Here is a 124727-nt window from a genome sequence, read left to right on the forward strand (position 1 = left end):
TTAGGTATTGTTTGGAAACTTCATACTCCCTGGCAACCACAAAGTTTGGGAAGAGTAGAGAGGGTAAGACACTGAAGATCGCTCTCACGAAATTGTCTGAGGAAACCAAGATGAGTTGGATTAAATGCCTTCCATTAGCTCTATTGAGGCTACGGACACAACTGAGAGCAGACTTGGGGGTGTCACTGTATGAAATGATGTTTGGGTTGCCTTTTTTGACTACTTTAGATGGCATTGGAACTTATAAAGAGGGGGAGCAAAGTCTGAAGAAGTATATACAAGCAATAGCTAATACCTTACAGGAGTTAAGAAAAAGGGGATACCTTTCCCAGACCACCCCAATAGAGTTTAAAATTCATAGAGTCAACCCAGGAGATTGGGTCCTCATCAAAGTTTGGAAAGAACAACCATTGACACCGAAGTGGGAAGGTCCCTTCCAGGTTCTGTTGGTTACAGACACTGCTGTACATACACGTGAGAAAGGATGGACACATGCCACCAGAATAAAAGGACCAGTTCCAGCTCCAGGAGGATCGGCTCCAACTCCCAATGAATGGACTACAGAGAAAATAACAGAACCAAGCTAATTTTCAGAAGGAAACCTTAAACTGGGTTTAACTGTATAACTTATTGACTAATTTATTTAGAAAGAAGATTCCAAAATGAATGAACAAATGGGTATTTATTTATCTATTTATTTATTACTTTAAGGAAGTAGAGGTTGAGAGATGTAATTAAGCGAATGGGCGTTTCTTTATCTATTTATTATAACTTATTGACTAATTTATTTAGAAAGAAGGTTCCAAAATGAATGAACAAATGGGTATTTATTTATTCATTACTTTAAGGAAGTAGAGGTTGAGAGATGTAATTAAGCAAATGGGTGTTTATTTATCTATTTATTATTTTAAAGAAATAAAGGTTGAGAGATGTAATTGTATTATAAGCCAATTATATGTAAGAAAGACTTAAGTGGAATAAGTCATTATATGAGATGAGATGTTGAGTTGCAAATAATTTGAGGTGTTAAGAGTTGTAAATAATTTGCAATATCTGTATTTCTTCTTACGGATCGACAGATCCTGGGAGACAAATAGTACATTCCCTCACACACCTACAGATTTGGCCCTAAAAGAAAAATTAACAAGTTGATAGGGAAAGGGAATTTAAACTCCTGAAACAAAGAAGTAAGGAAGTAACTGGAAAGAAGAGTGGAAAAAGGGAGGCAAGACCAAGCAGAAACACTTCTGCCACGAGTTGCAAGTATGGGTGGGAAAATTATCTGCATCAGACTCCCATGGGTATTCCTCCTGTTAATTCTCCAGAAAGGAGAAGTGATTCCTTGTGACAAATGCTATTACCCAATATACGCAGGAGAATCTCAGATGGCCATCCTCAGGATCCATATGAACCCAAGTCCCCAATGTATCAACTTTTTAGAATTAACCACTTGTGATGAGGATGGTAAGATTTATTGACTGTCTGAAAATGCTTATTTTAAGCAAAAATTGCTGGGGGAGTGTTCTATGAAAGAAAAATGGATCTGTTCGGAAAGGAAGCCAAAAGAAAGGGATAATGAAAAGGGTAGAAACTACAGACCAGACTGGGTTAAGGAAAAAGAAATAAAAGGGATAATTAATCAGGGGCCTGGAATACAGATACTGGGAGGAAGGAATCTTTTCCTGGACTTAGCTGAGAGGATAAGTCAAGAATTTAATATCACTAATTGCTGGATTTGTGGGGATACCCAAATGGCGGAAATTTGGCCATGGGAAGGGATACCTCTGACCCCACAAAACTTATTAAGGGCATTAGAAAAAGGAAAGACAACCCCAGATATGAGGTCTGTGGAGGAAATCTGGAGCCTACAGTGAGCTGTCATCAGAGAGGAATGTATTTGGAGGAAAGGACCCCGGTTCAAGTTTTATGTAGGTGAGTTACCATGCAAAAGATATTTGGTAACTAATGACACACATAAATGGTGGATTCCTCAGGCTCCTCATTTGTATTGGTCCAAGGAGAAGAGACAAAGATGTTGCTATGTGGAAAGGGAAAAATTATATGAGTGTGCAACTGCAGAGCCAAATCCATTACAAGGGGACAAAAGGTTAGCCAAATTTTGGCACCATATTGGAGTGGACACTATAGAACCCCCGGGCTTCTGGAGGGCTCCAACTAGTTTTTATTTGATTTGTGGAAGATCAGCTTATGTCATGCTGCCTAAGGACTGGACGGGAAGTTGTACACTTGGAATCATTAAACCCTCCTTTTTCCTTCTTCCCAGAAGAGAGGGACAGCATTTGGGGGTTCCATTATATGTTGAACTTAAAAGGAAAAGGAGAGAGGTGTTGATTGGAGGAGCCCAAAAATGGGGAGATGATGAGTGGCCACCAGAAAGGATTATAGCCACCTATGGCCCAGCCACCTGGGCGCAAGAGGGATCATGGGGATATAGAACACCAATATATATGCTAAACAGACTAATACGATTACAAGCTGTGGTAGAAATTATCTCAAGTCAGTCCAGCCTGGCCATCGATTTATTATCTGCACAAGCTCGACAAATGAGGACCATGATATATCAAAATCGATTAGTGCTATATTATTTACTGGCAGAAGAAGGAGGGGTGTGTGGGAAGTTCAACTCCTCTGAGTGCTGCATTGACATAGATGACCACAGTGAGGTAATTAAAAACATAACTAGCAACATCCGGAAACTAGCACACGTCCCAGTTCAGAAGTGGTCCTCATTAGTAAAGACCAGTTGGTGGGATAATCTATTGAACAGAGAATGATGGAAGAAGTTGTTAATTGTCATAGGCTGCGCATTAATCACTATCTCCTTCCTTTCTTGTCTCATTCCATACGCAATTCGGACAATCACAAAAACGGTACAAAAATCTCTGGAACTGAGTTTAAAACAAGAATTAAGTGAAAACATCTACCTGGTAAAGACTGAGAACTCAGACAGAGATCAGGAACCCAAATCAGCAGCGACCCTCTACAAGAATTTCCAGAAGCTCTGGAGAATCTATCAGGTGTATAAAGAAGATCTTTGAAGTTGGGACAAGTTTGAAGTGTTTGAAGAGTTTTGATGCGGGCTTAAGCATCATGGGGAGTTCCAGGGTCCTGTGTACCTGGGACCTTTCCCAGCCCTGCTACATCAGCCCCCGAGCCTGCTGTCATGCCATGGCCCTCAGGGTCCTGTCCCCACAGGGCTGGGTTGCCTGGGTGCTGCTGCCGGCAAGGGGCAGCGGGCAAAGGCAGAGCTGGCAGCCAGCTCAGCTCCCCCCACCACTGCTGCCCAGGCCACGGGGATGTGTCTGAGACCCCCGTGAGACAGAGCTGTTGCCCTGCAGAGCTGCAATGACCATGTGGAAGACCATCATGTGCTCACCCAGGACAGCGGAGCGGGCATACCTGATACTCCTCGATGTGCTGGGGAACTGACCAGAGCACAGCACGTGCACCTCCGATGGGGACAACACGGGTGTCTTTGCCCTGGCTGTGAGTTTCTGGAAATGGCCTTTGCTCACCCCATGGCCGGCTGCCTCTTCAGCAGCTCTGTTTCCTCCTTCCCCCACTGCATCTCCCTGCCTCAGGCGCTGGGCTGAAACCTGGCCTAGGGGCAGCTTCAGGGGCACCAGGCGTGGAGCTCCCCAAGGCTCTCCCCTGACCACTGCCTGCCACGCTCAGGCCCTGCCACCCGGACAGCTCGGCACTGAGCGCTGTCTCTGGGTTCTCTGTCCTCTGCAGGCAACTGTGCTGACGTGGAAGATCTTTCAGATGCCCTGCGTCCCACACATAGTGACAGTGCATTTCCCCTGCCTCTTAGTGCATCTGCTATTCCAAGTGTTCTTCACTTTGGAGATGCCAGAGGATCTCAATGCCTTCTGGAAGGGATGCCAGGAGCAACACGGCCTTGCCATCAGCCCCAACAGGTGCTCCATCCCACTCCTTCTGTCCCTGCCATGTCCCCAGTGCTCCCAGTGTGACCTGGGCTTTGCTGTGCACACAGCTTTGCAGTGCAGGCCCTGAAGTCCCTGCTCTGCCAAATGCATCGTGAGGAAGTGGTGTTGTCAATGGAACGCAAGCATGGCTGGGACACGCTGCTCTGCGCTGACACCCACCATCATACTGTGGGTCTGCTGGCCAGGTGAGACCCCCTTCTCCCCACTGCCTCTGGCATTTGTGCCCTGTGCTGAGGTTGCCCAACACAGTCCCCACTGTTGTGGGCCAGAGGGCCTCATCACAAAGGGATGGCTAAGGAAACCGGAAAAGGCTGGGAGAGGAGGGTGCCCACAAGAAGTCATCTCCGAAAGGGCCCAGGTTCCCTTGCAAGATGGTGGTCAAAGATCAGAACTCTGTGAATCAGTCCTGGGAGATGTTTGTCCCCTTGGCTCACAGTCTTGGCTACTTTTTCACCCTGTCAGGGAGATGTTGTCTGCCTCTATCCCCTTGTGTTCCCGCATCATTCCCTACCTGCTCCAGCTGCTCAGCACACAGGAGGCACGCTGGGATCTGCCTGCCTTGGCATTCCTTATGGAGGTGAGCCTGATGGCCAAAACTGCCTCCCTGCAGAGCTGCCTGCCACCTCTCTGCCCTCTCATAGCTGCAGCTGCCTGGGACGGTGCCCATGCCCTGTGCTGCCACCTGGGCCCTGTTTCCTGTGCGGTTCCTGCCGGCTCGCTCCCCTGTCACTGCCCTGTGCCTTTCAGATCCTGGACTACCTGGACTTGAGTGAACACAGTGCTAACAGAGTCCTGGAAATCTTCTCAAGGCACCTGAGTAGCGAGTGCAGGGACAAGCGTCACCTGGCACTCACGGCCCTTTTCAAGTTGATTGATCCCTCAATGGTGAGAAGTGGGCAGTGGCTGGAGCTGCGCCGGGGAACGAAGTCACTTGGGCTCGGCTGGGCTTCGGGCACCGAGGCAGCTGCTGCCAGCTCTCCTGCCTCCCGCTTCAGCTGCCTGAGTGCTTTGGGACAGGCCTTTGGCCTCTTGGCCCTGTGGCAGCAGCAGGGTGGCATTTCACAGACTTGTCTTCCACACAGGCTGAAAAAATGAGGAGCCTGACTGAAAGTCTTGTGGCACTCCTGTGGGATGCAGATGGACAGATAGTTCGGATGACTATCATGGTGCTCAGCTTTATAGTTTTGGACAAGGGCATGGTGATACCCAGCCCCATTGCCCTGCAGCTGGCTGAGGCGCTCTTGCCACTCTTTGATCACGTAAGGCTCTGTGCCCCCAGCCGAGGCCACTGGCTGCTGCCTGGACACTTGGTGCCCTGGGGATTCACAGGCCTGTGCCCTGCTGAGCCCCACGACTGGGGGCTGAGGTCTTTTTTGCTTTCTTTCATATAGGATAATAGCCAGGTGCAGCTGGTGTCCATATTATTTTTCCGATCCCTGATGACTGTTCTAACGGAAAAGGAAAAAAAGGCCCTGAAGTCACACGTGCACCACAGCCTGCTGCCACTCTTCTTCCACTGCCACGACGAGAAGCAGCAGGTGGCAGAGGTGAGGACTCCCGGGCTGCTGCTGTCACCCGGGGAGGGGGCTCGGCTGCCTCCTGCAGGCCTGGCACTTTGCCGGCTGCAGCCTCCTGCAGGCCTTGGCACACGAATGCGGCTCCTGTGCCCTGGCTTGTGGAGCCATCTGCGGGTCTCTGCTGCTCTCCAGGCTTCTTGGGCAGCGCTGCTTTGTGCGGCTGAGTTGCTGAAGAGGACAGATCTTGAAAGACCTGTGAAGAAGAAGAAGCTGTGGATGATCACTGAGTGCCTGGTAAGGACGGCCTGGAAGGCCCAGCCTTAGCCTGGAGAAGCCCCCTGTCCCCGGCGCTCGGTGTATGGGGCTGGCAGCTGGGCCCCTGCCCAATGCCGTAGCCGGGGGCCACACGGCTTCTTCTCCAGGCTCCTGTGGCCCCGAGCCGGCTGCCGACGGAGCCCCGAGCCACTGGGGCTGCGGGGCGGGGCGGCACCGCGGCTCCCTGGGCAGCAGCCGGCCCTCTGCCCCCTCCAGAGCCCGGCGCCAGCGGCTGCTGCCCGGTGCCTCAGGGCTGGGCCGGCACGGGAGGCCGGGGCTGGCCGCAGGCAGCGCCCGGCCGAGGGGCAGAGCCCGCACCGACCCTTCCCTCCTGCCGCTCTCTGCAGCTGGCACAGGACGAGAGCCGAGCGGCCGAGCACCTGCGCCGGGCTCTGCCATATCTGGATAGCCCGCAGGAGCCCCTGCGAGCGGCGGCCGTCAGGTTCATCGGTGAGCCACGAGCCCGGGCTCCCTCCCCGCCCCGCCGCAGCTCGGCCCCAGCCCCGGCTGCTGCTGTCCCGGCAGCGGCACCCGGGCCCGGCGCCCTGGAGCCCCGGCTGCCCTCGGGGCTGCTGCTGCCGGCCTCTGGCAGCCGTGCCCTTGGGCTGAGTCAGGATGCGGCAAGGGCTGGGGCTGAGCCCTGCCGGGGCGGGAGGGCGTGTGGCCACAGGGCTGGCAGCGCCGCTGGCAGGGAGCTGTGCTGCCGGGGCCCTGACAGGCTCTGTGTTCCCAGGGATTGCCGGGCGGCTCCTGAGGGGGCAGAAGAAAGAGCTGCAGCTCATTTACCAATGTGAGTGAGGGCATGGAGCTGTCAGCGGGGCTGGTGGGGGGAGCTGCAAGTCCTGGCCTGTCTGCGGAGGGCTCTGCTCAATGTGCGGATGAGGGGCAGTGTGGGCAGAGCACACCGAGATTTCAGGGGCTTGTGGGGCATTCGTGGCCAGCAGCTTCGGGCTGATCCCCCTCGGTCCCTGGTCCCTGCTGCCCATGACAAGAGCCGGCTGGGATGGCCCTGGCAGGGGGCTCTCTGTGGGCCCGGGCAGGTCTGGGATCTCTGTTCTTCTCTCTTCCAGCCCTTGAGAACATGGTGGATGACAGCAGCCCCGCCATCGGAAACCTCGCAGTTCAAACACTGTACATCGTCCAGGCTATAGAGAGAGCTCGATATTCCATCTTTGAAAACCTGCAAGGTCAGCTGCGCAGGGCATGGAGGACACGGCCTCGTCTGTTGGGTCTCCGCTGGCTGCGCTGCTGGAGCTCTGCTGGCAACTGATCTGGCAGGCTGTGTCTGCTGGGGCCACCTGAGAGAGCGGGGACTTTCCTTTTCTGCAGCATTGTTCCTTTCTTCTTTTCGTTTTTCTTATGTATATAAATATAGTATATGTTATAATAGGCAGTCTCACCTTTCTTTTGCTGCCCATGGTGCACAGGGCATAGGAGAAGAGGGGGAGAAGGGTGCTTGTGCTCGGCAAGCTGCCCAGGCGTGCAGCGGTGCAGGGAAAATGGCCAGAAGCCCTTGGCCTTGGGCAGTTCTGCTGAAGGCACAAGCCCTGTCCCAGCCGGGAAGCGCCATCTGTGTCCTCGTGCCCGTGTGGTGCTGGCTGTGTTGCTGAGGGCTCCCAGGTGCCTCTTGATGCAGCTCCTCTGGAGCTCCTGTGGGGCTGCGGCGCTGCTGCCGGGCCACGCCGGGGGAGACGCTGAGGGAACAGGGCACTGGGAGGCTGTAAATGGATGAGGGAGCGTGGAGGCCCTGACGGGACAAGGCCGTGGGAAGGCGTGAGGGGGATGTGTGGAGGCTGGAGGCTCCAAGGGGACAGGAGGCCCATGAGGGACTGGGGTGGTGGGAAGACCTGAGGAAGTGGGTGTCAGAGGCCATAAGCAGCCCCGAGGCAGCCGCCGTGTTCCTGACACCCGGCTCATCTGGTGCTTCCCCAAAATGTCTCCCAGGCCTGCAGCAGAAGTCCTCGGGGCTGTGATATGCGGAATAGAAAGGACTCCTATAACTCGCAGAGTAGTTATAAGAATAGGTATAAATTTATTCAGCATTGGGGATATCTCCTCCAAAGGCATGCACACCTTGGAGATTTGTTTCTCCCTTTTTATTCTCTACAAAGTAGGATTACACCGTATGCCTAATACATATTCATTTGCTAACCCTGCCTGTCCTTGCTTAGTATTAAAATTAGTTCCATGCCTATTTGCAGCGGTGCACTGCTCCTTGCTGGTCACTCTGGTGGTCTTCTGGGGGTCTTTGGGGCTGAAGTCAGCATTTTTCCTTCAGCTGAACTTTTTACCTTGACTCCTTGTGCATGCTCCCTTCAGTTCTTTTGAGCCCCCTCTTTCCATTTCCTCTGGCTTAGGGGTCCAAAAGAATTCAAGTAAGCCCCTCATCCTATAGCGCATTTAGGCTTGTATCCTGTTTACGTATTCCAGCTCCTTACCTTATCCTATAGTCTTTGTTCTCTTCCTGCTATTATGGGAACAGTCAGCATTTCACACGGGTTTTGTAGCCGTTCATTTTATGCAAAGCAATTTTACAAATGATTCCTAATTCTTAATTTCTCTGTTTCACCTAACTCTCCTTCACCCTTCCCCTCTATTTACAGATACCGCCCCACTCGCTGCTGCTGCTCCTTCTTTTCAGGGATGAACCTCGCTGCCGCCCCTCGCCCTTCCCACGCTCGGCAGCTGCAGAGCCCCCCGCTGCCGCTCCCTCCCCGCCACTCACCGGCGAGGAGGTGGGGCGCTGGCTCAGGGGACAGCGGCAGTGCCGCTCTGTGGCCACAAGGCAGCGGCGCTGCCGCCGAGCTCACCCGGGGCTGCGGTGCGCTTCAGGGAACAGGCAGAGAAAGGAGGCAAAAAACAACGTGTGCAATCCCCTTCCAAAAAATCCTCTAAAAGAAATGCCCAAAAAAACCCCGACCAAAACTAAAAAGCTCCTTATTTTAAACGATATTTACTTATTTTTTATAGATATAATTTATATATATATTAATATAATATATATTAATATATAATATATATTATATATTTGTGTTTATTATGTAATATTTATTATATCTATTTTAATCATCTTTATATTCATAATTTATATTTATATTCTGTATTTATATATAGAACATATATAATAACTAGTATACAGTATAATAATGTATATACATATATTATTCATAATATATATATCTATTTTAATATATTTCTATGACTTGTATTTTGTGTACAGATGCATATATCTTTATATATTTATTATATATAAAAATATTTATATTTTTATAAAAAAAATCCTGCATCTAACCAAATAAAAGCAATAACTTTATTTTAACCTATATTTCAATAACTTTTTCTATTTATATTTTTCATGTTCATATTTATAATCATATTTATATGTTATATATTTTACATATATTATACTAATATGTAATATATCTTAATAATAGTGTATAATTTATAGATTATTTATATATTTATAGTTATATTTAATATTTACATGATTATAATTATTCTATACACTTATAATTTTCTATTTATTTTTTATTTATATTTACTTATTTATATTTTAAACCATATCAATTCATTAACCCTACACATCAGAGCCACAAAAATCTAAAGCCTAAGGGGACTCTAGTATGTAGTACACACTAATCCCCCCATACCATATAAAATCAAAAGCTATTTCTATTGCTAATGGAACAAAAAAATCACAACATTTAACCCTACTAAAAACAAAAAATAAACCTAACTATAAATAAAAAAAATCCAAGTATACCTAGCCCCAAAATCCCATATGTTTTAAACATAAACTTCTCCAAAAAAAGTATTTCAAAAACCAAAAAAAACTCAAATATACATTTAAAATGAAATAGCTACTAACAAAATACCGTAAAAAAATAAATGAAACCAGCTCACTAAACTCAAAACTGTACAAATGACCCTAAAGATTACTAAAAAAAAAAACCCCAAAGCTCTACCTTTATAGTAATTCACAAATCATAACCAATACTCTATTAAAATAATTTTTAAAATAACAAAAGATATTAAAAACATTAAAAAAATCAATGTAAAGTTTTAAAAAATTAGTATCACTAACTGAATGAAGTAAAAAATTGCCTATAAACACCCACCATATAAATGCTCATGTCCCCAAAAGTAAAACTAATAAAAACTACCAAAATGGAAAAAAGTCTAAACTTATGAACACCTAAACTAAAAAGTGCAACACTGAAGAAGTAGACCATATCCTTTATCATACAGCAACTGAAAACTAAATAAAATTATACAATCCATTCTTAAAAACCACCTTCAAACCTAAATAATAAAATAAACTAAATAATAATTAAAAACCTTCAAAAATTAAAAACTGAATCTAACAAAAGCCATCTAAATAAATTAACACGCCAGACTCCAGCAGCCGAGCTTGCTGGCCCTAGCCAATCTGAAGCTCTACATACAATAAACAAAAATAAAATCCCAATAATACAGATTAAAAGACTATAAAAAAAACAGATTTCATTTAATTCTACCTCAAATACAAACAAGCCTCTCCATGATGTTATCTTGACTAAAAAAACCAATTACACATAGGAAATCATGCCAAAAAATGAAACAGCATGTTCTATACTGTTAGAGAAGATGAAACAGGGAAACCTTATAAATATAATTGTTTAGCAAAAGATTCTGAAAATATGAAACCTATAATCAAAATAGAAATGAAAACTAGCTTTGACCTATAGGATACTGAGTGCTAGTCACTATATAACCAAAGAACAACAGCCTAGCCAGCTGAAGGAGAATCCCTGCTGATTGAACAATACCCTTCTGCTGACAGTGAATCCAAAGGTTGGAGCAGCAAGGGAAGAATTTAAAGAATAGCTTTTAGAGTTTAAAATGTAACACTTTATGGCAATGTAGTAGTTCTTATAGGCTATATGTAAATTCTATAGAATGTGTGTCATGTACTGGTTAGTTACTGGGAATTAGAATATTCACCATAGAAAAAGATGTAATGTAATGTATTGTAACAAGAACTTCACTCTCTTAATCTTTCTTGATTTCCCCCCTTGCCCTTCTCTCTACCCCCATAATTACCTACCACTCTGATGCTCTCGACCCCCTCTTTCCACTCTCTCTCCCTTTAACCACATTTACACTGTGGCTGGCAGCGTAAACGGATCTCTTCCACCACATAATAAACTGCTTATCCCAAGAGCAGCCTGGTTTAGAGAAGTCTCCCCCATGCGCCCATTATACTCCTACACTATACATGCATCTACAGACAGCCAGGAGCGAGGTTCATCCCTGAGAACTGGTACACCAATATCCTCAGACATTCCAACTTCCACGAGGACTTTGCAGGAACCTCCCACATTCCCTTCCCCAGTACAGCAGCAAGACAAAGTCCTCTCCCAGCCTGTCTTCATGAAATCGTGCACCAAGGTTAAATGAGCCTTGAGCTTACAGGGGCACCGTCTGCCCAAAAAGCCCAAGCTTCCACCCAAAAGATGCAGGAAAAAGGCTCAGGCAGCTCAGCCGACTGTTCTGCCCTGATGCTTCTGTGTTTCCCTCCATTTCCCTCGGGTGGGAGCTGGAGGAGGTGGCAGAGGAGTGAGGAGCCCAGCCCACTTGGCTTCTTGTGTGTGTCAGTGAGCCAGGGCTGGGACAGATTTGTGCTGGAGCTGTTGCCCTTTGGAGCCATTTCAGAGGTATGATCCTAAAACATTTTGGAGGCTATTTCCCAAATTCTGTTTGGAGCTGGATCTCACTGGAAAGCCCAGTCCAGCAGCCTGATACCTCAGCTGGAGGCACTCTCAAAAGTGATGAAGGGGCACTGCAGGACACCACCCAGCAGCAAGGGGACACATGAAACCCTTGGCTGAAACTTTGCTGCAATTGGGACCACCAGGAGTTGCACGTTACTCCCTGATGTGCTGAGGTCTGAGCAGCAGGGCTGACTTAGAGATGAATCCTGGACACAGTATGACTGACACCATCAGTACTATTCAGCTAAAAATAGATGACAAAAGCCAAATGTAATGAAATTACAGGGGGCTTACACAAGAAGGGAAGGAGGAAAGAATATACCTGCTGAGCTCGAAAACAGAAATACTGTATCAGCGTGCACCAACATCTTGATTTTTACATTTAGATTTTTTCTTCTAGATGTCTGTTTCTATTGGTACACTGTGAGAATCTGGTGTTGCTCTGTATGTCTGGTTCTGGACCCACTTGTGGAGATGTGAAATGAGCCCCTGAACTCCTCCAGACACATAATGGGCAATGAGTGTCAGACGCCCCCTGTGGATAAAATGCTGTTCTGTAGATATGCAGTGGTGCTGAGTTTACTACCCACTTTTAAGAGTTGAACCACCTTCACTGTGGGGAAGGCTGATGTACTCCTGGGTACAGGGCTGTGGTGGTGGTGCTGCCTTCTTGCATCTCTTTCCTTTGTGGACACAAAGCAGTGGAGAAGCAAGGCCCTGAAGCAACCAGGACCCTCTCCTGAGAGGGCCACCAGCTCTGCCCCCATTCCAGCAGCAGTGCTGAACACACCCACCCTCCTCTCCCAGCCCTGGGAGAGGAGCCTGCTGCAGCAGGCAGAGGAGGGAGCTGCCTTGGGGAAATGGAATCTTGGCCCTTCTCCACCAGGTACCAACCTCTTTCTCCGCTAGGCAACGTGCCTTCACATGAAAGGTGAGTCCCCAAAGGGAGTGGGAGCAGCACCACACCCCCCTCTTTTATTTTGGTGGCAGCTTAGTTCCTCCCTAGGTAGAGACTGGTGCTCCCAGCACGAGCACTCCTGGTGACATGGCCAGGTCCCCCAGCCCTGGAGTTAAAAAATGACCACAGACCCACAGAGAGAACCATGGACAGGTAAGAAAGATACGCTCCAGCAGATGAGGCTGGTTTCAACGGCCACATCCTGGCCATTGCTTTGCTGCCTCCCATCATCAAGCTCTGCAGCCAAGAGGCCCCTGTGGGCTGGAGCAACCCACTTGGTGCACATGGGACTGTGGATGTTAAATGTAAAAGATCAGGCAGGTAGCATAGTATCTGTGTGAAACTAAGTCACATAACTTTCCCACATTGGCCCGAGAAAGTGTGGCCTGAGAAATTGTGAGGAGGAGCTCAAACAGCCCTTGGAGAAGGGAAACAACCTTTGCAGGTGCTGTTTGCCTCCTTGTTGCTTACTTGCAAGAAACAGTCGAGGGGCACTGTTCCTAACTGTCTAATGACGGTGATGTGTTGGTTTGATGGCCAATGCAAGTTTACCCCTTTGGACCCTTTTGGAACTGACTATAAAAAAGGATCTTGAAGAATAAAACACGCTCTCTTTTGCAAATAAGCTTTAGAGTCTGTGTTGTCACCATCGCCATTCCTAATACAGTGCGACCATGGGACCACTCAAGGAAGGCAACCAGAGCAGGACATACTGGGGACCCAGGTGCAGCAGCCACATAGAAATGCTGTGAGGTCCAGAGACACTGGAGTGTACAGCTACCCCATGTCACACCCATGCTGGAAGGGGAGCAGGAGCTGAGAGTACAGGACTGGGTCATACTTTGTTCCAAGGCAAATAATTCCCCATCATTCTTCCTTATTATTTTGAACTCTAACAGTATTAAAAACCTTTGTGTTTCTCTGTGCTTAATATACAATTTTCCAGTGAGTAGGCTGCTCACAGTTTTTCTCTGTTTCACCACAGAATCGGTTGTAAGTTGTTTTTGGATCAAATCCCAAGATCTCCCGTTCCTCGTGGATTCGAAAGGAAAATGTTGAAACAGAGGTGCCTATAAAATACCTGTGAAAAAAAATCAAAAAGGGTTTGGGGGGGGGCAAGTTTTTAAAATGCAAGCAATTAGATTTCAGTCCAATAAACTTCACTGTTCAGTGAAATGATATGATAATGAAATCATCATATACACACACAATATAACCATTATACATCTACTAGACACATCTCAATCATATAACTGATAATATAAGAGATAATATATATAATATATAACCAATTATATAATGTCTCACACAATTTGTAAACAACCATGGGCCAAAAATCATACTCAGTTTTGTGACAATGACATTAAGCTTTGGCTGAAATTAAAGTCAGATTTGCTACCTTGCATGCGCACAAATCCACTGGTCAATCACAGCCAAGCCCCCATCCTTATAGAGTTCCAGCTCCTCCAGAGAGGCTTCAAACCTCACCATCTCGGGCAGCAGTTTCTTGAGCAGTTCAATCTCTTAAAAAAGGAAGCATACAAATTTATCTCTACATTATGAAGAGCAACTCGCTGCTGCCACTCAATGTGTTTGTTTAAGGGAACCCTGGGTGAACAGTTACAGAGCATGTGACACCAAAATCACCAAATCAACAAATTTTAGAATACAGCTACTAAAATTTACAGTATTGCAGCCAGGGAGGGGAGCCAGTGGCAATTGCTGCACTCATTGTCAAAAGTTACCAACCCTGAAATGACTGCGATCTGCCTACCTTCCTCAACAGCATCAGTGGCTATAAAAACTTTTTCGAGTTTAAGCCTCTCCAATAGGCTGTGGATTTTCTTTACTGCTCCTTGCAGGGAAGGCACATCTTCTCTGTGACCCCAAATGAAGTCTCTCCTTCTGAGATGAACCCCAAGGTATGGGCCACCTAGAGCTGTGCCAGTCTTAACCTATGAGGGAAAGATCAAAAGTCTTAAAGGACTTGGGAGGATCACTGTTCACACTGAAAAGCCAGAACGCATCATCTCTGGATAAGGCACAGAATGACTCCAGTTGCAGACAGAAATTTTTAAGTACAGACTGGAAGTAACTTGGGACACTTGCTGCAACATTTAGATCTTGGATGGCCTCTGACATACAAGAGAAACTGGAGTGCTAAATCTTCCTAAGCACAAATTTCTCTCCTTGACCAAATCAATCCTCAACTAGCAGTTGGCAGCTGAACTTTACACCCACACGTAGTGCTGAATACAAGAAGAAATTCAAGTTTCCCTCACTGAAATGAGGACAACAAAGATCTGGCCATCAGAACTAGTCAGGCACACCTTGGCAGACTCTATTAGCTCGTGTCAGGCAGGGAGAAGGTCCATGAGGAACACACGTGTCCACCTCGACATGAGCAGAAGAGTCACTCACATGTACCTTCCAACATGCCTAGCAGCACACAGCCAGGAGTACACAAATGAAGTATTTGTTATGGGGAATAAATCCACTGTTAAGGACTTTACCTTCATCTGTGTCCAGTCCTCCTTGTACTGAGTCCTGTCTACCTCGTCGGTGGATTGAAGGTATTTCTTCCTAAACTCATCTCCTACCATGCGGAGGTGTTTAGCAAACACCATGCTCCGACGGGTCTGTTGGAATAGGAGCAGACACTGAGTCAGAAAAAGGAGCTAAAAATGAGTCGGTGCAGACAGTTTCACACACACAGCACTTCCAGGATGCAGTTACTTCTGGTACATCTATGCAGTACCCTAAGCAATGATTTCTAGACGTTTATCCAAGCTTAAACAGCTTATTTCTAATTATCATCACCTTTATAACCAGCATACTCACCTGTCCCTGCAATACACAGGTATAAGGAGGACACTGCAGTTATTCACACAACAGAACATATAATATACCAAATTAAACACCCTAGCAATATACCTTACTTTTGGAAACAAAAGCTGGGCAAACACTTTAGCATGCAAAACACCTGTAGGAATAAAACCTGCTTTAAATATATTAGGCATCTAGCCACAGACATGCCTATGAAATTCAGTGGAAAAGTGACAAAAAAGGAATTATTTCCTTAACCTGTCAATAATAATCTCTAAGATTCCGTGATAAAGTTGCCAGTGCACATAGCCACAAGCGGCCTTTTTACTAACAGGCAAAAAAACAAAGGAAATCCCAATTTCTCCCTCTTTGCAAAGAAATAGAGAAAGGAGAGATGCTTCTCAGAGGAGCATGGAAAAAAGAGAAGAGGCCCTGGGCCCAGGCTGCAGTGAGTAAATTTCTGATTTGGCATCAGACAAAACCACTGGGGCCATGTTTAAAGTGCCACTGCTACGAAATGTGTGTTATGGGGCCATGTGGATTTCATGTCTGCTTTTACAGGACAAGTCGTACTCCAGCATGGTACCTGGGCTGCATTTCTTTCTTTGAGAGGTCACTCTCAATGAACAATTCATAGCTAGCAAACTACTGTTTGGTCCACTTCTGAAAACATCCCATATTCCAAGTGAAGAGCCAGATGCTTCTAAGACTGAGGTATGTGTAATTTGTTTTTTAATACCATGGGAATCAGTTTCTCTTAGGAATTTTAACTATATCAACCACTCCATACCATGTTCCATTCTCCTGTGTCTGGACCTTAACATTTCCTTAAAACCTTTATGACAGAAATTATTTTACCATAGACCTTTGCCTGAAACCCATGGGAATTTCACCTTTAAAGCAAATGGGGAGGGATTTGGGACAATAATGAGCACTTCATAGAATTCTTTTGAAAAGACTAATCTTGAGGCTGACTACATAAGAAACTGCTGCCTTCTGTTTGTAGAGGTGTTGTATAGGGGAGGTCTTTTAATCACCACGCCCTGCAGCACTGGGCCTTTAGGCACAAGACAGCAGGACAAATTCCTGTGTCACACTAATCCACAGCAGCCTGAAAACCATGCTAGTACACATTGCTGAAACAGAAGACAAAAGTTACTTACAAGACAAAAATCCTAAGGCAAAGCTGAAGCACACATTGGTTACTAATTTTTTTAGCAGAGTCAAGTAAAAAGTCTTGAGAAGCTATCTGTAAAATACTCACATTCCAATAATCTTTCCCTCCGTAGTGGTCATGAAGAAGGTTTTCAGCTCTGTCTAACATCACTGACCTATTGAAAATTGTAAAACTGAGTGCAGTTCCCTTAGGAATAGAATTGACATTATGATGTTTCTTTATACATTTGCTAGGATAAAATGCAGATTATGATCTGTTTGCAAAGGGAGAGTGGGGAATGAGGGACAGGCTCCTGTGAGGCACATTCTAGTTCTCTACAAGGCAAATTGTGACCCACAGTCTGCTGGGAAGAGAAGGGAACCATGCCACTCCCTGTGCCTGCTCTGTTCCTGAATAAATGGTATCCTGACTCTGAAAGTTAAACAGGAACAAGCATGAATCACCCCTCACAGTCCTTGCAAGAGTTGCTTCAGGAGAAATAAGATTTCTGACAGGGAGAGCGACCCAAAGGGAAGAAGTGACCTGTGTGATAATGCTCAGCCTCAGAGCACATGACAGCCTCTGGGAGGAAGCAGAAGATCATGGAAACAAACCCAGAGAAAGTGTTTTCTACATGCAGAATAAAATGTCGTACAGTAAAACAACAGAGAAGAACACAGAGACATTACCAAAATGTGTGGTATTAGACAGTAGCTTGCGTTTCTCATAGATAAACATGGTTCAGGATTGTGTACTGGAAACCTTACTGCACTATCCAAGTTCTAAGAAGCAGACGAGATTTTGAGATTTTCAAGTATCCCGGAACATAAGAGATGTAGATTTAGTTTGTGAGCACACTGATGATAAGCCAACACACAAAGAAATGCTTCTGCTCAAAACAATCAAGGTCATTATCTGCATCTCCTGCAAAAAAGAGAGGAAGCAAATAACCAATCAACTTTGGATTATCTCTGCTGATAATCAGCTGGACACCTGCATGGAAGGCTTTAAATTACCTGGAAAAAAGACTAGACTGTGCTGGTGAAGAAGCAGCACTGCATCTAACAGGAAGATTGAAGGGGAATGAGGTTACTAATCCAAATGCAGTGAGAAGTTTCCTTGAAGTGACCACACTTGAAGGGTAAAAGCTCAGTCCTAAGACCACACAACTGGCTGTCCAGCCAGAAGGGCAATATGAGAGATCAGAACTCTCAGACCAATCAGAGTAGTTTGAAGACACTGACTCAGATGAAGGTAAGGGACACCTCACTGGCATTGCCTAACAACATTTCCTGACAGCCTTCATTAAAGGCTTTTAAGAAAACTTGGCACAGAAAGGTTCTTGCATGAATAAAAAAAAAACCAAAAAACAACAACAAAAAAGTTTAGAGACAAGGATAAATGTATGGTTCTCATTGCAGAAGGAGTTCACACGTGGAAGGTCTCTTCACCATATTTCTAAACCTACAGAAGGGCATGAAATCAGATGACACAGCTTAATTATTTTCAATTCCTCAGAGCAGCTAAGGCCAACTATGAAGAATTAAGGAAGTCTCATCACCAGCCAATGAAGTGGCAGATGAAATCTAACATAGGAGTGAGTGTAGTAAAAAAAACAAACCCAAGCCTGGCTTCATCTAATAACTAAAGGTCTTGATGGTCAGGAATGAGGACAGTTTGATGCAAACATTGAGAAAACACTCAGAGGTCAAAATAAGGAACATGTGTCTCAAGAATTAGAAGAGAAAGAAGAGAGCACTTGAGAGAGCATGTCACTTGTACTGCAATGTAACAGGTTTACTCACGCTTAGCCTGCAGGATCCTGCTGAACTGCAAAGGTTCAGAGATTGGCAGTAGTGACAGCCAAATGTATGGAATGGCTTTTACATGGAGAACAACTAAAGGAGCCAGAACTCTTCCCACTGCAGAGGAGACTACTGAGGGGGAATATGCCAGAGATGTAAAATTACATGTGGTGTGGAGTAGAATATGGAATAGCTGATGGTTCAGCATCTTTTCCACTGCATGATCTAAGGGATATTTGATGCTGCCTTGGAGGTAGGAGTCACAAAAGCTGCCGGAGAGGGAATATAAAGGAGGTCAAGGCTATCTACTCTTCGGTTTTAGCACTGCGTTCTTTACCTTAACTTACAGTTAAGTGTTTCTTACAGTGTAAATCCCTTTTCAAATGATTTTAACAGAGGACAATAATTCAGTGATGAAGTATCTCAATAAACCTTTAAATTCCCCCTACTCCTCCCACCCAGCAATGGGGTTTTACAATAATACAACAAAAGTAACAATAACAATAAATAAAAATAACAATAAGTAGTTAAACAAGGCAACTCACTGTGCTGAAGTGTTCTTCAGAAGGATAGGAGCCACAATAGAGGCAGATCCTTGGACAGACAAGCAAGAGGCGTTTAGGCCTCGTGTTTCCTCGTAACCCCAGAACCAGCCCCTAAAAGGGAACACAAAGGATCAGCTCACAGGCTTGTATTTTAAGTTAATGCCATATATAGAACAAAACATCCTAAACAAACTACATATGATACAAACAAACCAGCCACCTCCTTAATGCTGCTTTTCTGTGGAGCAACAACTTTACAGAAGTAGATCTTCTCATACCAATAAAACATTTTATTACTGATGGGCTTTTTAAAAAGAGTGAACCCCAGATATTCACAGCAGGCAAATATCTCTCTGAATACAACTGAAAAGGACAGAAGGGCTGCTCCATGTTACCTGTAGTAGCCATGTTTGTCTCTGGAGTACATCAGCTGATCAATGCATGGCCTTTCATCTATTTTTTCTTCCCATGTTCCTTCTTTCCATCCTTCTGCGTAGCCTTGGAGCACATAAATCTGTTCAATAAATGGCCCACCTGACTCTGAGCAGAAGGCAAAGCAAAGGACTTGTAAGCATAAAAACCTACATTGCAAAGGTATGTACAGGCATCAGTGGCAGTTAAAAATCTGCTAGAAATGCTAGTATTACACTACTCTCTGTTCCCTGTTTTCCCTATAAAAAAGGGAAGAAAGTTCTGTGTGAGACAGAAAAGCTAAAAGGGTCACAGGCAATGTGACCACCTGCTATTCCACCCAGCTCTGTGTGATTTAATGTGCCAAACACAAGGGAATCACTGTCAGCTAGGTAAAACACACCACAAAGCACACAGGTTTTCAGTGTTGTAAGCAGATGCCACAGGAGAAGTGCCTCCAAGAAAAATGCCTAGTACAAGGCCTTCTTCCCCTAAATTTTAGGGTCTCTACATGCATTTTCCTGGAAGGCAGGGAACAGCTTTCCCTTCAGACCTCTTTATAGAGGTGTGACATTTGGTGGCCTTTATTTCCTTTGCTGAACAAGCCTGTGACACTGCTGCAGATTTGAACATTTGGCGATTAGTTCAACATGGCATTAAATCCAAAAGGAACCTATTTCACTTTCTTATGGAAAGCCTTTCTCTCAGACAGAAAAAGCAAGGGGTATTTCAAGTATGTGAAGCATCGATGACAACAAAGTAAGTTCAAAGAAGAATCCACTTTACAACTTTTACTGTCCAGCCCCCACATCCAGAAAAAGGTGGCTTGTCTGTAATTCAACAACCTGCCTCTCTCCCTATGTTCTTGTCATTATGGTCAAAATCACACAGAAATACCACGGGGGATTTTAATCACAGGCATTAATTGTCTTCAGAAGTCCTCAAAGTCGAGGGGACAGCAGTGCTACATCAATCAAGCTGCCAAGTATTTCATCCATATAGGATGAAATAGGGTTATTCCATCCTAGTGGTTGGGTAGCTCAGCAAAACTCCTTCCCATCCCTCCTCCTCTTGCCACTAAGATTTTTTTTTCCACATAAAAGGATAAAAGCCCCTATAAGGACAAACCTATTAAGAAACCATATCAAATATTTAGTTAATCATAGATTGCATGATCCTATACCACACCTGCAAGGAATTGCTCATATTCAATGACAGGAATGTTCCTGTTGAGGCTTGGGATATCAAAGAATTCAGACCAAGGGATCCGGACCTGGAGGATGTCAGGGCTCTGCCAGTGATAAAGACGGCCCCAGGGAGGCATAACCAACACCCAGTTTTCGCTTTTCCGCAGGGTCTTCAGAAGGGAAGCAATGCGAACATAGACATCTCTGCGAAGGTTGAACCCTTCAGGGGGGTTTACATCATACAAAAGATATCTGGGGAGAACAAAGGAATACTGTTATTTTTGAGAACACATCGAGGCTATTACACATTTTTCTTTTTTACCCTACAATCTTGCAATAAAACTGTTGGGAAGGAAGCTGGTTCTCTTTTTGAGTTTGTGGTACTTGGAAGGGGAAGAAGTAGGGGAAGTAGGAGCAGCATGTGCTGCAGGGCTGGAAGGGCCACTAGGGTCTCCTGGCGAGGTGCACATGCCAGGAGCCTTTTTTACAGTGGGTCAAGGAGCAAAGAGTCTTGCTCATCCTGAGGGTAACATGGGGTGTGTGGTGAAAATAGTGAAACCACTGGCATGTCAACCAGGCTAACTCTTGTAAGCTGGACACAAAGGCAGAAGGACAAGCTCTGGAGTAAGGGAAAAGAATGCAGCTGGGAGCTGGATGATCCTGTGGGGTCCCTTCCAACTCACGATATTCTACGGATGATAGCCCTCGGACAGCTGCGATGACACCCTCCAAAAAACGACATAAAAAAGCACGAGCAGGCAAAGGAGGCTCCTTACCAGCTGATGGCCAAGACACGGGGGGTCGCCTGTGCAAGGGGACACCGCACAGCGCTGGGAGACCCCAGCAGGCAGGACCGAGGCCGGGCGCGGCGGGTCCGCCGCTGCTCACCTGGTGCGCGGGGCGGCGGCGGCGGCGGGCAGCGAGGAGGCGGCGTGGCCGGCCAAGAGGGCGGCGGGCGGCGGCTCGGAGGCGGCGGCGGGCGGTGGCGGGAGAGCGAGAGCGGCCAGACCGAGCAGCAGCAGCGGCAGCGCCGGGGAGCAGCGACCGCCGATCCCCTGCGCCGCCATCCCCACGCCACGTCCGGGGCGGCGCCGGTAGAGCCCCAACCCCTCTCGGTCTCTCAGTAGAGGCCGGCGGTAAGGGGCCGCAGCCGGGAGCCTGTCAGGCGGTTCAGCTCCTCCAGGATTTGCGCTTCTTTCTGGTACATCTACGGGAGCAGCGGCGGTCACCACCGGGCGAGGTCCGGTTCCCATCACCGGGGCCTCTAGTCCAACCCGTGCCGGACCCCGCACACCCTCCCCGGTCCCAGGGCATCCCGCACCTGCTCCCACTCGCGTTTCGTGTTGTGCCGGTAGCCGAGCAAGTGGCACAATCCGTGGGCTGCCGTCACCTGCGCGGGGGACAGAAGCAAAACACACGTCTTACCGACTGAATCCCGTGCCCGCCCGCCACGCCCGAGCGGGGCTCACCGTCAGGACATCGTCAAAATCCTCCCCGGTTTTGCGGCACTGCTGGTGGATGTATTCCACCCCTAGGAATATGTCCCCCAGGTCGTACTCCTCGCGGCAGCGCGGCTGCGGCAGCTCCCCCGCCGCCACTTGGTGGAACGGGAAAGAGAGGACGTCGGTGGGCTCCGGGCAGTGTCGGTAGGCGGCGTTCAGACGCTGCATCAACGCGTTGCCAGCGCAGACCAGCCCCACGTCAAAGCGGGAGGCGCCCAGAGCGGCGCGCAGGGCGCAGACGGCGCGGCGGAGCAGGGCCCGGCGCACGGGCACGGCGCGCTGCGCGTTCCGCAGAGCCACGCTCATGGCAGCGGTGCACCCACGCACCCGAACCCCCCCCGCACCCCAACGAGAGTCCCGAGGCCCCACACACCACGGCCCCGCCAATCGAGACCCCCTCCCCCGCCCTGCCCGAGGAGACCACGCCCCTGCACTTCTGTCCATCCGTTAATGTGCCCGCCCACCAACTAAAGCCCCGCCCACTAAGAACGCGCGATAACCACGCCCACAACGCCGCTCCCACCCGTCTCACTGCCCCCTACTGTCCTGATGCCGCCGTAGCCGCGCCCACTTTTGCACTGGACTCCGCCCCATGGCGAGGGCCTCCCCCCACCGCGCATGCGGGGCCCGCTTCGCCCGGTGGTCCGAGGCTGCCGCCGCAGCGATGTCGGCGCGGGGCCCGTTCCGCGGCCCGCCCTCCTTCCCGCCGCCGCTGCGCTTCGGGCAGCCCGCCGTGTTCGGCCAGGGCGGCGGCTCCGCCGGGCTCCCCTTCGCCCCCGCCGCCACCTTCGCGCCGCCCTACGCGTTGGGTCAGGCGCCGGCTCCTGCGGGGAACGCGGGATTCAGCTTCAGGCCGCCCACCAGCCTGAGCGGCTTCCCGATCTCCAGCGAAGCATCGGGCGGCGGCGGCGGCGCTTTCGCGGCACCCGAGTTCCGCTTCAAGGCGCCTGAGAGCGCCACCGCCTTCAAGCCGCCGTCAGGCGGTGAGGCGGAGAAGGGCCCGGCTGCCGCCGCCTCCGCCTTTGCTTTCTCGTCGCCCTTCGGCTTCGCGTCGGATACGGGCCCCGAGGCGGCGGGGGCGCGGGAGCCTTTCTCGTTCTCGCGTCCCGGCGCCGCTTTGGGACGGCTGGAAGAGAGAGGCTTGAGGGTGCTGCCGGAGGATCTGGGGGAGCCGCCGTCCAAGGGGCTGAAGCGGAAGGAGGAGCGGGAGCGCTCGCCACGGCGGGCGGCGGCGGCGGGCGGGCGAGCGGCGGCACCGCCGGAGAAGCGGGCGGTGATGCTGAGCCGGTCCCGCGGTGGGATCCTGTTCGGTCGCACGCTGGAAGATCTGCTACGCAGCCAGGCCCGCGAGCAGCGGGAGCGCGGGGACGGCCCCGAGGCCGAGCGGGGACCCGCCGAGGAGCCGCCGCCGGCCGAGGCCCGGGAGCCCGCTCGAGAAGGTGGGTGGGGGTCTGGTGGGGAAACCGGGCCGCCTGGGAGTCTCCCCGCTTGCTGACTGCTGTCGTGTTCTTTCTCGTCACAGATGCGGCCCCTTCCGCCCCTGCTCGCCGGAGCCGCGGCAGTGAGAGCACGGAGGGGCTGGGGGGCCTGCCAGCCTCCGAGCTGACGGCTGTCCAGTGCAAGAACATCCCTGACTACCTCAACGACAGGACTGTGCTTGAAAAACACTTTGGCCAGTTCGTAAAAGTTCGTCGTATCATGACCAGGCGTAATAAAAAAATGGCGGTTCTCCACTTCTTTGATCATGTGAGTATCAGAAGTGGCATAACTCTTGGGAGAGTTCATCCTGGAGAAGTCTCCAGGGATACCTTAGAGCCCCTTCCGGTGTCTAAAGGGGGCTTACAATAAAGAGGGAAAACAACTTCTTACAGGGATAGACTGGGAGAGGACAAGGTGAAGCAGTGTAAACTAAAAGAGGGTTTAGATGTTATGAAGAAATTACTTGGAGGTGATGAGGCCCTGGCACAGGTTGCCTAGGAAAGCTGTGTCTGCCCCATTCCTGGAAGTGTCCGAGGCCAGGCTGACTGGGGCTTGGGGCAGCCTAGTCTATTGGAAGGTGTCCCTGCTCAAGGCAGGTGGGTGTAGCTGATTGGTCTTTCAGGTCCCTTGCAACCCATACCAGTCTCTGATTTTATGAAAAAAGACACAGATCTGGGTGCTCAGGGTGGGTCCAGCACTGATGAAACCTGGTCTCTTGTTTGTAGAAAAGCATCACTTTTTTGTGGTTCTGCTGATTGTGTGTAGGTCTTAAGTGAGGTTAAAACACACCAAACAGAATTTTTTGGCAATAGGTAAATGTTTCTGTGGCAAAAACTTCACTGTGTGTTTCAGTGTTGTGATACCAATAGGTTTCCATGCTGTGCTTTTGTTTTATTTCAGGCCTCTGCAGTTCTTGCCAGGAAAAAAGCAAAAGAGTTGCACAAAGATATAGTTACATTTTGGCAAAAGAAGAAAACAAGTAAGTCTGTGTTTCCAGACTACTGGATGATTTATAAATAGCATGCCAGCTGCTCTTTTTTCCCCTGATATTCTGAGGATACCTTAATTATCTTCCAGTATGAGATACCATGGTTGAATCCTTAATGCAGTCACACCACAGCAATATGGTGATGTTTAGCTTTGTGCTTCTGTCCAGAAGTAGGATGTTCTTTGGGGATGTAAGGAAACCCAGTCTGAAATGCCTGGCTGCCTGCCTCAGGCAATGAATGGATTGGCAGGTGGACTTCCAGCTTTCAGGAAAAGGTTCTGAGAACCAACCTAAGGAAAGTGTCTTGAGAATCTCTGCAGTGTCTGCTGAGGTTGCTACTCTGTGCATTGATAGTTAGACACTGTTTGAATCAAAAAAGAGAACAACCTTCAGAGTTTAGAAGTGGGAAACCTGGATTCCAGACACTGCTTGGGATTAGGGCAGGAGGACATTGTTCAGTCTCCAGGGGAAATAATTACAATGTCAAGTGCTTCCCTTTTTTTAACTCCATGAGTGCAGTGTGTATGCTTGTGAGATCCTAGCCTGGGAATGCACTTCAGCTGCCAGCAGATGGATGGTTCAGCTCAGCTTTGACCAGCCACAGCCTTGCCTTTCAGAAAACAAACAGCTGCCAAGTTGTCTCCCTGAGAATTAAGATCTTGAAGCAGCAGCTCTAGGGCTACTTCTTTGCCATAACACCATTTTATTGTGGTGTTATGTATGTGGCAGCATGTGTGGTAGCATTCTGAAATATGTATTCTGGGCGGGTTTAAGAAATCCAGCTTGTAGAAAAATTGTCTCCGGAAGAAGAAATTCTCCCTTCCTGCATGGGTTAACTCATGTTGACCTGAGCCTAAACTTGGGTATATGAAATAAATACTTTCAGTAGGAGCACTTGGAATTGTGATTTATGGAGGTGAAATGGGTTTGATATCCCATAGGGAGTTATGACTTGATTATATCACAAACATCCTGAGAGACCTGTGATTTAGTTGAGGATCACACTTCATTTACTGAAAATTACAGTTACTGCTAAGTGATACTGTCTTGGAAAATACTTACTCTTTATAGAGCAATGACCTTGATAGCAATTGGTGGAAACTTGATGTACCTCCTAGTGCAAGTTGTTTTGGAAGTTTTGCATACATGTACAAATCTGAGAGTCTTAATTTTCATCACCACCTCCATGGGGTCAAGAAAGAGTTGTTGCTTAAACTGCTTGGCAGGTACCTGCTTTCATATTTATGTGTCATTTCAGGTCCAGCAAAAAGAGAATTTTCTTCCAAGGAGAAGAAAGCAGGTGAAGATGAAGGAAGGCAAAGCAGTGAAGAGCAAAGCTATCAGCATTCCCCTCTTAGAAAACCTTTAGTAAGATCTTCTGCTAGCAGTGTCATGCCTGGGAGAAGGTATGTCTTCTCCTCTGGGAATCCACCTGGCAGGAAAAGGGGAGCTTGGAGAAAAATGGTGATCACTGTGTGTGAAATAGTCGCTTTCTCTTCAGGGAGGCTGCTTACCTTCTTTTCTGGTGTAGAATGCTTCTGAATTAGAAGCACTCAGCTCTCATGCTTTGTCAGAAAGATACTCTTAACGGCTTATTAGGGTCTTTTACTTTGATCTCTGGATTTTGTTCATAAAAGTACCTGCGGTATGAGGCGTGAGGGAAGTGAACATAAAGTGCAGAGCCCAACTAGGACCAAGCAGTGATGACACTGTGGTCATGATTCAATGAGCTTCTCACACAGGCAGTTTCCCTAGGAGACAATTAGAGTTCTGTGGAATGAGTCTCCTTTTTGGAATAGTTTGGATCATTTTCTCACTTCAAGCGAACAGTCTTCCTGGTTTGTGGCAGTCACAGAAATGGCAAGGTTGTAATCTTTGTGACACCTCAATGCTGTATGTTGTCTGACAAAAGTAATTTAGTATGTGTAGTCATATAACTATAAAATTAGTAATATGTTCTGAAGGAATCACTGTCCCTTGTTTTAAAAAGCATGTTTGTATTTGACCCTGTAAAATCTTTAAATAATCTCTGTTGCCATAGGAAGCACATCAGGTTTGTCTCCACACCAGCAAGCCAGTTCCTAGCTTAAAATACAAGCTCCTGTGCCATAGTGATGCAAAATGCTACAAGAGCTATCCATTTCTGTCCCCTCTATGATACTTTCAGTAATACCTTTTCTGTTAGGACTTTCTCCACAGTACCAGAACTCTTGGCAGCATTGTCAGGGCAGTGCTGAGGATTTAACCAGGTTTAACCAGATTAACTCCTGGTGTTGGTGTTAGCTCGACACATCCATACAGTTTCACACTTCCCTGTGAACAAAATACTCAGCTGAACAGATATTGTCATCCTAAAGAGCAGTGAACTGATTAATACCAGGGCATGCACTAATGTATTATTATTGATAAAAAAGTCTTCTTTATTTAGTTCTCCAGCAAAGAAGCCTGGCCTTCGAAAGGTGCTGCAGTTTGAAGCAGAGCTGTTTGATTCCAGTACTGAAGGGCAGAGCTCAGAGGGCTTGGGAACTTCGCCATCATCTCTCAGTAACCTGGTGGGATTGGTGGCTGAGACATCTGAAGAGAGATATAGGCTCTTGGACCAGAGGGACAAAATCATGCGACAAGGTAATTATCCTAAGTTAATGAGTATGACATCTGCTTCTCTGCTGGGAAGAAGAAAGTGTTTGGGTTTTATGGCAAAGCTATTGTGATATTATGGAAATGGCTTAAAAGAGAGTTTAATGTGGAACAGCTTATAAAATACTCTCTTAGTGTATTATTTTCTGGATTTTTTTTTTCCTTGGGAAACACACAGATCTGTTTTACTTACTTCACATCCTATGTCTTGGGAAGGGCAGAATGTCCATCTTCTGTGAAGGAGGGCACATAGGGAGATTTGCATCTCTACAGACTCTTTTAAAGAAAATTACCCAAAGCCTTAACTGCATTTTGTAGAACCACATAGTTGTTTGAGTTCGAAGGGACCCTAAAGCCCATCCAGTCCCACCCCCTTGGCATGGGCAGGGACACCTTCCACTATCCCAGATTGCTTCAAGCCCCATGCAGTCTGGCCTTGAACACTTCCAGGGGTGGGGCTACAACAGCTTCTCTGAGCAACTTGTGGCAATGTCTCTAGTATTTCTCCAAATTCAAACTATTACACAGCTGAGAATTATTTCAAGAAATGTCCTTTTGTTTCACAGTGGTGGTTGTAACACCTTCCATGCTGTTCTTGCAGTTTCAAAACTGATCCTATTTCTAAATTGAAGATCTTATTTTTATTATTGACAAACTTCTTCTCTATGCAGAAATTTGAAATTGTTGTTCCTGAGGACACAAAACATTGGGTATCTTTTAAAAGCTTCCGTCTTTTCAGCAAAACTTGCAATTGTGCAATACTTGGACAGACCTCAGAGTGGGGAGAACCCCATCCATGTGCATTTCTGACTATATGACTGTATATAATATAGCCTTGCATGCTCAGAGCTGTTTTGACACATTGGGTAATAGCTTATTGTGAAGAAAAACCCCAAAGCCCAAGAGTTTGTTTGGTGTTTGTTCAATTATTTCTGTTTGTTTTTGGGGGTTTTTTTCAGCTCGAATAAAAAGGACTGATCTTGGCAAAGCAAAAGCTGTTGTTGGCACTTGCCCAGATATGTGTCCTGAAAAGGAGCGTTACATGAGAGAGACAAGAAACCAGCTCAGCATCTTTGAATTGCTCCTAGGAACAGACAAGGTATGAGATTTACAGGATATCAGTATGCCTGATGCTCATTGGAGCTGTTAGTATTGTTTAGCTGATTGCAGGGGTAATTCAGGTGCAAAAATTCTGTAGGCTGTTTAATTATTACCTTTCACTTCCCCATTGGAAAATAAGATTTGCTTTTTCACTCTGTCATGTCTTCTATTAAGTTATTTAGAACTATAATTCTAAAGCTATAATTATGTATTATATGTAATTATAGCTGTGCGTTGTCTTAAAGGTTATGAGTTTGAGACTAAGTCAACACTTCAATAGTCTTCTCCTTACTGAAGTTCAAGGATGGAAGGATGAAATCCTCTTTATTGCTGGGAAGTTGTACGTACTTCTTGGGTTTTGAGTCTCTTCCTCACCTCTTGTAGGTGGATCATGCAGCAGCAATCAAGGAATATAGCAGGTCTTCAGCAGATCAGGAGGAACCTTTGCCCCATGAGCTGAGACCCTCTGAGGTGCTGAGCATGACCATGGACTATTTAGTGACAAATATTATGGATCAAGGAGAAGGAAACTACCGAGAATGGTATGACTTTGTCTGGAACAGAACTCGTGGAATAAGAAAGGTGAGCACTGTGGATGGAGATACTTGGTGATAAAAAGCTAAAGATCCCATCATGATTGAAAAAAAGAAATCAAAAAGAAAGTTGTTGAAACATTTTGAATTGCAGAGTGACTCAAACCACAGTGAAATAGGTTTTCCTGAGGTGGTGCCAGGTGACTGTGTTCTTCAACTAGTTTAAAAATACATGTAATGCATTATTTTTCATTCTGTTAGGATATAACCCAGCAACACCTCTGCAACCCACTGATGGTGTCTCTGATTGAGAAGTGCACTCGCTTTCACATCCACTGTGCTCACCACATGTGTGAAGAGCCCATGTCCTCCTTTGATGCCAAAATCAACAATGAGAACTTGACTAAATGCCTGCAGAGCTTGAAGGAGATGTATCAGGACTTGGCTAACAAGGGGATTTACTGCAAGAGTGAAGCAGAGTTCCGAGGTTATAATGTCTTGCTGAATCTCAACAAGGGTGATATTCTGAGGTGAGAACAAGACGTCACTTGCTTTCTCTCTTTACCTCTGGGAAAAATTGAGTTTAGGATTAAATCCAGACAAATTGTAATGCTCCTGATTTTAATTCCATGCTGTTACAGGTTGCTGTTGAGTTGTGATTATTAATACTGAAGCAAAAGTTTTGTCCTTGTGTTTTGTCTTCACAGAGAAGTTCAGCAGTTTCATCCAGAGGTTAGAAACTCACCTGAAGTTAGATTCGCAGTTCAAGCTTTTGCTGCATTAAACAGCAACAATTTTGTGAGGTTTTTTAAGCTTGTGCAAGCAGCTTCCTATCTGAATGCCTGCCTCTTACACTGTTATTTCAACCAGGTGAGAAAAAAACAGATGGGTGTTTTTTAAAGTAGTAATGAGTAAGACAGTCTGAGATTTTGGGGAGAAATCAGCAGAAAACTTAGTAGCTATTGAGCCCTAAAATAATATTGTTACTGCTTCTTTAGAAGTGTTAAAATTTATCAGGACCTTTCTGCTGTGATATGAAAGGCAAATACTGAAATGTTCTTTTTTTTTTTTTCTTGTAATTGTGTACAAATAAATATTACCCTGAAACATAATTGGGAGGCAGAGATGCAGGCCTGAGAGTCTTGCAAAGTAAATATGAGTCTGCACTTTCAGAAGACCTTGCAAAGTGTTTTTTCTGCACAAGGATCACAGAGGGATATGCACAAAACAAATACTATGAGAGAGGAACAGAAACTCGAAAGCAAGCACATAGAATTTAAAAAGAAAGTTGCAACTCTAAATAATTGTTTGTGTGGAAACTTGATGACAAAGTATTGGTGTATTTAAACGTGATTCTCATGTTTATTGTATGCTTTATAGTTAATTTTGGGTTCTTTCCTAGTAGTTGCATGCTTTTTCTTTTCCTCCAGATTCGTAAGGATGGTCTGAAATCCCTCAATATTGCCTACACTGTGAGCACCCAGAGAAGTACAGCATTCCCCTTGGACCACCTGGTCCGCATGCTGCTGTTCAAAGACTGTGAGGAGGCAACAGATTTTATAAGTTACTATGGCCTGAGTGTATCAGAGGGGTAAGTGTGAGGAAAATGATGCCTGGCGGGTGCTAGCCAAACAAAGGGCTAATACGGGGGAGCGGCTCCTGAAGGTTGGAAACAGAGAAAGAAGAGGCCAAGAACAGGGGATGGGTCTCCGCAGGAAATAAGGACACAGTTCTGCTTCATGGGAAACTGGCATTATAGTGATGCCTGTAGGGTGGGATGAAGCTGAACCGTGCAAATCAGCAGTTAGAGGGTGTTGGAGGACAGCAAATTACAGATAAGTGTCTGCCATGAAAATCCATGCATTATAAGGTATGTTCATCCAAACTTGGAATTTTGAGAGACTGGGAAAGAAAAAAAAATCCTCGAGGAATGCCGGTCAGTCATCTATTCCTCTCAACATTCTGTTTCGAAACAGTTTCAGAAGTGAAAGCCTGTAGGTAACTGGAGCTTTGAGGACTTACGCCGGTTGTTACTTTTGTTTTTCCCCAGGGGTTATGTAGAGCTGAATCGCTCGGCTTTCCTGGAGCCAGACGGATTACCCAAACCACGGAAATCTCCATTTGTCAGCCAGAAGCTCGCTGTCTCTGTTGGGGAGGTTGTGAATGGGGGGCCCTTGCCCCCGGTGCCCCACCATGTGCCTGTTTCCAGCTTCAACGGGCAGAACAAGTACATTGGTGGAAGCACCTCCATGGATCAGGCCGGCAGTAGCCAAAAACCCAGTGTGGAAGCAGCAGGTGAGGGCAAACCTACGTTTTAGGTACTGCTTAGAATAGACTGTTGAGGCAGCTCTGTGAGCAGGCTTATTGTACACAGCAGAAGCTCTGTGGCTCAGAAGTTGAAACTGCATGGAAATTTAGATGTAATGAAAGGATTACAATTTAAATCATAAGAGAATCGCAGAATGGTTTGAGGTGGAAGGGAGCCTGAAGCTTCTGAAGTTCCAACACCCTTAACATGGCAGAGGCACCTTCCACTAGACCAGGTTGCTGATGTGTATTTATGAATCTATAAAAGCTGAGAACAGCCTGATGCCTATAAAAGCCAAGAATAACCAAAAACTAATTTATTATTTTTTATTAATCAATAAATTTTTATCAATACTTATTGATAATAAAATATATTTCCCAATTCAGGAAATTCTCAGTTGAGCCAAATTTTGCCAGCATAAGTGAAATAACAAATGTTTAACTGCTTCAAAAAACCAACTTCCCTTTGCAGTTTGCATTTTTTTTATTTGCAGCTGTTTCTTGCCACTGTGTGTATAAACATGTCAGTTTTCAGGTTAGCTGAATGTGTGCTTTTCTGTCCTTGCTGGAAGTACAGATAGTGTGTATAGGTGCCAGATGTGCCTGACTTAAAACAGTTGCTGTGTTAGAAATACACGTGCTTGGTACTGGGGGTAATGTGCAATTAAATGTTAAAATATTTTGTATAAAACATTCATAAATGTAAATTAGTTTTGATGATACATTTTTAAGGCAATAAGCTGCTGTTACAGATTTATTTTATGACCTGCTGAGTTTTATCAGACAAGCCAGCTTTTTGAAGATAAAATTGGCTTCTGTTTGTGACTGATCTGGTTTCCTTAATTTTTCTCCTCTTCCCTTCCAAGAAGGAAGAGTGGAAAGCAGAGGTGTGGATTTAGAAGCTACAGCAGTGAGAGTCCAGCCCCCGCCTCATCTTCTGCCCTCACTGTTGCCTCGTCAGCTGGTGCCAATCCTGCCCTCTGCACAGCCCATCTCCCAGCCTGCTGCACAGCCTGAGCCTTCCCCTTCAAAGCCTCAGCCTAGCTACTCGGACATGGTAAGAAATCTAAACCCTTCAGGAAATATTTGTGAAAGACCTGTGAAATAGAACAAAAGGCAACCAAGTTCCTAGGGTATTGCATTTTTCTGGAACATGCGTGTATGTCAAATGAGACATGACAAAGCTTCTTCCTGTGGGTACATGACCATTAATGCTAGGTCTCGAATACATACCCTGTCTACCTGGGCTGTTTTTCTCCCTCCCACGCAAGTTTTTGTGTGCTGATGCTCAACTAGTCTCAGTGTCTCATTGCTTTGCACAGTACAGTTGCCATATTCTACCTAGATAATGGCAAATTTCAGTGAAGTGTAGGCCTGATAATTTGGAATTAAGTCAGGTAGAATGGTAGTCTAAATTAAGAAAATAGGAGTCTCTTCTCAGTTATGGTTTCCTGAATTGATTTGCCCATATTTAGTGCAAAAATCTGCTTTTGTTTCTGGGCTGTTACTAACTTTTTACATAGTTTAATTGTTTGAAGTCTGCAGGCTGTTGTGTTTGGTTAAGTTGGCTCAGTCTGTAAACAGAAATACAGATGCTGCTGTGAATTAGTCAGTTATGCAAGGCTGGAGAGCCTTACTCCCAGTTTACTCCTGAGAAGGACTGCACCTTGGTTCAGCTGCTTCCTCTGCTGTGTTGCAGGACATTGCCGAAGTGGTGGACGGGCTGGTGCATGATGTCCTCAAAGGAGAGTGCAAAGAAGTCGGCAGAGTAGGAGCTGCTTACGTGGCTGCTGCCATCTGGTAAAGAGCGTTTCTTTCAAGTTCTCCTGGCGTCTGTCACCACAGCTGCCCCTTGCCATAGCAGCACCATGTGTAAAGATGGTAAAACTAAGCACTGCCATGTCTGTGATGGAGACCATGTTACTGATGCAGTGGAAGGGAAAGCAGACCTTTCTTGAGATGTCTCTCACATCCCAGCTCTAGCCTAAAGGAAGGCTGTGACCCAAACCTCTGGAAGTTTTGCCTGGCAAGAAACCTCTGTCATGGAAGGCAAGGTGCCCAAAGGGGGACAAGAGGAACAAGTCCAGATCTGGCTGCTTCTCTGCTTCAGACAAATTTCTTCTCCAGGGCAGTCAGTAGAGTCATAGATGTGGGATGTGACCCAAACATTTGTTATTCCACCACTGTTTAATAATTGCTGAATGGGGGGACAGCTGACCCAGATTGACTAAAGTCCATTCCATTGATGTCATGGTTAGCAATAAAACTGGTTTAGAGGAAGGCATTGGAGATTTGTGGCTTTCAGGGTGGACATGTCTGTGTATTGCTCTTCCCATGGGAAATGATGACTGGCTGCATTTACTTTGCTTGATGGGGGACTGGGGATTTTGTCTTTCTGTATTACAGTGTATTTATTTGCATCAATAAGTTTTCCTGTTTATTCCTGCTTTTTTCCCTGTCCCAGTGTGGGGAGGGGAGTGAGCCAGTGTCAGTGTGGGTGCTTGGCCAATTAATGTTTGGAGTCAACCCACCACAAGAGGGCAAGGTGAAAAGGTGAAAAAAACCTGAGAAAATCATAGACCTGGGGCTTTGAATGAAAACATTCTGGCTTTGAGAAGAGATTTGCTGTTTCTGTACAGTGCCTCAGAGGCCACCATGGAGGAAGTTGTGACTGAGGTGGTGGGGGAGATTCTCAGAGAAATGGCTGGAAACATACTCAGTGTGGAAAGGCAGCGTGTCCAAGAGGAACGGCGCAGAGTGGAGGAGGAGAGGTGAGGCACGGCTTTGGCTGTGGAGCAGGGTGGGTTGGGCACACCCCAGACTACATAAGGACAGCTGATGCCAGCCTGAGTCTTTGTGCCTCTGCTCAAGCCCTGTGTCTTTCTGCCACAGTGGCAGAACAAGTGTCACCTTGAACTCTCCTGGGATTGTGCAGGCAGGGTTCCCCTCTGCATTCTTGGGTGATCTGCTGGTTAGCATTTTGGTTGCATCAGAGCCATGGTAAAAATGGTGGGTGGGAATTTTAGAAACTTTAATTTACTCAGAGCTTCTAGAGAGGGACATGTATCTGCTGTATGCAGGAACTTTTACTTGTGTGTGAGCTACTTTTTTGTAGCTTATTGGGGTAAGAATAAACAGAATCCTAGGATGGTTTGGTTTGGAAAGGACCATCATAAAGATCATCTAGTTCCCAGACGATGGCAGGGATGCCACTCACTAGATTAGGTTGCTTAAGGAACTCTGTGTTTTTGAGGGAAACTTGGCTTCACACTAAGCTGATTATTTAGAAACCAGATAGTGAGAAATAATTTTAGGCCAATTAAGCTGTTTGGTACTGTGTGTAGTGCTTCTCTAACTAAGCACCAGGTTTGCCAGTGTAAATTTTTTCACTTGTGTAAATATTTTCTCTGTTCTTCCAGGCAAAAGCAGGAAAGAGAAGAGTTAATAAAGCAGTTGAGCCAGTTGCTGGGTATGGAATTAATGGAAGAAGTAATAAAGGAGGGTGTCAAAGAATCTTCAACCAGTGAGTTAAGGTATGTACAACATGCTGCATGCTGTAGTTTGATTTCCCAAGGGTTTCCTAAATGTCATGGACTTTTCTTGGACTTTGCATCTCAGCCCATTGAATTGGCATTTGCTGGAGGTCTTCACCTGAGCAGTCTTGGTTTGTTTTATTTGGAACCAGATGTGCCTTAGAAAGAGACCGGCAAGCCCGGATTGCCCGATGTTCAGAAGAAGTGTGTGGCCACTTCACGAAGCTCTTTCTGGAGGATGAGATTTTCCACATTGCCAAGGAAACCCTTCAGGAGCTCCAGTGTTTCTGCAAATACTTACAACGGTGAGTTACCACGCTGGGGCACGGCTGCTTCTCTTGGGAGCATTGGCATGGAGCAGTTAATAGAGATGGAACTACCGCTGTCTGGTTGTGTTCTTTTTGAGACAGCTTTTTATGTTTTATGTCCATGATAAGGGTAGACCTTACAGTCTTAGTACCAGCCTTTGCTAATTCACTGTACGTGGGGAGGGGAATCACACCTTGTTGTAGTCAGGTAATGAGCTTGGTAAGAGATTCCAGCTTCATTCCATCTAGAAACTTGTAATAGTTTATCCTTATATTCTTTCTGCGATCACTGGTTTTCTTGCACATAAGTTCAGTGTGTCATGGTTGTTGTGGTGTTCAGTATACAAATGTCTGGTGACAGAGGTCTGCAGAGGAGTTCATGAATGTGACCTATTTATCTGTTCTCTTCCAAAGGTGGAGGGAAGCAGTGGCAGCTCGGGCAAAGTTGAAACGTCAGATGAGGGCATTTCCAGCTGCTCCCTGTGGCTTGGATTCCAAACATCAACTGAAAGCACTGTCCCCCAGTGCAGAGTGGCCTATAGCCATGGAGAACTTGTGCAAGAGATTTGTAAACCTGGGGAATGGAGGAAAGCTGGGCATCTCTTGCACGAGGTAAGGATATTTCCAGTGACATCAGTTGGCAATCTGGTTGATTTTTGGATGATAAGTTACCAAAATTCTTCCACTGTGAATGTTAGTGGGTTTGCAGAACTGATTATTCTTAAATAGCTTCCAAAAGACTTTCTCCACAAATGCCATCACCAAGACTGAAAATCCAAATAAATTCTTCTGCTAACTAACTGCAACATTCTGAGGCCTCTGTAGTATTTTTCCCAGGCCTCAGTTCCTAGATTTGTTTAAAGTACCTGTTTTATACCAAAAAAATACATCCACCAATATTTTGTTTCCAGATTGAACTTGCTGAGGAACAAGACAGTGCATGAAATTAAAGTTCAGCACTTCTACCAACAATTGGTAAGGTAGGCTGGGGTTTGGTTCTTGTTTTCTTTAGAAGCAAGCTGCAGCAGACATGTCAGAGATACCAGAAATGACCAAAAGGTATGGCTAACCATGTCTGAATGTCCACTTGCAGCCCTGCTTCTGGGATTATTTTGGAAAAAGGGGATCAGGAAGGTCATAGAACTATAGGACGGTTTGGGTTGGAAAGTGCCATAAAGATTATTTTTCCTTGTCTGTCCCCCTGCCATGGGCAGGGATACCTTCCACTAAACTAATGAAGGTGTTGGGCCAGATAACCCTCCTGGGTGTAATTTTAAGGATCTTTTTTAATTTTAAGAAAATTAATTTTAATTTATTAATTTAATATTAAGGAAATTTTAAGGATGAGTGGGGTGTGACCTTGCACCTGTATGAGATGCGTCCTGGGATAGGCTATGGGGGGAGAGAAGTAAATGATGTATCAGTGACCTGGATTGTAGTTGGAAAATATTTATTGAGATGTTTGAAGTGCAGCTGGAGGTCTGGCTTCCTATGGGTCCTCATGCAGTCCAGTGGCCTGGGTGTGTGTTGGGTCACTGTGAAAATGAAGCAGTACACATGTGCTCCTGAAATCCCCAGGCTCATGTGTCAGGTTTAGCAGCTGCAGTTCCTGAAGGATGAGCAACAGATCTAATGAATTACCTGGTCACTACTTACAGTATTGTAACTTGTTCAGTGCAAGACAGGCATTCCTCAGGTGGGAAAGAGCCTGGGGTGGATCTTTTCACCAGTTGCTTTCTCTCTTTTTAAGTGATTTAGCTTGGACTCCCCTGGATCTCATCTCATTAATCACAGAACATATTCCAGTTCAACAAGAACAGGTTTTTTGGAAGGCGCTCTTGGTTTTGCCCAATGATAATGAATATTGTAAGGATGATCCCAATAGGTATGTTGAAGAGTTGGTTGTTGGATCCCTTTCTCAAACAGGGTGGACTTGTTTTAATATAGGTAGAAGATTAGTAATACACAGTCCTTGATGTAATTTTGCTTGTACCATGTCAAATTTCCAGCTTGTTTTTCTTCTCTGCAGAGCACTCTAAACAATATAGCTGTAATTTATCACAGTGATCTATATTTTTTTAACATTGTCTAATTCCCTTTGTTCATACTGACAACAAAACCTTGATAGATAATAATTTCATTAAAATTTATAGCTAGCTATTAGGACTGTTTATCATAATCTGAATGTATAAGATTATGGTAGATGGTGGTCTCTTAGAGGTGCTGATACTAAAACCCTAAAATGCCAGTTTTGACAACAAAACCCCCCAAAGCTCTCTTTTTTGTTTGCTAGGATACTGATGGATTGGTTGAAAGCCAAGTTTATGGGACACAAGAGCTATGAGAAAAATGCTTCACATACAGAAGGCAAAATTCAAACACTGACGTTATTTAGTTCTCCTGGCATGCAGGGGAGCAGAAGCATTAAAGTCAGTGTGTGTATAAAGGTAGGTGAGAACAACTTTATGGTATCTAAGAGGCATGGCTCTAAGCAGGGTGGGCTCTTTTCCAGTGGATATTATGTCCTGTCAGATGGAGGGGAATGATACTGGGCAGGATGGGGTTGTTGAAAAGGTCTGAAAAAAGATGGATTTTTTTTCTTTGATTTAAATCAGCTGAGAAATACCTGCAGTAATAGAACCTGAATCATCAGCTCCTGGTCCCAGAGTGGGTGCTGAAGGCACTTCTGTGCTCAGTTCATCTATCAGACACATCCATGTTGGCCTGACAACAGCTTGTTGTCTTAGGTTGTGCAGAGCTTCTGGAAAAGGATGTCAAAGCTGAATGGCAGTGATGATAAACTTCAGATTTTGGTGTGGAAATAGCTTTGTTTAGCTACATTACTGTTGTCATCTTTGTTGCCTGTCTAGGTGGCACATGGTGCGCTCTCTGACTCAGAGCTTGATATGGCTGAGACACAAAAGGACTTGCTTGGGACCAGTGGCCTTGTTCTTCTCTTACCCCCCCGAGTTAGGAGCGATGATATTGCAGAAGATGATATTTACTGGCTTTCAGCTTTGCTGCAGTTGAAACAGCTGCTTCAGGCCAAACCTTTCCGCCCCATAGTTCCCTTGGTGGTTCTAGTCCCAGGTCAGGAAGAGGACGCCATGGAGAAAGAAGTAGAAGATGGTATGTAATGGTTTTTGTGTCTTGAAACAAGGCGTGTTTAGGGCTGCCCCTAGTAGAAGTGTTGAGGCTAGTGCAGCCACTCAGTTACAGCATCCAGTAAAGGGAAAGGCTGTGAAGTACAGCATGTCCCAGAGCTTTCCTAAAAATCTTGAGGCCTTAAGAGCTCACCAGTTTTAGCTTCCAGTTTTCTTTCATGTACAATATTTGATCCTGAGAATCTGTGGGTAGAGATGGAGGAGAGCAGCAATGCAGTGAATATAATGCAGAGCATGTGGTCCAAGGGTATGTATTCTTTCTCTGTGTACATGATGAGTTTTCTTATTTTTTAAGGTTTGATGCTCCAGGACTTGATTTCAGCCCAGCTGATTTCAGACTACACCATTGTAGAGCTCCCAGGCTCTGTCAACGACTTAGAAGGCACCAGAAGGGTAAGAACAGCAAGATACAGAAATTATTTTCCATTATCTGTGACTGTTCTATTTTCACTGACCAGAGATCAGTGGCATTTGCTACCAGGAAAAAAAAAAAAAGTAATACTGAAAGTTGCACTGAGACCAAAATTCATGGATTACCTAAACCCACTCTTGTCTACCCCGCCTGTGTTGCTGCCCAACAGAGGAGTGCTGGTGGTGGGTAAACTTTTTTATCCTTAAGCTCTTAGTCCTAAAATGCTGAAGACCCTTTGTAGCAGTTCTGGCTGCTGTGAGATTGTCCAGAGTTATCCTATCTTGGTAGATGGGACTGAGATGCCTCTACCTCTCGTGGTCTGTCCATGAATACTGTCATACAGATCTCTCCCTGACAAGCCCAGAGTGATGCTTCCCCACAAACTCTCACAACTTAGGTCTGCACTTCAAGGACTGCCATGATGAGATATGATACAGTCACCCTGGACTAATTTCTGTGAATCAGTCCAATTTTTCCTGGATAAGTTTTTGGCAACTCCAGCATCCTCCAGCAGGGAATTCCACATTCCATAACTGTATGTCATGTGAACAGCCTCTTCTTTGTATCTTCCTGAACCTGCTGCATGGAAATTCAGTTTGTGGCCACCTAGCTGTAGAAATTTTGTTGCAAGTATTAGTATGATGATACCTGATTTATCTGCCTTTTGCTGCATATTCTCTTAGAGAGTGTTTTTCATACTTAGAGTTGAATCCTTTGTGGCCTGATCATGGCAGAGCAGTTTCCAACCCTCCCTCTTTTCTGTGTCGTAGGTGTCTGCAGCTGTGGGCTGGCTGGTGTCCCAGTGTCCTGCCTCCCTTGAGCTCTGCAGCCAGACTCTTCAGGAGTACATTGAGGATGGGATCGATGGAGAATTTGGCAAGCGTTTCTACCATGACTGGAAGGAGAGGCGTTTAGCTGGGCTGCCATCCCAGGAACCTGGGGTCATCATAGAGCTCTACAACAGTGTGCTGCAGTTCCTGTCAGATGTGGCATCCTCAGAGCACCTTTGTGACTTGTCTTGGCCTGTCACAGAGTTTTCAGAAGCAGGGGGTAACAAGGTGTTGCCCCACCTGCAGTGGAACATGCCAGATCACCTGGCTTGGCTGAAGAAGGCTGTGCTGTCCTTCCAGATCCCATACCTAGATCTGCCTCCTTTAGGTGGTAGGTACTTCATACTCTAATATCTTCTTGGCAGCATGTTGTTCTTCAAGATGTGCCTTTGTAGTGTTGGTTCCGTCATAAATTCTTGCAGTTTACTTTGGGTTTTTTTTTTGTTCCACAGCTCCTTGGCGTCCTGTTTGCCACATGATTTTTCAGTATGTCTCTGAGATTGCAAGTTCTTCCCACACTCAACCACTGATCCAGTCTCAGGTAGAGAATCTGCTGAGCAGAACTTACCAAAACTGGAAAACCAGAACAGCTGGGAACTCTGATGAAGATGGACCTTCTGTTGATGAGATCCCTTGGGATTGTATCTTGGCAGTCTGTGTTGATCATAAACTGAGAGACTGGAAACCACCCAAACTGCCTGTTTCTCCAGGTATTGTCTTCCTGCAGCATGGATGATGCTTCTTTTGTGATGGTATTTAATACATTGCCAGTGGTCCCCTTCCATACGGCAGCAAGTGATGTGTAGCAGGGAGGCACCTGTGGTCTTGCTATATTCTGCATGTGTCTTCCTTTGGAGCATATATTTAGTATTGGTTATGGCTTGACTTAATCCTCTGACTACAAATGTGGCTCTGGTCAGAGTCTTTCAGCCCTGCTCTCTCAGTGGGAGAAGGTTTGCATTAAGCAAAGGCCAAGAGTTACTCTCAGAAGCTATGACAGCAGGGGAGGGCAGGCTGCCACAGTTAATTATCACTTCCATTGATTAATTAAGTTTGTCCCAGACTCTGTTTGATACCTGTTTGAAAGTGATCATTCTTGCCTCAAATTGCCTTTTTAAAACTGAGGAAATTCTGAATTCAGAATTTCTTCTGAAGGAGAGAACCTGTGCAAATGATAAATGTTGGGCTTGCATTTATTTACAGAAGCTGTAAGTAAAGATGGTCAGATTCGTGTGTACTTCTTCAAGGGGCACTTAAAGAACTACACTGTGCCTTTCTCGTGGGATCAAGCCAGGCTGCGAACACAGGAGGAGATCCGGCAAGGCCATGAAAGGTAAGGTGGCCTGCACAGTGCTGAAAATCAGCATTTGGCATCCTCCCAGAGCCTAGTTGTGTACATCTCCCTAAAATTATATACAAGGCTGTGCTGAAACAGAGTAGTAAGTAGATTTTATTTGTACAGGTTATTCAGCTCTAAGAGAAATGGATTTGTTGGGAAGTGCTGAAAGTGTAGAAATTAACTTCTGCCAAAAATGCCCTGCTGCTGAGGCTTTGGAGTTGTGCAAAGCATAGAGGGAAAACAATGCAAGTCTGAGAAAATGCTAGATAGGTTGAGGGGGAAGGATGCCTTCGAGCTATGTGACATTAAAGTATTTGAGATGTAAAGTCTAGCTCACTTCGCTAGCCATGTTCAAAGGGAAGTCACTCTCTTCCCTCTTGGAAGCTTAGTTGCAGCTTTGCTGTTTGGTGGGTGATGTTTGGGGTGAATCCTATGCTCCTGTCAGATTAGTTTCTCTCTAATCCCATGCCACAGGTGGGATTCGAGAGAAACTGTGTTGGACTCTGGCACAAGGCCATTATTTCTCCAGATGATCACTTCTCACTCCCTGATATTTCCAAGCTTCGAGCTAATAGGGAAAAATTAACACACTCATACCTATTCATGTGCTTTTGTTTGTTATTTGTTTCCTCCCCCTTTCAGATTAAAACTAAAATCTCCCAAGTCTTTTAAGACACCCTACAGTATAGCGCCGGGTCAGTATGGCTCTGACATGAGCATGCTGCCAGCTCAGGAAGTGAGCATTCCCAGCACAGATGAATTTAGAGATACATCCTTGGCCCAGGAGTGTCTGTTGGCACAGTTGCAACTGGAAAAAATAGAAAACAAGAGGTAAGTTCCCAGAGCAGGCATCTTTTCCTTGCAGCTTCAGCCCAGGGTTGTAAACAATTTGTAACTTGTATGGAATAGGAAGTTAAACTGTGCTAGAAAAGAGCCCAGACTGTCTCAAGTTCAATCTGTTTTCATCAACCACATCAGGGCAGTTCCCTACTAATTTCTTCTTAAATCATGGGAACAGGACAGGATGGTAGAAATTCTTGAGTTCTCAGGAATGGTTGGAAATTCTATGGTCAGTGATTCCACCAGCACTGAAGCATATTAATACAGTGTGTACAGTGTTCTGTTTATCCCCCGGTGTCACAAATGTCTGTAAAGTCCTCTCTGGGATGTCAGTTCATAACAGTACTGATCACAAAGATGAATAATTAAAGCTTTTGAGGTTGATCCAAGAGGTTTTTGTCTCTTCTGCCTTTGCATAAGTTGAGTCTCTTCAGTCTGTGTGGCTCCTTTCTGTACCACTGTCCTCTGTGATGGATTTTGATAGCTGCTGTGGGGCACTTCAGATTGTTTTGAATATGGCTGTGGAGATTAGATGCTTCTAAACCGAAAAAAAAAACCTCTTAGAGTAATGCAGTGGTTACAGGGACAAAGCAGGCTGCTATCTGACTGGTGATCTTGCCCTTCCCATCCAGGTTTGAAGAGCAGCTGCACAGATATCTAGCTGAGGACATGGAGCCCCTTGGGGATCTTCTGGGTCTTCCTCTCTACCTCCCCCAGTCTCTGCTCTCCACCCCAGCTGCTGCCTGCCCCTTGGTGAAGGGTCCCATGACAGCTGCTCAAGAGGTAAGAGAAGGTGGTTCTCAGCTAAACTAAAGCTCTGAGGAGTGCAGCAGCTGCAAAACTCGTAGTGGGAATTATCTTGTGATAAAGTGTCAGTCTTATCTCATTTTCTTCTTCCCAGGCTGGGATTCAGGAGGGACACGAGGTTCCGGAGCTGGAGCAAAGCCCTGCGCTGTCAGACAGACTCAAACACCTGCAGCAGCTCCTCAGAGCCACCAAGGAGGCCGAGGCTGCCTCTGAGCTGCACCTCTCTGCTCTGGTGGACATGGTGGACATTTGAGCTGATCTGAGACACAGAGACTCAGGGAAGAAATCTAGGTCTTGGTGATGGACCTGGGGCAGGTTCCAGAACAAGCAGGCGTTCTTCTGGGATGAGGACACGGAGCAGCCATGGGGCCTAGGCCTAGGCCCCTCTCACATGGCTGCGTTGCACAGGACCAGCGTGTCATGGATGGTCTGGGACTCCCTTCTCTTCTGCCTCACAGGCGTGGACATGAATCAAATGCTTTTTCTTGGAAGGCCTTAAATGACAGTGGTGTTTTTATTTTCTCCCAGCTCTCATTGTGGGTAAACACAGCTTCACCAGGTTCAGCTGTAGGGTAGCATGGGCCCCTGGGAATATTGGAGCAATTGCTCTTGGTAGACACAGTCCCTGAAATGTCTCAGTCTGTGCTTCCTTCATGTGGGAACTGCCTTGCAGCAGCACTGTGGTTTGAAGTTCCTGTTCTGTTTCCAGGAATGTCAAAACTGTCATTCTCAAGTTGGAGCAGCACTTGGCCATGATTTTTGTACTTACTCTTCTCAGTACAAATACAGAAGGATTTTTGTTGTTCTGGGCCCAAGTTCTATTTTATTCAATGCTTTCAGCATTAAAAATGTTTGAGATGCTTATTCCACAGTTTCCATGTCATGCTGGAAAACAGGATGCTTCCTTCAGTCTTCAGTAAACAGCTATGGAGAAACAACAGCCTGCATTCTCCAGCATTTAAAAATCTTTGGAATTTGAAGGCCCTAGGTTTTAGTTTAATTCCCAGTAAATAGTTTGAAGATGTACTTCATATCTGCAGTACTCCTGTACAATTCATCTTCTTCTTAACAAAATCAGCAAATTTTTCTCAAACAGAACCTTTTGTCTGGTGGAATATAAATTACTGCATTAAACTGATTATCTTGCCTGCCCAACAGAAGTTGAAATCCTCAGTAGTCTGTCAATTGCCTTCCAAAAAAGTAGTTTTACAGTTTTTAAAAGAAGTATTTAGTTTGTATTATTTCCCTTAAACCCAAAATAGCAAGAGTAGCTTAATGCTAAGTTGAAATAAATTTAAATTGGAAAGAGTGTGCTTTGAGGCTGTTGCTGCTCCACGAGCTTTTGTTGCACTGAGTTTTACTGAATTTAACTTGTTCCATGTGAAGGGAAGCCTGTGCCCTGCTTTTGATGTTCTCGGTTTACCAGGAATTCAGCTGTCAAAACACAACAGAGCTTTGGGAATGTGGTTCATGCTATTTGCTGTAAATTGTGTTTTGTACTTAATAAAAAAAATAATTGCTTCACTAATTGCCTCATTCCTCTGTTAAAGTTCATGGTATGAGATGCTCTTGAGGGGGAAGGGGGGATGTGGCTGCTGTTACCCGGGGGGCTGCTGTTACCCGGGTACCAGTCTGGGGGGCTGGTCTCGCTCCCGGCCTCCCCCATACCATTTATCTATAGATGGAGTACCTAGGGCAGCAGCAAAAATCTCGACGAAGGTGGGATTCGAACCCACGCGTGCAGAGCACAATGGATTAGCAGTCCATCGCCTTAACCACTCGGCCACCTCGTCCCGCCACGGGGCGCCCGCGCCTCAGCTCGGCCCGCACCCGTGGCAACCACCCACTCCGCGCCTCCACCCGCGCCCGCGAGGGTCCGTGGGGACCGCCCGCCGCAGGGGCCGGACCAAGGCTTCGGTAGTGTCCGGGCCGGGCGCACTGTAGAGCCACCTCGCGTGGCCGCAGAGAGGCAAAAAAAGACCCCAAAAAAACCCCAAAATGTTGCCCTCTCTGAGGCTCGAACTCAGGACCTTCAGATTATGAGACTGACGCGCTGCCTACTGCGCTAAGAGGGCGTCAGAACGTGTTCCTCGCGCCAGGCCTCCCCCGGGCAGGAAGGCGATGGGACTTGGATGGTCCCTGGGACCAGGTGGGAAGGGCTGCGACGGCCGCGTCAGGCCGGCAGGGGGCGGCAGGCTCTGCGGAGGGACGAGGTGGCCGAGTGGTTAAGGCGATGGACTGCTAATCCATTGTGCTCTGCACGCGTGGGTTCGAATCCCACCTTCGTCGAGATTTTGCTGCTGCGTGGGGAGAACCGGGACCCTCGAGGTGGGCTCGGATTCTTGCGGCACACCGGACTCGGCGGGGGGCAGAGGGGAAATGGCCCTAGCAAGTGCCTGGTCTACCGTGTCATCTACATCCTCCCCACGAAACAGAGATATTAAGAATTAAGAATTAAGCATAAAGAAATGCCTGACCAGAAGAGAGAAGCTGACAAGAGCAAGAAAGGAGGAGACTGCAAGATAAGATAAAGAGCTAGAATACACAAACAAGATGCAAAGAAAAAGGCACCACAAAATAAGGGGATTCTTTGGACCCCTAAGCCGGAAAGAATGGTATCTAAGTCCAAAAGGTGGTCAAAGGACTAGAAAGAGCATGTGCAAGAAAACAAGGTGAAAGTTCAGCCAAAGAGACCTCATCCCAAATCCCCCAAAGCACCACCGAACTGACCAAAAACCAGCAGTGCGCAATTAGCAAAGGGGCTAATTTTAATATGAAGCAAGAACAAGGCGGGGTTAGGAAATGAATACGTTTTAGGTGTATTGTGCAACCCTAGTTTGTAAAGGATAAAAAGAGAAAGCCAAAGCTCAAAAGTGTGCATGCTTTTCGGAAGAGATATCCCCCATACACCTCAGCACTGAATAAATTCATACCTACTCTTGTAATTACTCTGCGTGTTATAGAGTTCTTTTTCTATCTGCATATCACCCGTGGATCAAAAGTCACCCGTGCCCTGGAGATTTTGGGAAGGGGATGACAGCAGGAATTGACGTAGTGTGGAGGAGCTGGAAGTCTCTTATCCAAGACTCATGGAAAAGGAAGCACTCAGAAATCCTTACAAGAGCAGTTACAGCCGAAAGTAGCTGTTGAGCAGTCGGTCAGGCGATAACCTTCCGAAACGGATAGTGCAATAGGGAAGTGCACTGGGACGAAGGAAGGGTGAAACCATGGATGGATACTATTAAAAACGAGATTCACTTAATTATAAAAATAATTTAATATAAACAAAAGACAATTAGGAGACAAAAGAAATAAAGCAAAGGGTTAAAACAGCCGGGTGCCCTGGTGGGTTGCCAGGAACATACCTGGTATCTTGGGATCACTCCTTTTATCCCCTCCTGCTGTGAGGATTTGATGCATATTCAAACTTTTTCAAGAAGTATTTAACATGTCCCCTCCCTGGTTCCACCTATTTAGAACATTTTTATTTTCTGCTGGTCAGCACTATTTTTGCTGGTCATCATTATTCTTGCTGATGAGCATTATTTTGGAGTTTGGTTTCCTTTCTTTTGCAAATGGTCATTTGTTGATAACAGTCCAGGCTCCTCATCCTTCCCCTGAGGGCAGCTGGTCTTCATATTGTTATAAATGCAACGGCAAAATATGATTAATATAGACAGCGATTTATTATAAAACAATTTCAATCACAAACGGGAGAAAAAACCACAATAAAATAGATCAGCGCAGCGCTGGGTGGACAGGGGTCTATACCCAGCGGTACAGATTTACCGAAATCCACACGGAGGGTAGAATGTCCAGGGTTTTTATAGGCGTTTTGTGCCCTGAGGCCAAAACTCCGAGTAGTCACTGTTCAATGAAGCGTCTTGATAGTTGGTTGAATGGATTTCCTGGAACCGGCGAACTGAATCAATAGACAGTGGGGCAGAGTCTCCTCATATGTAAAAAGGTCTTGGGTGTTCTTTGATTTCATCCTGGTTTGGGCCATCAGGATGGAGTGGTTGGCTCCGGTGTTGGAGCCGAAGAATATCTCGGCTGGGCTTTTTTCTTTGTCCAGCCTGATGGCCCGTGTCCTGCTTATTCTTTTAGGTTGATGGGCGCCGGCTAGGATCGTTATCCCGGTGCCGGCTAGAATTGTTATCTCTAACATGGATGTTTGCGGCTGGACCTAGGGAGGAATCCTTGGCCACACTATATTTTATATTCTCTCATGTTATTATAACTACAGATATATTTATTTAGGTCTTTACGAATTTTTATTCATAACTACATTTATTACAATATCTTCTGCTGATAACACTTTGGGCTCTATTGTTCTCCTGATAAGCAGCTTGGGCCCCACTGTCCTTGCCCTCTGGGGTTTCCTTGCCCTGTACCTAGGAAATTCTTTTAAGCTTAAAATTTGTTAGCAAGAAAAAAGTACATACATAGCTAAAAAGTATTTAACATATAATATTCACCTGCGAAAGCCAATATCACAATACAAATTTATAACAATACCCTGGGTACTGTGGGGAGAGTGGGCAAGGAAGGAGGGTTTTTCCCATAAGAGTTGTTGGTAATTATGCCCGTTCATTGTAACTGGAGAAAAAGCAGCAAAGAAGGTGAAAGGCAATATGCAAATCTCATCCTGCATGTGGTGGGAGCCCAGAGGGGCAGAGAAAGGTGCCCTGGCCCCACACCACCCTGAGCCCCCCTGGTACTGCGATGCTGGGTGTGGTTCTGGGTGATTTACCTGGAGAGGGATCCAAACAGCTCCCTTCTCCCCATGCAGAGGAGATTAGCCCTCTCCTGAGCCTCATTCAGGTCATTGGACAGATCTGGGCACCCTGGGAAGGTACCTGAGATGCTGCCAGATCCCTCCAGCATGGTGACTTGCAGGTGCCATGGGGCAGAGAAAGGAGCAGGTCCTGGTGGGAGTGATGCCTTGGTCATTACTACATCCAGCGGGGAACCCTGGGGACCCTGAAATAAGCTTTCAGAAATAAGAAATAAGAGTACCCAAACTGCCCTGAGTCAGCGTCATCATTGAGAGAGGCAAAGAGGGGCAGTGGGGAACCCCCAGCAGTGCCCCCAACTTGGGCCAGGCGGGAAAAACACTGTCCCAGACCCAGGTAGCATCGGAAGTCGAATCTCCTGTTTGCTAGACAGGTACTTTGACCAGCTGAGGCAGAGCCCCAACCTGCCCCACTGCCAGGGGTGCCCCATGGCCATAGACACAGCCCTTCCCAGCCCATCCCCATCCTGCTGCCGACTCAAAAACAGAGCCACTCTCTAAAACAGTGGGTTGGGACACCAGGGACAGGTCACAGCCCCGTGTGACGCTCTGTCTGTCACGTTAAGCTCAAAGCCCCAGCACTGCCGTGTCCCTGAGGGGTAAAAGACGGTGGCCGGCTCCCGTTGGGCTCTGCACCGGCCACAGCGGAGGAGGGTGGTGATAGCAAAAAAAGAGGGCTCGTCCGGGATTTGAACCCGGGACCTCTCGCACCCTAAGCGAGAATCATACCCCTAGACCAACGAGCCGGGGTGCACTGCCCCTCCCGCAGTGCCCCGCCCTCGCCCGGCCCGCCAAAACGCTGCACCGCCGCTGCTGCTGCCCGGGGACCCCGGCCCGGGGCTGCTCCCTGCGCACGGCCTGCGCCCGCAGCCCCGCCGGCACAACCGCGCCATCAGCGCTGCAAACATGGCCCGGACATCCCGGACATCCGCACCCACGGACATTGCCCCGCACCCCGCTCGGCGCTGCCCGCACCGCCCGCAAGGCTCTTCCCCCTTCGCCCTCAGCACCGCGCCTCTCATAGCCGAGGGGTGAAGGTGCTGGACTCCAAATCCAATAGGGGTTCGAATCCTGCTCATAGGTTTTACCGAACGCCTAAGTACCCCCGCTGGGGTTCCCGGGAGGAGCTGAATACGGGAGCGTCATGAACAGCCAGAGCAACCCACTCCTACCCTCTCTTCTCCCTTGGGAGCTCCTCAATGTCCCAGGCAGGGACTATGATAACCCCGGGACTCCCCAGATTTTGCATTCCGGATGCTGAGTGATTTCCTCTTCATAGACCTGTCCCACATCCCTGGGGAGGCAGTGTATACCACCTCATTGGTCTGGGTGTGCGATTCTCGTTTTAGAGTGCAAGTGGTCCTGGATTCAACTCTTGGATAAATCTGCCTATTTTGCACCCACTACCATCCTCCTTCTGAGTTGCTCCCTCCAGCATTCATGTTCACCCCGAAAGACATCCTGACTCCCTTGGGGAAGTTAAGAAAAGGCCTCCTATGAACTGCCTCTAGAGAGGGTAGGGATAAGGACATGAAATTTTAACACAGCCTTGGGATGCCATGACACAGCACCAGGCCTTTCCTGGGGAGCTCTGGCAGCCCGTCAACCAGCAGAGAGGGGGTTGAGTAGGCAAAAGGACATGAGAATACTGGGGATTGGTCTGCACTACATCTGTTTCCTCCAGCAGCATCTTGCCACCAGTCCTTTGGAGTCCATCCTTCCTGCAGGGATGTACCCAGCCAGCAAGGGTCACCCCCAGCGCTGGACATGGTGGGTGGCCAAAAGGAAGGGCTCATCTGGGAGCTGAACCTCAGGACCACTTGCACCCAGAGCAAGAATCATACCACTAGACCAATAAGCCAGGGTGCACCAGCTCTGCCCCCAGTGCATCTCCCAGATCCTTTGGGGGGCTCACAGGTAGCTGAGGTTCTGTGTGGCCTCATCCACTCTGGGAGTGGGGAGGTGCTTCTTGCTGTGGCCACGAGGTTGCAGATCCAGCATGTCTCACTCCCAGCCCCTCTTCCCTTCATAAAATGCCCTTCACCAGCTATTTGCAGCAGTTGGAATGGCCAGTGTTTTTTGTGCCACCTTTCTCCATGGGGCATCCTGCAAAGACGATCCCCTGTGAGCTGTGTTTGACGTCATTGGCAGCAAATGGCCGTGTCTGTGTGCCAGGGGCTGTCCGTGCATGGGGTGTCTTTGCTGCCTGTGCATGGGGTGCAGCGATGCCGGGGCTGTGGTAAGGGGGGATTGCAGTGAGCAGTGTGGGAAGTGTGAGCTGGTGCCATGTGTGGAAGGGCTGTTAAGGGGTGTATGGGTGCACGTGTGTGGTGCCCATGTGCAGGCAGGGCCCCGTGTGGCAGCGTGTGCATGGAGCAGCATCTTGCTGGGCAGCAGGGAAGCGTCCAGGGTGTCTCGGCCCAGAGGGCAGACACAGGGCAAAGGATGCACGCTGGCTCGTTGGTCTAGGGGTATGATTCTCGCTTAGGTGTGCGAGAGGTCCCGGGTTCAACTCCCGGACGAGCCCTCTTTTTGGACACCCAGCGCCTCCCTGCCAACCGGCTGGTCCCCCCAACACCAGTGGTCACCCTGTCAGCCCCCCAGGGAAGGAACACTGGGTATCTCCACACCCTGCAGCATCTGCGGGCTGCTCCTCGCTGACTGCTTTGGCGTGCCAGGAGGCAATCCCACATCCACAGGCAGCCCCCGAGATTTTCTGGGGGGGATCTGGGGGGTGTTTGGCTGCCCCGCATGCATCAGAGAGGGGTGTGGAGAGGCAAAAGGACATGGAGATGCTGGGGGTTGATCCCAGGGCCTCTTGCATGCAAAGCAAGCGCTCTCCCGCTGAGCTACATCCCCCTGTACAAAAGTAAGGGGCGTTTGCCTCGTCTTCTTGCCCCACTCCGCCCCCACGGCTCCAAACCCGACTGTCACAGGCTGCACTCCACCCTTCCCCACTGCTGCTTCCGAAGCCCTCCTCCTGGTTTAGGGACGTGCTAGCCCAAAACACGCTACCCATCGCTGCTCTGTAGACACTGCTTCCCCTCCTCTCCACCCCTGCCCTGACCCCACCACATCCAAAGGCACATGGGTGCCCAAAACGAGGGCTCGTCCGGGATTTGAACCCGGGACCTCTCGCACCCGAAGCGAGAATCATACCCCTAGACCAACGAGCCAGGTGTTACAACGAGGCAGAAAACCCTTTTTTCACTTCAAGTATTCACAGACATGCCTGGGGTGAGATGGGACCTGTGGTAGCTCTGTCTGTCTCTGATGCATGAACACCATTGAGAGCACTGATTGTAGGGATGTCACCTCGGCATATGTAGCAGGAATGGAGGAAACAACTCAAACAACGCTCCATTTCCCAAACTATTAGTGTTAAACGAATAAAAAGGGGTCATGCTGCCTTTGGTGTTGAATACAGCTGAAACCAGCCTGACTCATCAATCCAAATTTAAACATCCTGATGGTGAGATTAAGATATAGTAGATCTGGTAAAATACCAGATCTAGGTAAAGATAAAGGAACAAACAAATAATATTACTGATAACTTTACTAAAGCTGTTGAGCTGCTACAACTGGTCTGGACTTACCTGACTCCTTTTATACTGTAAAAGTCCCAAATTTGAATGGCAGGGTTTTCTGACAGATCCTTTCTTGAAGTGTATGTGTGGAGATTCCCCCCTGGAGTAGGGACATTCCTCAAGGTCTCTTCTTAAAGCAGAGCCAAAGAGATTTGCCCCCAGTTACTGGTCTGGGTGGGAAAAATCAGCCTCTACTTAATAATTTGTTTTGGTAGTTTAATACATTTGCTTTAATATAATTGCTTCAATATTCCTTCACAATGCACTATATTGTAATAGTTGTTATAGCATCTAAATTGTGTAGTAAATAATTCTGATTAAGATCTTTGTTGTCTAATCATCATAATAAATGATATATATTTGTATATCTGCTTTATTTTTAATCCTGCAGGATAAAGCTGTATAAAGCCTCTACTACACCTATACAATAGAGACAAACCGCTGACAAACTCTGGGGCTAAGGTTGGATCCAGCCACACACAGGCTCCTCTCTGAAAAGTTTAGAAAGCCAGGGGTTCTTCTCTGCATGTCATGGTTCATTGTGAGTTTCTAAACTTCATCTGAAGCTCCCACTCTGCCCAGCACAGCATGGCTATGGGCTGCACCTGCCTGGTTTTAAAACGGGGCCATGAGGAGCAGGGGGGTCAGCAGAGCCCCCAGGTGTGGGGGGCCCAGGCAGGGGATGTAGCTCAGTGGGAGAGCGCTTGCTTCGCATGTAAGAGGCCCTGGGTTCAACCCCCAGCATCTCCAGCTTTTTTTCCCTTCTCAAACCTACCTCTTCCACGGGCCAGTGATGATAAACTTGCATCTACATCTGGAAGGGCTCCCCAAAGGTGAGGGATGCACCATGAGAACTTCCCCCTGAGGCTGCAGTGATAGCATAATCCCCACTCAGCCGTTCCCCACTGCCCTGACAGCTCCTTCCCAACCCAGGAGGGGACCAGCTCTGGCCACGGCTGAGCTGTGCCTGTGCTCACGGGCACTGGGCAACACCATGATGGGACCATCCCAGCCCAGGGGCCGCCCAGCTAGGGAGGCTGCCTATGCCTATCAGAGGCCATGCCTGGCCACAGGTACCAAAAACGAGGGGTAATCCAGGAGTTGAGCCTAGAGTCCACAAGCCCACTAGTGCCCAGTCAGTGCAAGAGTACTGTCCCTTCTCTGTCCACTGGTCTCCAGGGATCAAAATCCTGAAGGAAGGGCACCCTCCCCCCTTTCCAGCCGTGGGTAAAACCTGTCGCTGTGAGCAGGATTCGAACCTGCGCAGGGAAATCCCTATTGGATTTCAAGTCCAACGCCTTCACCCCTCGGCCATCACAGCCACTGGTGTCTCTCCCCAACGTGTGGAGGGCTGGGGACATACAACTTTGCCTCAGGTTATGCCATCTCCCAGCCTGGTGTGGGGCTCTGCTCAGCCCCAGCACCCACACCTGGAGGGTTTGGAAAAGAGAACTTGAAAGGATATTTACTGATGGCTGGAAAAAATTCAGGTGCCTTGGTCACAAAGCAGGCAGCACCGGGAAGCATCCTCCAAGGATGTCCAGGGATACAGCAGCTCTTGGAGGGGCAAAAGGACATGGAGATACTGGGAGCTGATCCCAGAGCCTCGTACATGTAAAGCAAGCGCTCTCCCACTGAACTACATTCCCCTGTGAAAGGCAGGGAGAGGGCCTGGCTGGGTCCCCTCATCCCTGGAGCACACCTTGCCAGCCCTGGGGCTCCATCCTGCCCACTCAGCCAGGAAGGGGCACCCAGCCCTCTGTGCCAGAGCCTTGGTTATGCCACAGTCCCATGTACCAGCCAAAGAAGGTAGGTGCCAAAAAAGGTGAGCTCATCCTAGAGCTGAATCCACGACCTCTCACACTTTAAGTGAGATTCATGTCCCGTATCCATGCCCCACAATTCTGGGAGTTGAGAAGGGTGGCTGATGCTGCCTTTTGCCCCTTGGCACAGGCTGGAACAAGGAAATCCATCTTGTGTTGCCCAGGAGGTGGGGGCCAGCATTTGGAGGTATCCATGGTGCATAACTTCCCTAGATCCAGCAGCCACAGGGGCAGGTGGACCATGAGGACAGCAGGGACCTTTGGGCACCACTCTGCCCTTGCACAGGTGCATGTATCTCAGCAGGAGAGTGCTTGCTTTGCATGCAAGAGGCCCTGAGATTAACGCTGTTATAAATGCAGCGGCAAATTAAAGATTAACAAAGATTAATTTATTATAAATTAATAAAGCAACAAACAGCGAGGAAAAAAACCACAATAAATGGACAGCGCAGCGCTGGGTGGACAGGGTCTATACGCAAGGTATAGGTGTTCCCAAATCCACGTCTGAGGGTTCTCTGGCCTGGGTTTTTATAGGGATTTTATGTCCCCAGGCTAGAATTCCAACCAGTTTCCATTCACCAAATGTCCCTGATTGTCTGGTGAATGGATTTCCTGGCCTAGAATATTGAGTCAGTAAGTATCCGGGCAGAGTCTCCTCAAATGCAAAGTGAGTCTGTATGTATTTTAACATATTTCATCACAGCAGAATCGAGGGATCCGGGCTAGCGCCGATGGATATCTCGGAGGAGTAGTCTCTTCTTTGTCTTTCTTGATTGAGTTTCTGTAGTATGGGTTTGGCGGGTGTGGTGTTCGATTCTGGCAACGACCATTTTCCTGAGGCTCGTCCCTTTTGTCTTGCTTGATGGTCTCCGGCCGAAATCGGCCGGGCGTTGCCTTTCTCTGGAGGTAGACTTTTAGGCTGGTTCTTTTGTTTCTATGATGGCCTGTGTCCTGTCCTTTCCTTCGAGTTGATGAGTCTGCTGAAACCTGTTATCTGGGGGGGGGTTCTTTTGCAATTCGTGATTTTTGGAAAAGGAATTCTACCTCGACCGGGAGGAGAATTCCTTATTCCATACTTTCATTTAGTTATAACTATACATACTTTATTTAAACTTCTTATTCCGAATTTTTATTTACCCAATTCTTTATTACAACGCCCAGCATCTCCATGTTCTTTTGCCTCTCTAGACAACCCCCTGTTGCATGTGGGGCTGGCAGAGCCCCACAGACACCCCCAAAAAGTGCTGGTTCTGCCTGAGGGTGTGGCAGACACAGGAGTTGGGGGGGGGGGGGGGGAAACAGGAGGATGGGACACAGCAGTGATGCACAGTGGGTGCCCACACCCCATGCCAGCCCCCCCCCAGCTGCCCCACTTATCCTGCCCAGCCCCAACCTGAAGAGACTGGAGGAGAACAAGGGGAAGACCCCAGAGTGCTCTGTACCTCCACAGAAAAACAAGACAGGCTCTGACCAAAGAGACGATTCCTCTGGGAGTGAGACCCACGTGTCCTCATACCTGAAGGCGGAAACACACCCCAAACCTGGATTGTTTGGCATCTTGGCCCCAGTGCCCTGGGCAGTTGTGTGTGGGTCCCACCTGGCCCATGTGTAAAAGGAAATAGCCCGGGGTGCCCAACTTCTCCCACTGCTCCCTGCCCTCTGGGATAGGAGGTTTTGCCCTGACCCCACAGTCAGTGATCCATGCTCCCTGCCCTAAGATGCTATCTATTCCTTGACAGCAGAAGGATAAGACGCCATGAACACCAAGGTGGGATGAACTCCCACCTAGGCAGGTAAAACCCATTGCTATGAGCAGGATTCGTACCTACAGGGAGAACCCCTTGGATTTGGAGTCCAGCACCTTCACCCCTCGGCTATGAGAGGCGCGGTGCTGAGGGCGAAGGGGGAAGAGCCTTGCGGGCGGTGCGGGCAGCGCCGAGCGGGGTGCGGGGCAATGTCCGTGGGTGCGGATGTCCGGGATGTCCGGGCCATGTTTGCAGCGCTGATGGCGCGGTTGTGCCGGCGGGGCTGCGGGCGCAGGCCGTGCGCAGGGAGCAGCCCCGGGCCGGGGTCCCCGGGCAGCAGCAGCGGCGGTGCAGCGTTTTGGAGGGCCGGGCGAGGGCGGGGCACTGCGGGAGGGGCAGTGCACCCCGGCTCGTTGGTCTAGGGGTATGATTCTCGCTTAGGGTGCGAGAGGTCCCGGGTTCAAATCCCGGACGAGCCCTCTTTTTTTTGCCACACCCGCTGCTCACCACGGCCGCATCTCAAGCGCACTGCAAACATGCCCTCACATTCCCGCTCACCACCTCGGCCCCGGCCGGCACTGCAGCCGGCCGACACGGCCGCGGCCCATCTACACTCGGCCCCTTACACGGCCTCTGTGCCTGCAAAATAACCTCCCTGCTCTGCCCCACAAGTATTCCCCCTATTCCAACCCCCTCACCAGCCCAGTGACACCTAAGGGACCCTCAAGTGCTTGAAGCCCTTTTCCCGAGTTTGAGCGGCAGGCGAACGCAGCACACACAGCGATTGTCCCGGAGCAAGGAGAACGCCGGCACAGACGCTGTGTCGGGGCGGGGGATGTAGCTCAGCGGGAGAGCGCTTGCTTTGCATGCAAGAGGCCCTGGGATCAACCCCCAGCATCTCCATGTCCTTTTGCCTCTCCACACCCCTCTCTGATGCATGCGGGGCAGCCAAACACCCCCCAGATCCCCCCCAGAAAATCTCGGGGGCTGCCTGTGGATGTGGGATTGCCTCCTGGCACGCCAAAGCAGTCAGCGAGGAGCAGCCCGCAGAGATTTCCCTCCCTACCCAGGTGCTGCAGGGTGTGGAGATACCCAGTGTTCCTTCCCTGGGGGGCTGACGGTGTCTCTTGGCTTTATGGATGCTGAAAGCAGGCAGGGAGCACAGAGCCTATCTGAAACTAAGTTACACAGGCTTCTCACTCTGGCCTGAGAAAGCTTAAGAAAGAATCTAAGCAGTCTTTGGTAAAGGACAACAATCTTTGCAGGTGGTGTTTAGGATTTACTTGCAAGAAACATTCAGTGGGTGGTGTTCCACTTAACCAATAATGGTGATGCGTTGCTTTAATAACCAATGAGAGTTTTACCTCTCAGACGTTCTCAAACATACCTATAAAAGAAGATCAAGAATAATAAACTTTGCTCTCTTGGACAATACAGCTAAGAGAGTCATGTCGTGTTTATTGCTGTTCCTAATATAGTGTGACACGGGGTGAACACTGCCTTTGGATGACCTTTGGTGCTGGGGATAGCAGCCAGAGAGGGAGATGAGAGTGAGGATGTCACCTCAGGGCAGTGTAGGGTGGCAGCTGGCACAGATCTGCCAGAACAAGGGGAGGGGGCAGCATGTCCCTGTAAGGTCTAGGGACCCCCAAACCCAGCTGGTCGTGCTTACAGGATGTGTTGGGCTCTCTGTGCCAGGGCCTTGGGTCAGCACTGGGAGGGTTCCCAGCAGCAAAAAGAGATGGAGTAGCTGCAGCTGGAGTACCCCAAGCCTGGTGCAACAGTGTGGGGTATATGGGCAGAGGGTCAGGTATTTTAAGGAGCACCCAGGGGGAGGGAGCACAGTGGGCACCATGGCTCAGTTGGTCAAAGCGCCTGTCTAGTAAACAGGAGATCCTGGGTTCGACTCCCAGTGGTGCCTCAGCCAAGGGGTGTATTTTTTTTCCCTGTCCCAAGCTGAGGGCACTGCTAGGGGTCTTCGTCCTGCTCTGGGCACTGTCAGTCCCAGTGCTCTGTCCCTCATTACTGTACTATGGGGGTAAAATGTTTCCTTCTGCTTCCTCTCCCTTTTCTCCTCACATTGGAGAGACGGCCTGAACTGTTTTCAGAAACCAGGGGATCTGGGAAGTGAGAGATACAGTAGATGCTGTCTGGATGCCCACCATGTTCCCTATTACTTTGCACAACCAGTGCTGAATCATGTAGGAAAAATTGTCTGGACACAGGCTGGGTGTGGGTGAGTAATGGAGATGCCTGGTGCACATCTTTTCATGCCAGCAATAAATGCCACATTACCCTTTGCCACCCTATGAACACAGAAGGGAACAGGGAGAGGGGCAAATTAATCACAAATGCTTGCTTGTCTCCCTGCCCCGCTGTGACAGAGGCTGCCAAGGCTCTGCCTTGCCCAGCCTTGCACACCGAAGGACATCCTGAAGAAGCAGCTCTAGTATTGATGTCTGTGGGGGAAAAAAAAAAAAGCAAAAAAATCCGCTGAAAAAAATTCTGCTAAAAAAGTGGAATTGGCATGGGGGACGAGGTGGCCGAGTGGTTAAGGCGATGGACTGCTAATCCATTGTGCTCTGCACGCGTGGGTTCGAATCCCACCCTCGTCGGATGCCCTGGGAACCCCTTCTCCTAGATTAGATCTTTTGGCACAGCCTGCCCAGTATCCTCCTACTCTCCGTGTTTTGCTGTCCTGTGTCAAACACTCATCACATGTACCTCTGCACTGCTGCTTCGGCGGGCTGAACCTGCTCATGGTGGCTCAGGGACCGGCATGGCCCTTCTGAGCAATGCCTGAGCCCACCTGCCAGCCTCTCCTGCCATCCCATCACGTTTTTGACAGGGGTAAACAGGCACTCAACTGTAGTCAGGGAAGGTCAGGACTGGGCACCTCTGGGCGTTGTCAGGGATGCCGATGAGGTGCTTGTTCTGGGGATGGCAGAGCTGCTGTGCACTGGCAGCTGCCCCCTGTGCCTGGAGCAGTGCTCACAGTAGAGATTCCTGAAGACAGGAGACTGTGATCTATGGCAAGATGAAGAGGAAAGAGGTAAAACTGCCTCTGGAATCTCAGTGGTCTTGCAGAGAGGAAAGCCCTGCATTTGGCAGTGTCTGTGCTTTGAGGCACACAGGGAAAAGGCATCATGCCAGTCTTGCCTTCCTTTCTCCCCTCTACTCCACTGATGAGGATGTGGCCAAGCAATGCCATGGCTTCAAGGCAAGGTGAGGATGCTCAGGCTTAGCTTACCTTTCTGACTTTCCCTTTGACTACGTTTCCTTCCCATGCCTTGGGGAGATATGTCTGGGGACCAGTGTGGAGCTGCTTCCCTCCTGAGCCAGAAACCGTGACCAGGCTGCAGGGAAATACTGGCCTCATCCCATCCCATGAGATACTGTGATGCTTGTCAAGCTCTGCCACCCCAGGAAAGGGGGATATCCCTGCCTGGACATCCAGGTGCCCTCCAAGGAATCTGTGGGAGGTTTCCTGGGAAAAATGCATGGGTTTGGGTCCAGCTCTGAAGAGAGACCAACTTGCAGCTGGAGATGGTGAAATGGGCTGGGGTGGTGGGTGCAGGGGTATGGCAGTGCATGGCAGGGAGATTGGGTCACAGGATGGGACCTGGGACTTGCAGGACACAGACAGCCAGGAGAGAATCCCCACTGATTCCCTTGGGACACCCTTCAACCCTGCCCTGGCACACACATGTCCCAGTCCCGGTGGGCGGTGATGAGGGGTGGTGCTGTGGGGCATCAGCCCACCCAGGGAGCCGGTAATTACAGGGATCCTGTTGCAGTGTGGAACTGGATCATCTGCAGCCCCAGGACAGCACCTGGCAGCCAGAGCCTGGCTCTCCCCAGTGGCACCAGCTGGGCTCCACTCCCTGGGCTACACACAGTAGCCCTGGACACCCTGAGTCTGACCTGGCAAGGACACAGGCAGCCAGGATGCTCCATGCCTGGATCTGGCTGCATCAAGATTCTGCCTCCTGGCACTGGGGTGTCCCACTCATCCATCCGCCACTTGGGAGTGGTCCCTGGCTCTTCTGCTGCTGGGAGGCAAGCCCTGGGTGAGATGCAGACATTGCATGCAGACATTCCTTGGAGATGGGATGCGGTAGGTCTGTTGCTGCTCTAAGGTGTGCTCTTGCCTTTAGCTTTCAGGAGAAATTTTAGGACAGGGGAAAGCTCCCACCCTCCACCAGTCTAGGACACATCCAGCCCTTGGGGTGTTGGAAATCAAAATGAAAAGTGCTGCTGGGGCTGATGATAGGAAGGGAAACACATGGATTATTGATACTGGACCATGTTTTTCATGTCCTTACCTGCAGGAAGAAGCAGGGCTGAGGTGGCCACACATCCTGCATCTGTGCAAAAGTTAAGAAAATGGATCCGACATGTTTGGTTTGGTGAAATTTTCTCTGGTTTGAGGTTCTTCCAGAGAAAGTCACATCTCACACAGAAAGTGCTCGTTCCTGAAATGAATATGGATTTGAAAATTCAATCTTTATTTATCTCCCAAATACCTGCCTTTTCCCTATTGCTTTCCTTTTAAAAAATTCAATCATTACACAAAAATGATTATTTTAATTTCTTAACATGTACCTTTTGTTTCCCCTGCTGTCTTTTCTAGGAAAATGACTTGTTTCAGTCCATAGAACTGTTCATATTTGACAACAGTCCCCCTCTGAGTGGCCCATGGCATTTATCCCAAGTATCACTGCATCCATGGATATTATTCTGGGACATGATAGTCCAATGTGAACAGAAACTGGAAGCCTGGAAGGGAGTAATCTCAGGAAGTTTTCCTGAGATCATGGGAGTGCACAGAGGCACAAAAAACCCCAACCAACCAACCAAAAAAAAACCCCAAAAACCAACCAACCAACCAACCAAACCAAAAAAACCAAACAAACAAAAACCCCAACAGCAACAACAAAAAAAAACACAACACAAAACAAAACAAAACAAACAAACAAAAACCCACAAAAAAATCCCCCCCAAAAATAAGGGAAATTAATTAATAAAGAGAAAGAAAACCAGACTGGTAGAAGAAGGGTTTAATTCTCAGGCTGTGGGTCCAAGGTGCACTTCCAAGGTGCACTTGTGGCATCAATTATTCAAGAGTAGTGCAAAAAGCAGCACAGTAAAGATTAAACTAAAACTTCATCTTTTCCTGCTTGCTAAGTCACCATTTAGGAGATTATGAATGATGAACCCACAGCATCCTGTCTTACTCCAGTAGTTACCAGGTTGCTTCTCTCTGAAACCCATGTCCTCTGCTGAACCTCAGAAAGCCTGATTTCCTTTTTCCCCTTCCAGAATGATGTTTAAAAATAGCTGAGCTCAGCCTCAGATCCTTGGAAAGGCTTCATTGCCCTGACAGGCAGGGTGGAGAGGAGTCACTAGGAACCATTCAGTGCGATCCATTGTGGCCAAATCATCTCAAGAACTCAAGTGACCCCCCAAACCCCACAAGGCACATCTTTAACAGGATGCTGACAGCCTCATACACGCATAGTACATGTGTCCCGGTACTGTCAGCATTTATTCCAGGGCAGGAGATGTTTGTGCCGTCAACTGGGCTCTGCTGGTGTGAAATGAAAAGACTTTTTCAAACTTTCCTTGCCTCTAGAGCTCATGATGGCTCATCATGGTCCTGCTTGAGACCACATCAGTAACTCCCTCCGCCCCCCCCTCCATGTAGGTGATTCACGTTTAAGTGCAGGTTGAGTGATCTGGTGTTACAGCATGTAATTACTGTAATTAACCCTGTCTTGGTGATGTCACTCCATCAGGAGGAAGGACACCTGTGACCTTCTGGCTCACTGCTGCTACCCTATCTGAAGAGCAGGATGGAAGGGCTCTTGAAATTCAATACAGGTTTCCCTGCACAAAATCAGCCAGTTTAGGTGTGTGTCACCTGTGGGGGTGGACTTCAGAGCCACTTTTTTGCTTTTAAAATATTTTTTAAAATCTGATGTGACTTCCAAGCAGGACTCATACCCAGGTGTGAGGAATAATAAAAAAAAAAAGGAAAATACTCTAAGTGGGTCCAAACCCATGAGAAATTGCTCATGCTGGGTTAAGTCCCTGTGTCCACATAGCTCATATCCTCACTCCTGCAGCCCCTCAGCTTTCCTGCCATCCCTGGCACAGGATTTAACTCCAGATGGATGTTCCTTACACGGAACTTGACATTACTTTATGTTCTTTACATCGCTGTTCTCACCTCAGGTGCACCATGGAGCTGAATTGGTTGTGCTGGGAGGAAGGTAGGGATACGTCTGCCCTACATTCTGCTGAAACACTCTCCTGCCTGGTGGCATAAAGACCTAAAATGTCCCTTGGCCATAGGAAGGAAGGTAATTAATGCCTGTAGCCCAAATCATTTCAATCTTACTCAGTATTACATGGAAGCAAAACATGAGAGATGAAAGAGGGAACTGTTTAATCAGTCGGGGGAGCTTTCCAGGAGAAAACTGCTGGTTGTTGGGGAGTTTCAGGCAGAAGGCATTCACCCGCTCCCCTGGGGGGCTGGGCCACCCTATAAAACTGTGGGGACAGTGCTTGTCCCCACCACCTGCTCCAGCTGCTGCCACTGCCACCTCCATCTGGGTAAGTCGAGATGGGCTCCATCCCCTTCCCTACACCTCCCTTCTCCCTTCCAGATGCATAAGACATCAGTGAAGGGTGTATTTCTGCCTTAAAATGAAGAGTGCAAGGGGCTGCAGGATGAAGGGCTTATAGGGTCTGCAACCACACAATGAGTTGCAACCTGTGTGATTTTCCTTGATGAAGGAGAAAAATAAATTAGAACAGGACATGCTTGGGTTGAAGGGATTGATGTGTCCCTGTTTTTATGGATGGGCATCAAAGGTCCCTTATGTTTTGGGATGGGATGGCTCAGCTCGTGTTGACTTAAATGGGTTTTGCTTCAAAATGCATCACATGCATCTTGTGAGCACCTTGCTTGCCAAAGGCTCCCAGTCAGCTTGGAGCAAGAGTCTGCTTTCTGGTCCCAGCACCTGGTGCCTCCAACTTTCTCAGACCAACCTGCAGCTCAAACCAAATTCCCCTCGTTCTCCTGAGTGGTTTATGGACCAAGGCAGGGGGAAGCCTTCTTTTGGTATTTCTAAGCCATCCAAACTCACCCTCTAGCTCGCTCTCCCATGCCTCTTATTATGGGAGGTATTGCGTGAGGACTTGGCAGGGACAGACTGGCCTCTGCCTTGCCTTTACACCCCGGGTCTGGCTTTCAGGTGCACATCCTTGCCGAGCCATGTCGTGCTATGACCTGTGCCTGCCCTCCTCCTGCGGTCCTCGGCCCCTGGCCACCAGCTGCAACCAGCCCTGCTTCCGCCGCTGCGGGGACTCCACCGCCTTCATCCAGCCGCCCACAGTCGTGGTCACGCTGCCCGGACCCATCCTCAGCTCCTTCCCGCAGAACACCACGGTGGGCTCCACGGCGTCCGCGGCGGTTGGGAGCTACCTGCGCTGCTGCGGCATCCCCGTGGGCTCCCGGGGGCTGGGCAAGGCGGGACTGCTGTGCTTGGGTACCGGGCTGTAGGGTGTCCCTGGAGGGCTCCTCTTCTTGGCCGTGCCAGCTGTGTGGTCAGGAAGGGCAGGCGAAGCACATGACCAAGACTAGGGAAGAGGACTAAGGAGATGCCCCTGGGTTTCCCAGCAGTTGCCCCAGGAGGATGGGAGCCATGCGCATTTGTCACTCCAAACCATGCCTCTGTATCCAAACCATGCCTCTTATCTCACTAAGTCTTTATATTTCCATGTTCTACACGACATTTGCTGCTGGCTGGGAAATAAATGCTTCTAGCAAGCTGTAGATGGCAAATGATAGTCATGGGGTGGTGGGACGAGGGGACACCTTGTAGAGATCAGTTTGTCCCAAAGTGGGGTTTATCCATTTAGTTGTTGAGCGCTGGAAATGCACTTGTACTCTGAACTGGTTCAGTCTCCTTCTCATTAAAGTCTTGCTACATGATAGACTAAGTCTTCTGCTGTCCCTTGTTCAGAAGTCTGGAGGGATGATCTCCTCTAGAGGCAGCTTGTTGCTGCCGGGGAGTTTTGGTTTTTACATGTAATGGGGGTTTCTGCTGCCCAGCTCCCCCTGTGCTGACAAAAGTGTGTGGTTTGCTGGGATCAGTCCCAAGCCAACCTTCTCATCCTGGAAACCTCTCCTCCTGCCCCACGGCAAGCACCTGCTCAGAGAGGAATTCCCGCAGGACCAGACTTTATCGCCTATTCCTATAAGGAGCTGGGAATGTGAAGGTTTGACATTTCAAAATGGCATTTACCCTGCATTTTTGCAGCGATATTTTTGGGAGCTGAGCTAAGGAGGGTGGATGTAGAGTCAGGGAAAAAAGGTAGAAGTGGGATTCTTGGGAGATGGGCTCCTTTGAATGGGCATCCTATGCCAAGCTTACCCAGTATTTAATGACTGACAGTGAAGAGTGAAAAAGAAGAGAGTTGCTTTGTGGATAGGGGACACTGGAATCTCTGGCAGATGTCATGAATTGAGTAGAGCCTCTTTTTAAGATGCCATGGATCAACAGGCAGAACCTTTTCAGCTGATGGAAGAAAGAATAGAAGTATTTGCATAAAGCTTGTGAATGTTTATAATGAGGGATTATGCTGAGCTTGAAAGCCTATTGATTATCAAAAGCATTTGACCAAGCTCAATTGGTTTTACTGCCCAGGAGACTTTTGCAGAGGTGCTCCTAATTTGGAGAAACTTTGCATGGCAATTGTTCAGCAGCCAGTCCACCAGGAGAAGGGAGGTGTCCTTCCTCCAAGGACTGCTCAGATATTTTTATCCCAGCTCTGGAAATTATCTGCAGAGATAGGATGCAAAATTTTGAATAAAAAATTACAAAAAACCTTTGGAATTCCAGCAAAAGTTTTGTTGGGAAGCTGTAGGTCTCTGGGTCTTGTGCAGCTGCCTTCCCCAAGCCTGCTGCACAGAACCATCCAGGAGGGAGTAGGTGGACAGAATTTTTATGTAGCTTTGCACTGAATGACTCCACTGATGAGGTTATACAGGTTTTAATTTGTTATTTCTGAAAATCCAGTGTCTCCAAAAATGTACACAGCTCCTTGATTTGACTTGAAAATTGTGATCTCTTAGTCAAGGAAATGAGGACCTCAGTGCCCCTTAGGGCTCCCTGTCCTGAAGGTCAGGGGACTCTGTCTCCCATGGGAGCCTTGACTCCAGCTGGGAGCTGTGCCTCCTTGGCTTCCAGCTCAAGGGCTGTCCTGAATTCACCACATTTCCCCCGCAAGCCAGCCCTTGCCCCAGGCAGGATCTCCCCCCTGCCCCCCCCAGACCTGCTGTTCAGGCCCTAAATACAGGTTTCTGTAGAGGCAGCTTAGCCAAAGGCTCCAGTGAGAAACACAGAGCTATATAACAAGATGGGGGGGAAAAATAACACTCAGCAGGTAGAAGCACATGGAGGGAAATAGCTGGGTCCTGGCATTTGGTCCCAGTATTGCCTACCTATAGAATTTAAAAGCAGCAGAAGCACTTTTGAAAAGACCCTGGAGTTTAGCCCAGGTATCACCCTCTGGCCATACCTGTTGAGATTCATGTCTCCTGCCCACTTCCCATCTTCCCTCAGCTGCCTCATGGCCTTGGAGGAAATCTTCTCCCTGTGGTCATTCAGTATCCTCAGGCTCCTGGAGGATGGGTACCTTCCTACCTGGGGGTAGATGAGGTGTGAAGGAGAGAGGAATTCATGGTTTGAGGAGGAAGGAGAGCTGTGGTGGAAAAGGGGAGATTGCCATGAACAGCAAATGAGTGGGACCTCACTTTGTAATAGAGACTTTGTCTGGGGAGGGTTAAGCTGGACCAGGAAAAGGTTCTTCCCCCAGAGTGTGGTGGGGCACTGAACAGGCTCCCCAGAGAATGGGCACAACCTCAAGGCTGCCAGAGCATTTGGACAACGCTGTCAGGCACAGGGTGGGATTGTTGGAGTGTCTTATGCAGAGCCAGGAGCTGGACTTTGATGATCCTTATGGGCCCCTTCCAATTCAGGATATTCTATCATACTATGGAAACTCCAGGCAGCATGGTGTTGGTGATAGAGCTGGAAGGATTGGTGGTGTCTGGATCCTTGGTGGGTCAACACATCAATCTGCAGCTTCTCTGCACATCCAGCTGAGAAGACAAAAATTGTGGTGTATCACAGCAGTGGGAGAGGATGAAGAGACAGATCCACCACCTGTGCCTTTACTGGGCTGCAAAAGGTGTATCACAGACTGGCACTGGGGCACTGGGCTGAGGGCAAAGCAGGAAGAGTGAGCTGCATCAAAAGGCAGCATCCCTCATCCTCCTTACTGGGGCAAGGACTGCTGGCCGGAGTCAGCCAGGTGAGAGACAGAGCCCCTGGAGCTAGGGGCCTGCAGGCATGGCAGACAGAGAGCTGGGACTTGTGTACCCAGTCCCTGCATGTGTCCAAGGCCAGGATGGATGGAGCTTGGACCAACCTTCCAGATCGAGGAAGGGGAGAGAAAGTGGCTGTATGGTCAGGATAAGAGGGAGGAGAGGGCATCACTGAGGATATCCCACCTCAGACACCCAGGGATCAAACACAGGGCAGGGGCTCAGGTGCCCTCCCTGCCACACCTGTGGAGACAGACAGACAGTGGCTCTGCCAAAGGCTCCGATTCTTCCCTGGGGTTGGAGATCCCATAAAACAGGAAAATAACAGGCTGCCCACATGTGTGAGTCACGGGGGGAAAAAGCAGGCAAATTAAAAGGCACAGGCATGCTGGTCTGTCCCTCCTGGTGCTCCTTGTGGGAATGGGGCTCACAAGACTTGTATCCCGCAGCCCTGTTGGCTCCACCAGCATTGTGTCATCCTGAGCCCACATCACCAGCAGACATCGCTCCTAGCTCTCCTACACCCTCCTCTGCCCCAAGCTTTTGCTGTGGAGGGCAGCCCTCAGGGAGAGATTGGGATGGGCGCAATGAAAACAGAGCCCAGATCCCAACAGTTTGCAAGATCCTGGGAGGGAATCTAAGTTTTAAACTCAAGAGTTGTTTGATTAAACATTCCAGGGCTGTTAATTCATGTTTGCTGAGAGGTGTCTGCATACCAGCCAAAGAGGAGATGGGTGATATAGTAATTCCTTGTGTGGGGTAACTCCTGTCAGCACTGGTTACATGGGGTTGAAGGAGCTGGGTGTCTGTGGGGGGCTACGAGACCTGGAAATCGTGGGCTGCAATGTTTTATTTGCCTGCTCTCCTTCACGCCTCTATGATATGAAATGCTGTGGCTGAACCATCCTCCCAGTTCTCCTTGGTCAGCTCAGGGAGTTTGGAGGGGGGGAATCTCTGCTCTGGCAGAGCCATGTGTTACAATCGGCATTGGAGTATCACTGCTGTCTGCAAATCATCTCTTTGCACTGTTCTTCCTGTGTGAAGGGGCTCTCCAGCAGCTGAGGCTCCTGCAGCAGCTCATCTTCGCACCCCAACACATCTAAAGACAGCCCAACCCTCAGGAACTGTGTCCTGAAAAATTCCCCATATCCTCCCCTAGAGCTGCGTCCCCATGGCACCCATAGCAGCAGCAGCACCCTGCTGACACCCACGGGAGCTTGGTAAATAGAGCAGATGGTAGAATTTGCTGGTTACTCAGCACTCACAGCTCCTGTCCCTTGTCTCAAATCCACACAGGGATCTGTGGGGTCGTGACACGAATTGGAACAGGGCTGGTCCCACATCCTGGCTTGGCAAATTCCTGCAGGCAGTATGGAGCTTCAAGCAAGGGTTGGCAGCAACTGGCTGCTGCTGGAGCAGGGGTGTAGCTCAGCAAAAGAGTGCTTGCTTTGCATGCAAGAGGCCCTTGGATCAACCCCCAGCATCTCCATGTTCTTTTGCCTCCCTGGACTCCTCCCTGCTGGATGCAGGGTTGCCAGAGTCCCTTCAAAAGGCCCTAGGGTTGCCTCCTGGCATAGCTGGCCTGGAAATTCCTCCTCAAGGCTGTGGGTCTGGTGGGGAAAAGCACATCCTCAGCTGTACCCTGAAATCCAAAATGTAGGGCTGGGGAGGCAAAAGGAGTGCAACACTCCAGACTGTTGGTGTAGGGATAGGTGTCTTGCACTTTTGGGTGCAAGAGATCCTCAGTGCTGCTCTCTACTGACCTGATGCTGGATGATCAGCCCTTGCATTCCCAGCTCCCTGCAAACGGCATCCCGTGGGGTGGCTGTAGCGCCTGTCATTCAGCTAACATCGCTTTTGACACTTAAACACGACTCCTACAGTGGTAGGAAAATATGCCCTCCAGAGAAAGTTCTACAGCAGGGGATGTAGCTCAGTGGGAGAGCGCTTGCTTCGCATGTAAGAGGGCCTGGGTTCAATCCCCAGCATCTCCAGTTGCTTGGTGACTTGTTTTTTTCCACTTCCTCCATAAGGCGGCGATGATAAATTCCGTTTACACCACGTTTTCCCAAAGTGAAAGTGGGAAGTGGGGGTGTGCCGCCCACCCACTGCTGAAATGGCAGCATGGACCCCGTGCTCTGCCGTTCCCCACTGCCCCGACAGGCCCTTTCCCACTCAGGAGGGGACCAATCCTGACCATGGTTGGGCCGTGCTTGGCCCGCCGTGTCCCCCATGCAAGGCAGTGTAGCCCCACGTGTGCCCGGAATCCAGAGACGAGCGCCCAAAAAGAGGGCTCGTCCGGGATTTGAACCCGGGACCTCTCGCACCCTAAGCGAGAATCATACCCCTAGACCAACGAGCCGAGGTGCTCGACTTTTCCCGCAAGCCGCCCCGCCCCCCCGACACATCCCGGACACTTCCCCACCTCCCAGTAAAACGCGGTGCGGTCCTGTCTGGCACCAGGGTGCCCCCCCCGCCATGGGGCCCAGGGCTGTGATGGCCGAGGGGTGAAGGCGTTGGACTCGAAACCCAGTAGTGATTTCCTGCACAGGTTCGAATCCTGCTCACAGTGACGAATTTTACCCAACGAGCAGCCCCTGATCCTCCCTCGCCCCAGGCAGGGACTGTGACACCCTCGGGGCAGTGACACACCCGGCATTCTCCAGGTTTTGCAGACCCGGGAGAGGTGAGGAAAAGATACTGGGGGGAGTGGTGTGGGGAGGTGGAACAAGGTTCCTGTCTTGCTGAGTGAACACCCCCTCATGTCCCTGTCCCACATCCTGGAGAGAGCAGTGCATCCCACCTCATCCGTCCAACTTCCAGAAGAGATGTTGGGCACCACCAGCCCTCCTTCCCAGCTGCCCCTCCCAGCACTGATGTTCACTTCTAGAGGCACCCCGAGACTCGTGGGGAAGGAAAACAAAATGCTCCAGTGCCCTGCAGCCTCCAGGCAGAGGAGGGAAAGAGCCTTGGGCATTTCTATGCAGGCTTGAGGTGCCAGGAGGCAGTGCTAGGCTTTTCCTAAGGAGCTCTGACAGCCCTGCATCCAGCAGGGAGGGGTCTGGGGACGCAAAAGGACATAGAGATGCTGGGAGTGGATCCTAGGGCCTCATGCATGCAAAGCAAGTGCTCTCCCACTGATCTACGTGCCCTGTGCAAGGGCAGGGAGAGGGCCCTGGGACGCCCATTCTGGGGTGGGGATACCTTGGTTCAGGCTCCATTCCCAGAAGCACCGTCTTGAGCAGCTCCTGTGTTCCTGTGCTGTGATTAAATTGCTTTAAGGATCTGGACGTCAGAGACTTTTCCTCACTGGCACAACCTCAGGTTTCCCCTGGCAACTATGTGGTGACTGGATGGGAGCAAGAGTGTGCAAGGAGCCATGTGAGGCCCTCGTTGAATCACCTGGATCTGCCCAATTAGGCAGCTGGGACTCTGCAGCTTCTCACACTCTGGGAGTGGGGAGGTGCTTCTTGCTGTGGCCACGAGGTTGCAGATCCAGCATGTCTCACTCCCAGCCCCTCTTCCCTTCATAAAATGCCCTTCACCAGCTATTTGCAGCAGTTGGAATGGCCAGTGTTTTTTGTGCCACCTTTCTCCATGGGGCATCCTGCAAAGACGATCCCCTGTGAGCTGTGTTTGACGTCATTGGCAGCAAATGGCCGTGTCTGTGTGCCAGGGGCTGTCCGTGCATGGGGTGTCTTTGCTGCCTGTGCATGGGGTGCAGCGATGCCGGGGCTGTGGTAAGGGGGGATTGCAGTGAGCAGTGTGGGAAGTGTGAGCTGGTGCCATGTGTGAGGTGTGGAAGGGCTGTGTTATAAATGAGTAGCCAATTTGATTAATAAAAAAAAAATATTCTATGATAAAAAAAAATCGTAAAAAGAAACCATAAGCAAAAATCAGGTGGGTGCTGTGCTGGGTGAACAGCACCAGGTGAGACAGGGAGGAGGATTTCTGCAGCACTTCTCCACCATGCCTCACAAACTGCGATTGTCCCAGGGGGCTTTTTTATATGTTTTCAGGCTTTCTGGGGGTCCTTTGGAATACACTTCTTGCAGACAAATATTCATGCTGTTTTGGGTGTATATGTTGTAATTTCGTTCAGTTTCTTGGAAATACACTCTTGCAGATGAATATTTATGAGTGCATATTGTTATAATCTTATCAGACGGAGGTTTCTTGGAAATATGCCCCTTGCAGATGAATATTCATGTTGGCCTTGCTGCATATCACTATAATATTGTCAGGGAAGATTTCCTGGAAATATGCTAAGATACTTGTCAGACAAGATTATAACTTTAGCACGAATTTACACATGCTATTTATCACAGGCTGTAAAGGGGTGTATGAGTGCATGGCAGGGCCCCGTGTGGCAGCATGTGCATGGAGCAGCATCTTGCTGGGCAGCAGGGAAGCGTCCAGGGTGTCTCGGCCCAGAGGGCAGACACAGGGCAAAGGATGCACGCTGGCTCGTTGGTCTAGGGGTATGATTCTCGCTTAGGGTGCGAGAGGTCCCGGGTTCAACTCCCGGACGAGCCCTCTTTTTGGACACCCAGCGCCTCCCTGCCAACCGGCTGGTCCCCCCAACACCAGTGGTCACCCTGTCAGCCCCCCAGGGAAGGAACACTGGGTATCTCCACACCCTGCAGCATCTGCGGGCTGCTCCTCGCTGACTGCTTTGGCGTGCCAGGAGGCAATCCCACATCCACAGGCAGCCCCCGAGATTTTCTGGGGGGGATCTGGGGGGTGTTTGGCTGCCCCGCATGCATCAGAGAGGGGTGTGGAGAGGCAAAAGGACATGGAGATGCTGGGGGTTGATCCCAGGGCCTCTTGCATGCAAAGCAAGCGCTCTCCCGCTGAGCTACATCCCCCGCCCCGACACAGCGTCTGTGCCGGCGTTCTCCTTGCTCCGGGACAATCGCTGTGTGTGCTGCGTTCGCCTGCCGCTCAAACTCGGGAAAAGGGCTTCAAGCACTTGAGGGTCCCTTAGGTGTCACTGGGCTGGTGAGGGGGTTGGAATAGGGGGAATACTTGTGGGGCAGAGCAGGGAGGTTATTTTGCAGGCACAGAGGCCGTGTAAGGGGCCGAGTGTAGATGGGCCGCGGCCGTGTCGGCCGGCTGCAGTGCCGGCCGGGGCCGAGGTGGTGAGCGGGAATGTGAGGGCATGTTTGCAGTGCGCTTGAGATGCGGCCGTGGTGAGCAGCGGGTGTGGCAAAAAAAAGAGGGCTCGTCCGGGATTTGAACCCGGGACCTCTCGCACCCTAAGCGAGAATCATACCCCTAGACCAACGAGCCGCAGTTTTTTAATTCCCGGGACATCCTGGAAGAGACGGTCCGAAGATTCCCTCATCCGTCTCACAACTGTCTCTAGGACAGAGGCTGAGACCCTGAATACAAACCAAGGGACTTGGTTTGGGAGTTTGGGCCTAGCTGAGGTGGATGTTTGCTCAGTGATTGTTTGCACATGTCCTCATTCTTGCTGGTGAGCAAAGGTTTGTGCGTTGTACCCTGCACAATGGGTTTACATGACACATTGCCGTCGTTCCTGCTGGTGAGCAAAGACTTGCAAGACTTGGTTTGTTTTTTACCCTACACCTGCTCCCTGCGCAATGGAATTCATCACAATGATCATCAATCTCCTCTGGTTTTGGCCCTGTGCCCCTCGCATTGTTAAAGACTATAAAATCACACCCCAAACTTACCTTTCTTTGAGATCTCCCCAGCGGACAGAAGACTCTGCGTCGTTGGACGGCTGAGTGGACTTAGACATTGGTAGCTATAATCCCCTTACTCTCTTTCTCTTATGCTTTGCTTTCTCCTCTTTTCCCTCTATCCCATATTAGTGCTGATGAGCACTCAATAAAGTGTGTTTTGCTGTTTAAGTCCTTGGTTTGCTGATAATCTTTTGTACTCTAAGACCGAATAAAAGAACCACATCACAAATCCCACCTTGCAGATCGTGACACATCCCAGACACTTCCCCACCTCCCAGCAAAATGTGGTTCTGTCTTGTCCCCCCCACCACAGGGCCCAAGGCTGTGATGGCCGAGGGGTGAAGGCGTTGGACTCGAAATCCAATAGGGATTCCCTGCGCAGGTTCGAATCCTGCTCACAGCGATGAGTTTTACCTGATATCCATGGTGAAGGTCCTGCAAGGAGCTGTCTCCCCCACGAAGAATAGTGGTTATGTTGCAGTGACTTGGCTGTCCCATGTGGTAATCACAGCATTTTGCTGATTGCAGCAGATTTCTTTTCTTCATCCATTAATTGGTGCTGGTGAGCCCTGCCATCTGGACACCAGAGCCCTTGTGCCTGGAGCTCTTCCAAGCACAGCAGAGCCAGTACCGTGGTGTTTATCCAAGCCCCTTTCTGTCCCCTGGCCACAGATCGATTCAGTTAATTAGAAACTCGAGCTTGGGAAAGAGGCAACGGGTTGGCTGCTGAGAGGCTTTTGCTCCGCAGTGGGACTAGAAAGTGCAGGAAACCCCTGGGGTGTGAAGAGCTGAGCCAGGAGCTGAGGGGTGCAAGCAGACCCTGGGACCATGGCCAAGCTGGTGGAATGCATCCCCAACTTCTCAGAGGGGAATAACAAAGAGGTGAGGGAGTATGTAGAAGGGCTGATGGGTGGGTGACACCAGGGTGCTGACAGCTAGGTTTCCCCCTGCAGGGCAGTACCCACTCTTAGACTCTGCCATGCCTCCTTTGCAGTGCTGTGCACTTTTCACTACCTGGCTAGTGCCAAAAATGCCTAAAGGTAGCCTCGGCTCCCTTACAGCACATTGGTGAGAAGCAGGGGCTGAGACCTCCTCCACCTTTGACTGCGGGTTGCTCTAGCACCAGGTCTAGGGTTAGTGTGGGATACCCCTGCAGAGAAATATTGCTTGCAGCTGTGCCGAAAGATGGTGTCCCGGTTAATGGAGTCTGTCCTGGGCATCAGCTTTCAACTGAACTTTGGCTCTGCCAGTGGCAGGAGAGTTCAGCAAAACCAGCACGGCTGTAAAAACACAGCCTCCTCCAGGGAAGAGGCTTTGCAGAGCCGAATGTGTTAGGAAGCTGGCATGTGGAGGATGTATCCTCAGGAACAGCAATTTGTGGCGGAGCTCTGTGACATGCAGCAGTAGCCAGGTCTCTCTCCCCAACCATGGCAAGTTTAGGGAGCCATGGGTGCCCCAAACACCCTGGGTGGGAGTGGGATGCTTGTGCAGGGCTGCATCCCCACTGATCACAGGGTCATCCTCAACCCCATCACCAGTGGGAAGGAGTAGAGCTGAGATGTCCCCTCTCTTGAAAAGCCATGGCTGTTGTGCAGCCCCAGCCATCTCAGCCCCTTTGCTCCCGTCTGCTATCCGGCAGGTAATTGATGCAGTGGCACAGGCCATCTCCCGGACACCAGGATGTGTGCTGCTGGATGTGGATGCTGGCGCCTCCACCAACCGCACTGTCTACACCTTTGTGGGGTCCCCTGAGGCCGTGGTGGAAGGGGCACTGAGTGCGGCCCATGTGGCTGGGCAGCTGATTGACATGAGCCGACACTCAGGTGAGCTTGGGAGATCTGCCCAGGGGCTGGGCTGGCACAGAGGGGGCTGTTGTACTGCTGGGACCAAGCATGGCACTGGAACAGGGACTGTGGTCCCAGCCCCAGGCCTGACAAAGTTTATGAAGTGTTGGCAGTGCTCTCAGGCACATGATGGGATTGTTGGGGCTGCCCTGTGCAGGGCCAGGGGTTGGACTCAATGTTCCTGATGTGTCCCTTCCAACTTGCATTATTCTGTGATTCTATGGTTTCTCACAGCAATGGTGTCCAGTCTGTAAGAGTGTGGGAAAGGGTTGTTCTCCCTCCTTATCTGCTTGTTCTTCCCACTTCCCATTCCTGTATCTGCCCCACCACCAGGTGAGCACCCTCGGATGGGGGCCTTGGACGTCTGCCCCTTTGTGCCAGTGAGGAACGTCAGCATGGAGGAGTGTGTCACCTGTGCCCACATCTTCGGACAGCGCTTGGCAGAAGAGCTGGGTGTGCCTGGTGAGTGGGGTCAGGAACCTCTCCACATTCCATCCTACCCTGCATGATTCCAACTGTTGGAGAAAGTCCCCTGCCTGCTGGTGCTCACCCCAGGCTGTGTCTTGCAGTTTACCTGTATGGAGCAGCGGCACGGGACGAGAGAAGGAAAGCCCTGCCCTCCATCCGTGCTGGAGAGTACGAGGCGCTCCCTGAGAAAGTGAGTCTGGTGGAGGCACAGGCTGGACAGACCTGATCTGTACTTCCCTGGCTTCAGGGAGCATGCTGGGCACTGGTGTAGTCCCTTTGCACCAAGAGGAGCTGGTGACACAAGTGGTCATGGCAGATTCCAGCTGGGGAGGGAGATGGGAAGGTGGCATGTCCTCCTGGGCAGTGCCAGCCCACACGGTGTCCTCCCTCCTCCCCAGCTTGCAAAACCAGAGTGGGCTCCTGATTTTGGGCCCCCAGCTTTTGTCCCCCGGTGGGGGGCCACAGTGACAGGTGCCCGGACCTTCCTTATTGCGTACAACATCAACCTGCTGTGCACCAAGGAACTGGCTCACCGCATTGCCCTCAACATCCGCGAGCAGGGCCGCGGGCCCAACCAGGTATCCCAGGAGTGTGGGCACACCAGGAGCACACCTGCCTGTCCCCACACCTCCTGGGCTGTGCCCTGAATGTGGCAGTTGTTGGCAGCCCGGGCGCTTGAAGAAGGTGCAGGGCATTGGCTGGTATTTGGAGGAGGAGAACATGGCCCAGGTTTCGACAAACCTGCTGGACTTTGAGACCACACCACTCCACACCGTCTATGAGGAGATCTGCCGAGATGCACAGGTGGGTGGTCTGGGGTGCTTTTTCCCAAGGGGGCTTCCCAGAGGATGTCTCCCACCAAGCTTTATGACCTACCCTCAGGTCAGGCTCTGTTTTCTTTCATGCTTAGCTCAGCCAAAGTGCGAAATGGCACAAAACCCCCAGAAACTCAGCAACATGCAACCCAGCTCCTCTGTTGAAAGCTTTTCTGTGAGCTTCCCATGTCTTGGGAAGGGATGAGGACCAACAGGCTGGGGTAGTAGTGGCAGCAGGGCTCTGAGGAAAATCACATTTCTGATGTCCTTTGCAGGAACTGAATCTCCCGGTGGTGGGGTCTCAGCTGGTGGGGCTCATTCCCAAGAAGGCCATGATGGATGCAGCTGAGTTTTACATCAAGAAGGAAAAACTCTTCATCCTGGAGGAGGAACAGAAGATCAGGCTGGTAATGTGGCTTCTCCTGCTACCAGCACAAGGGTGGGATCATGAGAGAGTCATATCCCACCCCCCACCAGCCTCCCAAAGTAGCACTGAGCAGAGATTTGGGACTGCTGAGGCCCCAGGCATGACACTTGTCTCCAGGGTGGATTTTGCGAGGGCTGGGGGGACAGTGAGTGGGACAAATTGCTTTATTGTGCTGATCACGCTGAGATGCACAGGGAGCAGGAACCACAACCCATGAGGAGTGAGTGTGTGTAGCAGCCACTTGTCTTGCCTGCATGGAAGCCAGGAGGGAAGGAAGTGTCCCCAGATCTCAGGGACAATGTGTGGCATTATGTGAGGCTGTCCTAGGATGGGGAGTAAGCTGGAAAGGAGGAGACAGGCTCTCTTGTTCCACTGCAGGAGGGAGGGACTTTTCCAGCCTGTGGGGAACATGCTAGATAAGAGCAAGCTAATGATTTATCTGTACAGTTCCCAGTCATTTGGAGGTAACCACACATTGCCCCCAAGTCTGGGAGGGGATGGGCTGGTGGTGCCAGCTGTCCTCTCCCTGGGTGGCGGCCCAGTCAAAGCGCTGACTCACCCATGGTTAATTAGCAGTGGGGAATGAGGATGCAGCAGGACTTATGTGACAGGGCTGACACAGAAGTGCTGCTCCTTGCAGGTTGTCAATCGGCTGGGCCTGGACTCCCTGTCTCCATTTCGCCCCCGGGAGCGCATCATCGAGTAGGGACCCACATCCTACTTCTTGTCATGGTGCCTGTTCCTGCCTGGATTGGGGGGGGATCCTGCTGCCTGCATCCTGCACACAGCTTGTTTTGGGAGTGGAGGCTGCTCCCATCTCCTCTTCACAGCCTGGGGACATCTCTGTTGGGTGTTGTGCAGGAGCAGGGTGGTTCCCTGCTCCCAAATGCTGATGTATGTGAACGTGGAGTGGGGGAACTTCAGGTTGCTTCAGCAGGCAGTGGGAGCAGGTTTCGTGGCCAGATTTGAAGGTTGAATTCCTTACCCTATCCCCATGCAAAATTTCACTCCCTCTGATTCACATGCTGCAGCACCCCGTGTGAAACATGAGTCTGTGGGGGGAAAGGAAGGGAAATCCACCATGAGGTGAAGTCCTTGTCACCCTCCTGGGCCATGGCTGCAGGGGTGTTTCTGTCCCACAAAATGCTGTTTGCATAAGCTCAACCCACCTAATTCAGGGCAATGCCCACACCACCTGTGCTCCTCAGCAGTCCCCATGGGGTTCCCAGTCCTTACCCTGACCCTCAGGCTGCATTTTTTGGGTTAGTCCCCTACTCATTCATGGAGTCAGTGCTGGAGAGAACAGTGCTGGGTGAGAAGGGTCTGGGTGGTGGTGATGTCTCTGCACCTGGAGGGGTCTAAACCACTTGTGCTGCAGGTACTTGGTGGAGGCAGGAGAGGTGGACAGGGGGCTGGTGGCCAAGCCACTGGGTGCCTTTGTGCAAGCAGTTGGAGCGAGGTCAGCAGCGCCAGGAGGAGGCTCTGTGTCTGCAGCTGCGGGATCCCTGGTATGTGCCCCACACCAAGACAGATGCCTAGGGGCCCTGGGTGTGCCAAGAGGAGCTGGCATGGTGATAGCAGTGGGCACTGTGTCCTACTGGAGGATTTACCCTGGCAGGGAGCAGCACTGGGCAGCATGGTGGGACTGATGAGCTACGGGAAGAGGCAGTTTGAGGACCTGGACCCCATCATGAGGAAGCTGATCCCCCCTTTCCACCAGGCCATGGAAGAGCTGGTGGCTATGGTAGATGCTGACTCCCGTGCCTTCAGCAGCTACATGGTGAGGTCCCACCAGAGGCATCCTGCAGGGAAACAGGGGGGCTTTCCAGCTGGGCGGAGGGCTAGGATTGATGTGCTCTGGATTCCTTAGGAGCAGGGTTCTGACCTTAGAATCATAGAATCATTAAGGTTGGAAAAGACCTCCAAGATTATCAAGTCCAATGTTCTACTGAGTACACCCATACCCACTAAACCATATGACAAAGTGCCACATCTGCAGCCTTTTTGAACACTTCCAGGGACGCTAAAGCCAGGGCCAGGGGAAGGGACTGTCATCACATAAGGGAGATTTGCAAGGGCAGAGGAGCTATGGGGTCTGCCCTGACCCCTGATGCAAGTCTGGATGACAGCAGCAAACCTGCTTTTCTTTGCCTACAGGAAGCCATGAAGCTGCCCAAGAACACCCCTGAGGAGCGGGAGAGGTTAGCTGGGCTGGTGGGGACTGGCTCGCGGTGGAGGCACAGCCACTCAGCACTCACCCCAGGGCTGTCTCCCATCTCAGGCGCAGGAGTGCCATGCAGCAGGGGCTGAAGTCGGCTGTGGGAGTGCCCTATGGCCTGGCAGAGAAAGTGAGCGGGCTCTGGCCTGCTCTGAAGGAGCTGGCACGACACTGCAACCTGGCCTGCAAATCTGACATCCAGGTATATGGCCCCAGCTCACACACTTGCCCTGCAAGGTCTTCCCTCATGTCTTGACCTCCAAGATGCATCCCTACGGCTGTGCTTCCAAAACTGGCCAGTGGTTTCCACCCAGTTATTCTTGGGCAGCCATTTCCTGAGAATACCAAGAGATTGGAAAACACTGCATGCTGCTGGGTGGTGCAGGGTGGGAGTCCTGCAGCATAAGGGTCTGACCTGCTTCATGGCCGTATGGTGGAGCTGGGTCACCAGGAGAGCTTCTCGCAAGGCCGACTTTCTCCAGGTGGGAGCCAAAATGCTGGAAGCGGCAGTGTTCGGAGCTTACTGCAATGTCATGATCAACCTCAGGGACATCGAGGACGAGGAGTTCAAGCGTGTGGTGAGCCGGGCCACACAGGCAGTGTGGCTGAGGGGGGCGGAGATGGCAGTGACGCCGCGGGGCTGCTGGTGCCCCTTTGCCGCTGGCAGGACACATGGGGTGCTCTGTGGATGGCTCTCCTGGCCTGCCAAGTGCCAAATGATGCATCTTGTCCCCACACAGATGTTACAGAAGGTCTCTGAGCTGCTGGAAGAGGCAAAGCAAGGCTTGGCGGTCGTGCTGGCACTGCTGGACAAGCGTGTGGTCTGAGAAGGGCTCGGGAATGTTCTGGGGCAAATACAGCTGGGAAATACTATTGTTGCTGCCTAGGTTCTGTTGGTATCCACCTCTGGAGAGCTGCTCTGCTCAGGCACATGCAGCATCATATCCCCTGGCCTTTCCCTGAACATGGGGGATTTTTTTGCTGTCATGGGCTTGGACTCTGGGCCCCATCCTCCCATCCCTGGGGCAGAAGTAGACAACTGGGTTGGCAGTGCCTGGGACCACAGTGATCCCAGGAAGGGATGGAAGAATCCTTGTAGCATTGCCTGCTACAAGATCCCTGTGCATGAGCACCTCCTGACCCCGCACAGTCCCTGTGTCCAGAAACCCCCACGAAATACCCTCTCACCCGAGACCTGGGGCAAGACCTGGCACAGTCCCTTTCTGCCAGGTGTCTTTCAGGCTGCGTGTGACAACTCCAGCCTGTTGAATTGCCTGGGAAAGGAGCATTGCCAAACATGAGGCACCATCAGGGGTGTTAGCAGGGAGATGGGGCGGGTTGAGATGGGAGAAACCCTGCACCCTCCTCATAGATCTTCCAAGTAGAAAACCTGAAAATCCGGGCATCCAGCCCTGCCTCCTGTCCCTGTTGACCGTGTGTGACAGCCAGATACTGTGTCCTCCACCCGCACACCGCGGCAGCACGCTGGGCAGTGTCTGGCCCCACCTCGCTGTCCCACAGCCCCGTGCTATGGGAAGGGCACCCCTGTTCCTGGGCATTGTCCCTGAGCTCGGAGCACCGAGCCGGGGTTCATGGTGGAGTCAGCTGACTCACTCCATCCATCCCATCGCTCCGGGAGCTGGAATCTCCGCCCTCCATCGCCTGTGTTTATTATCCCTGTGGGACCTTTGTGCCGGCTGGGAGCGGCGTGTTGACGTTTCCCGCATGTCCATGGTGACGGTGCAGTGTCACCACTCCGGTGTCACCCCTCCCCACCGCACCCCGGCTGACCGGGGCAGGGCCCCGCTATTTAATAGGTGCTCGACAGCCGGGAGTGCCGTGCCAAGGACGGGGATCCCGAGTGCTGCCGGCATTGCCTCTTCTGGGAACTTTTCTGCAGGTTTGGTGAGTGCAGGGCAGCGGAGGAGCACGGGGACAGCGGGAGCATGGGTCAGGGTGCACTGTCCCCATGCCTGGCACTGCACCCAGGCACGTGTCCCCAGTCCCTTGTGGCCCATGAGGATACGAGCCTGGCACCCAGGCTGGACCAGTGTGGGTATATTTCTATTAACGATGGAAACCGCATGTCTGGGCTTTAGGTGTGCATGGAGCGGGGGACAGTCATTCTGGGGGTTGGCGCTGTCACCAGAGGGACAAGACAGCAGTCGGAGTCTGTGTGGGGGATGGCACTGCTGGGGAAGCAAGTGTAGTCCCTGTGCTGGAGGCAGACGTGGGACAGAGGAGACAGGTCCCAGCTGCTGGCTGGCCAATGTCCCATGGCAGGAGGTGACTGATGGTGCCTGTCCTTCCCTTTCAGCTTGGAGACCACTGAGGATGTGTGACCCCAACCAAGGTGAGGGGCCGTGCGGCCAGGCAGGGCTGCAGGTACCATACAGCTATCAAGGCTTAGAGGGGAGCTCTGTGCCATGGCCACAGACACCTGGGGGATTTACCTGCATCCCAAAGGGGTGTGGGGTGTCCTTTGTGAGGAAGAGGTAGACTGGGATGGGTACACCAGTTCCCTGCACTGTCTGTCTCTGCCCACTAACAGTCCCCCTTCTTCCTAGGCCCGCCAAAAGCATACCTTGCAGTGTGCCCTCCTGCCCCTCCAGGATACCGTGGTCCTGACAGAAGTCCCTACCCTCCTGGTGTTGCAGTTTGCCCTGCTGCCCCTCCAGGATACCGTGGTCCTGGCGAGAACCTGGCAGTCTGTCCCCCGGGCCCTGCTCCTCCTGGGCAGCACCCCCATGGGCACCCCCCATCAGGGCATCATCCCCATGGGCACCAGGAGCACCATCAAAAGCACTGAAAGCACCATGAAGGCAAGGTAAGGGTGGGACAGCAGTGAACCCTTCCCTAATTCTGCTGTGGTCCTTTGGACCCCTTGTCCATAACCATAACATTTGCCCTGAGCAGCTGGGATTCTCCTCTCCTGTAGTGGCTGGAGCTAAGTGCCCAAACTTCAGTGGCTTTTTTAAGATGTGGAAACTTGTAAGATTAGTAAATAGGCAAGAATGAGTCACACTAAGTGAGTAATTTGAAAAGCAATCCATTAAATTCCTTGAAGCCATTTTAAGTGGTGACGTGGCTCTAGGTGCATCATGTAGTGTATTAAATCCCAGGATTTTGTCCTGCTCACCTGAGAGCAAGTTCATGCCTCCATAATGGACATTCACTCAGTGTCTTGCAGCAGAGGAACTGTTTGGTTCCCCCTTAAAAAAAAAAAACAACAACTCTCAAAAAACCAAAAAAGGAGAAAAAATTCCCTGTGCTTGGAGTAGGTTCTGCAGAAAATACCATTCCAGGGTTGAGCATCATCTTGTGCAGGTCAGAATGAGGAACTGCTAAACAAGGCCCCATTTTCAACATTGGGGGTGGGAGCATTTCCCAAACAAATCACACTAGCAGCTCTTCTCACTGGGAAACAGCTCTGGAAGTGGTCTGCTGTGACGTTGATCCTTGCTGGCAGAGAGCAAGTCCTTCCTGGAATTTCCTTTATTTACCGTAAGAACCTTGTAAAAAAATCATAAAAAACCTCCAGCCCTCCCACAATATGGGGCAGCCACCATAGGGTCACTAACCCCTCTCAGGAATGCTGTGACAGAGGCTCATTTCCCTGCTGTTCTAAAGTTGTTTTCTCTTCCCCAGCCCTGTGGTGGCTCACGCAGCTCAAGCAGCAGCTCTGACTCTGACTGAATGTCTGGTATGTCCCACCTGCTCTGCAGTGATCAGCAAAACATGGGGCCAAACTCCTCGTGGGAACCCCCTGCATGTCGCTCCACTCCCTCCCCCTTTCCCTTGGAACAATGTTTTGCCTGCTGAGTGATTTTTCTTGTGTGTAGCTTGTAAATCCTTGGACCTGGAATCTCTGAGTCAATGGACATTTCTACCCTCTGTCCTTTGGGAGAGCCTGTTGAAAGTCATCACATGCTGTTTTCCAATCTACTGGTGTCCGTGTGTTTTTTCTTTGGCAATGATGCTGCCTGCTAACATGGATCCCATAAAACTTCTTATATTTTGTGTGAGCTTTCCCAGGTTAGCAGAGGGAGTGGCTGGGGGATGCTGTAATTATGTGGGCTGCTGTCCACCACACCATGGTAATAATTTATAGGAAAAAGCTCACCATGGGCAGAGGGATTCTCCCATGAACAGATGAGGGGCATGAACAGCTGTAAGTGTTCAAGACAAGTGCTTGGAGCAATCTCTGTCCCTGCCCATGGTAGGAATAAATGAGATGGTCTTTCAGTTCCCTCCTGTGATTCTGTGATTCCATGATTATCTACATTTACCAGCTTGAAACCAGGAGAATCAGCTGCTCACTGAAAATAATTTTAAAAACCCCACAACTACAGAAAAAAATACTTTTTCAGGATAGGGTGAAAAAAGTTTGTTTATTTTTACAGACAGCACAGTTCAAGTTCAAAGCTGGACATTGCTCAGCTAATGCCAGTTGGAGGAAGGTACCATGGATGATGCTTTGAGCACACTGGGAGGCAGCTCTGCTGGCTGTCCACTATTTTGTCAATGCTGGGAGTCATGCTGCCCCTCTCAGCTGAAATTTTGAGTGTAGTAATAGATGAGCAGGTTCTGATGAAGGGCAGAATGACAGAAGGAATCAAGGCAGGTATGGCCCACAGGAAAATAAAGATCTTAGAGATGACTTGCAAAGCTTAAGATAGATAAATCCCCCAAAGGAGCATGTGTGGAAGACAGCAAAACCTCTCACACCATCCTGCTGTTCCCAGAAAGGAGGAGCAAGATGCACTGAGAGATACTGAGAGTTCTTGAAAACTAGAGTTATTCATTGGTCCTGCTACACTGGAATGGTTTCTTGCATCTCTGATAATCCCTCTTAGGATTACAGTATGTACACAAATCATGGCTTAGTGTGTGCAAAGCTTTACAGAAGTACTTCTTATGGCTCTGTATCCTGCTTTTATCTGGGTTTTAATTAGCACCATAAATGTAAGATACATGACTCTTCATCATGAAAATCAGTAAAGAGCTCTGGATTTTGGTTAGAAAGGAGGTCACAGAGGGCAGCTCTTCTGGGCTAGCAACCATACAGGGGGAAGAAAATACAACAGGTAATATCAGGGGTGCGTATATCAGTGAGACAAGGATTGTGTGTGTGCCCTTCTTCTAACAAATCCATCGAATGAACCTGTCAAAGAAGGTGGGCTGGGAGAGGCTGTCATAGTCTTTCTCCCGGAAGATAGCTGCCCGATCCCCCAGGCCAAGCTTCAGCAGAACATCCATGTCCACGTCGCTCCCCAGAGCCACAACCGTGGGCATGACATCTTGCTTCTTCATGGAGTTGATGGCCTCCTCCAGGTTCTTGCTTCCTGTGATGCCATCGGTGATGAAGACAAAGGAGAGCTCAGCATTGCGCCGGGCAAGTCGCTGCCCATTGCCTGGGCTGAGCACGATGTTGTTGATGGCGTGGATGATGGCTGACCCGATGTTGGAGGATGAGTCCAGGTACTTGATCTGTGCCAGGGCATCAGAGATCTCAGTAAGGTTGTGGGTCAGTGGGAAGACCACGTTCTGGTCCCGCTCACTGCCATACTGCAGCAGTGCGATCCGAGCATTCATTTGGTCACTGTTGCTCCGGGCCAGTGTCAGCTGCTGGGCCACGTCCTCCACGAAGCGGTGAGCGCTCTGGAAGTTCTGCTCCCCAATTCTTTCCGAACCGTCCAGCAAGAAGATGATGTCAACAGGGCGCTGGGTGCACTGGGCTACAGCAAGCTCTGCAGGGAGAAGAAGAAGAAGACAGGAGTTGGGAGAATGAGAAGACTACGGGATAATTTGGGTTGGAGTTGCCTCTGTGCATCCTTGTCCAAAGAAGGACCAGCCCAACCCCACTGCCAAAGCCTGTTTTTACCACTTGAAATGTAGGAGCTTTGCTTTTGATTTTTGCTTTTGCTTTTGATGGCTCAGCTACTGGGCACTTAAAGAATGTTAATTCTGGGACTGATGACAGACCCTCATGAAATTAGACAGGTCTGTGCATTTCAGTCCCAGAATTACATCCACTGCCTTACCTCAATTTCCAGCTCTTATTTGTGAAGGGAATATCCAGAGATTAATGGCAAGCAACACCTGCAAACCTCTCAGTTACTTTGGGTGAGTGGTTTACTGTCAGAGTTGCTCTTATCATAAAATCATAGAATCAGATAATCTCAGAATGGTTTGGGTTGGAGGGAACCTTAATGCTCATCTTGTTCCACCCCCCTGCCATGGGCAGGGACACCTTCCACTACTAGGTTGCTGCAAGCCCAGTCCAAACATATAGAATATATGAATATATGCAGTGAATAAACTCAGGAAGAAACAAAAAGGAGAAGAAACTAGCTATCTTTGGAGTCAGCTGATAGGGACCATTATTTCCTCCCTTTTCTGTAGTTCTATGCATTGTATTCAGTGTTCCTCTGAGTTCCCCCTGAGCTGGCAGCAGGGCAATGCCTATAGCACTCTCAAGCGGTTCTGTGGCTCTGAGACTGAATCTCAAAAGGGTGAAGTCCCAAAGATGCTGCCATGTTTGTTGCATGACTGGAAAGGAATAGGAGCTTCTGGAGCAGCCCCACCTTGAGCATCCATTTCTGGCAACAGGGGATAACTTTGAGGGTAGGAGTGTAATGTTAGATTGAATTTACAGAGCAAATCCAGCTTGAGAACGAGCTTCCCTAGTGCTGAACAGTGCTATGTCTGTGTTCAGCACAGAATCAGGGAATCACAGATTCTGTATGGTTAGAAAAACCCTCTGAGATCCTCAAGTGTGACTATTAGCTCAGCACTGTTGTATTAACCTCTAAACCATATCCCTAAGCACCACATAACATTTTTTGAACACTTTCATGGACGATGACTCTACTGTTTCCCTGGGCAGCCTGTTTCAGTGCATGACCACCCTTTCAGTGAAGAAATTTCCCCTAATATCCAATCTAAATCTCCCCTGGTGAAACCTGAAGCCATTTCCTTTTGTCCTCTCACTTGTTACCTCCTCTCTTTTAAAGCAATAAAGGCACATACTCACCTCTGACCAATCTTGCATGAGAAATGTTGTGTAAAGGCACATTGATGCTGCAGTTCCTGGTATGCAGGCACTGCTGCCACAAGGTTACCTCGCCTTGGGAGCACCTGCTCTGAGCAGCCGTGAAGGGGGAAAAGCAGAAGGGAATCCCTCTTGCAGCCACACAACCCAACACCTATGTGAGGGTCTGTGAAAGCAGCTGGGAGCAGGGGCTGCGTGTCATATTGGGGCAGTGTTAACAGCCTCCCCCTAGGTCTGCCCACACGTTTCTTGAGATGACAAGCAAGCCTGAAGAGCTCCTGGCTAAGCAGAGGGCAGCATCACTCCATGGAGCTTCAGCAAGAGCACACTGTACATCTGACAGGAGCATTCCTCAGAGTCACATTCTGCTTGCTGCTCAGCCCTCACAGCTGGAGAGGGCTGCCTTCCAGCTGTTTGATAAGGTGCCTTTACATAAGAGTTATCCCATGGGAATATGAGGCAGCAAAGCCTTGAGTTTGTCCTGTTCAGTGTCAGGCTCTGGTTGCAGCTTGTTCCCATTTCTGAGAGACTGAGGACCCGAGCACCCTTTCCTGCAGCAAGATTCTCATCCTAACTGGGAGGGAAACTCTCAAAGGCACCACCACAAATTAGGTGAACTAAAATCTTCCTGTCATGCTTTTAACTTGTGCATTGGTCCTTCTTATGGGGATCATGAATACCTGTAACTCACAGCTGAGGATGTCTAATGAAAGCAGCACAAATAAGGAGAAATATCATTGATTTTTCTGCCACATTAGTGTGTGCAGAGCAACCCCACCCATTCACTTCACCTTCTTGCTTCTTCTAAAACCTGAGGAACTTGTATTTCCTCTATTCTTTTGCAGTGTTGACAGTGGAGATGAAAGTGAGGTGGGGACTGCCCTCCCAGACCTTTTTGGGGTTTCCCCCTTTCCCAGCCCATCCTGTGCCTTTGGGTAGGGGTGGACCATCCTTTACCCAGCTCCTTATCTGTGCTTCCTTTGCCCAATAGTTTCACTGAAGGAACTGCTACTGTGATGAAATACATCTGGTTTTATCACTAGCTGGGATTATGCTAAAGAAACACTCCTTCACTCACTTGCCTTTAACAAGGACAAGCACAAATACTCCTCATGCAAAGAGACATATTCTCCCTCTCCCCACCTCTAAAGAGCTGAAGCTTTTTGTGGGGTAAAAAACTTTGTTTCCAATGTTTTGCTAGGAATAAATGGCCACTGTGTGATGAAATTAAGTAAAATCAACACCCCTTTGCTGAAATCCTCCCCAGCTCTCTTTGTTTGGCAAAATGTCCCAGCCCTGAGATCTTTTCAAATCAGTGGAGTTTGGGAGATTTTCCTCTGGTATCATGGCCGGAGCAGCCTAGCTACTCTGAGTTCAGTCCGGCATCCCAGCAGGCTAAGTCATACTAATTTTGCCATAAAAAATCAAAACAGAACAGGGAGTTTGGCTTTGCACAGACTATGTGGAATATGTGAATTATGACAAGAGTCAGGCATAGGCTAATCTTTTTGCTTTCGCATAATACACAGAGCACATCAAGTAAAGCACTCAGAACTCTTTTCCCTCTATTCTACATTGAAAGTAGCAGAGTACTCTGAGCAACTTGTCCTGGGAGGAAAGAGTGCTTCAGCATTTCTAAACAATGACTTCCTTTACCTTGGGGGAACATCTGGAAATATTACAGCCACATTCCTGAAGATGGCACATCTCCCTTCTGCCCATTAAATATGACACTTGTTCAGTATACTTTATTGCAATAATACCATGTCAGTCAGAGTAAGCGCTTCTACCCCTGTGTGTCCATATGAATCCCACTACTTCTAAATAGAGCTTGAGAGCAGTTAAACTGGAGGTGGGAATGGCACTCGCCTGTCTGACTTTGTGAGACCAGGGGAAGCTGAGCAGATGGAGATACCAGGCCTTGTCCAAACACCACAGAGGTGGTGGCTCTGTGGTCTCTGAGACAAAGCAGCACTGGGCGTGGATTGAGTAAGCTCTACTACATCAAGCTTGCTTTTAAACAACTCAGTCAAAGAGTTTTTCTTTAGACCATTTGGTATTATGTGACAGAGTATCTGCCTTTTGTATGTGGACAGATACATGTTTTGGATTATGACAGAGGAAACACAAATGGACAAGCAGAGAAAAAGGCCAGGGGAGCCCACACAGCTTCTGAGAGAAGCACTGCCCAGGTGTCAGTGCTCACAATGGAAAGGGAGGGTTGCTCCCCCTCCTGTCCTGCTTGCTTCTTCCCTCCACACCCCCAGCTGCCCATGAGGAATTCCACAGAGACATTGTGGTGAGCAGGGATGCACCTTGCTTAGTCAGCTTTAAGGGACCCAGAGGGAACCTGTGTTAACCAAAAGAGAGGATGCAGAAGATGCTTTGGAGGGGGTCAGCAAGGACATATGCAGGAAGATGTGGGGGAAATGCATCATTAGGCTCTTGGCAAAAAAGCAGCAGGCAGAGCAAGAGCATCCCTTGGCATTGCTGGGGAAAGCCACCATGCTGGGCAAGCTGGAGGGAACTGCTCCTTGTATCCTGTCCCCAGATGAGTGCAACCAAGCCATTCCACTGCCTCTGTCTCTCCTGAACTAAAAGCGTTTCCTCCTGTGCTGTCCCTTCTGCCACACAGGAGTGATGAGTTCTACCTCCACTCAGCCTCTGCCTCCCAAGAGAGGTCTCAGCACAGCCCTAGCACAGTCTCTGGGTCCCCCACAATCTCACTGTGCACCATTTTGAAGGTGTCAATGAACAAGTCCATCCACTCTTGCCGCTCATTTCCAGTGGCAAACTTGGCTTTTTCGGCGGTAAAAGCCAAAGTGGCCACCAGCTGGGTGTACATGCTGGGGTCCTGGGATTCCCGCGTGGAGTTTAGGAACTGGGCGATCGAATGTATGGTGCTGGGGAAATCTATGTTGACTCCCTCTTCCATGGGGCGGAAAATAACTGGGTTTACGCTCCCAAGGTTCCTGTCATCTGCAAGTGAGCGTCAAAAGAATATTTTCAGAGCTTGCTAGCAATGGCTGTGTCTCTGAAAGCTACCTGGCTTTCCTACCTGCACTGCACCAGAAAAGAACAGAGCCAACAAGGACAGAGAAGTAAAGATCAAAGCCAGATTTTAAAATGGCAGATCTTTCTGCCATTTGTGTCGGAGGAATCATGAGACTTGCTCTGAAATCTTTCAGGTGTTAACTGAGTGACTCCAGAAAATTACACAGAATCTGAACTCCCCAGGTGATCTCTGATCCTGACTGATTCCTACTGATCTGGCATAGGCACGATGGAGAAGGAGCAGAGCTCAGAAAAAAGGCCACTCCCTTCTGCAAAGAGATTCACCCATCATGTAGCTTAGGACTGTGCTATGTGCAAACTGCGCACATGATGCTTTAAGGCAGGAAGACATCTAAGGGGACAGCATTATGTGACCTCCTTGCCTGGTACTCAGCCTCAGGGAAGTGACTCCAAGTCAAAGCCGTGTGGTGTCTGGGCTTGTCAGGACCCTGAGAGCCTTTATCTGTGCCTGGCTGTGCTGAATTTAACTTTGAATAAAAGCCCAAAGCTCAAAGCAAAGCCTTTTGGATCAATTAGCAAGAGCCTCTCAAGATGTCATGCGGTTTCTACAAAGCAAGTGGTTAGTTCAGATTCAACCCTCCAGCATCCTGTTAGCACAGCAGTAACTGATGAGAGACAAGGGGCTGTTCTGAAAATGGGAATATCTCAGGTAAAGTCCTGAGGCAGCATGGAGTAAAGACAGGGCTTACGTGGTACCTCTCCCTGCCTGTGCTCTGTTGACAATACCTAGGCTGAAGCTAGGGCAGCTGATTTGCCCCTCAAAGTACCAGAACAACCATGCTGAGCCATGGGGCCAAGAACGGGACTGGTTTAGCTGCCTCCCTGACCTGTCTGTCTGGCCAGTCCACTACACACACATTGGATGTGCACTGGCTCACTCACATTCCCTCTGAAGGGAACCGTCTCCACCCAGAGGATCTGCATGGGAATTGGCATGAGCTCATGGGATGTTCTGTGAGAACCAGAGAAGTCTCAGGCTCTGACATGTGTCGTATGTCCCATCCCATTCAACACGTTCCCTTGCTATTAGGGAAGTGTGACCACTACAAATCCTTCTAAACAATGACAGCAGTGCAGCACAGACAATCAGTTGTGGTGGGTGGGAGGCTCCTTGCCCAAAGACTCCTGAACCTATTACTTGAAATTTCATCTACCAGACCTAGAAGAACTTTTGCCCATGCTGAAAGGCCACTTTCACAGGAGATGAAACCAACCTTACCACCATGTTACTCTATCTCCCAAGTTCTCTGGGGCACAGGTCTTGCCTACACTTAGCCTGGTTTGTATATGGCATGGCTTATGGGATTCACTGAAGAGGGAACCCCCTCAGATACCCCCTCAAGCCATTCCTGTTCTGGTCCCCCAGGGCTGCCAGGCACTGGCAAACTGTTCTCACTTTGCATCAGGAACAGGAACACTCAGCTGCACTACGAGGAAAGGACCGACAACTTTGCCTTGTGTCGGAGGGCTTTGATGGCCCAAGCCCAGGAGAAATGAGTGCACCACTGCTTTTGTTCCTTGGAAATGGAAGGCTGCAAAGACCAAAACCTTTGAAGACACCTGAGCAATCACCAGTGTGGCCTGGGGATGTCACTTCCTTGTGCACAGATTTGCAGGCAAAGCTCCTCAGAAGACGCAGCAGAGAAGCTCAGCATCACAGTTGGATACTGTGTGTCCCCAGCATGGCCAGGTGTAAATACTGTAAATATCAGCATGAAATTTCAGACAGGAATAATTATAGATTTTCTCTGGATTTCTGTGCATCCTGGAACCAGTTTTCCTTTCCTTTGCATGGAAACAAAGGGACTTACGTGAAAATGAAATTTGATAATCTGTATAAGGCTCAGTTGAAGCCGGGGACTGCCACAAAAACATTCATGGCAAGAGGAAAGATAAAAATTGCAGAACGGGCGAAACTGTGGTCCTCTATAAACTTTGTGTATCAGCACAGAGTGCATCTATAGTATTTAAACATACACAGGGACTCAGACAGGATCTCTAGGAATTTGGGATGCACATCTGCCCCATAACAAGAAAAATGTGACCCAGTAAAGCTACCTTCAGCACACAGAGCATCAGAGAGAGGATCCTTACAGCCTTTTCCTTTAATACAACACCTTGAGTTAATTGTTAATTAAATATAGCCAGCGTTAGAGAAGCCAAAGCTTTGGGTCCACTATGTTGCCATTTTCCAGCTGGTTCCTAACATCTGCTCTGCCAGTCACTCCCAAGGAGCCTCCTGCTTCAAAGGTCATGTGAATGGGTGTTTAGCAAAGGGATTGTGACTTGGGTTTGGAGGTCAAAACCTGGTGGCTCCCAGGAATTTGACTAGGGAGGAATACTGTGGATGTGCCATTCTCACACAGTGTACTTGTACCTACCTGTGCAGGGAACTCAGAGAGAGAGGAAAAGAGCAGGAGATGAAACCCTGGAGCCTCTTCTCATATAAAGTAACACTATTTCCCAAACTCCTGCCTTGCAAAGGGATTGAACAGGGTTGCACCCCCCTCTCCTACTCCTGAGCTTCACACAGTCTCCCCCCAGAGTCTGTGCAGATCCATTAAGTTACTTGTAATGTTTACCTGTCTGGCAGGGCAGCTCGGGGCAGACAACCTGTGGATCTGGAAGGAAAAGAAACAAGGAAAACTGAGCCATGTGTTGCCATTCTCCTTCACAGCTTGCACAGTCAGAGTAGCAGGACAAGGTCTCTTACAAGGAACCCCAAAAGACTGCCCCAAAAAGTTGGTCTGTATCTAAGGAAGGACTCTTAGTTCAGGGCTAAGGTCAGACTCCACCATGGATGACCCAGCTGCTGACCAACCTGCTGGGACACATCTCTGCCCCCTACCCCTAACCCTAGGACTCAAAACTCCAGTTCCACACATAGACAGGGACAGACCTGGGCAGAGCACGTCCTCCATCTTGTCAATGAACTCCTCTGCCACCAGGTCTGAGAAGAGCCTCATCTTCTGGACTCGCTGGGGTTCATTGCAGGCAATGGAGACCAGGGTCTCGCTCTGCTCTGGCTGGTCGAACATGTCTCCAATGCCGATGGTGTTGACCACTACATCTCTACCACAAAGAGCCCCAAGGTTCTTATCATCATCCCGGGGGTCGTAGCGCCCGTCTGTGATCACCACAGCAAACACTTGGGCTTTCTTTCTCCTGCTTTCCTTGATGAGCTTGTTGTAGGCAAACTGAAGGGCAGACGGCGTCCAGGTGCCTCCAGCGATCCACTCCAGGCGCTTCACCGCTTCCTTGAAGCTTGACAGGGAATTGATGCGCTCATCATCAAGCTTGATGGCTTCAAAAGTCCCCTCGTGACTGTACTGCACCACCCCAACACGGGCACCTGCCAAGAAAGTGTCATATTACTTGGCTTTCCATCCTTGGGGAAAAGTGGAGAGAGTCAAAGAGTTGCCCAACTGAAAAGCAATGGAAAACAACCATTGAGGTTGAAAAGTTCCAAGACTCTTTTCTTTTCCCCGTGCCCCACTGTGTCCCCTCAGAGTCCAGACCTGTCTGTGATTTGGGGTCCTTGGCAATAGAGCCCAGCCTGCTGACCACGTTGACAACAAAATTCTTCTCCAGGGTGAAGTTGGTGTATCCGATACTCTCGGAGCTATCTATGACAAACATGATGTCCAGGGCACCGCAGCGTTTCTCACAGTCTGGGGAGAGGAGCAAGGGAGGGAAACAAAGGGGTAAGTGATGCTAGGAAGGTTCTGGTGACCCCCTTTCCCTATCCCTCAAGCAGTTGTTCTCCTTCCCCGGGAGAGGTGATGTCAGCTCACCACAGCATCCGCACGTCTCTCGCACGTAGGTCATCACGTCACAGTCCTGCCAGGACAGGGTTGCAGGATCAGTGCTTCTCTCTAAGCTAAGTACTCCCCTTTCCCTTCCTGCCCAGCCTCCCCTCTCCCCTATTTCCCTGGCTCCTGTGGGAAGCCACAGGCCACCTCTGCCAGGCAGCAGCAGGACCTGATGTCCTGTTTCGTTCTTGAGCTGTGCACAGAAAAGCCATGATTGCCCCAGGAGGATGAGTAGCAGGGGTTACTTACAGTCAGACCGGGGTCTCCTGGTGGGCCAGGGGTTCCCTGTAAAAAGAATACAGGGATTTCAGGCACAGTTTTCCCAAGAATTCTTTTTCTGGGAACTAGATGTCAGAGCCATCAAAAATGTGGCTTTCTGAAGGGGAAGGCCCACTGTGAGCCAGTGGACACATCTGGAAGCTGTGTCCCCTCCAACAGCATCTCCTCAGACACTGTGGGACTGTACCTCTGGGCCTGCTTCACCAGGTGGACCACGCTGTCCAGGCTCTCCTCCTGGGCCAGGATCACCCTGGGGAAGATGTAAAGAAAGGTTAAATACTTCCTGGGCAATGTTGGTAATGCAACCCCAGGAGTTCAGGGCCCCTCCTGATCCCCTGATCAGCCCCAGCCCTGCTAAGGACAGTCACCAGGCTGCCACAGATGAGCTTGGGGACAGGGACCAGACAAAGAGCGGCAGTGTCATGCCCAGTGCACGTGGCAAGGATGTGGGAGGGAGACACTGACCTTGGGGCAGTACAGGGAGTCTGCTTACCGGCTCCCCCTTCTCTCCTTTGGTCCCTTGTACTCCTTTTGGTCCAAGCTCACCCCGTCCTCCCTGTTCAATGGAAGGAGAAACAGATCCAGCATGGAGCACATCTGGATGTGCTCAGGCAGAGGCTGCATCACACACACATGCCTGCCTGACCTGGGAGAGCATCCTCTAAGCCAGCAGCTCAGAGCACAGAAAACAGTGTTTATACAGGCATTACCCAAAAAATACCCCGGAAGTTCTGCAGCATATTTTTCATATGATTTCAAAAGGAGATGGGCTTGAGAGATATAACCAAGCTCCAGCTGCAGGAAGTACCCAGGGCAGCTGCTGGCACGGCTGGCTCTTCAGCCATTAACCCAGGGGGCTGGGACACAACTCCTTGGCATTCAGTCAGTACAAAAAAACAGGTGATGGAGACAAGCACACTCACCTTGGGTCCTGGCTGCCCCTTCTCACCCTTGTCACCCTGCAAAAGGAGAGCAGAGAGAGGTCAGCAGCTGTCCAGGACTGGCCTCACACTGTGCACCCATACACCCAAAGACTGCAGCGAGGAGCATGAAGCTGAAGAGCAGCTGTAGCTTCAGGCTGATGCTTGAGGGACCATCACCATGATTGGAGCTGGGATCCCCAGCACCTGATGGACCGTGACCAGGTTCACTCCTGGTGTTCAACCCCCCTTATCCTTCACAGGCTCCACATATCTGCATTTTTCTTCCTCCTTCCCTGTTTTCTCAGTCTGCTCAGATCTGAGAAACATCCACTCAGATTTCCTCACATGCTGGATGAGGAATACATACCTGAGGTCCTCTGGGTCCAGGGTAGCTAAAACCAGGCCTGCCTCTGTCACCCTTTGGTAGGAAAAAAAGACCCGTGAGATACCGAACCTGGCCCTTCTGACCTGTTCCTGTCTGTGACAGTAACAGCCATTTTCATCTTCTCTGGGGGTGAGACACCACCAGGAGCCAAGGCTTCTGCAGCTGGCCCTGAAGCACTGGGAACTGCTTTGCAGAGCAAGGATTTGCAGGGTCTTGGGGATGTCATGTGCCAGGGATGCCCCTGAGTTTGCTCAGGGTGAAGAATGTAATCAGAGCTGCCTTGGCCAGAGCAAGACCTATATCTCTGCCCCATAGGGACAGGTCTGATTCTGTTTTTTAGGCACACAAGTTTCTGCTGTGAAAGCTGCTTTTTTTCATTGTTTTTTGGGTGGTTTTTTTGTTTGTTTGTTTTGGTTTTTTTTAATAAATAAGTGAATAGGAACATAAATCCACCTTTTCAAATGTAGAGGTTAATTCATGAACTTTACCTTTGGTCCTGGTGGTCCAGCATCACCTCTTGGGCCCAAGTCACCAGGGTCCCCACGTGATCCCTGCAGGACAGATTTGGAGAGAAGGCAGTGAGTGAGTGAGGATGTTCCCTGCTGCCCACACGGGACTGTGCTGGAGAAACCAGCTCTTGAGATGGTGCTGCAGGATCATCTCCTTTCGTGGTGAGCTCACTGTGGCAGTGACTGTCTAAGCAGTGGGGTTCCCATGTCCCATAGAGCCACCTGGATGTCACAGCACTACTGCCACAGTGGCATTGATGGACTAACCACAGATGCAGGACAAATAGGTGCTTCTGGAGTCCCATCTTCCCTCTCCCCAGTGACCCACCTTCTCCAGAGATCCCTTCCACATCATCATGAGAATACACAATTTTTGAGCCTCACTGAGAGAAGGTCATGCAGGTTCTCTTTGGGAGGGACAGTGCAGGCAGCTTGCCTGTGTCAGCAGGGCAAGCTCTCACCACAGAAGGAGGGCATGGTCACACACAAGCCCAAGTGTGACTTACTATCCTGCCTGGCTCTCCCACAGCACCAGAAGGGCCTCGAGGTCCTGGCAGTCCTTGTTCTCCCTGCACAGCAAAGAAAGACACAAGAACACAGTACATGAGGAAAGCTGGGCAAGCTGCCCTGGATTACACCAGGGCACTCCCTTCCCCTTCCTCCTGGCTGTCACCAAACCTTGCTCCATGCTTACCCTAGCTCCTTTGTTTCCAACCTCACCGGGCAGACCACGAATACCCTCTGGACCAGGATCTCCCTGTAAGAAGGGAAAGATATTCCTGGTCAGGGATGTCTCCAATGTTATCTGTGTGCATGGCAATGCTCCATGATGCCCTTCTCAAACCTGGTGTTTCTTGGTTTCAAACAGTGTCAGGGCAGTGTGCCCTCTGAATGTGTCTCTCAGCCTTGAGCTTTACTGCCCTTCGTCCCCTCTCTGGACCAAACCCTGGAGAAGAAGGCTGTACCTGGTGCCAGTGGGAGCACAGCACAGTGGGATCTGCGTTCTCACCTCTGGTGCTGCATGGACACTGCATGGCTGGGCCTTAGCACATCACACACACACCCCAGTCCTGTCTATTTTGGGCTCATTTGCAATAATCTGTGTAGTTGCTTTACTCACCCTTTCTCCTATGCCTCCAGGAGAGCCTTTGCTGCCTTTTGTCCCTGGATCTCCACGTCGCCCCTTAGCAGACACAGAAGTCACATAAATGGGGTGAGAGGATGGATGTCACCTGGGCAGTGGCTCCTGGCTGTCCTCCCTCCTCCCTCTGGGCCCAAGAGATGTACACCTGCCCCCTAAGCAAGTGCGTTCCCAGCAGCAGGAGAGCAGGGATGCCCATACTTCCTTTTGGGAAGCCACAGCCAGACTGTTGTTCCACCACAGTGACCACAAGCACGTCTGGTTCATTCCCTCAGGGTTAAAGACTATGATTTACTTCCAGCTCATCCAGTGTTGCTTTCTCCACTGGATCTTGCACAAGGATACAGGCTGGCTGGATTCTGGCTCCATGGTGCTGGTGGAGCTGTGCCAGGGATCATCCTCTCCAACCCATCCCTGTTGTAGTATTTTTATTCAGTTCTGTTAAAATTGTTAGTATTTCATCTGTTTTGTATGTTCCTGGTTCTCCCCCATTTACTGCTTTGGTTGGTTCCATTTATCTGTTATGTAAACCCCTCCCAGTTTTCCTGAATGTTCCCTGTCAATCACCTTTACCCTGCCCCATCTCCCCATCCATCATCATAAACCCCACCTCTCCTTACAGCTCCTTCCATGTATATTATCCCTTCCTCGGCACGTTATTGGTTGTTATGTTATGTTCCCGCCTTCTTTGTATCCCCATTGGTCCCTGACATTGTAACCTCCTCCCCTTACCCCTCCCTCCGTGAGCTCCCATTGGACCCTAGACTGTGCCTGCCCCTGAGATAAAACCCCGTGCACAGGGGTGCTCTGGGCTGTCTTCGGTCCTGAATTCTCCCAGCCCAGACCCTTGTGCTCATCCCCTCTCCCGAATAAACCTGTTCCTGGGAAGTACAGCCGAGTGGGTCTCCTCCTTCCTTTTACCATCACCCATGAGGCCTGATTTGGCAGAGCCCGGCAGGAGTCGGTGCTCTGAAGGTTCTGCAATGGGATCACCTTTCCCCTAAAGTTCCCCACTCCTGGCGACTGCCCGTGCCAGAGTGGCACCGTAGAGCTAGCCCGGAGCTCCGGTGCAGCCAAGAGCAGCGTCACATCCCCAAAATTTGCAGTGCCCCATTATATTAACTAGAGTGTCTGTGGCACCACTGATTTGTGATCCTGCCCGTTTCACAGAGCTCTGCCATGATGGCCACCAGATCCTGACTGAGCTCCTGCAAGGAGCCAGAGGTTTGGGGAACTTGCCAGAGTACAACCAAAGTGTCCCTGGGCATCCAGAGAGGCCAGGCCTGTGTGGTTATGTGGGAACACAGGATGCTTCTCTAAGGTGAATGGTTTACATCAGGCTTAGGATTATGGGAGTTCTGCTCTGTGAGGATGGGAGAGACAAGGAGATCAGCCATCTGCACATCTTTTGGGATGCACAAAGCAGAACTGGGGAGTTTCTCAGCACTCATCCATGAAACTGCTTCAGGTTCCTGTGGTGTGTCCAGTGTCCAGGGATCTATTCAGCCACTTACAGCCTCTCCTTTGGGTCCAGGAGGTCCCACTTCACCTCTCCCCCCCTTGGTTCCAGCAGGCCCTTGAGCTCCAGGGTTGCCTGGAAGTCCCTTGGAGACAAAAAAGAAATACAGTTTGTGGGAAGAGAGGGCAGAGGGTGTGCACATCCCCCCCATTTTTATCCTGTGTTGAGCAGAAGTGTATGAGCACCCAGGTTCCACTTCCATGCATCCGGCATGCCCACATGGCACTGGCATGAGCAGGGGCTCCAGCCTTGGAGCAGAGTGATTCTGTGTCACCTTCCCTCCATCAGCTGACAACAGGTTTATCAACTGTTCCTTACAGCATCTGGCCAGTCCTGTCCAAAGCCAGAGGGGCTGTGGCTGTGGCCCCTGGATCCCTGGAATTGTCCCAGACTAGGGTGGACAGGGCTTGGAGCAACCTGAGATAGTGGAAGGTGTGCTTGTCTATGGCAGACGGTGGGACTGGATGAACTTTAAGGTCTCTTGCAGCCCAAACCATTTTGTGATTTTATGAACAGACCACAGTAAAACACCGGAGACATCAGGATGCCGCATGAACCTACCGGGCTTCCTTTTTCCCCTGGGGGCCCCAGGGGTCCACTGCGACCAGGCCGTCCAGGATCCCCCTGAAACAGCCAGAGAGCCAATGGTCATTGCCTGCCTCACCAGCACATTGCACGATGATTAGCCCAAGCAGCAAGGCCAGCAAGGTCCTGCCCTCAGCTCCTGTGCCTGGTGATGGGATCCAGACCCCAAAGCCTATGGGCTCCTGTGATAGATTGGCATTTAAAAAAAAAAAAGGGAAACAGCTAAGGAAGTTAAGGCTGCTGGAGGCTGATGGGAGTTTGTTCTTCTTGCCAATAACTGGCCATTTCTGAGAATTGACAGTAGTTTTGACCATTGAAAAGTGAGATCAACCTGTGAACACCACCCTTTAAAACCACGACAGCTCCATAAGCAGCTAACAATTAATAATATATATATATATATAAAAACATGGGGAATGGTGTTGAGCTGTCCCCACTGGCACCTTCTGCCCACATCCCGCTGCCTGTGCAGAGCACTTGTACCTTTATGCCTGCATCTCCCCTTTCTCCTTGGTCTCCTGCATCTCCTGGGTAGCCATCAGGGCCCTGGGGAGGGAAACAACAAAGAACCACACACTTCACATTGCGAATACTTTCCATGCAGAATAAATAAAATTAAACTTTCTTATCAAATAACATTTCTAAGCTAGTGCTCTAGAGGCTAAAGTAGTTTTTGCTTGTTGCTAATGTCGATGAAAGGGGCAATTCCTTCTCTCTATGTGGAGGGGAGGAACACTGGGGGCTCCCAGCTTCCTTGTCCATGAAAAGGAGGCAAAGAAGAATCAAACTGTGGTCCCCATTCCATGGATCCTGGGTCTGGGATCAGATTATACCCCTAGTAGGAAAATGGGTAAATAACCTCTTGTTGGTCATCTTTCTACATATGTACCTTACTCAACAGCTACACAACAGATGTGCTGGTGAAAGAGTAAAGTGTTCCTACCTTGTCACCAGGGTCACCCTTGCATCCTGGTGGTCCAATTCTCCCCAGCCGGCCCTGGAGAGATTACATTCAAAGGAAAAAAATGAGAAATTATAGGTGGCTGAAGGGAAAACACAGCTTTTCTTGTTGACATCTAATAATATCATCATCCACTGACCTAATCTGCCACCAGCTAGAGAATAAATAGCAAGTGTACTCCTTAAAACAGGGGCAAAAGTGGAGAGGAAAGCAGACTAAAGGAAATCAGGCAGGCTCATCCCTGAGAGATGGGAATGTCCCTTGAGGCTGGATTTGTCAGCCACTCACGTCCAGGGTTGTGCTAGTCCTCTCTCATGGCTCTCCTGTCAGAGCAGGTCAGGTGTGCAGCAACCACTCTGCCTAACAGATGCTGTGAGAGAAGGGACTGCCTTGCTCTGTGTCCTGAAACAGCTCTGTGACCAGTGCTGAGACAGCTGAGAGACAGCTCTCATGGCTCTCCTGTCAGAGCAGGTCAGGTGTGCAGCAACCACTCTGCCTAACAGATGCTGTGAGAGAAGGGACTGCCTTGCTCTGTGTCCTGAAACAGCTCTGTGACCAGTGCTGAGACAGCTGAGAGACAGCCCTGAGAAGGGCTTTAGTGTTTTAGAGAGTGGAGGGGACTGAAGGATGTTTTAGAGCTTCAGCAGCACTTGAGGATTGGGAAGAACTGTAATTATTCAGATACACTGGGCTGGGTATAGGAAACTCTGCAAAGCCAGGGTGTGCTGGCTTTGGACAAAGCCAAGGACTTTGCTGTGAGGCCTTTGAATTTGGCTTTAGGGCTTTAATGCTAAGTACAAGCTGTGGCTTACAGATGAAGTGACAAACTGCCCTGAAACCCAAATTTCTGTGAAGCTCTCTGTGTCCATGTCCTGTAGGGCTCACTAATACTCAGGATAAGGTATCAGATTATCTGGCCTTATCACCTTCTCAGCAGGAGCACAGACCAGATCACTGGATAGAGCTTGCTGACAGAAGGACAGCACTAAATGGCATGGAGCTGTGTGTGGGATTTAGTCTGGATATTAGGAAAAGGTTCTTCCCCCAGGGAGTGGTGGGGCACTGGACAGGCTGCCAGGGAGTGGTCACAGCCCCAGTCCCACTACAGCTCAAGGAGAGTTTGGATAACGCTCTCAGGCACAGAGTGGAATTGTTGGGGTATCCTGTGTGAGTTGGACTTGATTTTTTTGGGTCCCTTCCAACTCGGCATATTCTGAGATTCATTCCTGTGACCTGGATTACTTCATGCATTTCTATGGGACATGCAGAATAATGTACAGATAAGTTCACAGAAACATCAGTTGAAATAGAAAGCCAGCATGTGGGATAGTAGAAACTAAACAACCTGTGGGGATGAGAGAGGGTAAAGAAACGGAACACCAGCACTGACATTATGGGGTGCTCCCAGTGCTCCCAGTTACCTTCTGTCCATCTGTGCCGTTCCTTCCTGCCAAGCCAGGGGCACCCTTGGATCATGGGGTGAGGAGGGGGTGGAAAAAGAAGAAGGATATATTAATACACAGTCCAAGGGTTTGGGAGCTGAAACAACGTGCAAGTTAGAGAATGTTCTTTCTTACCCTCCGTCCATCAGATCCAATTTCTCCCTGGGAGAAGAAAAGGACAGTAAGTCAGACACTGCCTGCATCTCAATCCCACCTCACTCCTGCCTCCCTCTCGCCCTTCATTTACATCCTGAACCCATTCTCTCTTCACCAGACCGTGATCAAAGCCTGGAGGAGGAGACAGGCTTTGCAATGCCCTTGGAAATTCCTCCCCAGGTCCACAATTACATGTTAATAGGGTTGTTATCCTTCCCCATCACAGCTAATTTCTCCTCTTCACATCAGAAAGGAGTGTGGCCCCTGCCAAGTGCTCAGCCAGCCATTCCATCTCTCTCACCTTCTCTCCTTTCAGCCCTGGGACACCCTGGACAAAGGAATACAATACAAATTAATTACAAAAAATGGACAAAAAAAATACAATACAAACAAAAACCAAAATCGCTGTGTTAGTGCCTGGGCAATCAGCAGGAGTTGAGGGTAGAGGTCTGGGGTGGGAAATGGGCAGGTGAGAGGGAGAAGCAAAGCTCCCCTTGCTTTACCAAAAATCAGGGAATGCAAAGAGCTCAGCCACCGTCTATGGGATTCTTACCTTGGGACCAGGGTATCCGATTGGACCTTCAATTCCTGGGTCGCCCTTCAGGGAGGAAGTCAGGGAGAGTTAGCTTGAGGTCATCAGAGATGTAGCAGACAGAGGGAAGGATTTTCCACAACTCACCTGTCGTCCCTTCAGCCCAGGGGAACCTGGCTCACCCATGTTCCCCTTTGCACCCTAAGGAAAGGAAAAACCCAGCATAAGTCCAGGCTTGGTGCTGATTGAGAAAGTGGCAGTTTCTGGGAAATCAGAGCACACAGCTAGAGCAGGAGAGTGGGACACCCTGTGAATGTGTGAGCTCTGCTCTGAGAGTGCAGAACTCAGCAACAACTGCTGCCTCAGTCCTGGTGTCCTCAGGTGCTCAGATGTCTCTCTGCACTGCAGGCAGTGCATCAGCCTTGGCACAGACATGGGCAAACCAGTGCTGGCTGTGTCTCCCAGGGCCAAGACAGATGTTGGGGGGTTATGTCCCACCTGGGTGCTACCTGAGAAGGCAGCTGAGGTGAGGTGAGGTCTAGGGCACCCTGCAGTGGTAGTGGCAGGCAGAAGCATTATTGTTTTTCTCACAGCTTAGAGTAACTTACCTTCTGCCCTCGGTATCCCTTGGGACCAGGTGGACCTGCAATCTCCAGGCAACTCATCTTGTAGCACTGAAATACAAGAAATTAAACTGAGGTACTGACAGTGTGCATCCTCAACTCAGCTCAGCTCTGCACCCATGGCTCTGCACGTGTCTCTCCCCATGAACTCAGGGCTAAAATCTATTGGGTCAGGGCTGAGGCAGAAACAATCACACAGAGAAGTGCTGCCCATCAATTAAGAGTGGAAAGTTGCCATGAGCATGTTCATTATAGCTTGGCTCTGGGCCCAGAATGAAAGAACAAAACTGCCAAGTGTCAGAAGTGGTGGGGGCTTGTGGGCATCTGTGGTCATCATGCAACTGGCATGTTCTTCGGTGCATCCCCTGCATAATCCTCCCTTTGTTTGCCAAGCCCTGCCCCTGCGATACCAGCAGGGCAGAAGCTTCAGCCAGGGCAGCACTTAGGGAATGTCCTCCAAAGTGATGAAATGAGTCTATTCCATAGACCAGAACCCATGCAGGTGAGGGGGAGGCAGGGAGTGAGTCCAGAGTGCCATTATAACCCTTGGATAAGGGAATGTCTGCCCTGATCCATAGGTGGGAAGGGACCCATCCCACACAGGTCCATGCTCTTCTGGGGTGTGAGCTGGTCTTCTCTAACAGGGGCAGCTTAAACCTGTGTCGTGTGGCAAAGGCATGAAGATGCTGCTCACTCACCTCCCCGTAGGCTTCGTGTTTCTGCAAATGAGAGAACAGGAGGAAGAAGATCAGTTAAGGTGCTCAGTCCCACGGGAGAGGCAGGAGCCCACCCTTGGAGGGGTGTGTGATGGTAAGGGAGAGGAGGTGGTAAAGGTCCCCTGGCTGTAAAGATGCCCTCGGGAGACCCCCTGATTAACAGCATCTCACAGCTGGGGTCTGAAAGATCACACTGATGGTGAGCACTATCTCAGTGCAGCACACTCTTCCACATTACCCAGGGAGCAGGCTGGGGTATGGCTTGGTCTTCAGCAAGAGGACTAGGGTGGCAGCCTGCCCAGACATGCTGGGAAATGGAGGCACAAACCAAAGGGCCCTAGCTAAATACCAGAAAAAGGCTCCACCTTCCCTACTAGAGGTTATATCCCAAACCAAACAGACGGGAAAGCACCTGTTCCTCTTATGCCCCCCACTCCCCTCCCTGCACCTACCATAGCCTGAATGATCCTGTCAATGGTGTTGATGTCGATCTCCAGGGTATCTCTCTGGGTGATTGCGTAGTTGTTGCGGTAGAGCTCATGCGGCAGGTTGGCGATCTCCCGCAGGCCCTGCTCGTACACCTTCTCGCTGGGGGCCACTGCAAACAGCTTGATGCCCATGTCTCGTGCCCTCTCAGCCTGCATCTTCATCCCCCCGCAGGGGTTGCCTGTCACGTGGCCGTCAGTGATGACCACTGCGAAGTTCACGCCGTTAGCCATCTGGGTCTGGATCTGCTGGGTCATGTTGGAAATCGCACAGTCCGTGAAGGTGCCCCGGCCCAGGTACTTGATGGCAGACAGCCTGGGCAGGTAAATGTCTTTGCTGCTTGTCAAAGGGCTGTAAATTTCTACCACGTCTGAGTAATGGAGCCCACCAAACTGCCAGGTGATGTAGACTCGATTCTGGTAGAGCTCGCTCTCCAGTTTATCAATGAACATGGGGATGAATCGCTTTATTTGGTCCACAAGGCTCTGGATGGGCACAGTCTGCAGAGCCACGCTCTCCGAGGTGTCAATGATGAAGTAGACATTGATGGGACAGTTCCTCTTTTCTGCATGGGGACATTTATTCAGACAATATCAGAGCACTTCATGCACCACTTCGCTGTCCCCCGGACACCCAGACCAAGTGTGTTGCCAGAAGAAGCATAAGTCCCACCTAGTTCTAGAAGTGACACTTTTGTTTGGGTCAGATGGTTCCCCAGTGACCAGGACTTCTAACTCCTAAGATCTGCTATAGAATTACCGAATAATTAAGTTTGGAAAAGATCTCTAAGATCATTGTGTCCAGCCATTAATCCAGCACTGCTTTGTACTGAATCTATCTTGAAAACGTTGCTTTTTTTGGTAAGAGTCAGGCTGGAACCATGAATCACCTCTGCATTGTAACTGAAAAGTGAGGAAATCACCAGATTTAAAGTGAACAATTTTCTGGCATCTGTTAGAGAGCTGAGTGCTAGAGACTGACTGGTGTTTGTTACTGCACCTGCTGGGAGAGACCACCACTGGCAGACCCCAGCTCTTCCATCTCCATCTCTCTGCACACCAAAGCAAACCTGGAAATGTGAGTTTGGGTGGAGGACGGTGCTCCCCACAGATGGGTTGTTACCACAGGAGTGCAAAGAGCTTGGGGAGGTGGAATGTCCCACTGTCAGTCCCTGACAAGCAGGTTCTACAACTGAGCAATGTTTTTGTTAAAATTGCTGCCCACAAAGGTGACCTAAATTATTTGGTTAATACCTGCACAAGAAGTAGGACTGACATCAACATCCACATCAAGCTGAGCAGCATGGAGAGGAACTAGAGCCACACAAAGAAGAGTGGGAAACAAGGCTTGTTGGAACATCTCAGCAGCCCCTCAGGATAATCAGATGTCTGTGGAAAAACACAAGTTACATGTTAAACATGATACACAATCACCTGACTCTGTTGGTATGACATAATGCCAGCCAATGCTCCTTGTATACCCATGGAGTGAAAGGACAAATAGAAAACCTCTTGAAGAAATGCACACCTTCAGTGCCACCCATCACCAGGCCTCCAGGGAGTTTATTTCATGTAGTGTTACGACAACTTAAAGCAGCAGAAGAGTTAGAAATCTAGTCTGCAAAGTTCTTAGCAATGTGTAGAAGTGTTCAAAGGAACACAGGATTTGAAAAGATATTCTCAGGCAACACTCAAGCAACACTTGTCAGCAGCATGGAATGTGGAGGAAGGGGAGATGAACCTTAGTGTCTAGAGGACCCCAGAACCAACCAACATAGCCCTGTGGTAGCCCAGAGATGCTTCTCTGCATGGTGCTCAACTCACCACTAACAAAAAAGGGGCATATGGGATGTCTGTTATGGAAACAAGACCTGAATCCAATCAAAAAGGAGAGCTTCTTTCTTCAATTTTTTTTTGGGGTAACTTTTGGAAGAGTCCAAGCTTTGAAGGGACACTGAGCATGCCTTTGGTGTCACTGGCAATGCAGGGGGAGGGCAAGTGATCAGTGCAGCTGGGTTGCTGCCACAGGAACAGCACTACTGAAGAATACACACAACTCAGCCCTCCTTGGCATCCCTTGAGACCTCTCTCCATGTGGTGCCCCAGCTCATGCCTGGTAGGAAATACCCTGTCTCAGTTTACTGTGCCAGCTGCAGTGTACCACAGGCTTCTGCAGACTGCTCTATGCTGGAAAGGTTGGTGTCAGTGCTGCTGAGACCCTACAACAGTGACAGCCTTCCTCCTCACTAGAGCTTGTGCTTATGAAAGAATTGAGATTGCTCAGCCTAGAAAAGAAAAGGGTCTGGGGTGGCTTTACAGCACCTGCCAGTACCAAAAGGGGCAACGGAAGAGCTGAAGAGGGACTTTGGACAAGAGCCTGGAGTGATAGGACAAGGATGGACACTGATAGGACAAATGGCTTCCCATTGCCAGAGGGCAGGGTTATGTAGTGAATTGGGAGGAAACTGTTTCCTGTGAGGGTGGGGTGGCCCTGGTACATGTTGCCTACAGAAGCTGTGACTGCCCCTGGATCCCTAGAAGTATCCAAGACCCAGTTGGACACTGGGGCTTGGGGAAATCTGGTCTAGTGTAAGGTGCCCCTGCCCATGGCAAGGAGTGGGATGGAATGGTCTTTCAAGTCCCTTCTGGCCCAAACCATTCTATGATTCTATGAAGTCCTTGCACAAGTCAGTGTGGCTCAACTTCTTCCATTGTGCCGCAGAGAATAAAAGTGGTATGGTCAGGATAAAACACTTTCATGCTAAAGGGGTGCTTTAGTTAAGATCAAGATTTCACCCCTCTAAGTCTACTGCAGGCTTTCCTTGTTTTGTTTGCCTTTCAAAAAACAGGGCTGCAGGAGATCCTGATCTTTTCTAGGACACAACAGCTTTGAGTTTTCAGCACCATTTTAGAGCATGCCTTTAGCTGAGGAAGATGGAGACATTTTGGAGACACTGGGAGCACTCAGGGCTTTGGCCAAGTGTCTGACTCATCATTGCATCCTGAGTTTAACCACCTCCCTCTCTCCCTCCTTCTTTCCCTCTGTGTGTGTGGGTGGGAAGGCACTGTAAAGCAGAGAAGTTGGCCTGCATGGGCAACCCAGACCAGCTCTGGCACAGGATGGCTCCTGCCCACAGCTCTTGGGGCCTGGGACTGGGTCAGTGAAGCACCACGGCCTTGGATACTCCATTGGCAGAGCAGCAAGGCAGGAAAGTGATTCCTGAAAACACAAGACTCAACTCACTTCCCTGGGGTCCTCTTGCACTGCCTCCTCTATTCCACTCTGTACCCTAAGCAATGTCAGTCTCCCGCTCTCCCAGCATCCCACCTGGTATTGACCCCCCAACACATGATGGGGGTGCTTCTGGGAGCTCCAGTCCCCACCTCAGGGGCTTCCAAGGCTGGGGTGGGCAATGCTGCCCATTTTGTCATCCTCAGAGCACCACCAGCTGTTGTGATGATGTTGCAAACCCCATAATAGTTGACTTAAAGTCCCACCTGCCGCTGCAAGATACTGCACTGGAAACCTCATATTTCACCAGTACTTCAGATTTAACTGTTTTCTGCATGTTGTAGGCAATTTTTGAATACAAACAGTTCAAAAAACTAATGCAAAGAGCAAATTGGGAGCTGATTTATAATGCCTGAATGCTTGGGTCTGCCCATCCTGTTCTTCCTTGACACTTATGTCTCTGCCAGAGAAAGACCTTTGTTCCTGTGAGGCCTTCTCTCAATATTTGTATTTTAGAGTGTATCACCTCTTTCCCCATGAGATTCACACAAAGGAAAAACAACAGGGAATTTTTTGGGGGCACTATTTTGCACTATTCTCCCTGAATGAGGGTCTGTGCGCCTACCTCAGGTGCAGAAAAATGCATGGTCTTTGCTGCTCCCACATGGAGATCTCAGGTAATCTGGCTGTTACACACATAACCGAAAAATATATGGACTTACCTAGACAGAGCCCTGCAAAAAGAGTGGCCTTGCAGGAGGACCTAAGTTCTCTCCTTGCTTCTCTTCCCAGCACAAGCAACTGAACCAAAGGTGATATTACGGCAAAGAATTTAATTGCAGTTGTTCAAATGTGCAAATTCTATCTGGTTATTTGTGCTCTCATGTCTGATTATCACTTAGAGCAGATCTCAATGCCGTAGAAATGTCAGCTCATGCACCTGGACAGATAGAGTCATGGTCTGCCTTATCCCACACATTGATATTCCTGAAGTTCCCCCTGGTGCACTGTGTATGTCTCCTCCAACACCAGAACACCCATTGTAACTGAGCAAACTGTTTCCCAAATTTGCAAAGATCGAGATGCCCTGCTCTCTAAGCTAACACTGCTTTCAAGGAACTTATCTAAAGCCACATAAAATTAAAGGCACACAAATTGCATTACTCTCAAGAAAGGAGAGTTATGCTTGCTGTGCTGAAATATGCAGAATAAAGTTTGAAGCTTCCCTGCTGCTCAGCCCCAGCATTTTCCATGGCCATGCCCAATAGGCAGTGCCTGTGGTGTCAGTTACTTGTGCATGCAGCATTTTGTCTATTCAAACGTTTGATAAATGAAACTAGAAAAGAAAAATATGTCCCATTTGGAACAACTCTTCTAAATGCACCTCCTCTTCCTTCCCGTTTGTGTGCCTATGGATTGCACGCTGCATGAGGAGGGAATTTCAGTGGTGGTTGCAGCCACTACCCAAACGTGCCTTGTAATATTAATCCCTGGGCAGAGCACCCAGGGGAAAGGTTTCAGCTACAGGGATTCCAGACCTTCTCCAGGTCTCCCAATGTAATTATCCTGGGATTTCAGCTAAGGAAAGCCCAGGTTGCAGGAAGGCTAGGGGGAGCAAACCCCTGCCACCAAGTGCAACAAATTCACAGGCATTCCTAAATGACCTGCCACCTCCCAAAATAGAGGAGCTTGTGCTGATGTAATTTAGCATAAATAGGAGACAAGGACCTATTAGGTGAGTCTAAATTGTATCTTCTGAAATCCCAGAAATCAAGGGGAAATCATGTGGCAGAGCAGTTCTTTGCCCTGCTGCTACCATTTCACTGTAGCTGCTGAACTCAGCTCAGTTACCTCAAGGAAGACTGGTTCAACAAATCCATCCTCTCCACTGAGGGATTTTCTAGACCTGTGGCCCTGGAAGTTTGTGGCCCACACTACTTACACCTGGAAAAAACCAAAACTTTGGGAAAACGCCCAAACTAGCCAAGAGCTGAAAGTAAAGGAAAAATTCATATTCTCTTATAGCAGGTACTGTTTAAACGTGAAATAGACACTTTGCTGTAAAGCCGGTAAGCAGGAGCGTACACAGGCTGAAATTTCAGAGGGATTTCTGTTCTTCCTAGCTGGAGCCGCGTCAGTAAGTAGCCACAGAACCCCTTGTACTCGGAGTGAAAAAGTCTGCCTACCTGGAAAATAAGGTCATCAAAACTTTTCCCCCAGATCCGTCTGCAGCGTGAGGAGACAGGACTTGATGGAGTGGCCGGTGTCGGGAAGGCTCCCGCATCCCCGGCTGGAGGGTGGCTCCCGGCTCTGGGTGCTGGGATGTGCGAGATGAGGGAGCGGGAGGAGCAGCGGAGGCGTCTCCAGCCCAGTCCCGCTATTCCCCAGCCGTCTGGAACTGCCCTCTGAGTTCTTCCTCCTCCTCCAAAATCGGGCAGAATCGCGTTTGCAGTAGCTCCGAACATCCACGCAGAGTCACTGTGGGTCTACCGAGTCCTGGCAGGGTCCCCTCCCCTCCGCTCCGACGCGGCTCGGGCTGGGCTGGGGCGAAGTTGTCCCCTCTGGAGCTGAAGGCATCTTTGTTTGACGCGAGCTGGAAGAAGTCTCATTTTTCCATGATGAGAGGCCCCTTTTCAGGGTTGGCATTGCTGCCCCACATCTTTATTTATACCATCAAATAATCTTTCTCCTTCTTCCCCCCCTGCTGTCCTATTCCTCTTCCATCCTAGTAACGTGTCCTGAGTGGAACAAATGAAAACAAGAACATTTCAATAAAGAGCAGCTTGTACAGAATCGTGGAATCATTGCAAATATCCAAGTCTTGCTCAGAATCAGCCAAGTCGTTTCTATTAATTAATTTCTGGGTTTGGGTTTGTAGAATCATGGAATCATGGAGTATCCTGAGTTGGAAGGGTGTCACAAGAATCATGGAGTCCAGCTCCTGGCCCTGCACAGAACAGCACCAAAAATCACACCACGTGCCTGAAAGCATTATTCAAACCCTCCTTGAGCTCAAGTGCTTTGTTACTGTAGTATTTTTAAAATTATTTTTAAATTCATGAGGTATTTTTAGCTCTGCTAAATGAAAAATAGGGGCAAATGTCCCAACAAAAAATATGAAGAACAGCAGTGACTTTCAGGAACAATGCCTGTTGACCCTTGAGCTATAATTTTGTTTTGAAGAGCGAAAGAAGGATTTTGTGAGGCTGTTGCTTTCCAGGAATTCTCCTGCAGCTCTGAATGGGTTGGGATACTCTGGAGTATCTTTAGTGGAGAGGAGGGGTCCAGATTTTGCTGACAGTGATTTACCAGACAGCATCTGAGGTGCAAGCCATTCACCTGCCAGTAATCCAATGAACATGTCACAATCCCAGCCATTTGTTTTGCCTGCTTTGCTGCTGTGTCCAAGCTCTGTAATGTCCATGGGTACCCATCCATGATACTTCTAATCCATTCAATGCAGCTGTTTCTAGGTGAACTTGCCCCTGCAGAAACTGTTTATCCAGCAAGAAACCTTACCATAAACAACTGGACAACACATCTGTCCCTTGCAGTGCTGGTGAGTGGAAAGGAGCAGAGCACAAACTTACACCTTCACATCTCCCTCTCCTTCTTCCCAGAGTCTTGTCTTTTCTCTGCAGTTTCTTGAGCAAAAGACCAACATTTAACTTTATGTGTGTGCTTCTTGAACTTTCTCATGTTAAATCAAAACTTTTCCTTGCAGCTTGACATGACAAAATGTCTTGTTCCTGAAAGGATTCTTATATATTTTACAGCACAGCTCCTTGCTGTACACTTTCCCTTCAGAAAAAAAGGCAATATTGGTGTTTCTCCCTGTCTAGATATGTATTTGCATGACATTTGTAGGAATATTGTCATCTTCACACCACTGTCACAGATGGGTACACCTGGCAAGTTCCTGTTGTGTTGGGGCAGTCTGACACACACACTGAAGTGGTAGAAAATGGAACAAAATAACCTCAAAACATCCTGCCGCCTTTTTTTTTTTTTGTGGGTTTTTGTTTGGTTGATTGTTTTTTTGTTTTGTTGTTTTGGTTTTTTTGGGGTTTTTTTACATCTTCTTTTAGAACTGATGTTAAAGGCCTGAGCTAGTTTACTGCCATTGAGGGTTTTTTCTTAAGAATGGGCTGAGGACATAGGAAGCTCTGAAGGCAAATGTACTCTCTTTAGCTCCTTTTCCTAATCCTAAAATAAATTTCATTTCTTTCTTTCTCCTTTCAGAGGAACTGGAGATTTCATGGAAAGATATTTTGCATAGAATGTACATGGATATGGATTAGTTACTCACTGTCTGTGTTTGACTTGGTGATCTCAGAGTTCTTTTCCAGTCTTAATGATTCTGTGATTCTATCTGACCTGCAAATTATTATTACAGCTCACAGAACACATTGTACTGAACAGATACTGAGTATTCCATTACATTTAAAATGGAGGGAGAGGAAATGTAGGAAGATGAAGGGTAGAAAGAAAGACAAGACTTGTTTATCTGCTCTCCTCTACAACTCTGTAGAATTGGAAGTAAGGCACAGATGGCTACTATTTCATTTACATCCCCTTGTAAACTGAAATGTGTTTTATGGTTTGTTTAGTTGTTCCTTTATAAACTGTGTATCTGCTCTTTTTTATTTATTTATTTTTTATATACATCTGACTTGTAACCCTCAATAAAATGTGAACTCTTGGTTTTAAACCATGTGTGTACATGTGAAACAGCTTTATAGCTTCTCTGGAAAGCAGCTACTGTAGTTCCTTTGTGTTTGTCTGTGATAGCAACCACCCTTCATGCCATTCTGATGTTATGCAGCAGACTCCAAGGGTCTTGTTTTCTAACTGTAAGCAGAGAACCAAAAAATGAGGCCAAGATTGTTAAATGCTTACTGACAACAATGGATGCTGGTTTTCAATTCTTTGTAAGCATGCAGTTGATATTCTCAGCATTTTCACTGATGACAAACAGAAGGATGGATTTTACACTCTTTTATAGTTGCCATTTTTGGAAATTCTTGATTCCTATTCACAGAACCAATCAATGCTTTGGGTTGGAAGGGACTTTAAAGCCCTCCCAGTTCCACCCTGGCCTTGGCCAGGGACACTTTCCATTAGATCAGGTCACTCCAAGCCTTGTCCAGCCTGGCCTTGGACAATTCCAAGGTTGTGACTTCCAAGCTCAATTCGTACAATGTGTTTGAATTCCTGCACCCAACAGGTAATTCCCTGCTCCTCTGAGGTTCAGGGCTGTAATTCTGCTCTTCCTTGCTGACTTCTCTCACCCCCTGAAGTGCCCCAGTCCCTGCAGACAGGGCTGCCTCCAACCTTTTCATTTTCAGCCAGTTCTTCCCTGTGTTTGTGTAGTGGGTCCAAAAGATCATCTCTCCTGGTTGATTCATTCATCAGGAACCTGCCTTCAAACCATTTCACAAACCTCTTGTGGTGCTTATTCCCACCCTGTGGCTCTAAGGACTTCTCCAACAGCCTGAAGTACACTTCATTCATGTCTTCTTCATCAGGTCATCTTCTTTATATATATATATATATATGTGTGTGTGTGTGTGTGTGTGTATACATATATACACACACACACACATACACATACACATGTGCATATATATATATATATATAAGAAAACAACATAAACTTATTTTTCTGGATTAACCCGGTTTATGCATGGGAACAACAGCTCCCACTGAGCCTGACATTCTCAAGTTGTGGCAAGATGAGGCACAAAGGGGAATCTTTCTGAAGAAAAAAGCAAATATTTATTTGATACCATATTTTAGCAGCATTTCCTGGAATTTAGGCCAGTAAAGCCAACTGCTCCAGGATGTTTAGGGAGTACTCATGGACACACAAGTACTACCTGAGGCTTTGCATACTTTTTCCTATTTTAATATCCCAGTGTTAACTTTTCAGTCTCCTGTGCTCTTGCAGCTCTTATTTACTTAGCACCCAGTTTTTATACACAGCTTTTGTGTGCTTGCAAATTGTTGCTTGCTAATACGTAAGGAAGGATTGTTTGGAGTTTCTAGAATTTAATTTTCAACAGCCCCAAGGTTTTCCCAACCTACAGCACTTTTGAAGCTCTGCCAGGCACAGGCCTATATCTGTAGCCTTGTGTTTTTTTACTAGAGCTCAAGATCCTTAGGGGATGAAGATGTCCCAGGTGCAGATACAGTGGTGAGAAAGCCTGAATCTTCATGAGTTCTAACAATCTTCCTGAAATGGTTGGTTAGACCCCACTAGTGTGTAGACTTTTGCTCCAATATTCATCTCCTGTCTGCTCATGATTTCCCTTCTCAGAATGGGTTTAAGGACACCAGTTTGAAGAAACAGCAGGGACGCTCCTGTGCACTAGGTGCACTATTTCTTTGGATCTTTGGAGTAATTATAGCCATAAAGATGAACTTGCAAAATACTGTACCTTTAGTTTCTCAGCCCAAGCTTATTGTCTAGATTCAGCTTTTCCATGGTGGCTCAGCATCTTCTGGAGCTGATCCCTTCTGAAAGGTCAAAGTCCCAGAGCGTTTCTGGATCTGCTCACTATCATGGAGGGGGTGGCAGAGCCATCTCAGGCATTTCAATGCCAGGGAAAGGGAGGGTGTCCGGAGTTCTCTCAGGAGTGCCAGGGCAGCACTAAGACAAGATCATTACATGAACACAACAAGCAAATTATTTAGGTTTAGACTGGATATCAGGAAAAGGTTCTTCCCCCAGAGGGTGCTGGGGCACCAGGCTCCCCAGGGAAGTGACCAAAAGGCTGCCAGAGCTTCAGAAGCATTTGGACAACACTCTCAGGGGTGCAGAGGGTGGGATTGTTGGGGTGTCCTGTGTGGGGCCAGGAGCTGAACTGGATAATCCCTCTGGGTCCCTTCCTGCCCAGGGGATTCTTTCTATATGAAAAATTGGAGGACAAGGAACAGAGACAGACTGGGGAAAGGACAACCTGAATCCCTTTCTCCCAGAATACTTGCCCTTTTACCAGTTTCCCAATCTGTGCTTTTTGATGCTTTTCTCTCTTGCAGCACATTTTTTTCCAGGCAGCCAGATAGGATGGTTGAATCCCAAAACTTGTTGACTCATGGAGAAGAACCTTTGCATAGTGAAGCAACTGCATTCCAGCTCCCTGGCAGGGCAGGACCTCAGAGAGATGGCTGATGCCTCTGTGGTCTGGAGCACATGCTGGATAATTCCAAGATATGTTTGTGGAGATTTCAGGCCATCTGCAGTTTTGCAGCACTGGGCAGGGAGGGAAAAGAGTTAAAACACACAGTGTGTGTCAATACAGCCAGAGCAGAACAACCCAGCTGCATTTGTTTTGTTTTCTTGTCACCAGAGAAACGAGAAGGAAAAATTTGCAGTGTTTCTGTGATATTAAGGGAAAAAAAAACCCACATAGTTTATAGAGGAAACCTCATCCTCCTCCTTAGGCTTTTACTGATGATGGTTCAAAAAAAAAAGTACATTTTTTTAACTTAGTCACATCCCATCCCACCCCACCCACAGTCCTTAACACCGTGTACAGACCTATGAAAGAAATTTCATTTTTCTTCCTATCTAAACATTTGCTGGAGCCTGGAGGCGCAGTCTACAACGCCCTGCCCACCCCTCCCCCCCCCCCCCCCCCCCCCCCATGAAATGACTACTCTGGCTAAAGTTACAAATAAAATAGACTTTCTCTTTTAGATTTCAACTAACTGCATGAATAATATTCCCTCAATACATCCTCATTATACTGAACCATAAATCTATGGGGGACACTTTTGCAATGACTAATGGGTATAAATAGAAAGGAAAGGAATTAATTATTGCCTTATCCTGGGAAAAGAGGGGGCTGAAATGAAGCAGATAGGGGAAAAAAGGTGCTTTTTTCTGAATCTGGGGGTATATTGGTGTGGGCTGCTGCACTGGGAGGGGCCTGGCCCTGGTTTCAGTGACTTCCTTCAGGAGGCGCCTGGTAAGGCCTTCTTGGGAGTCAGTAACTGAGCTGGTTTATTCAAAATGCTTAATAGTGTCTTTAATCCCAGCACTGTCTCTGCAATCATGATATTCTGCCTTTGGGTCTTAAATGAATGTTTCCAGCTTTAGCCCTTGTATGGAGCTGAATCCTTGAGGCAGATTATGTCTAATTCCCATTTCAATGTGACTTGTAAAGAGGAATTAGAAAGGAAATGTGAAAAAAAAACCTAACACTGAAATCAATGAGAGAAGTTTTGCTGGCTTTAGGGGTCTGTTATTCAGATCCTAAAAGAAAATCTGTGACTTCAAGGTTGCAACTTGCTACTAAAGATGTTCATCAGAGACAGCATTAAACTGAGATTCTTGAAAATCCCTAATCCTCACCTCCCCTCAGGAGGTGGGGGGAGGCTCAGGAATGAGCTCCTGCAGTGGTAGGGAGCTGTGTTTGGTACTCACTTCCATTCCCCAGAACTCTCTGGAAGACCAGTGCAGTCCTGGAGCAATGGATTCCATTGTTACAACGTTCATGATCTCAGTATGGGGCCAAAGTTTTCAAGGTTAAATTTGCAATCATAATAATTTGCAAAATATTTGACACCCCAAAATTTTGCAGCTGATTTCTATCTTGCTAACAGTATATGCCACAGGCACATGCACAGAGGTGCCTCAGAACTAGAGTGACCCCCTCTGAAATCTGTGTCCACCTCAACCATCCACTCATGAAGCAAAATCCCAACTTGTCTCCTTCCTTGGCCTGGCTTTATGTGCTGAACCCTTCAGGACTTGCTTCCATCCACTCAGGTGAGGCTGCAGGAAGCTGCCCACTCTCTAGACATCCCTGTTAGGGGAGGGTGGTGTGCAGCCTCCCAGCTGCTGTTCCTGGGGTTGCTGAGCTTTTCCACTGCTCCATGGCTGCTGCTCCTCACGTATTTGATATGGATCCAGGGAATCCTGTGCAGCCCTCTGGCTCAGCTCCCGGGTCACGTACAGCAGGGTGTTGCTTGTGCTTTTGGCACAACACTTAACATCTCCTTTTCCCTTACACACATGCTGGAATTCTTGCTCTAACGAAAAACAAGGCCCTTGTCCCATTTGTGGCTCTTTTTATGTTAAAGAAATTTAGAATTCCATAACGAAATGTCCTCCTGGCCAAACATAACACAGCAATAAAAAAATTCCCTCTCCCATCACGCGAGCTGGGAAGGAAAACAGTATTTGCACCAAATGTCATAAAAGTTTGAACAGGAGTTTCAGGCATGTTAGAAATGTAATATAATTAGATTTGTAACCAGTGTTAAGACAAAGATTCTTATCTGAGCTGTTTTCAAAGGTGTTACTACAAAGTAACAACAAAAGAAACCCAACAAAGAAACCCCCCAACAAAAACCCCAAAACAAGGTTCATTATTAAATTCGTATTCCCCTGAGACAAAACAAGTACTCTTCAGAGTGAGTTAGGAGAGCTATATTCCATTCTTCCTTGGATTCCTTTCTGATAGTACCTTAAATCAAGCCAAGAAATCAGGGAGACAAGGAAGTTAAACTATTTTTGTCAGAGGCGCAACACCCCTTTTACCAGGGTAACTGAAAGTCTGTGCACTTAATTGGAGCATTAATGCGAGCTCAATCTCCAATGTCAAATGAAATCATTTTGATCAATCACACAATAAATAATATCTTATGTTTATACTCACTTTCCTTAAGGCTTTGGAATGCTTATCTGCAATCCAAAGAGGCCTGAGATTTTCCAGCTTCAGTGTGTGATAAACAAAATGAAGAGTGAGGAGGGGGAAGTGCAGGCATGTATTCACTGGCTTCTACATACACTTCCTTTACATACAATTTTTTTACAAACATTCTTCCTTCTTTTACCTGGATTTCTTCTTTTTACCTGCAGTTCTTCTATGGACGTTTCTTCACTCTCCCTTCTGTCCCTTCTCCAGGCTCTGGCAGCCTCTATCTACAAAGATAAAAATGCAAAGAAAGACACAGAAATAAGCAAGAAATAATGCATTACTCATTTTTTGAATAATTGTCTTCCTGGGCATAGAAGCCAGAGTTTCATTTTACATTATTTTCCCTGCATCACTCTAAGGATGATGGACATTACCCACCTTGAGTGCCTCTTCAGACAGCAGCAAAACCACAGTCAATGAATTAAAAATGTGCTCTGCCATGAAGTCATGAAGTACATAATTTGTGCCTCTCCTGAAACTGTGGTAGTGGTTGTGACAGGTTCACCTGCTCACAGGAGATGCTTCACGGTTTAACAACTGAATTTGTATGAGCTCAGGCCAATGTGAGTATCCCCAAGAGCAGCCCAGGTTTGCCTCTGCACACCTCACCGCCTCCAGAGCCCACGGACTGTCTGCTCAGCACCTCTCTGTCAGACACTAAAAGAGAAAAGGTGAGTCTGTGACTGAGATACCATACAGCAGACCCCACCCTCAGGACGCATGAGGACAAGCACAGTGAGAAAGGATGCTGGAGCAGGGAATGGGGGAAGGAAGGACTTGCAGGAGCCACTGGAGGCCCTGTGGGGAAATCAGCTTCCCACATCCCATCTGGGGAATCCAGATAATTGAAGGCTGTAGGAGTACTTAATAGAAAACCCCAGACCAGGGATGATTAAGCTCTCCAGGCTTCTCATCAAGAACACATGGATCCCATTGAGAGACCACAGAGGACAGACACCTCCTTGGAAAAGGATCGAGGACTGGCAGCAGGACACAGCAGCTGGGTTTGGCAAAGCCTCTGTCCCGCTTTGCCTCTGGGAACAAACAGCAAGCTTGCCTTCAGCCCAGGGTTTTGCTCTTGAAATCATTTGGAAGAGGTGTGGGAGCACAGAAGGTGCTAGGTCTTTGCCCCTCAGCAGTGTTGGAGGTATATGCTGCAGCCACCAAGAAAATCCATGGCTGTAGCACACCAGAAAAAGATTATAGCCTGGGTTTGCTTCCTCAGAGCTGCCATGAGCAGCTACATGAACCATGAGCAGCCACAGCCCCAATTTCAACAGCATTATGTGACTTAAGGGTCCTTTGCCAGAACTGGGAGTTGCTTTCATGCAGCCTAAAGTCCACATTTCAGGAGAAAATGTGTTTAAGAGCTGCCATTTGGTTATGTTTGTATCATTCCATCATGACAAAGTCATTTATCATCATCACACCCCTTAAGAGACACGATCCACAGGTGCTACCTTTCCTCATGGACAGTTTGAGTTGGAATCAGTCTCCCTTGCCCTACATAACTCCCTCACCCTATGAAACACCAAAAATTAAGAAAGCATTAGAAGTTTAAGTGCACATAGGAGACAATCTCCACTTTGTGTCCCTGTGGAGGTCCTATAATAACCTCCATGCTCTCCCTGTCCAGAGCAGACATCCCAAAACACATCCACCACTTGAATATTCACCTATTGCAGTCTCCATGGCCTGTCATTCCATGGGGCTGGTCCTCAGAACAGCAGGATTGACCTACAGCTCCACATATCCCTCCACTTGTCCCTCCAAAAGATTTTCTGCCCTGCACAAGACACTCTGTGTCCCAGCAGCCTGTTCTCACGAGCCATCAGCTGCATCCTGCCCAATCCAATGTCCCATCTCCATCATAGCTCCCCATTTCCCTGTACTAAGTGTTGGGGTTCCCCTCTAGATGGTGGTGGAGTCACTGTCTTCTCCCCAGGGCAGCTTCAGTGCTGCCTCTCAACTAGGATTCCCCATTACTGCCCCATAAGCAGCTCCTTGGACCCCCTAAATCTCCAGTTGGACTTTCCATCCCTGACAGGTGAAGGTCCCAGATCCAGGCCAGGAAAGCACTCAGCAGAGGACCCACCCCAGTGACGCTTCTGATCTGGGGAGAGTGCTTTGGAGTCTCAGTCCTTTATGAGACTCTCCTGTTCTTCTCTCTGTTTGGGTAGAGAAAGGACTGGGTAGGACTCAAGATTCTGGGAAAGGGATAACTTGGTTATTAGGGATGAGGGTGAGGGATTCTACACTGTGATGGGATGGTTTTAAATGGCTTTGATCTTCTTTTCTTGTATTCCTTGCCATAACAAGAGCTGTAGACAGGATTTCCCACAGCAGGTCCCGGCAATAACACCACATTTGTTCTTCCCACAGTGACTCCCTGTTCAGAAGAGCTGAATGCTTTGATTGTGGAGGAATCAGCTCTGGCAGAGATCAGGCCTTTTTGGCTGGAAAAATTGATGCTCTGTTTGCAGAAGGTTTCTCCAGAATTCCTGTATTTCTACAGAATATCCAGAATCCAGCCAAACGTTTGAAAGGAAACAATTCAGACATGGTGAGGTTACCTGAAGGAGCATGTCAGTCAGTGTTCCCATCTTAGCACCCTTTTTGTAAAAAAAGAAGGGCTGGTAGGAGGGTCCCACCCCACCTGCATCCACCTCTTTCATACACTAAATTTCCACAAAAATACATGGAGCAGGAGCAACAAGTACGGGATTTTCAGTGCCTTCCTGGAATCTGGCCTTAAATGAATGATAAATTATTTTTCCAATCCGGTGCCCTGGGTGAGGAAAATTATTTGGGGCTTTTTTCTCAGCTGTTATCAGGCCACTGATACATGTTCTCCATGTGGGCAGGACATGGGGAATTGGCACAAGACAAGTCACAAGATGGGGTGCAGCATCCCAGTGCCATTCCCCCATAGGCTGCAACTCTAGGCACAGCAGTAAGCTCACAGCAGGCACATCCCTTTTCCAGCTTGGGTCATGAATCTGCTTTATCTGCCCTAAAGCTCTTCATAAGCCAGGAATGCTTTTTTCCATTGCCTTGCTGGAGCAGACTGGAGCGTAAGCTTGCACATCTGTAATGCCTGGGGGGTACCTGGATCCCACATGTTGAGTCCCTGTGACCAGATCCTCTCTTCCCAGAGGCCAGCAAGGAGCACTCAGGAGCTATTCAGGATGGGCACAGGCCCTCAGGTCTTCAGCATCTGCTCTCATGGCCACCTCTTCTCCTGGGTCCCTGGCAGGACCAGGCACAACACCCAGCTGTGCGCAGGGACAACCAGGTCACATGGCTGCAGCTTTCTCCTTCCAGCTTATCTGAGCCCTGGGCAAGGAAAATATTGACAACCACAATGACATCTGTGCTCCTGTCACCAGATGGGCATAGCACCCGCTTCTGGCCAAAACGATCTCTTAAGGAATCCCTGGAGCATCCTGGGTGGCGTGTTCCTGTGAGAGAGGCTTCAAATGTAAGGTATGAGTATACACAGCTGGCTTCTCCTGATGTAAACCCATGGCTTCTCCCTTTTGGAGGCTTTCCAGTTGTGTGGCCATTGGAGGCAAAGGGAAATGAAAAATCCCAGCCATAAATGGAAACGTTTGTAAGGGATGGGGTCAGACCAGCTGCCAAGTCACAGTTATTGCAGGATGACTAAGCAGCAAAGTCGGCACAAGATCCTGCACTTTCAGTAACTGCTGCTCTTTCACACAGACAAAAACTATGCAGATGCATTCTACCACTCCCCCACTATCCCAGATACAGCTTGGTGACCAGAGACACAAAGACACCAGGAGATCATAAGCAAGGGGGTGCCTAGCTCCTGAAGCCTAGTTGTGGGTGCTCTGAAGAAGGGGTGGTCCCAAATCCAGCAGGATTACCTTGAGATAAGAAGTTTGGAACCATTTATAAATTTATAAAGATTAATCCATGCTTTCCAAGTCCTTTCTGAGTCAAAGTGATGCACTCAAGAGGGGAGAAGATCCCTCTATAATATTCCTTTGCCTTGTGTAGTGCCTTGGGACTGCAGAGTGAGAAACCCTCTGAAACCCTGACAAATTCTGTTGCATCTGGTGACATGGGGTCCCACCAGGGTCACAGCTAAATGGTCAAGGCTGGCAGTCACCATCCAGTCCAAAGCCCTGGCTCGAGCAGGGTCAGCCAGAGCAGGATGTCCAGAAGAGTGTCCAGGGTTTTGAGCATGTCCACAGATGGAGAGCACATAACATCTCTGAGCAACCAGGTCCAGTGTCTGACTACCCTTACTCTAAAAAAAAAACAGTGTTTCCTAGTGTTCAGGTGGAATTTCCTTCTTTCAGTTAACACCTGTTACCTCTGGTCCTGTTAAAATCACTTGATTATTAAATTTCTCTTAAGGTATCAGTAAAAGCTATCAGGCTCTGATTCATTGAATGATTAACATTTAAGACTACGTTTCAAACATTTTAATAGAACTCAAGGGTCTTTTTGGAGGATTTTGATGCAAAATTCCTGGAAAAAATGTGCACTGCAATCTATTATAGATAAAATATTATTAAGTATAATATATATTATTATAATTATAATATATCATAATATATATTATTAAATATAAAAATCTATTTTTACTGATGCAGCACATGTGTCCTACCTAGAGTTGAACAAGCAGACATTAACTTTAATGCAACAAAAACAGTGTTTTGGGGGGGTCAACTGAGCACTTCAGTTTCAATTTCACAACTGCACAGTGAACATGTGCTTCTAATCTGGCTGTCAAAGTCATAGGACTGAAAACAAGCAGGACAAAATGGTCACAGTTTGATTCAACTATGCAAGCTTATGAAAAACAGCATAAAAATCATAGAATCAGAGAATCTCAGAATGGTTTGGGTTGGGAGGGACTTTAAAGTCCATCCCATTCCCACTCCCTTCCATGGGCAGGGACACCTTATCTACTAACCCAGATTGCTCCAAGCTCCATCTAGCCCTGAACAACTCCAGGGATCCAGGTGCAGCCACAGCTTCTCCAGGTACCCTGTACCACGGCCTCCCCATCCTCTGAGTAAAGAACTTTTTCCTAATATTTCTTCCTAATACATAACACTCTGCAAGAGCGGAAGGATGGTGTGAGCTCTTGGATCCTAAGCAACTATTTACTTCTGAAACAGCCACCAGGGCCCCCTTTACAACTAGTGACTTGTATGGACCAGTTTGTCACCCTCTGACTTGTCTGATAGAGTTGGACAATTTCACTCCAGACACGTTTACTTCTTGGCTCTGCTTTTACAGAATCTGTTGCATAAAGGAATCAAAGGAGATAGGTTCTCTTCCCATGTTCCCTGCAGTCTTGGTCTTGGGCAAACTGCTAATTTCTTTGTTTTGCAGCACCCCACCAACAAAATATCTCCCAAAAATATTTTTCCAGCTCTTGTCTTTACCTAACAACCTACCAGACATCACAAGCAAAAAGTATTACTCTTTGTAATTATTATTTAAATATCTCTGACAACTACCTCATTTAAATATGTGAGACAGGTCCTGGGATGTGTCAATGCCTGGATTATGCCATGGCTGACACACCATTCAGTCATGGAGCATTTACCATCAGAGTGGTTATTGGTCATGTCTTGCCACATTAATAAGGGGCTTCCCAGGCCCTTCAAAAAAAACATAGAATGTGAAATGAAGGAACCCTGAATTCACAGGGAATCCCAAATCCCCTTGTGACAATCAGGAGAAGAATTGCTCAATTTGTGTTTTATAGAATCACAGAGTCACAGAACCACAGAATATCCTGAACTGGAAGAGACCCACAAGATTCATTGCGTTCACTGCCTGGCCCTGCACAGACACCCCAACAATCCCACCATGTACCTGAGAGTGTTGTCCAAACACTCCCTGGGGTGTGTCAGCCTTGGGGCTATGACCATTCCCTGGGGAGCCTGGGCAGTGCACCAGCACCCTCTGAGGGAAGAACCTTTTCCTGATATCCAGCTTAATCCTCTGCAACTTAAACCTCAGCTCTAACTGTCCTCTCAGTCGTGTTACTGATCACAGAGATGGGTGTTGCCCCTCCACTGCCCCTCATGAGGAAGCTGCAGATCCCAGCAAGGTGTCCCCTCAGTCTCCTCTTCAGCTGAACAAACCAAGTGACCTCAGGTGCTCCTCAGTCAGCTTCCCCTTCCCCATGTTAGAGTCTCTTCTTTGAACATACCCCAGCAGCTGTGAGGCCCAGGGCTGCTGCAGAGGGTAACCTGTGCAGGGCCAGCCCATTCCTGCCTAGCAGTAAATGGCACTTCAGCAGGACCCTGTTGTGCCTTGAGGCACATCCCGGGCTGCTGTGGGGATGGCTGGTTTCAAGCACAGAAATCTGCCACATGTTCTCATTTCCCCTGCATGCCAGACCCCTTTTGACACACTTTTCAAAGGAACTGTGGAGCTCCAGATGGGGCTCATCCAGCTGCCCTCGGCTATGTCCTGTTCAGTACGTGCCCAGTGCTTCTGGCTCTTGGAGCCAGGAAAAACTGCAATATGCAGCTCATGGCCCAGAATTTATTTGGGACAGTCTTGCTTCAGAAAAACTGGGTTTATAAGCTGCCTTGCAAAATCTCAAGGACTTCAAGCCCCGTGGAAAATACTGTGTGTAACTGTGTTCAGCTCGCACATTAACCAAAACATAATGTTGTGTGCAGGGATAATTTTACCACCAGTGGTGCTATTAGAAATCCAAAGAAATAATCCAGGCCAGATTTCCCATTTATGCTGAAGTAAGCACGACTCAGATTAAAGAGCAAACATGTGGCTCCTGAGGGTTTGGACTCTTTAGGAGTAAGAGAGGGATTTGCAGGGATTTCAGAAGTTATAGACAAGCACTTCCATGTTTATGAAGGTTTGAACTGCTTTCTAAAGCCAAGGCAGGAATTAAACAGCAACCAAGCTCTGGCACATACACCTTCCCCCCTGCTTTTGGAGCACTGAAAACTGGGGACCTAGGTTATTCTTGCTGATTCCTGCCTTGCTTGCTTTCTCTTAAGCCACTGTAAATTAGCATTATTATTATACATTACATGTATTAGCATAGTAAAATGCTAGTTGAGGGGAATGGTATTTGATTGTGAGGACAGAAGGAAAGAAAGAGAAAAACTGAAGGGGGCAACCTTAGAATCACATTTACGGATCTTCAGGGTCTCTTTACACCAGGTCTGTGCCATGAGGGGAAGCCTGCTTCCAAAATGGCGTGCTCAGGCCCACACTGTCTGCGGCCTGTCCTGCCACTGCCTCAGGCCAGGCCCAGGGCAGTGGCAGCAGAGAACAAGGGAGCTCCTATAGAATGTAAATGTATTTTTACATGCCAGACATGTCTTGAAATCTTGACTGACCTCCCTGGCAAAGGCTCTGGCTGCCAGGGCTGGCCTTGAGATGCCTGGATTGTAGCATGAGTCATGCAGGTGGGCTGGTCTGGTTCGGCCTGACTGCAGGAGAGACATTTCTGACATGGCAGAATTCCCCTTCTGGTGTGCACCAGCACCTGAGAGTAATGTGCCAGGAATTAATCCTCTCACTCCTAATACTAGAAAAGCTTGTTTCTGGAAAGCAGGAAGGACATCAAAGAGCATCATCCCTCATGCAAAGGGCGAGGAGAGATTAGCAATGAAACTACCAACTTCTAGTGATTTTTGGCCTGGCAGACAGCAGTGAGCATCCTCAATGAAAGGAAAAAATGAGGCATATTCAGGGATGGTCCTGAGAAAGGACTAGCTCCAAGGTTTGGATTGGAAGGGACCTTAAAGCTCATCTTGTTCCAATCCCTCGTGACATAAGCAGGGACACCTTCCACTAGACCAGGTTGCTCCAAGCCCTATCCAACCTGTTCCAACTATCTGAGGGATGTGGGCACCACGAGATCTGGCAGGCTGTCTCTTCTCCTCAGCTTGATTCTGCAGAAGGATGCTATTTATTTCCCCTCATCAAGCCTCTCCCAGGCTTGCCTCTGTGACTGAGAGCTCTCTAATGCTCATATTTTCCAGGATAACGAGTCAGATTTCAGCTTCAAAAATTATTTGCTGCTGGCTGGTGGAAGCTTCAGGATAATTCCAGCTGCATTCTACTGATCCAAATGTAAAACAGAGGTTGTCTTCCTCAAAGGTTGTTTCAAAGCTGCCTGTGTACAGACAATTTGTGACTTAATCCCTTCCTGGTCTCCAGGACAACTGTGCAAAACAATTTGTCTTGCAGGTTTTCTTTTCAGAAGTCTAGTTTGGGTTTTTTATCTGCTCCATAGAATGGCTTTGCCATATCCCAACGCCACCTTTATGACAGGTAGAGGTCTCAATACTAAGGAACAAGCCTTTGGACTTTCTGCCATAGCCTGACCTTGTTGTGCTCCTGCAGGCCTCTGACACCTAAAACAAGAATTGAGTGTTAAGTCATAAGAGAAAAAAGAAAACACAAGTAGGAGACATCAGCTGATAAATAACTCCACAAGGAAAGGAGAAACATGACCTCTGTGTGGGGTAAAACATACCATAAAAGTAGAAAATGGGCTTAATGACCTCCTCATGCCTTATTCTTGGTAAGAAAAGAAACCTGAGTTTGATGAGGCAGCATCTTTTATGTGGCCACTAGATTATGGAGAAAAAAAAAATGTTCTTAGGCAGAGGCTGAAGTCTGTGGCTTTACCAAGACTGCTACAGCTTTGTGCAGTCAAATCAGATGACAATGTAATGGTAGATGGCCCTCAAAGTTTCTTGCATGGTTTTTCCCCTCTAGGAAACTCATCTCAAGAAACAGTTTATCTCCCAAGACCTTTAGAGGCATCCAGAAAAAAGAAGAAGAGTTATTTACACCCCATCCCTTGAAGTGTTAAAACACTGCACAGGGCTTGGAGCAACCTGGTTGAGTAGGAGGTGTCCTTGCCCACAGCAGGGGTTTGGAACAAAATAATTTCTAGGATCCTTTCCAACCCAAACTGTCCTATGATTCTGTGATTCTATAAAGTGCCTTAACCAAAAGTGAAGGGAAAAATAAAACAACTCTCCAGATGTAAGTGGTAAAGGGTAGGAAGGGTCTGCTTTACCTCCAGCTTCTGCTATTTCTTTCCATTTTCCCTTTTTAATATATTGCCATCAAGAAGAGACACCCCAGCTGCATTCTTGTCTGGTTCAGCAACTTGGATGTTAAACTCCAACATTTTCACAGGAATGACAAAGCTGAGAAATGTTTCCTGCTGGTGTCTGCAGAGATGGATGGGACCAGGAGTGCTGCTGTGCTGAGGCTTTGAGCAGGTAGAAGGGCTGCAGCAATACTTTGGGGAGTTATTCCATGCATTCCCAGTCCTCAGCGGAAGGGCTGTGTCACTGCCACAGCGTGCTCCTGGGAGCACCTCTGCAGTTTCTATGTGTGACAGGGATGCCCACACATGTAAGAAACTAAAAGAAACAAAAACCAAAAGGAAATAGAAATTAAGCAGTGTCCCTTACCGTGCTCAGAAGTACATCTCACCTACCCGGTGAGGCCCACCTGCCTGCAGTCCCCCTCCTGCCATACATCCTTCAGCATCTCTGCTGAACAAATATACACTTTCCATGGAAAAGCATAGAAAACAGACACTGTGGATCCAACCTAAACTCCCTATAAACAATGAGGAGAAATTTACGAGGGGCAAGACCCTGGTAGAGCATCTATGTTTGCCTGTAGGCTTAGCTATGGACAACCAGGAAAGGCACTGTCAAGTGCAGATATAAAAAATTGTCAAATTAAAGTCTTCTCAGCCTCACCAGACCGTAACAACCTATTTAGTCCCATTATTACATAGATCCCTAAAATCTAAGTGACCTAATAATGGATGGGAATTTGCAAAAACTAAAATTTTTCCCCCACCAATCTCCCAGAGGTTCACCATGCTTTGGTGGTACTCCTTCATCCCATGCAACATTATGGGAGGCCATCAGCTCCCTAAATCCTTTACCTATAGAGAGAGGATGATGATGATGATGTGTGTGCTGGGGGCAGAGAGGGAATGGTCTTCCTCTATGGCCTTGAGTTTGCTGAGAATTAATTCTGTGTGTCAACCCCATATTTCTGCATTTCGTAATAGGTTACAGCCTTTCCTCTGCTGTTTGTTCACGATTCTTTCTCGGGAAAAGCCATGAAGTTGAACTAAATAATGCATACCTTAAACTAAAGCATGCTTGGGAATGTGAACTAAAGCAAGCCCCAAAGCACAGAGGAGCAGAAGGCATTTGAACACTCAGTGATTTGGCTGTCACAGCTAGGAGAGGCAAGGCAATGGACCTCTGCTCCTTGGGAAAGCCGTAGGCACAGGAAAGGCCCATAAATACGCAGTTCAAAATCATCCCAGAGAAGCTGGGTATGTCTTTTAGGAGTCCAACCACACCAGTAAAACGGTCTTAGCAATCCTTCCTCAGCCATCACCTTCCCATGAAGGGCTGTGAATCAGTGTTGCCTCAAATGAGGAGCATTTAGTCAGAAGAAAACAGAGAAATGTGGCCCAAATTCTGTTGCTGTTACATAACCCCCCTCACCAAACATCTGGAGAACATCTGAAGTTTAACAAAGCAGGCCCGCAGGCAGAGGCATTTTTGACATTCCCTGTAATGGAAGCACAAAAATTGTGCCTAAAAAGAGAGAAGTGAATATCACCAGAAATGGAACACAAAGTAAGCCCAGCATATTGGGGCCAGCTTTGTCCCAGACACCTGACAGGGCTTACACAGTCTTAGCAGTGCACAAGAATGGGGAAAGACAAGGAAACAGTGCTAAACACAAGGTGCTGGGCACTTCTGAAAAATTCCTGCTTTTCCTGGGAAAGCCGCTTGCCACCCAGTTCTGGTTAAAATTGTGTTTCTTCTGGACAAATTGGAATTTAAAGGGAGAATTTAAATTTCTTTCTCTAAATGACATGGGAAATGATGGGGAAATCTGACAAACACGCCAAAACTGAGGCTCAGATTCTGACATTTTTTGCTGGATTGTGATCTTTTGCTTTCTGCAGAGGGAAAATGCTAAGGCATGGTTAGGAGTGGAGGGGGGAAATGAACAGATGCCTTTTTCCACCTACCCTTTTTAGTAAAAAGCTCTAAACCAGACCCAAGACAGGGAGGTCTTTCCCCAGGTGTTTTTTGCATCCCTGCATTGGATATGGCCCAAGTGGGATGTGAGGGGGAACATACAGCAGGGGGTGGGCAGAAGCCCCTTTTTCCCACCCCTTTCTGCTGGCTGAAGCCCATCCTATGGGCTGGGCATCCCTAGCCACAAATGTGTAGCCCAAGGGCTTGTCCCTATCACGTTCCTCCATGACTGACATGCCAAGGATTGTGGCAAGCCATTAATAGGTACTTCTTCTGCTGTAACAAAAAGCGCCTTTCTTGGGGCAAATGTGAAAGCATTTTTTCCTGACTTTCCATGGAGAGGAGAGCAGAAGATCTGACACAAACAGCTGCCACCCACAGAGAGCTGCACCAGAGCTGCTCCTCAGACTTTCCAGCTGTGAATGAGGTGCCCCCAGTGCCACAGGGACCCCAA

General features: G+C 48.7%; 7 protein-coding genes, 2 long non-coding RNA genes and 19 other non-coding genes across 38 annotated transcripts; 15 read left to right on the forward strand and 13 right to left on the reverse strand.

The window, feature by feature from the left end:
• Positions 1–5349: 5349 nt before the first annotated feature.
• On the forward strand, positions 5350–7192 carry LOC147652060 (uncharacterized). Its single transcript, XM_086897845.1, has 5 exons — positions 5350–5518; positions 5681–5782; positions 6151–6253; positions 6537–6593; positions 6874–7192. The coding sequence occupies exons 1-5, from the start codon at positions 5411–5413 to the stop codon at positions 7071–7073; spliced, it is 570 nt and encodes a 189-aa protein (XP_086753971.1). The 5' UTR covers positions 5350–5410; the 3' UTR covers positions 7074–7192.
• A 4582-nt stretch (positions 7193–11774) lies between these two features.
• On the reverse strand, positions 11775–21516 carry POFUT2 (protein O-fucosyltransferase 2). Its single transcript, XM_086898816.1, has 9 exons — positions 21333–21516; positions 20446–20696; positions 19242–19386; positions 18847–18957; positions 16605–16671; positions 15028–15153; positions 14289–14469; positions 13914–14037; positions 11775–13595 (listed from the first exon to the last, which is right to left on the reverse strand). The coding sequence occupies exons 1-9, from the start codon at positions 21509–21511 to the stop codon at positions 13442–13444; spliced, it is 1338 nt and encodes a 445-aa protein (XP_086754942.1). The 5' UTR covers positions 21512–21516; the 3' UTR covers positions 11775–13441.
• Positions 21517–21531: 15 nt separating this feature from the next.
• On the reverse strand, positions 21532–22351 carry YBEY (ybeY metalloendoribonuclease). The gene is made up of 3 exons (XM_086898817.1): positions 21914–22351; positions 21766–21834; positions 21532–21651 (listed from the first exon to the last, which is right to left on the reverse strand). Exons 1-3 carry the CDS (start codon positions 22250–22252, stop codon positions 21565–21567), a joined length of 495 nt encoding a protein of 164 aa, XP_086754943.1. The 5' UTR covers positions 22253–22351; the 3' UTR covers positions 21532–21564.
• A 177-nt stretch (positions 22352–22528) lies between these two features.
• On the forward strand, positions 22529–43748 carry MCM3AP (minichromosome maintenance complex component 3 associated protein). 2 transcript variants are annotated; one of them, XM_023930499.2, is made up of 28 exons: positions 22529–23385; positions 23469–23692; positions 24326–24404; positions 25672–25819; positions 26842–27038; positions 28010–28149; positions 28536–28733; positions 28946–29214; positions 29392–29554; positions 30115–30275; positions 30735–30979; positions 31858–32048; positions 32691–32791; positions 33631–33762; positions 34411–34524; positions 34677–34829; positions 35247–35444; positions 35744–35812; positions 36583–36717; positions 37126–37279; positions 37703–37961; positions 38292–38389; positions 39179–39569; positions 39691–39948; positions 40442–40571; positions 41220–41408; positions 42050–42200; positions 42319–43748. In XM_023930499.2, the coding sequence occupies exons 1-28, from the start codon at positions 22539–22541 to the stop codon at positions 42475–42477; spliced, it is 5553 nt and encodes a 1850-aa protein (XP_023786267.2). In that variant the 5' UTR covers positions 22529–22538; the 3' UTR covers positions 42478–43748. The 2 variants fall into 2 exon arrangements, with proteins under 2 accessions (XP_023786267.2, XP_086754941.1); XM_086898815.1 differs by having other exon boundaries at positions 22559–23385; positions 31861–32048.
• A 187-nt stretch (positions 43749–43935) lies between these two features.
• Positions 43936–44017, reverse strand: TRNAS-GCU (transfer RNA serine (anticodon GCU)). The gene has a single exon. It is a non-coding gene; the product is annotated as a tRNA-Ser (tRNA).
• A 209-nt stretch (positions 44018–44226) lies between these two features.
• Positions 44227–44299, reverse strand: TRNAM-CAU (transfer RNA methionine (anticodon CAU)). The gene has a single exon. It is a non-coding gene; the product is annotated as a tRNA-Met (tRNA).
• A 132-nt stretch (positions 44300–44431) lies between these two features.
• Positions 44432–44513, forward strand: TRNAS-GCU (transfer RNA serine (anticodon GCU)). The gene has a single exon. It is a non-coding gene; the product is annotated as a tRNA-Ser (tRNA).
• A 3180-nt stretch (positions 44514–47693) lies between these two features.
• On the reverse strand, positions 47694–47765 carry TRNAP-AGG (transfer RNA proline (anticodon AGG)). Its single transcript has one exon. It is a non-coding gene; the product is annotated as a tRNA-Pro (tRNA).
• A 2041-nt stretch (positions 47766–49806) lies between these two features.
• On the reverse strand, positions 49807–49878 carry TRNAA-UGC (transfer RNA alanine (anticodon UGC)). The gene has a single exon. It is a non-coding gene; the product is annotated as a tRNA-Ala (tRNA).
• Positions 49879–50123: 245 nt separating this feature from the next.
• On the reverse strand, positions 50124–50195 carry TRNAP-CGG (transfer RNA proline (anticodon CGG)). Its single transcript has one exon. It is a non-coding gene; the product is annotated as a tRNA-Pro (tRNA).
• Positions 50196–51284: 1089 nt separating this feature from the next.
• On the forward strand, positions 51285–51356 carry TRNAA-CGC (transfer RNA alanine (anticodon CGC)). The gene has a single exon. It is a non-coding gene; the product is annotated as a tRNA-Ala (tRNA).
• A 488-nt stretch (positions 51357–51844) lies between these two features.
• Positions 51845–51927, reverse strand: TRNAS-UGA (transfer RNA serine (anticodon UGA)). The gene has a single exon. It is a non-coding gene; the product is annotated as a tRNA-Ser (tRNA).
• Positions 51928–54581: 2654 nt separating this feature from the next.
• On the forward strand, positions 54582–54653 carry TRNAP-AGG (transfer RNA proline (anticodon AGG)). Its single transcript has one exon. It is a non-coding gene; the product is annotated as a tRNA-Pro (tRNA).
• A 352-nt stretch (positions 54654–55005) lies between these two features.
• Positions 55006–55077, forward strand: TRNAA-UGC (transfer RNA alanine (anticodon UGC)). The gene has a single exon. It is a non-coding gene; the product is annotated as a tRNA-Ala (tRNA).
• A 944-nt stretch (positions 55078–56021) lies between these two features.
• Positions 56022–56095, forward strand: TRNAT-AGU (transfer RNA threonine (anticodon AGU)). Its single transcript has one exon. It is a non-coding gene; the product is annotated as a tRNA-Thr (tRNA).
• A 612-nt stretch (positions 56096–56707) lies between these two features.
• On the forward strand, positions 56708–56789 carry TRNAS-GCU (transfer RNA serine (anticodon GCU)). Its single transcript has one exon. It is a non-coding gene; the product is annotated as a tRNA-Ser (tRNA).
• Positions 56790–58362: 1573 nt separating this feature from the next.
• LOC147652064 (uncharacterized) lies at positions 58363–70822 on the reverse strand. Its single transcript, XR_015289435.1, has 3 exons — positions 70699–70822; positions 63766–63890; positions 58363–58649 (listed from the first exon to the last, which is right to left on the reverse strand). It is a non-coding gene; the product is annotated as an uncharacterized LOC147652064 (long non-coding RNA).
• LOC111931771 (feather beta keratin-like) lies at positions 61457–61744 on the forward strand. Its single transcript, XM_023930491.1, has one exon. The coding sequence runs from the start codon at positions 61457–61459 to the stop codon at positions 61742–61744; it is 288 nt and encodes a 95-aa protein (XP_023786259.1).
• On the forward strand, positions 66496–66567 carry TRNAA-CGC (transfer RNA alanine (anticodon CGC)). Its single transcript has one exon. It is a non-coding gene; the product is annotated as a tRNA-Ala (tRNA).
• Positions 66864–66935, reverse strand: TRNAP-AGG (transfer RNA proline (anticodon AGG)). The gene has a single exon. It is a non-coding gene; the product is annotated as a tRNA-Pro (tRNA).
• Positions 67064–67145, forward strand: TRNAS-CGA (transfer RNA serine (anticodon CGA)). Its single transcript has one exon. It is a non-coding gene; the product is annotated as a tRNA-Ser (tRNA).
• Positions 69038–69109, forward strand: TRNAP-AGG (transfer RNA proline (anticodon AGG)). The gene has a single exon. It is a non-coding gene; the product is annotated as a tRNA-Pro (tRNA).
• On the reverse strand, positions 69370–69441 carry TRNAA-UGC (transfer RNA alanine (anticodon UGC)). Its single transcript has one exon. It is a non-coding gene; the product is annotated as a tRNA-Ala (tRNA).
• On the reverse strand, positions 69794–69865 carry TRNAP-AGG (transfer RNA proline (anticodon AGG)). Its single transcript has one exon. It is a non-coding gene; the product is annotated as a tRNA-Pro (tRNA).
• On the forward strand, positions 70606–70687 carry TRNAS-CGA (transfer RNA serine (anticodon CGA)). Its single transcript has one exon. It is a non-coding gene; the product is annotated as a tRNA-Ser (tRNA).
• Positions 70823–71038: 216 nt separating the features above from the next.
• Positions 71039–76929, forward strand: FTCD (formimidoyltransferase cyclodeaminase). The gene is made up of 14 exons (XM_023930503.2): positions 71039–71166; positions 71924–72107; positions 72462–72590; positions 72698–72786; positions 72995–73174; positions 73263–73400; positions 73687–73818; positions 74479–74540; positions 75217–75346; positions 75457–75618; positions 75996–76039; positions 76120–76258; positions 76539–76634; positions 76797–76929. Exons 1-14 carry the CDS (start codon positions 71113–71115, stop codon positions 76881–76883), a joined length of 1626 nt encoding a protein of 541 aa, XP_023786271.2. The 5' UTR covers positions 71039–71112; the 3' UTR covers positions 76884–76929.
• An 826-nt stretch (positions 76930–77755) lies between these two features.
• LOC111931827 (uncharacterized) lies at positions 77756–78883 on the forward strand. Its single transcript, XR_002865771.2, has 3 exons — positions 77756–77961; positions 78374–78409; positions 78624–78883. It is a non-coding gene; the product is annotated as an uncharacterized LOC111931827 (long non-coding RNA).
• Positions 78884–80428: 1545 nt separating this feature from the next.
• On the reverse strand, positions 80429–120706 carry COL6A2 (collagen type VI alpha 2 chain). Of its 10 annotated transcripts, XM_086898147.1 has the most exons (33): positions 120563–120696; positions 113574–113852; positions 113351–113419; positions 110476–110740; positions 109926–110137; positions 105672–106223; positions 101508–101642; positions 100221–100819; positions 99751–99771; positions 99038–99103; positions 98577–98630; positions 98451–98495; positions 98199–98225; positions 97877–97903; positions 97721–97765; positions 96282–96335; positions 95822–95884; positions 95315–95377; positions 94749–94838; positions 93214–93276; positions 92788–92850; positions 92600–92662; positions 92073–92135; positions 91567–91617; positions 91200–91235; positions 90770–90832; positions 90464–90526; positions 90247–90282; positions 89980–90025; positions 89704–89856; positions 89085–89537; positions 88768–88806; positions 80429–81806 (listed from the first exon to the last, which is right to left on the reverse strand). In XM_086898147.1, exons 7-33 carry the CDS (start codon positions 101611–101613, stop codon positions 81199–81201), a joined length of 3060 nt encoding a protein of 1019 aa, XP_086754273.1. In that variant the 5' UTR covers positions 101614–101642; positions 105672–106223; positions 109926–110137; positions 110476–110740; positions 113351–113419; positions 113574–113852; positions 120563–120696; the 3' UTR covers positions 80429–81198. The 10 variants fall into 10 exon arrangements, with proteins under 10 accessions (XP_086754273.1, XP_086754274.1, XP_086754271.1 ...); XM_086898148.1 differs by lacking the exon at positions 109926–110137; XM_086898145.1 differs by lacking the exon at positions 113574–113852 and having other exon boundaries at positions 109926–110740; positions 120341–120706.
• Positions 120707–124727: the final 4021 nt, after the last annotated feature.

Source organism: Cyanistes caeruleus, chromosome 7 (genome assembly GCF_971803275.1).
Source record: "Cyanistes caeruleus chromosome 7, bCyaCae1.hap1.1, whole genome shotgun sequence".
Lineage (NCBI taxonomy): Eukaryota > Metazoa > Chordata > Aves > Passeriformes > Paridae > Cyanistes > Cyanistes caeruleus.

Excerpts from the sequence above, each read along its gene's own strand:
- LOC147652060 (XM_086897845.1), top strand. The coding sequence starts at position 5,411 with ATGACTGTTCTAACGGAAAAGGAAAAAAAGGCCCTGAAGTCACACGTG. Across the intron at positions 5,519-5,680 it reads AGAAGCAGCAGGTGGCAGAG|GCTTCTTGGGCAGCGCTGCT; the intron begins GTGAGGACTCCC and ends GCTGCTCTCCAG. Across the intron at positions 6,594-6,873 it reads GCTGCAGCTCATTTACCAAT|CCCTTGAGAACATGGTGGAT; the intron begins GTGAGTGAGGGC and ends TCTCTCTTCCAG.
- POFUT2 (XM_086898816.1), bottom strand. The coding sequence starts at position 21,511 with ATGGCGGCGCAGGGGATCGGCGGTCGCTGCTCCCCGGCGCTGCCGCTG. Across the intron at positions 18,958-19,241 it reads GACAAACATGGCTACTACAG|GGGCTGGTTCTGGGGTTACG; the intron begins GTAACATGGAGC and ends GTTCCCTTTTAG. Across the intron at positions 14,470-15,027 it reads AGGACTGGACACAGATGAAG|GTTAAGACTGGCACAGCTCT; the intron begins GTAAAGTCCTTA and ends TTTCCCTCATAG.
- YBEY (XM_086898817.1), bottom strand. The coding sequence starts at position 22,252 with ATGAGCGTGGCTCTGCGGAACGCGCAGCGCGCCGTGCCCGTGCGCCGG. Across the intron at positions 21,835-21,913 it reads ATTTTGACGATGTCCTGACG|GTGACGGCAGCCCACGGATT; the intron begins GTGAGCCCCGCT and ends TCCCCCGCGCAG. Across the intron at positions 21,652-21,765 it reads CGAAACGCGAGTGGGAGCAG|ATGTACCAGAAAGAAGCGCA; the intron begins GTGCGGGATGCC and ends CTGCTCCCGTAG.
- MCM3AP (XM_023930499.2), top strand. The coding sequence starts at position 22,539 with ATGGCGAGGGCCTCCCCCCACCGCGCATGCGGGGCCCGCTTCGCCCGG. Across the intron at positions 30,980-31,857 it reads ACCCAGTGTGGAAGCAGCAG|AAGGAAGAGTGGAAAGCAGA; the intron begins GTGAGGGCAAAC and ends TTCCCTTCCAAG. Across the intron at positions 40,572-41,219 it reads ATCCGGCAAGGCCATGAAAG|ATTAAAACTAAAATCTCCCA; the intron begins GTAAGGTGGCCT and ends TCCCCCTTTCAG.
- LOC111931771 (XM_023930491.1), top strand. The coding sequence starts at position 61,457 with ATGTCGTGCTATGACCTGTGCCTGCCCTCCTCCTGCGGTCCTCGGCCC.
- FTCD (XM_023930503.2), top strand. The coding sequence starts at position 71,113 with ATGGCCAAGCTGGTGGAATGCATCCCCAACTTCTCAGAGGGGAATAAC. Across the intron at positions 72,108-72,461 it reads TGACATGAGCCGACACTCAG|GTGAGCACCCTCGGATGGGG; the intron begins GTGAGCTTGGGA and ends CCCCACCACCAG. Across the intron at positions 74,541-75,216 it reads CCCCGGGAGCGCATCATCGA|GTACTTGGTGGAGGCAGGAG; the intron begins GTAGGGACCCAC and ends CTTGTGCTGCAG.
- COL6A2 (XM_086898145.1), bottom strand. The coding sequence starts at position 101,613 with ATGTTCCAACAAGCCTTGTTTCCCACTCTTCTTTGTGTGGCTCTAGTT. Across the intron at positions 96,336-97,720 it reads ACGGCACAGATGGACAGAAG|GGCCGGCTGGGGAGAATTGG; the intron begins GTAACTGGGAGC and ends TAATCTCTCCAG. Across the intron at positions 95,885-96,281 it reads AGGGTGACCCTGGTGACAAG|GGCCCTGATGGCTACCCAGG; the intron begins GTAGGAACACTT and ends TTCCCTCCCCAG.